This window comes from Anabrus simplex, chromosome 1 (assembly GCF_040414725.1).
Source record: "Anabrus simplex isolate iqAnaSimp1 chromosome 1, ASM4041472v1, whole genome shotgun sequence".
In the NCBI taxonomy this organism is placed as follows: domain Eukaryota; kingdom Metazoa; phylum Arthropoda; class Insecta; order Orthoptera; family Tettigoniidae; genus Anabrus; species Anabrus simplex.
Window position 1 is genome coordinate 884,081,924 of NC_090265.1, and position 144,179 is coordinate 884,226,102.

Consider the following 144,179-nt stretch of genomic DNA (forward strand, 5'->3'; position numbering starts at 1 on the left):
GAAACACTTTCCCGGTCTCCTCGAAAACGGGCGAACCACTCGTACACACACTTCAAGGACAGTGCTTAATCTTCATAAACACGTACCACCATCGCATGCGTTTCTTTCGGTGTCTTGCCAAGCTTAAAACAAAGCTGTACATTGATCTTTTGGTCGTTCATTCTCCAGTTTACAGTTCAGAACCAACGCACTAAACACGCACTGTGTCAAACAGGTCTTACACGGCACACATACGATGCTCAACTGAACAACGTTGGGAACAGGTGGTCAAAACCTGCTGCTACGCAGGTGCAGCGTTGTGTGTCGCTAGCGTTGCCGGATCGACCGTTCTGACTTCATTCACCGAACTTTATTGTCACAGGTTGCATTTCAATTGTTTTAACTACTTTATCACTACAGTAATACAAGAGCACTCTCAACAGCTGACCATTCACAAGGGAATCCAACAATCCGCTTCTTCAGATGAGAAAAAAGTCTGTGTGCGGGGAAGACTTTTCTAACAATGATGGTTTGAACTTGAAAATTCTCTCGTTGATCGCCAGACGGATCACTGTGTGCTAGCCCACGGGATTTGGAGTCTGACGTTTAGCGCCAATAACAAGGAAAAACTGACTAACGCTGCTTGAAAATGGTCTGTTGCCATGGTGACGATTCCAGTGATGCTATGCTATTGCCACTTGTTTGGCTTAGTCTCATTCACTCTTGTGATAACATTTGCAGTGGTGCTGTGTTAGCTGTGTTATTATTGCTTTACGTATTTGTATTCTGAATATTATGCTAGTTATTAGTTTATCTTTTTTGCCGGACTGAATGGTTCAGACGGTTGAGGTGCTGGACGTCTGACCTCAAATTGGCAGGTTCGATCCAGACTCAGTCCGGTGGTATTTGAAGGTGCTCAAATACGTCAGTCTCGTGTCGGTAGATTTACTGGCACGTAAAAGGAATCCCGTGGGACTAAATTCCGGCACCTCAGCGTCTCCGAAAACCACCGTAAATGTAGTTATTGGGACGTAAAGCAAATAACATTATGATTAGTTTACCTTTGTTAGTTAATCAGTGGCTAGTTGCACAATTTTCTTAGTTTTAATTCTTGAAGTGTCCTATTCTATATTATAATAACTTATAACTTATTACTGACTGATGGAAATACGTTATTCCCTGACTAAAATTCTTTATACTTTATACTTTCTGCATTTGTGGGTGTTATCAGCAGTTAATGGTTTTGTTATTGGTCACAATATGTCATGTTTATCGGAAATGATGTCTTCTGTCCCAAATTTTGAAATTATTACCTCGAGTTTATGCCAAGATGTTTTATTGAACATTCAGATAGTCGGTTCCCATTTTCACACCAGGCAATACCTATCTGTGTCTGGGTAACGAAGAGGAAATTGTATAAAAGAAAACTCTCAGACTGTATTAAAGGATGATATGCCTCAGATGGAGGTAACCATGGCAACGCAGCGCACCTCGTAGTTACTGCTTTCGCCGCTCATGAGTTCAAGCATAGCGGGATGTGACAGCGCCATCCTAGTTCAAAGTAAGACGTTTCCTGTTCAGACGATGAGAGAGGAATATGGTAGAAAAAATAAATAAAAAAGTGCAACGAAAGACTGACAATGGCAAAGGAATTGAATAGCGATGAAGGAAAACATGAGTAGGGCTATTTGATTTACGTCGCACCGACACAGATAGGTCTTATAGCGACGATGGGATAGGAAAGGCCTAGGAATGGGAAGGAAGCGGCCGTGGCCTTAATTAAGGTACAGCCCCAGCATTTGCCTGGTGTGAAAATGGAAAACCACGGAAAACCATCTTCAGGGCTGCCGACAGTGGGGTTCGAACCCACTATCTTCCGGATGCAAGCTCACAGCCGCGCGCCCCGAACCACACGGCCAGTTCGCCTGGTAACATGAGCAGGAGTCGAAGACGAGGAGTTGGGGCTGGAAAGGAGCAAATACTAGAATGAAGTTCAAGGAACGATAGTAAAACTGAGGAAGAGTAAATACAGTAAGAGGTTAACAGAGTACGAAAGTATTACACATAACTTAGAGTGAAGAGAATACGAATTTGGAAAATAATAAAATAAAAAATTATATATATATAGGCCTATATATATCCGAAATGAAATTACGACAGTGAAAGGCAGGAAAGAGAACTACTGTACTACTACTTATTATTATTATTATTTTGCAAGTTGTTTTACGTCGCACCGACACAGATAGTTGTTATGGCGACGATGTGACAGGAAAAGGCTAGGAGTGGGAAGGAAGTGGTCGTGGCCTTAATTAAGGTACAGCCCCAGCATTTGCCTGGTGTGAAAATGGAAAACCATATTCAGGGCTGCCGACAGTGGGGTCCGAACCTACTATCTCCCGGATACTGGATACTGGCCGCACTTAAGCGACTGCAGCTATCGAGCTCGGATTTTCATATGCAAGCACTGCCAAATTCTTCGTACGTGAAATATTCTACCGTTATACGTTTGTACACAGGCTTTACTATCTCTGGGTCCGACTCGTAGGCTCAATGATCAGCGTACTGGCCTTCGGTTCAGAGGGTCCCGGGTTCGATTCCCGGCCGGGTCGGGGATTTTAACCTTAATTGGTTAATTCCAATGGCTCGGGGGCTGGGTGTGTGTGGCGTATTCAACATTAGAAATCATCCTAGGTAGGGCCCTCATCTTTACAGACATGCAGGTCGCCTAATAGGCCGTCTACTAGAAAAAGACCTGCACCAGGCCTCTCCGGAGGCTATACGCCATTATTATTATACTTTCTCTATAGATAGGTCTCGTGATACCCAATTCATTGCAAGTCAGATAGCGGTCTGTATCATCGAAAGAATACCTGTCATTCCCAATATATTAACTGAATTTAGTGCCAGTTATAACATAATCCACTGTACAGTGGTCAATTTCTTTTTTGCATATTCCGGTTTACTTCGCATTTTAGTTTGTTATGTGCATGTGCGTACACTATACATAACGAAGGGCATATACTGTACAAACAAAAAACATGACGTCAGCTATGTAAAATCAACAAATAATGGCAACAAAGGCACAACGTTGGTGTTGAGGGATTATGAACACAAAATTGTGACGAAGCATACTCAGCAACAACAAAAAGTCCAACTAGTTATGAGGCATATTATTCCACCTTTTGGTTAACAGCTTCAGCCACTTGCTGAATGTTGGTAGGAGAATTATAAATATACTGCTAGTGGCTTTACGTCGCACCGACACAGATATGTCTTATGGCGACGAGGTAGGAGAATTAAAACGGTGGGTAATTTGCTCTCTTAAGTTCACGTCATGCATGTACAACACAGTTCATGTCCGCAGAATATGTCGGGCATACCGTTCGCTGTATGCCACGGTCATTTTCATCGAATGCTGTAAAGCTCTCGCCCACGGTACCAGAAAATCCTGTAACTACGGGTTGTAGGATGATGTCTATGTATACCAGACCAGTCATGTTACCCTGGATCAACCCCTGGGGGGCGGGGGCGTAGAATAACATCCACAGTATCCCCTGCCTGTCGTAAGAGGCGACTAAAGGGGGCCCAGGGGATCTTTACTTGGGAGCGTGGGTTGGCGTCTACGGGGCCATTAGCTGAGTCCTGGCATTGTTTCCACTTACTTGTGCCAGGCTCCTCACGTTCATGTATCCTATCCGGCCTCCCTTGGTCAAGTCTTGTTCTTTAGAGACCCCGAAGTTATTAGAGCATTCGAGGCCTAGGGAATCTTTCATTTTCACGCTCTTCGTGGCCTTTGTATTTTCTTGGCCGATACCTTCATTTTTCGAAATGTCACATCTCTTCCATTTTTTCTCTCTGATTAGTGTTAATAGAGGATGGTTGCCTAGTTGTATTTCCTTTCAAAACAATAACCACCACCACCACCACGTTACCTGGTAGAGGCGTATGTCGACCAAATATGGTCCCACCCCAAAACATGACGGAACTTCCTTACTGCTGATTGTGTTCCAGGATGAAGGGCTCGTTCAGTCTCTCACCGCATCGTTCCAGATTCTATAGCTCCTGTACTCTTCTGCTGTTCCTGAGCCATGGCCTATAACTTGTTGCCCCCTCTTACACAGCTGCCCTATGGTATATGGTATGGTTTAAAAGGAGGTTTAGGCACGGTCCTCCTTGATATCAAGTTTTCATCGTGCAGCTGATTTCGCATTTCTGGCAATCAGCAGCAGGATTCTGAAGCCGGAAGGGTGTGACTGCTGCCATCTTACGTCACTACACTATCCCGATACATTAATGTAAAATAGTACCCGAAACGGGAATATTGGATAGGGGATAATTAAAATACTTAAAAGCACGTCGAAATGACAGTAATACTGATCAATTAGACCTATTAGGACCTTTATTTTACTGGTACAAATAAGAAACACTGGTATATCAATTTTGCAAATGCTTTAAAATAGCCAACTTATTATAGACTGACCTATGGTCAAAATTGTTTCCATTATATTCTCTTACAGCATGATTCACGCGTATTTTCAAGTACAGCGATGCAACTACACTAATATGGCGTGCCGGGCTGAGTGGCTCAGACCGTTGAAACGCTGGCCTTCGATCCTGGCTCAGTCCGGTGGTGGTGGAGGTGGTGATTATTGTTTTAAGAGGAAGTACAACTGGGCAACCATTATTTGAAGGTGCTCAATATGTCAGCCTCGTGTCAGTAGATTTACTAGCATGGCAAAGAACTCCTGCGGGACTAACTTCCGGCCTGTCGGCGTCTCCGAAAACCGTAGTAGTAGTTAGTGGGACGTAAAGCCAATAATAATAATAATAATAATAATAATAATAATAATAATAATAATAATAATAATAATAATAATAATTATTATTATTATTATTATTATTATTATTATTATTATTAATAAGGCGAGAAACATAAGTGCCCATTGGGTTTAGATCTGAAGCATATGAGTTTAGCGTTGAAAACAAATTTGTTTTATACAACTGATCTGTGACTTCATATATACTGTATACCGGTAGGCCTATATACCCCCTGTATATATAAATATATCTCAAGATGTTTGTACACATGAACCACATCTTTCGTAGGAACATAGGTCTACAGATTACCCCTATTCTTGAAATAAATGAATGGATAAGGATGTTCTTTTCGTACAACTACTTCCTTGCAAGTAGAGAATTGACCACAAATCCTGAGAGATATTCAATAATATTCTGTGATAATAAACCTAACACCTATTTCGATTTATGGAAGCTTACTAATCCTTCCACTTTAATTTCAACAGTAATTTTGACATTCTTACAATATATATTTAAATAATAGAAGGGCCCGAGACTAATATTATTCAATTACTAACATAACCAAAACAAAAGTCACCTGTTGCCAGGTGTTGTAGTATTATTATTATTCATATTATTATTATTATACACAATATACATAGGACGGAATTGAACTCTGTCTCCTACATAATTAGGATTCTTTAATGGTAAATTAAATTACATTACTAACTAGATAGCAAGTGTACGTGAGCACATGTGAGCCACTTACTAGTGTACTGAAACTCCTATTCCTTTCTCTTCCTTCGTGAGTAAAAAAACATCTAAGCACTACAAAGGTATTCACCACTCTGCCAAAAAAATTTAACGTTAAATGTGCATAAAAGACATAAAACGAACCTGCACGTAACACAGTTAAAGTTTACGGTGGATCTGTAGCGACGTAAGACGGCGATGGCTTCAAGTTTCTGGCTTCACTAGCACCAATGCTACGAGATAGAGCGCTGCCTGTCTATTTACTGTATGTCTGTAGTCTGATCTGACACATTCACGCCGGTGGCCCTCCGAAGATCCTGGAGGAGCGAGGTGGCTGTAGCAGTAGGCCTACCATGTACCGTGCTGAAAAGAAAATGCAGCAACCACTTGCTTTTTCCTGAACTTTTACCAAACTCTGGAGACATCACTCTGATTCATTCCAACAAAAGCAGTGACATCCAATTGTCGCATTCCTTCTTGCACCAGTATCTCAGTTTGAACTCGGCTTCATGTTTTTTCGCTAGGGGCTTTACGTCGCACCGACACAGATAGGTCTTATGGCGACGATGGATAGGAAAGGCCTAGGAGTTGGAAGGAAGCGGCCGTGGCCTTAATTAAGGTACAGCCCCAGCATTTGCCTGGTGTGAAAATGGGAAACCACAGAAAACCATCTTCAGGGCTGCCGATAGTGGGATTCGAACCTACTATCTCCCGAATGCAAGCTCACAGCCGCGCGCCTCTACGCGCACGGCCAACTCGCCCGGTTGGCTTCATGTTTACATCAGTCTTGCATGTGCTGTCTATACACCACCGATTTTTCAAGTGATGATGCTAAACTGACCAACATGAGGCGTGCTTCTCAACTGATCTAGGTTTAATGTCACTACGTGTCTCAGAAATTGTCCTATAGTTCATACTATACACGGGTTTTTGAGGTACCGTAGCTTATACCGTATGAAATCGTAAATGTATACAACTTTTCTTGAGCACTGTACACCTACTCTTCCTTGAGTACCGGCAAATGGCCTTATGCTTGAAGAATGAATTGGAATGAAATGAAAATCCAAAGCCTGTTTCTAGTCATTCGACTGGGCCAGAGATGAAATGAATTATGCCCCCATCTAGCGCTGAGGATAGGAATTGTGCCGGCTGCCGAAGTACTCCCCTGGGTCAATGATTAATGACTGCCAGATGAAGTGAAATGATACTGGAGAGTGTTGCTGGAATGAATGATGACAGGGAAAACCTGAGTACCCGGAGAAAAACCTGTCCCGCCTTCGCTTTGTCCAACACATATCTCACGTGGAGTGACCGGGATTTGAACCACGGGACCCAGCGATGAGAATCCGGCGCTCTGCTGGTAATTCCTTTATACCAGAAGCCCAATAAATGCTTCTCGCTTCTGTTATCTTCCGTATTCTTTTCTACTGTTACCCATTATCTTCTTATATCCTCCAGCTCCCTTTCCAATGCTCACATTGCAACCGCTCATTAATACTTTCCTGCCTTTGCCGTTTACCCAGAAGACGACATCACTAAACGCTTCATAAATCGTATCTACTTCATCCTCATCTGTTTCCCCACATGGTGAGTACCCTGAGACTACTCTCTTCCTAATTTGTGCTAACATCCAATGCTTCCACATTATTTATTCATTCACGTGCAAAACGGAAACTGTATTACGTACTATTTTTCTTTTGGTAATGGTTTAACATTGTACTAACACATCGAATGTTTTCGGCGACGCTGCTGTGGTTTTATTAATGAACAATCCTACTCCACGTCCTATGAAGGTCGTCCGACTCCAAGAAGAGCAACGATACATGCTCGGACGTCATACAATGACGAAACGAGAACCTAGAGAGGCTGGAATGAAAAACATCTCCAGTTCAGTCAAATGCCTCTACATGCCACTGGTAATCATTAAAAAATGCTGCTAAATATTAATCATCGAATTCTTAAACCATTGGACGACAGAAAAATCGATACCGTTGACAGTACCGATCTCTAGTACTTGTTGGGGTACGTTTTGCTGCAAGGACTACCATATCCTACAACAAGTTGCGGAGAGAGCAATACATACATTTTATCCACACAATGGATACAAATTGTGAATGGGTTCTGTTTATAAGATGGAATGCTTTCCTTGTCACCTTGTCGAAGGGCTTGTCAAATGGGAGTCCATCACTGTCACACGGACTAATTCCGAATTATTTATCATAAATTTCCTGGTAATGGCCTCTGTGACTCAGGCGGCAGCGCGTCGGACTCTGACCTCTGGGTTTCGTGGTTCATATCCTGGTCACTCCATGTGAGATTTGTGCTGGACAAAGTGGAGGCGGTACAGGTTTTCTCCGGGTACTCCAGTTTTCCCTGTCATATTTCATTCCAGCAACACTCCACTATCATTTCATCTGTCAGTCATTAATCATTGCCCCAGAGGAGTGCGACAGGCTTGGGCAGCCGGCAAAGTTCATATTCTCGCCGCAAGATGGGGGCTTCATTCATTCATCCCTGACCCGGTCACTGACTGTAAAACAGGTTGTAGGTTTTCATTTCATTCCTGGTAATGACATTTTTTATGAATATTTGATTACATTAGAGTTCCAAATATTTACAACCAGTTATTCAACAGGTAGACTGGACTGGGTCAGTATCCCACTCCTACATATCGCCCGATGAAGATTTAAAAATCGTCGGTGTACTGAACACAGTGGCTACTTTGGACCACCAATGGTGCTTGTCTCACCTCTCTTAGAGTGTATTTCATGCAGCTGCCAGGTTGCATTCGGTAGATATTGGGTTCGAACCCCACTGTCGGCAGCCCTGAAGTTGGTTTTTCATGGTTTTCCATTTCCACACCAGGCAAATGCTGGTGCTATAACTTAGTTAAGGCCACGGCTCACAGCTGCGCGCCCCTAACCGCACGGTCAACTCTCCCGGTGAAGTAAGTTAATGGAACCTAAAACCAATAACATTATTATTATTAATCATCATCTTCTTAGTGTTCTTTACACGTTGCGCAGGGTCTGTTATCCGGCTCACCGATCTCTTCTTCTTCTTCTTCTTCTTCTTCTTCTTCTTCTTCTTCTTCTTTATCTGTTTAGCCTCCAGGGTCGGTTTTTCCCTCGGCCTCAACGAGGGATCTCACCTCTACCGCCTCAAGGCAGTTTCCTGGAGCTTCAGACTCTGGGTCGGGGGATACAACTGGGGAGTATGATCAGTACCTTGCCCAGGCGGCCTTACCTGCTATGCTGAACAGGGGCCTTGCAGGGGGGTGGGAAGATTGGAAGGGATGAACAAGGAAGAGGGAAGGAAGCGGTCGTGGCCTTAAGTTAGGAACCATGCCGGCTTTTGCTTGGAGAAGTGGGAAACTACAGAAAACGACTTCCAGGATGGCTGAGGTGGGAATCGAACCCACCTCTACTCAGTTGACCTCCCGAGGCTGAGTGGACCTCGTACCACTTTTCAAACTCACCGATCTCTACTTGGTTCTATCCGGTGCACCATTCGTGTTTAAATGCGCACAACGTAGGTGTTCTTGTATACGACCAAGACAGCGTACCTTGGACCGACCACATGATCGATTTCAAGGCACAGGGAGATGCAGTGTCTTCTTCACCACCGATACTTCTTCGTGGGGGAAACATGGCCATACCATTGCAGTCCAGCTTCGTGCATTTTGTCCATGATCAGTGCGACGCTCGAGCTTTTCTAGCTGTTTATGTTCTTGAAGCAGTCCAGTCGGGATCAGGCCAAGTGACAGCGAAGCGTGCGCAACTCCATACCATGGGGTGGTGGTTATTGTGTGACTATTGCTGGCTAGCATTCAAGCTGTCAATGCTTCTTTAATACCCATTACCACCAGAGATACCAAAACCGACCTATTGCAACAAGACCGGTTGGGATTCATGTCGTGAGCTGAATGTGGCTATCGGTGGTTGTCTTGTGCAGATCCCTAGCGAAGTACCTCCGTGGATAGTTCCGCTGCCGGATATACGATTAGATCTACTCCGTCGATCCAAGGTGAACATGAATGTCTTTGTTCATCGGAGGTATTTCCAGGACTTCGTTCACCAGTATCCGGGTGAGCGACATATCTTCCCGGACGGTCCTAAGGTAGGAGCATGTTTCATGTTCTTTCATCTCCGATGATGTTAACACGAAGATCTAGCTACCTCTCTGCAGCAAGTATACTACGGAGTTCTTCGCCAACTTAGAAGCTATGCAATTCGCGCTGAGTGATGAAAGTGGCCACTTTCTCGTGTGAATCGACTCGTTACGTTCTCTGCAGTCTACTGACACATGTTCACCGCAACACCTACTGGTGCAGCAGATTCACGACCTTATAGCCTGGTTATGTGTTTCTGGCAGCAGAATCACTTTCGCGTGGCTTCCAAGCCATGTGGGGATTGTGGGAAACGAACTTGCGGACAAAGCTGCAAAAGAATTGGTACTTTTACAACCTAGATCTATGAACGTACCCGCTAGGGGTATTTAGTCTCAGCTACATCGAGCCATCTTGGTGTCCTGGGAGTCGAAGTGGCTAGCTATACGAACTCCCAACAAGCTGAGAGTGATTAAGACGACAACTGTCGTGTGGCGGTCCTCTTTCCGGCCTTCACGAAGAGAGGCCGTCGTTTTGTGTAGGCTGAGAATAGGTCATAGAAGATCTACTCATTCTTACCTCCTAATGACCGAATACCCCTCCAGCGCATGATTTTGGTGCCGAATTCATCGTGGCCCACATCCTCACAGCGTATGCGAAACTCTCTAGCCTAAGATGGAACCTAGCCTTGTAGGAGACACTCGAAATCATACTAGCCAATGACGAAAACACTGCTGATTTCATCGTTCGCTTTATGTGTGAGAGTGGATTGATCAACAGCATATTAATTTCGCCGGGCTGAGTGGCTCAGACGGTTAAGGCGCTGGCCTTCTAACCCCAACTTGGCAGGTTCGATCCTGGCTCAGTCCGGTGGTATTGAAGGTGCTCAAATACGACAGCCTCGTGTCGGTAGATTTACTGGCACGTAAAAGAACTCCTGCGGGACTAAATTCCGGCACCTCGGCGTCTCCGAAGACCGTAAAAGTAGTTAGTGGGACGTAAAGCAAATAGCATTATTATTATTATTATTATTATTATTATTATTGTTGTTGTTATTATATTAATTTCAAGAGTTCTATTACTCAGGGAGCTTGCGATTCCTTTTGATGCGTTATTGTCTTTTTCTTCTAATTAAAATACTTTTTATTTTATTTTAAATTCATTTTCAAATGCATTCGTTGAAGAAGTTTTACTTTATTTTAATTGTTGTTTCCATTTAATTTGTTCAAAGAAGATGATCACCTAGATGTACTTCCTCTTAAAACAAAATTCACCACTACCATTCGGAGCCGTACAGAGCAACTAGTCGATGTCAGGAAAGGCATCCGGTCATAAAACAGGGCCCAGTCTACATGTGACCGTCGAGGCGCGTGGCTGTCAGCTTGCATCCGGGAGGTAGTGGGTTCGAATCCCACTGTCGGCAGTCCTGAAGATGGTTTTCCGTGGTTTCCCATTTTCACACCGGGCAAATGCTGGGGCTGTACCTTAATTAAGACCACGGCCGCTTCCTTCCAACTCCTAGGCCTATCCTATCCCATCGTCGCCATAAGACCTATCTGTGTCGGTGCGACGTAAAGCCCCTAGCAAAAAAAAAGTCTACATGTGCATCACAAATAGTACTCGAGACCTCACCAGGGCGAGGGAAAAGCGGAAGTATAAGAAGAAGAAGTAGTTAATATGTTTACACAAATTTTGACATTTTTAGTGCTGGATTGAGTGGCACAGACGGTTGAAACGCTGACCTTCTGACCCCAGCCTGGCTTAGTCTGGTGGTATTTGAAGGTGCTGAAATACATCAGCCTCGTGTCGGTAGATTTACTAGCACATAGAACAACTCATGCGGGACTAAATTCTGGCACCTCGGCGTCTTCGAAAACCGTAAGAGTAGTCAGTGGGACGTAAAACCATCATCATTATCATCATCATTATTATTATTGTTATTATTATTAATTTTAGTGTCTGTTTTAACCTTTTAATGCCTGCCTAGGCTACCTAAAATAGGATTTTTATAATGTCTAAATGTTCTCAACTTACCCATTACTCAGCACTACCCATGCAGTACCTCAGCAGCTTTCGTACCGTCACGGCCATAAATGAGACTGATGCCTGTTGTATACACCATCAAATATTTTTTTTTTACTTTAATACATTACATTGTCAAATCTTGTCAAAGACTGTTCAACATTGCTGAAGGTTTGATAAGATTTGAAAACATTTGGCAAGGTTTGATAGCATTTTGTTTTTACACGGAGGAAAGGCAAATATGAGTTGTGGTTTTTGGACTAGCAGTGGGATACATTCTTAAAAAGAAGATAAACGCGTAATAAACCATAATTTACATGGTGTTGGAATCGTTCTGGAGGGATCCCACGCATCTTGCACTGCTACCCACAATTGGTCTTGTGTACTTGGTGGGGGTTCATGGAGCGTATACCAGCATCGACAGCATTCCATAAATGCTCGACTGGATTAAGAAGGGGGGATCTGGAGGGTCAATCCATGGAGTTCTTCTTCAACCATTTGCGTGCCACCACAGAGCGGTGACATGGCGCATTGTCCTGTTGAAAAATGGCATTTCCATCAGGGTACTCTAGTGCCAGAAAGGGGTTCAGATGGTATGAAAGAATGTCTTATAACGTGCACCTGTCAGCACTCCCTGCAGCCGGACAATGGGGCCTAATTGCGACCATGAAAACGCCGTCCAGACCATGACTGAGCCACCTCCCTCCTGGACACAACCTTGTAGGCACGCAGGATCCATAGTTTCATGGTGCATACGCCACACTCTCAAGCTAGCCATACACGTACAGGAAATCCTCAAGGAAAAAGCCTCCGGGATTTCCTTGGGGATTTCCTCAACCGAACCCTCGCCCACATACGGAGAGGATATCCTCAAGGGGATCCTTGGGGATTTCCTCAAGGTTCAACTCCAGGTTGACTGGTGGTGGTTGGTTGTTCACGTGGTGTTGTAAATAATTTTCATCATGGTAATTTTTTGAACTCACCACAAGAAAGGTTCATTCTGATATATTTGTATAACTTGTGTTAAAAGTTCTCGAGACATGACGATATAGTACACTCCCGACAATCACTTCACTTCACAAATCCTCAAGGCCTACTGTCGTCAACACATACACGCAGCAAGAGACTGGGAAAATCCGGCCTGCTTGGCCTCAAGGCGGAAAAGAATTTAATTTTGTTGGGGATTTTTGGATCTCTCGCACCCAGCCCGGCCTCAAGGACGCCACCACACACGTTGAGGAATTCCTCACGGATTGGACTGTTCAGGCCGAACCTTGAGGAAATCCCGCTCGTGTATGGCCGCCTTCACGCGCCCATCAGCTCGATTCAACTGGAACCGGGATTCATCGGACCATACCACACGCCGCCACTATGCCATGGTCCATTGCCGATGTTCGCGGGCATCGTTGAGCTCTGTGTCGAGGTGTCAGCAAAGGGATACGAGTTGGTCGTTGGCTGGTGAAGCCTATGCGGTGCAGTTGCCTCCTTACAGAAATGGGTTCCTGACTCCCAGCATTCAACTGGGTGGTAATGTGACTCACAGTAGCCTGTCGAGGGCCCAGTATGGTTCTGTGGAGGCGACGTGATGTCCGTTCTTTAAACACCTGTAGTCTTCCCGTCCGGCGGTTTATGTGGGTTGTAACATTCTCTTTGCGATATTGAAAATCCACCCTCGACACTGTTGACCTCGGAAACCCGAATTCGCGTGTAATCTCCGCAATGCTATGACCCACCGATGATCATCCCACTTTCAAAATCCGTTAACTCGCAACGTGTTGCCATCTTCACGACACTGGTGTCTGTGACAGCTACCCACAACGCTCAGGGGTCATGCACGGCTCATTTTCTAATGGGACACCCCTTCCCGTGCCTTTTGGACATTCAGTGTATTGCATTTACTCACCTTAATTGAATAAAAATGAGAGCAATGCAATGGAAATTCATTTTTGATTACATGAACACAATTTAGGAAATGATCGTCATAAATCAAACATTGCTGATAGCGTTTAATTATAGGTTACCGTAGCTAATAAACATAAAAGCTGTCCATTTCCTTGAGATATTTTTCTTACAATATCCTCGTACGCTGCCGTTTTATTCATTTTATTGTAGTGCTCTACGGAGTCCAGTGAACATAGACAGGAATGCGCCTTAAACTTAGTAATGAATACAGTACACACACAACACCCCTCAGCCATTAAGAAGAAACCATTTTTGTGGATTTGATTCCCGGCAATCCCAGCAAGCCTAGCAGCCTAGCGCGTACCGTTAATACTCGAATTCCATTGGTCAATTCTGCCTAAGACTTGGCAATTCTTTGGTCGATTAGAACATGTTTTAATTCACTTTCAAGACGTTTGAAGACTTCTCAAGGCTTCTCAAGTATTGCAAGCGATTTGACAAATAAATTTGTGAAATATTGAAAATTCTTGTGAAGTCTTGAATTTGATAAAAACAAAAGAGATCGTGTACCTACAACAGTCTTTAGACTTCGGTGGAAGCTACAGTTTGCTCTGGTCTTTGCCAAGAGGCAAATTCAAAATTACTTCATCCGTCAATGAGAAGCAACAGACTATCTCTCTCACCAACATAAATACGAACGTTTATATGGAAGGTCTTCGGTGACGCTAGGGTGGAAATGTGTAGGACTGGGAAGGTAGCGGCCGCCTCTCACCTTAATTAAGGCACAGCCCCCGCGTTTTCCCGATGTGGAAATAGAAAATAGGTCTGCCGACACGATGGTGGGTTTCGAACTCACCATCTCCTCAAGGAAAGCTCACAACCACGTGATCTATACCACAAAGCAACTCGTTCGTTGCATGTCATAATAATAGGGATGTAGGCCTATGTTCATACTGTGTGCGTGCATGTATTGATAAAATAGTAGATAGTTAGTCAGGCTATAGGCTATAGAAACTTTCTTGCGTACAAAGTGCAAACAAAGGAAGTGTAAAGATGGACGCAAGAAATTTTATGATCCAGAAGGGAGATTCCAACAGTGAAATGTTTGCGGATTAATAATACTAATAATAATATAATGGCGCAAAGAGAAATTAGTCCTTAGAATTTAGGAAGAAGAAAATTAGCGATAGATTGCCTAGTATTTGTAGACGATCTAGCAATCTTAACCCGAGATATTTCAACAGCCCATCCTGAAAATAACTGCGGGAAAATTCGGCCTTCGGATATCGTTTGAAAAGACAGAATACATGACCTGTAGCAAACAAGCACCAACATTCTTGGTGACAAAATATGGCAAAATTAAACGAGTATCACAAGTTAAGTATCTTGGTGAAACAATTCGGAAAAATGGACCCGAAACAAAATTAATTTATTTATTTATTTATTTATTTATTTATTTATTTATTCAAGAAGCACAAGATACAGCTATACTGAGCAAATTTCACTTGCACTGTCAACAGACTAATTAACAAATGTAAACTTTCATAATAAAATATAACAAACATAACTATATATAACAAGATCCGGCACACAGCCTACTAATAACAACTGTCCAAATCGAAAACCATGAGAATGTCCATGTTCATAGCCAAGTCGTCGTGGGTCAAGATGACATCAACTTATCTTTAAGAGACTATTTACACCCCTCTCGAATATGCTTTTATTTGATGCTTATCAAGGTCTTGTCTCCTATTAATATTGTTAAAGAATGTTGGGAGGCGGATTAGGAAAGATCGTTGAAGTATTGAGTGCTGAGTGTGGGGAATGTGGAGGAGGTCTTTGCTTCTGGTGGAGCGGGAAGGAACACGGAGAGATAAGAGTGAGACAAGATGTTCCGAGCGGTAAAGCCCATTTAAGAACCCGTGGAGGAAACTCAGGTCAGCTTCCTGTCGCCTGATGTGCAGCGGTGACAACTTTATTGCCCTTAATATCTGCTGCGTAGACAGATTTCTGAGCTTGGGGTTCTTTTCCTTAAAATTGCAGCAAAGAACGACACTGCTCTGTCTAACTGGTTAGTATTGGAGGGGGAGGCTGTTGTCCAAATAGGAGAGCAGTAGTTTAAGTTATATACCTAAAGATGGAAATTGCATACCGACATATCTACAACAAAAATATCTTCAAGCACAAAATCTAAGACATTACAATACAGTCATTAAACCAGAATGTATTTATGGTCCAGAAACGCGAATTTTGAACAGGAAAGCAGACATTGAATACACTGAGGGAAAGGAACGCAAAATCATAAGAAAAATTCTAAGCCCAAAACTCGACGGACAATACCCACTCAGAGGCAGACAGGAAATCAAACAAAACACAAATATTCACAGTGACATTAGAAGACGCACGTTAAGATTCTATGGGCATATTAAAAGAATGCATCCAGACAGACTTACAGAACAAATAGTCGAATTCTACGAAACGGGAATAAGCTAAAACAGACGTGATGAAATGGATTGGCGAAATCAAAAACCGATTTGAAACAAGCAAGAATTACTCCAACAGATGTCCGAAACAGGGTAATCTACAGATCCAAAATTCACAAATGGCAAGTTGACCAACAGGAAAGACCAAAGAAGTAGACCGGGACAAGCTAGTCTGAAGAGAGAAGGGAAGGCCAAAGGAAGGCAAATGCACGCCTCTAAGTTGCATAGTCCTAATGGGCTTATTGCATATATAATAATATAGGTTTTACGTCACACTAACTATCTACTTTTACGATTTTCGTAGACGCCAAGCTGACGGAATTTTGTCCCTCAGGAGTTCTATTACGTGCTGGTAAATCTATTGACATGAAGCCGACGTATTTGTGCACCTACATATACCACCGGACTGAGCCAGGATCGAACCTGTCAACTTGGGATCAGAAAGCCAGCGCCGTAACCGGCTGTTTGCGGATTACTGTAGTAAAGCTTGCTTCACGCCAGGACTAGATAACAAAATAAGAGATCCTTTCGCTCCCATGTGTTATGTGCGCATTCGTTTTGCTGTGACTCAGTGAGGTTAGGAAATATCTGATGATGTACAGTGCAGAGGAGAACCTGCCCATCACTGAGCCATGTGGGTGAACGTAAGCATGCGAGCACGTGGTGCGGACATCATCAGCCAATGGAGGGAATTGAGGCCAAACCTCCAATGAGCAGCTGCTTCGGCGCTATATAATATTGGTCCCGCGCAAATTAATCTCCAGTGTTCGTTGTGTGCTCCGGCATGGGAGAGTGTAAGTGGCCCGCACTTCTAGCCAAGAAAGCATACATACCGTGAGTTATTATTGTTATAATTATTTATGTGGTTGAGATACGTTTGTTAGCAGTTGGTAAGTTGAGATGTAAACCGAATAAGAGCGCACTGATTTGAGTTTAGTTTGCTTGTCTGAAGCCCGACTCCTTGCCTGAATGATCAGCGTCGTGGGCTTCGGTTCAGATTCTGAGGACCTTGGTTTCGATTCCCGGTCGGGTAGAGGATTTGAGCCGTGTTTCGTCAATTCGTCTGATTCGGGGACTGGTGATCGTGTCTGTCTCACTTCACTCATCTGCATAAACATACAACACTACTGACAACCACAGAAACACGCATTAGAGGTTGTAATATTTTTTTAAATCTGAGGTTCGAGTCCCAGTGACAGCCGAGTGGCATTTCAGCTTCTAAGTAATGAGGATCCATTGACGGAAGGTAAGGGAGAAAAGTTGCATGAATTCACCCATGTGAAAGACTTGTTTTTCTCTTTGAGGATACATGAACTCGCTCCCGCCAGAAAGTTATGAAATGTCGTATGGCTTTTAGAGCCGGGATATCCCAGGACGGGTTCGGCTCGCCAGGTGCAGGTTATTCTATTTGACTCCCGCAGGCGACCTGCGCGTCATGATGAGGATGAAATGATGATGAAGACAACAAATACACCCAGCCCCCGTGCCATTGGAATCAACCAATTAAGATTAAAATCCCCGACCCACCCGGGACCCTCTGAACCGAAGGCCAATACGCTGACCGTTCAGCCAACGAGTCGGACGCCAGAAAGTTATTAACCTGTTTGAATCATGCCACAGTACATATACAGCAGTTATTCTGGATGAGTGAGCGTGTGGTAACAACAGAAAGATGAACCCTGTGGTGGTTGAAAGTATAACGTTCAGTGAACGTGAGAAACATCTCTACATAATATCGGACTTGAAATGCAGATTCTAAAAATGTTTTGTGGACGGTAATGACAGATGGACTTCTTGTAGGGATGAGTATACTTGTTTTGACGCAGAATACGTCTGCAGTTTCGGAACGGTACTTGGGCCGGTGAGTGTTATTAAAACAAAAGTTATGAAATTCAAATAATTTCTAGACCTCACGTGTGGGGATAGTGTACGATATTTCATTGTAAAAAAGGAGGGATCTCTTGACAATCAACAGAGCCCTAGTTATGTCATAATATCAGCAATATTAGTGCTGACAACCTCCGTGAACAGAGCATATTACGCCCGATACGTTGTACCATTGAGGAGGCCCTGAAAAAAAACAACAACAAACAAACAAAAAAACAACAACAACAAAAAAACCATGGCGCAACAGCTCCGAAGGTCCTTGGCCTTCCAAGCGAACAGTGCTCAGCCCAAAGGCCTGCAGATTATGAGGTGTTGCGTGGTCAGCACGACGAATCCTCTCGGCCCTTATTCTTGGCTTTCTAGACCGCGGCCGCCATCTCACTGTCATATAACTCCTCAATTTTAACCACGTAGGCTGAATAATAATAATAATAATAATAATAATAATAGGCCTAATAATATTAATAATAGGCCTAATAATAATAACGTTATTGGCTTTACGTCCCACTAACTACTTTTACGGTTTTCGGAGACGCCGAGGTGCCGGAATTTAGTCCCACAGGAGTTCTTTTACGTGACAGTAAATCTACCGACACTAGGCTGACGTATTTGAGCACCTCAAATATGACAGGACTGAGCCAGGATCGAACCTGCCAACTTGGTGTCAGAAGGCCAGCGCCTCACGTAGGCTGAGTGGACCTCGAACCAGTCCTCAGATCCAGGTAAAAATCCCTCACCTGGCCGGGAATCGAACCTGGGGCCTCCAGGTTAGAAGTATGCACGCTATCTGTAAACCGCGAGTAGAAAGAATGAGTGAAAGACAGTCCGGCTCCATGGCTAAATGGTTAGCGTGCTGGCCTTTGGTCACAGGAGTCTCGGGTTCGATTCCCGGCAGGGTCGGGAATTTTAACCTTAATTGGATAAATTCGCTGGCACGGGGGCTGGGTGTATGTGTTGTCTTCATCATCATTTCATCCTCATCACGACGCGCAGGCCGCCTACGGGTGTCAAATCAAAAGACCTGCATCTGGCGAGCCGAACTTGTCCTCGGACACTCCCGGCACTAAAAGCCATACGCCATTTCATTTTCAGTGAAAGACAATCGAACAAGCTCAAGATGATCGAGGTAAGTTAGTTTGCAATAATAATATCAATAACGTACTTGGCCATCATTTAAAATCCGCGTGTCTCTCTCTCTCCAAACCAAACCAAACCAAACCCCATGGCACTACAGCCCTTGAAGGGCCTTGGCCTACCAAGCGACTGCTGCTCAGCCCGAAGGCCTGCAAATTACGAGGTGTCATGTGGTCAGCACGACGAATCCTCTCGGCCGTTATTCTTGGCTTTCTAGACCGGGGCCGCTATCTCACCGTCAGATAGCTCCTCAATTCTAATCATGTAGGCTGAGTCCAGGTAAAAATACCTGACCTGGCCGGGAATCGAACCCGGGGCCTCCGGGTAAGAGGCAGGTACGCTACCCCTACACCACGGGGGCCGGCACTATATAGACTAGCACACATAATAATTGACATGAAAAGAGGAAAGTCCAAAGAGTCTTTCCAAATAGCTTTCCATGTCAGATGGCACAATAGTAAGCAGCGTGCACATCCACCATTTGGTGATGAAATGTGAGCTCGGCGCATGCGGTAATATTTTAATATTCCTCGAGACCGCGGAGCGATAGCACGTACCGCAAGGTGTCGTTCCTTTTGCCTACGCGAGATATGTCGATGCCTGCTAATAATTAAGGTTCAGGTGTTAAGGAAGAGTCATATTTCATTCATGGGGTCATTTTACCCGAAACTTGTAAAATAACTGTGAAAGATCGGTCTCTGACTCCGTTTAAAGCAATTTTATGTTGTATGTAAATGCATATTTCAGTCATTTTTATTGATTTGGTCATATTTTGCTTATTGTAATGAATATAAGGTCATATTTCCTTATATTTTGACCATTTTTGTTTAAATTAAGGCGTCGTTTTTAATAAGGCACATGATATCTGCGTCGATTTTCAAGCACACGATTTCAAAATACTGTAGTAAATGTATTTTTCTTTCTTTCCCCGAAACAAGCAGCAGGTTTAGAAGACATGATTCCGAGAAAGAGATGGTGTACGAACGTACGCCGACGGTTACCAAAAAAAAAAAAAAACATGCTAATACTTCATTTTTGGCATTCGGGAGATAGTGGATTCGAATCCCACTGTCGACAGCCCTGAAGATGGTTTTTGCGTGGTTTCCCCATTTTCACACCAAGAAAATGCTGGGGCTGTACCTTAATTAAGGCCACGGCCTCTTCCTTCCCACTTCTGGCTCTTTCCTATCCCATCGTCGCCATAAGACATGTCTGTGTCGGTGCGATGTAAAGCAACTTGTGAAAGAAACCCTTCATTTTTGGTTACTTTTAAGAAAACAGAATGAGTATTGCGACTCAAGGCTATGATACTAAATAGACGTTTAAGGTGTTAATTTATCTACTGAAGCTCTGTCAGTTTGCGTGTCTGCTGTATTATCGCTTATCATTTTTTGTCACGTCTAATGGTAGTAATAATCTAATACTTGCTACCTATTCCTAAAATGCTTAAGTCATATATTACCTTTTTATATAATATTTTACTTTTCTACTTCATATTTAGCCAGTTTTTAGGACATATTTGCTTGCATATTTTGTACTTCGTTAGGTCATAAACTTCCAAACCCTAGTAATAATGTTTGTGAGGAAACTTAACTACCTGCGTGAGAAATTGAAAATGTTGTGAACATTTCCGAAATATCTAAATATATTAATTTAAAGGAGGCCCTGATATACCCTAAGAGTAAATAAATGGAAAGAATGGGTGAAATACAATCGAACAAGCTGAAGATGTGCGGGTTAGGCGTAAGAGAGCCAATGTACAACGTAATAAATCCGAGGCGGCCGAAAGCTACGAGCCGCAACCGGGAACGTCTAACTTGGAGATAGATAAACCGGAAAATACACAAGGTGTAACCAAGTCGTTGGAGACTGGAAATAGTGCAATTTCACAACATTCAAAAGAGGCCAGCCTATCAAAAAAAAAAAAAAAAAGAAGAAGAAAATCCTGTGTAAAATTAAACTCTGCGCATTCTCTGTTTTCCAGCACCCACCCAAAACGCACGTAACGAATTCTACGCCCACGAGACTTGTGGCCGTGGCTTCGATACAGCCCCTACCTACTTCTACTTACTTCAGGTTATTTATTTATTTATTTATTTATTTATTTATTTATTTATTTATTTATTGTAGTGATAATTGCCCATTGCGATGCCATTCATTTGTCCCTGTAGTTATCATCGGTCACTAGTAGACTAAATGAAATTGTACTGAACCGACCATCTAACGCATCTTTTATTTCAACCTAAGGTAGACTTGCGCCCAACGAGACAGTCCCTGGCCAGATTAAAAAAAGACACATCTACAAGGTAAACATGAAATTGTTGTATGGCTTTTAGTGCCGGGAGTGTCCGAGGACATGTTCTCTTCGCCAGGTGCAGGTCTTTTGATTTGACTCCGGTAGGCGACCTGCGCGTCGTGATGAGGATGAAATGATGATGAAGACGACACATACATCCAGTCCCAGTGCCAGCGAAATTAACCAATTATGGTTAAAATTCCCGACCCTGCCGGGAATCGAACCCGTGACCCCTGTGACCAAAATCCAGCATGCTAACCATTTAACCATGGAGCCGAACAGGATAAGCATAAACTATAGGGACAAACTTCAGGAGATGACAGGAAAAGAAACAAAAAATGTTCATATTAACAAACGTCCGGAATAGAACGGTGAGTTTGCTATAGAGCAATTAGTACACAACATTAGTACGGTTAACGGCTGCAAAAATATTGTAATTCGTGTGGTATTGTCTGTTGGGGGTACTTCCATGTGCCTGTCTGAATGTTAATAATATCTCGGCTAGTTGCTGATAAGAATAGCAGACCGTTGTGGTTCCACTTCACTACGATTAGGTCTACTCAAAAGTAAATCTGCATCATGAAAAAGCCCTATCTCAGCGTTGTGACGGCGGAATTATGTCGTGCATAGCAGTGCCATCTACAATACAGTCCCTGCCATGTAAGCCTATACACTAAGGGTACAGTCTTACTCTTTCTTCCTGTTAATACTGAAGGCAATGATTTATATTTATTTTCCAACCGTTGGGTTCGATTCAGTGTCACTAACCAGACAGTTTAGGGACCCTACTTGCCGATACGACGTCTTACAGTTACTGTTAATCTTGCAGGTTGACACCATGCAGTCATGATTTTTCGTGACTAGCGAGATTAAACGGTACTGCTTCTGCCGTACTCATATTATTTCGGTTGTTTGCCTAATGACGATTAAGCTCTTGAAACATAAAAAATAAAAACAACCACTAAGACACTATAAGATACAATATTTCAAGTTTGATTTCCAAAGGACTTTTTAGTGTTGTGCTTTTCCGAGTGTTTTATTAAATTTACATTCTATTTTTAAGGCTGAAGAAGGCTGAATGTGGCCGAAACATGTACCAAATGTGTGAATTTTCTTACTTTTCTTATATGACAAACTTGTATTAACTAAGCTGGACCAATTATATAATATTTTCTTTTACTATACACTCAACAATCAACACCGGGCGAGTTGGCCTTGCGGTCAGGAGCGTGCAGCTGTGAGCTCGCATCCGGGAGATAGTGGGTTCGAACCCACTGTCGGCAGCCCTGAAGATCGTTTTCAGTGGTTTTCCATTTTCACACCAGGCAAATGCTGGGGCTGTACCTTAATTAAGGCCACGGCCGCTTCCTTCCCATTCCTAGGCCTTTCCTGTCCCAACGTCGCTATAAGACCTATCTGTGTCGGTGCGACGTAAAGCAAAAAAAAAAAAAAAAAAAAAAAAAAAGCTATACACTCAACACGGAGATTTTTATATTCGCTTGAAACGTTGTATGTCAATAAGCTGATGCGATTCCTAAGTGTCTTCCTCTGAGACCTTTGAAAAGTAAAAGTGTCGCCCGTAATGGGTGACGAAAAAGAGAGAAATCAAGGTCAGAATCTGTACATGAAAGTCCCTTCAAAGGTCGTGAACACAATCGAGCCTTAGCTAGAGGATCACCTGTGTCATCGTTCATCATTTTGATCAAGATAAATTGTTAGCCGTGACCCTGACGTCCAACGTGGGTGGGAACAGAGAAAGTGCACTACACGAGTTTAGTCGAGCAGGGGGGACAGAGATGCACTTTCAATGCCTCGCCTCACGGGGTACTAGCGAAGGAGAAAGGAGCTATCAGGAGAAAATCACTATTCCTCGCGCTCTTCACATATTATTATTATTATTATTATTATTATTATTATTAATATTATTATTATTATTATTATTATTATTATTATTATTATTATTATTATTATTATTATTAAATTATGTTTTCCCCGAGATACCGCGTCAAGTAACTGGTAATACATTTCTGGGCAGCCCAGAATTGCTGAATTCTTCTTCTTTCCTCTTTACGTCTGCTGTCCTGCTTGAATTCTTTATGGAAGCCCTTGGAGTTGTTCATTTGCGGTCCGTACTGTGCTCGATCGGAGACGTCCTCCCGCTTTAGTCCGACCCTACTGAAGTACCTTCCGACCTCCTGAAAGCATACCCTCTGCGGATGGGGTTGGTAGAATAACACCCACGGTATCCCCTGTATGTCGTAAGAAACGACTAAGAGTGACCTCAGAGGCTCTTAACTTGGGAGCGTGGGTTGGCGATAACGGGGCCCTTAGCTGAAGCCTGGTATTGCTTCCACTTATTTGTGTCAGGCTCCTTACTTTCACCTATTCTATCCTACCTCTCTTGGTCAACTCTTGTTCTTTTGCGACCCCGACGGTATTAGAACATTCGAGGCGTGGGGAGTCTCATTTTCACGCCCTTCGTGGCCCTTGTCTTTCTTTGGTCGATATCGGATCTCTTCCATTTTTTTCTATGATTAGTTGCCTAGTTGTACTCTCTCTTAAAACAATAATTACCAACACTCCTGGAAGCTCTTACCAAAATCCTTCGGTTTATTGTTCAGCATTTTAAAATTTTGTCTTGAAAACCACATTTCATCCTTTTTGAACAATTGTCCATTTCATTTTAGCCACGTTTTCTAACTGATTCCATCATTAAATTATTCAATTGTTAATTATTAATAGTTTATTAATTTAATAATTAATTTGCATAGTTATAATGTGGGGAGTATTTGAGGATGGATTAGAATACCGAGAGAATTCTGTTGAATGTGCATGCCGAGATGAAATAATCCATCAACATAGATTAGAATTGAGCCCATAATCTGGAACACACTTGACGACTGGTGTTAGCTAGATATGTGTTAACAACCAGTCTTATTTTCAATGTCTAGATTTTATTTTGTTCCTACGTTGTATGTGTTTTAAGTACACACATATACCGCTGTTTCTTTAGGTGACATAGGAAGGAAGGAAGGAAGGAAGGAAGGAAGGAAGGAAGGAAGGAAGGAAGGAAGGAATATTAATAATAATAATAATAATAATAATAATAATAATAATAATAATAATAATAATAATAATAATAATCTGTACCTTGTATTCGAGAGATAGTGGGTTCTGTGTCGGTGCGACGTAAAACAAAAACAAAAAAAAAGAAATATATATATATTTTCAGGAGTATTTTGTTTTTAACTGGCGATTTTATTCGTTCCACCTTGCTGTAGAATTTCTATTCTATTCTATTCTATACTATTCTATTCTATTCTATTCTATTCTATTCTATTCTATTCTGTTTTCTTCTATTCTATTCTGTTCTATTCTATTGCCCGATATTCTGTTCTGCAAGGGGTAAACCTCTTTCAGTATACATTCCATTGCCATATGAAACATTACATGTCTTCATAGAATAAAGTGCTTTTACTATGTCATAAATATACACTTTATCACAGTATGAAACATATATTTTTTGTAGTAAATTAAAGAAAAGCAAAGCTCTCTACGCACATGCAATGAAGACCCCTGGACCTTCTTTTTTCAGCATTTTCGTGGTGTGAAAATGGAAAACCACGGAAAACCATCTTCAGGGCCGCCGACAGTGGTCTGGACTCTAACCTCGGAACTAACAAGGAGACCTTGCTAACGTGTCCCCACCGATTTGATCTGTTTTCAATATATGCACAGCCCAAGATGAGAATTTTCACTCGTTCAAATTGCAAGGCTCAGTTCCCACCCAGTTGCGAGAAAATGGAATCAGAATATTTGGAGAGTGCATCACAACATCAGCACTGGATGCATTTCCACAACGAACGCGCATCACATCGAACAAGCTCTCTGCTTCACAAGCTCGCGATTCACGGATGGAATCTCGAATTTAGAGAACACGTTTATTGAAAATGAAAACCTACAACCTGTTTTCCAGTCATTGACCGGGTCAGGGATGTAATGAATGAAGCAGATATAGGCTGTTAGTACGATGGGGTCGCCACTCCCAAAGTGATTTATTAATGAATGATAGATGCTATGAAATGAGAATGGAGAGTGCTGCTGGAATGAAAGATGACAGGGAAAACCGGAGTACCCGGAGAAAAACCTGTCCCGTTTCCGCTTTGTCCAGCACAAATCTCACATGGAGCGACCGGGATTTGAACCACGGTATCCAGCAGTGAAAGGCCGACGCGCTGCCGTCTGAGCCACGGAGGCTATAACGCGTTTATTATGGTCGGATATTCATAAAAGCGAACATGACAGATATGGCGCGAAAGTAAAACAGCGGAGGTACGTTGCTGATAATTATCAGCTGTTATAATAGAGCTGTTGCTTACGTTCGCTGGTCCACAACGGGATATTTTAATATAGGTATTCTTTCAGCCATTAAGTAATCACTGGACGGACCGGATAGCTCAGATGTATAATGTGTGTGCCTTCTCAATCTAAGTTGGCAGATTCGATTGCGATTCAGTCCAGTGGTATTTGAAATTGCTCAGATAAGCCAGCCTCGTGTCGATACGTTTATTGGCATGAAAGATAACTCCTATGTGACAAAATTCTGGCACCTCTGCGTCTCCGGCAACGGTAAAAATAGTTAGTGGGATGTAAGACCAATAACATTATTACTAAGTAATCATCGCTCAAAATTTCAAATCAGCCAAAACAGTACTGACCATATATACTGTAGAAACTTGCTGAACGAAAATCAACCTCCGCAAATTGTATTTGCTTGAGAGAGAGAGAGAGAGTAGTAGAAGTTAACAAAGGAGAAAACATGAGCAAACAATGGGTAGAGTATTTCGGATTCTGCTCATACGACCACGAGTTATCGCCTCCCGGAATGCTGTGAAGTGAAATGTTACTTGTGTGCAGGTCTAAATGAAAGAGAGTGAGGTGAGTGAACAATCTAGTTTTGAGTTCAATGAGTAACACAAACAAGAATGTTAGAGTAGACTTGTATAGTCAACTCCCTGTTGGTGGGGGCGGTAGAATTACATCCACGGTATCCCCTGTCTGTCGTAGGAGGTGACTAAAAGGGGCCCAGGGGCTCTTAAATTGAGAGAGCGGGTTGGCGACCACGGGGCCTTTAGCTGAGTCCTGGCATTGGTTCCAATTACTTGCGCCAGGCTCTTCACTTTCATCTATCCTATCCGACCCCCCCTGGCCAACTCTTGTTCTTTTTTTGACCCCGACGGCAGCGACTTTTTCATTTTCACACCCTTGGTGGTCCCTGTCTTTCTTTGGTCGATACCTTCATGTTTTCAAAGTGTTGGACCTCTTACTTGTTTTCCCTCTGATTATTGTTAATAGAGGATGGTTGCAGTCCCAAAAGCAACACAAGGGCGTGGTCAGTACCTGGATGGGCAACCACCCAGGACTACCCATACTGAACACAGGTAATTACTGTGCCAGCCAACGTTCATAGGGCCTGACTACCCGGTCACTCTCTCTCTCTCTCACACACACATACACACATTTAAATTATACTGATAAAACATTCCAACACAAATTACAGACTGACAGAGGAGCGCGAAAAGGCGCACCGGTATCGGTACTTCACGAGAGACAGGTGGTCACATACAGGTAACCAGGGAGTTTATCAGCCACGGCAGCATCTTCACAAGGAGCATGCGTTGCTCCAAACATTTCAATCATAAATTTCAAGAACATCTAATTTATTTCCTCCCAGTTCCTTATTCCTCCCTTCTATCTATTCTTGACTAAAATGGACACCCCAGCTTTAACCCGTGTACTCTTGCCAACACAACTCAACATACCGTATGCTTATATTTGACAAGATTTTTACTTCCCCTTCCTTTCTTCTTTGTCCTGTTAAAACTAGAATATCTGCTCGCTGTTTCTCAACCTCAGATATAATTTCCTGGAATTTATTGCTCAGGGCTTGTATGTTCCACGTTCCAGTTCAACTTCTTTCGAAACCATTATCGTTTTCCATGAGAACCACCTGTTTATTTATTTCTGAGATAGGTAGAAGTTCCTTTTTACCTGTACAGGGTCTGACCTGTAGCAGAATCTTCTACCAGAAGGGCAAGAGGACTTCTTTTTCGGGTACACCCTTGCCCCGGGGGACTGCCCTCACTGCGGCTGTGAGATCTTAGGCCCGTATTCACCCAATGCGAGTAAAAGCCTTTATTTTTAGAAAGCTCCGTAAAGCGAGATAACAGTTAAGTTTGTATTCACCAACAACATTATCTCGGATAACGGGTTTTTCCCTCGGACTCCGCGAGGGGTCCCACCTCTATCGCCTCAAGGGCAGTGTCCTGGAGCTTCAGACTCTGGGTCGGGGGATACAACTGGGGAGGATGACCATTACCTCACACAGGCGGCCTCACCTGCTATGCTGAACAGGGGCCATGTGTGGGTTGGGCAGATAGGAAGGGATAGACAAGGAGGAGGGAAGGAAGCGGCCGTGGCCTTAAGTTAGGTACCATCTCGGCATTTGCCTGGAGGAGAAGTGGGAAACCACGGAAAACCACTTCCAGGATGGCTGAGGTGGGAATCGAACCCACCTCTACTCAGTTGACCTTCCGAGGCTGAGTGGATCCCGTTCCAGCCCTCGTACCACTTTTCAAATTTCGTGGCAGAGCCGGGAATCGAACCCGGGCCTCTGGGGGTGGCAGATAATCACACTAACCACTACACCACAGAGGCTGACATAACGGGTATTATCTCGGTTTAAAATTTTACCGGTCATTTGTTGGCCGGTAAAATGGGAAATCCAAGATGGCTGCTCGTAGACGGCTGGAATATCTAACTGCTACAGAACATCACAGCGACGAGGAATGTGATCAAGATTATGCAATTAATAAACGTCCTGGGTGGGTAAAAGTACGTGCGACATCTTTCGAGGACTACGACGACACTGATTTTCAGACACGTTTTAGGTTATCTAAAGTGACATTCATGATCGAACATAACCTGGAATTCCCAACATATAGGTAGGCCTAAAATGAATTCTCGATTATAGCTTACATCTTGTACGGTACACGACTGCGTGACTTTTAAATGAAGCATTAAGGAATACTGTCTTCTATTTTGAGTGAAATATATAATCTGTAGGCTATAATTTCTTATTAATGCTTTCTGCCGCTAATTCAATAACAATTCACTCTCTTCCTTCGTTTCTGCTCAATAGCCGACATCATTTTTGCAAATTAATTGCAAACTCCCACTGGAATCAAAACTTGTTTACATTTCGATAGTGGTGGAAGCACGTAGTCATTTGCTTCTCATGCGAGAGTATGAAAAATTTGCGATTTTAGTTCAGATTGAAACGAAAACTTAGTTTTGATAAACCGAGATAATAAATTCTGTGATGAATACAGAAGTGAGCGTTATCCGAGATAATGACATTATCCAAGTTTTGGAAATCTAAGATAACAGCAAAAGTAACTGACGTTGGTGAAAACGGGCCTTAGTTTGGTTCCTCACCACCAACATGTCTGGTAAGAGAGGCCCTACAAGTAGCTACGCTAACGCCGACATAGCTTGGCGGATCTTCGAAACAAGCAACCCCCGCCACCGCGTCAAGGTCATGCAATTCCTAGCAGAAGATTTCAATTTTATGTATAGATATAAAGAAAGTATAATGGGAAAATTGAAAACATGTGTTGTGAGTTGGGACGGTAGTCGATTTATTGAACCATTGCCGTTTGGGAACCACAGAACTTTTGCTACGGCAGATGCAATGGCTGAGCAGAGAGAAAAAACCGTAATTTTATTTTACTGCACGTTCTCCGAAATATCAGATCGAGGCAAAGTTATTTTGCTGGTTCAGTAGTATTCCCAGTAAAGTGAAAATTTCACGAACTTATTCGAAATACGATCCTTTTGCAGGTTCAGTAGTATTCTCAATAAACTATTTAACAATACTACGCATCTATTCGAGACATGACCCTTTCACTGGTTCAATAGTATTCTCAATAAATCGTCGAAAATACCACGAATCTATTCGAGACATGATCCTTTTGCTGATTCAATAGTATTCTCAATGAACTGTTTGAAAATACCACGAATCTATTCGAGACACGATCCTTTTGCTGGTTCAATGGTACTCTCAATAAACTCTCTTGATAATACCAAGAAATCTATTCGAGACATGATCATTTTGCTGGTTCAATAGTATTCTCAATAAACTCTTTAAAAGTACCACGAATCTATTCGAGACATGATCCTTTTGCTGGTTCAATAATATTCTCAATAAACTCTTTGAAAATAACACGAATCTATTCGAGACATGATCCTTTTGCTGGTTCAATAATATTCCCAATAAACTCTTTGAAAATAACCACAAATCTATTCGAGACATGATCCTTTTGCTGGTTCAGTAGTATTCTCAATAAATCGTCGAAAGTACCACGAATCAATTCGAGACATGATCCCTTTGCTGGTTCAATAATATTCTCAATAAACTCTTTGAAAATAACCACGAATCTATTCCAGACATGATCCTTTTGCTGGTTCAGTAGTATTCTCAATAAACTCTTTAAAAATACCACGACATGACCCTTCTGCTGGTTCAATAGTATTCTCAATAAATCGTCGAAAGTACCACGAATCAATTCGAGACATGATCCCTTTGCTGGTTCAATAATATTCTCAATAAACTCTTTGAAAATAACCACGAATCTATTCGAGACATGATCCTTTTGCTGGTTCAGTAGTATTTTCAATAAACTCTTTAAAAATACCACGAATCTATTCGAGACAAGATCCTTTTGCTGCTTCAACAGTAGGGGCCTATTCATCTTTGAAAATACCATACATTTATTCGAGACATTATTATTTTTCTGGTTCAATAATATTCTCAATAAACTCTTTGAAAATAACCACGAATCTATTCGAGACATGATCCTTTTGCTGGTTCAGTAGTATTCTCAATAAATCGTCGAAAGTACCACGAATCAATTCGAGACATGATCCCTTTGCTGGTTCAATAATATTCTCAATAAACTCTTTGAAAATAACTCGAATCTATTCGAGACATGATCCTTTTGCTGGTTCAATAATATTCTCAATAAACTCTTTGAAAATAACCACGAATCTATTCGAGACATGATCCTTTTGCTGGTTCAGTAGTATTCTCAATAAATCGTCGAAAGTACCACGAATCAATTCGAGACAAGATCCTTTTGCTGCTTCAACAGTAGGGGCCTATTAATCTTTGAAAATACCATACATTTATTCGAGACATTATTATCTTTCTGGTTCAATAATATTCTCAATAAACTCTTTGAAAATAACCACGAATCTATTCCAGACATGATCCTTTTGCTGGTTCAGTAGTATTCTCAATAAATTCTTTAAAAATACCACGACATGACCCTTCTGCTGGTTCAATAGTATTCTCAATAAATCGTCGAAAGTACCACGAATCAATTCGAGACATGATCCCTTTGCTGGTTCAATAATATTCTCAATAAACTCTTTGAAAATAACCACGAATCTATTCCAGACATGATCCTTTTGCTGGTTCAGTAGTATTTTCAATAAACTCTTTAAAAATACCACGAATCTATTCGAGACAAGATCCTTTTGCTGCTTCAACAGTAGGGGCCTATTAATCTTCGAAAATACCATACATTTATTCGAGACATTATTATTTTTCTGGTTCAATAATATTCTCAATAAACTCTTTGAAAATATAACGAATCTGTTCGAGACATGATCCTTTTGCAGCTTCAGTATTTTTCTCAATAAACACAGTCTTTCATTTGCTATTTCTTATGTTTGAAACATTCCTTGTTATATGATAATTAAGAAGATTTGTTTCGAGTGATCCTATAAAAGGGATCAAATCTCCCTCCTATTCCGTGTCGTATTTAATTTCTAGCCACTAGAAATACGTAATTTGCAGGCAAATTGTTAGGGATACAGGGAATATTAACCATAATGCCGTTCCGGAAACTCGATGCTCTAATGGGTTACTACAATGGAAGAAAAAGGAATACGCGTACGAACGCCTACAGCCCAGTTTGCAAGTATGTTACTGCTTATCGGTCCGTGGATCGATTCCAGCCACTCACCCGTGCATCTGCAGATGTATTCGCCCCTCCAGGATAGAAAGTTTTCATCAATATTTAAATATAACTTGCCAAGTGAGAACGTATTTTTATTATTAATGTTATTGTGTTGTTATGTGAAAGGCTGTCCCTGATGTCTTGTGTCCTATATTCATTGTTATGTTACTTGCTAGAAAGAAGAGATGGGATGATAGATTAGTACTCGCTGTCATGACAAGGATTTCCCCTAACCTTTTGTATGTAGGAGTGGGAACTAATAGTAATTTCGTGCGGCTATTCCTAGCCTGGTGTAGACCTTGTAAGGCAGACCCTCCAACAAGGGTGGGTGGCATCTGCCGTGTATGGTATCTGCATTTTGTTTGTAGTGGAGAGTTGTGTTGTGTGTGAGTGCAGGAATGTTGGGGACATTACAACCAGTCCCCGAAACAGGGAAAATAACCACTTAAGCTTAAAATCTCCGACCCGACCGGGAATCGAACCCGGGGTCCTCTGAACTGAAGGCGGCTACGTTGACTGCGCGAAGGAGCCGGACAGTGGGAAATGATAAACTCAAACAGCGTGCTATTTAATATATTTGTTGTTGTTTTAGTCATCAGTCCATAGAGTGATTTGATGCAGCTCTCCGTGCCACCCTATTCTGTTCTAACCTTTGCATTTCTATGTAACTACTGCATCCTAAATCTTCTCTAATCTGTTGTCCGACTCGTTGGCTGAATGGTCAGCGTACTGGCCTTCGGTTCAGAGGGTCCCGGGTTCGATTCCCGGCCGGGTCGGGGATTTTAACCTTCATTGGTTAATTCCAATGGCCCGGGGGCTGGGTGTTTGTGCTGTCCCCAACATCCCTGCAACTCACACACCACACCTAATACTATCCTCCACCACAATAACACGCAGTTACCTACACATGGCAGATGCCGCCCACCCTCATCGGAGGGTCTGCCTTACAAGGGCTGCACTCGGCTAGAAATAGCCACATGAAATTAAATTCTAATCTGTTTGTCATATTCATACTTTGGTCTATCACTGTTTATTACGGCTACTGAATGCAATAAATTAAGCTGCTGATTTTGTTGAAGTTGCCTCACGACAAACCATACTCATTCATCCATTTCTGGACATGCTGTACAATAAAACACGAAACATTACAAATTTTTACATTATAAATTTAAACCATAAATTAACAGATTTTACAAGTGTAGCGATGTAATATAGCCACAGAGTTCGCTATAATTCCTTCCGCAAGAGAGCTCCCGGAGATCAATTCCAGCCCTGCGCTCGTGCATTTGCAGAGGTATTCTCCCGTCCAGTATAGAAAGTTTCATCAACATTTAAATATAACTGGTCAAGTAAAGGATGAAATGATGATGAAGACGACACATACACCCAGCCCCCGTGCCAGCGAAATTAACCAATTAAGGTTAAAATTCCCGACCCTGCCGGAAATCGAACCCGGGACCCCTGTGGCCAAAGGCCAGCACGCTAAATGCTATTGTGTTGCTAATTCGAGTTGTAAACACTCCGCAACCTTTTTGTAGTTCATTTCCTCGGGTTCCAAAGAACAACTCTTTAACAGAGTATGCACGGTTTTCATAGTGATCAAAATACTTTTCACGCAAATATGGGAACCAATCCTCGCAGATACTGCTTTTCTTTCCTTCATCAAATTAATTTCAAGATTTTTAAATTCCTTTTCATATGAAATCATTAACTCAAACAATCTGGGCTTGTTTTAGTAAAAGCTACTGTCAGCTCCGCGAACATAACTATGTTCGTCAGTCAGTCGGGATCTGTACTTTGAGTTGCCATAGTTCATTTGTGGAGACAGTTGCTCGCACGAATAAGTGACAAGCAATATAGCCAACATTTTAGTTGTAAATTTGATTATTTAGGCTGGTAACTCAAACATATTCCTTCTTCTGGTGCCGTCATAGAGATTACGTTTTCCTATTATGCCTTTGCTGGCAGGACCTAGTGTTTACAGTGCACTATGTCTTCTGGTATGGCTAGAGCAATTTTGTTACTTTCATTGATCTGTCTCTGTCTTATCCTTGGCTTTGACGATATGAAAGTGACTGAGGTATGAGCGATGCTAGTAATGCCATTCCTTGTGCAGCCAGTCCCTGCAATGAATGGTGTGAAAACGTTGCTCATAGGGTCGGTTGATGCATGCATTTCAGTGGGCTTGGCAGACTGATATGTAATAGCAACTTCTGGCTCGGTGAGGAAAGCAAGGGGAAACTACCTCACTCCTCATTTCCCTAGTACGCCTCTTCAGTGATGCCTAGGCCATCTATGACAGCTGATGGCAGAGCTGTTGAGGATCTAACCAGCCTTAGGGCTGAAGACTGAAAAAATTCTGAGTTTCCCTTGAGCGATTAGAGTACAGTTACGCCTTGTCTCAGGCCAAACAGATTTGAAGCGGTGATTTGAGGTGCGGAGAACATGAGGGGATTACGGCCGTGATGTATAGACGAATCGGACCCGGCATTCGCCTTAGTGCAGGGGAATGGAAAACCAAGGAAAACCATTCTCCTCGTTGACGTGATCCTCCTCCTCTTCTTCTTCTTCTTCGTCTTCTTTTTCTACCGCTTCTTCCACACCTGTGGGGTCGCGGGTGCGAACTGTGACGCACATGCGAATTTGGCCCTCGGACTCCTTGGTGACGTGATATACCCATTAAAACATCAACATGCTACTGTGTACTTTATAGTTGGTCAAATAATGCTTTTATAAATTGTTCTCAATCCGTAACCTGATGTGATACGACAGGTCTCCTAGAGGGCCACGCCATCTCTCAGGCCAGGAGATGTGTTGTGATGATAGGAGGTGCATATGGGGTGTGAGGGGAGTGTCTGTCGCCTATAAAATGAACTATCCCGGCATTCGCCTTAGTGAGGAGAGTTGGAATCCACGGAAACCCATTCTTAGGACAGCCGAGAATGGGGTCCAGCCCCTTCGCCTCGCGAACGCAGAGCTGTTAAGCCGTAGCAACTCCGCCCGGTGGTGCCAAACAGAACTTTTGAACATACAAGACACAGAACATAAGTCTCCTTTGGAACGCAGGGAAACTGTTCTTCCCATCCATAATCAAATTTACGTTTAGGCACTCTTATCGTTGGCTATGAATGTGCGATGACTTTCCAACTGGGACTGCGCCGCTACCCTCCACTGAGTGGTATTCAGGTCTACGGTAGTGATGGGATAATCGAATACTTTTAATATCTGAATAACCTCCATCCGATTATTTGAATAATCGAATGAGTTTCAAATATCATTCAGTTGTATCACATAGAATATTCCGATGCGTCATGAATCAATTTCTCGGTTTAAGTGTGTCGGATCGATAAAATCGATTGAAATAAGCAAATAGATGAACTCTTAGGAAAAGTGTCTCCAAATGTTGAAACTAAGTGACTGAATTAACTGTCTTAATAACATCAGTTTTCATTCGACTATTTTGAAATCATTTACTATTCAATTACTATTCAGTCGAATTAATTCTAATGGAGTTTCGGTTGGATAATCAAAAAACAATAGAAAAATAATCGAATGGAAAAATATTCACTATTCGATTGCCTCATTCATTCGAATGAATAATTGAAAAATAATGGAATAAAATGAAATAATCGAATAAGCGGCTATTTTGTATTCGATTATCCCATCACTAGTTTACGGTACGAAATAGTGGTGGCCAAATGAACACTGACCTTCCGCAGCAGTAGTGGCGATTAGAGGGCGCGAGGGGCGGTGGGGTGACCCCCCACAACTTTGTGGAGAAAATATATTTTTCTTCCATTTCAGACGGCTGAAACTAGAAATTATTAAAAAAGAGCAATTTGTACATGCCCTGTTGTTTTATCAGCTAATTCTTTCCTTTATTTTCTTTAATTATTAACATTTTTTTTAGCGGCTAACCGATTTGCAGAGCACCACAGCAAGTAGTGGAGACTTTGCATGTGCTGTGAGGAAGGGTAGCAGGGGTATACTTTTTTTTTTATACCAAATTCATGGACACTGAGGTATGATTCAGCCGCTTGCCGCGTGCAATCGTCAGTCTGGCAGTCTCTTTGGTGTCTATTAGTTTCTTAGTGTGTAGTCAAATACTAAGTGATTTTTAATTGTATAATTCAGTCATACTTCTATTTGAATGTAATACATGTGCAATATTATTCCTTGGGTAAAAGTTTTATTCTATAATATTGAATCAAAACGTCAAAAAAATCTCAAAAACTATTATTACCGTACTTATGTTAGTGAACTGTCAACCTTTACTCCTCTGTCAAAATTCGCTTAGAGAGCATAAAAAAATCTTACCATTTTGTAACTTAATTTTATTTTCAGTTTTGATCTACATACTCCCGCCCGTTATATTCCACAAACACGGGTACTTTTTGTTGTCTGTACATTTTTTACCCCCACTCTCTCCCCCACTTTTAATTCCCAATCGCTGCTACAGTACTGTTCCGCAGTGCTGTCTCTTGTAATCTGGGCGAAAGTCAAGGACTTCTTGTGGTTCGTGAACCAGTACGGTATATGCCCCTCCCCTGCATGCCCTATGGCGAGGTACTCTGTGTCTAACACGTGAGCTAGGAACATGTGTGCGGTACTGTCTTTTTGCTGCTGGTTTAACGTCGCATTAACATATCGAAGGTTTTCGGCTATGCAAGGATGGGAGAAAACCAGAATTGGGAAGGTAGCGACTGGTGAATGACGGCCCCGGTCTAGAAAGCCAGAAACAAGGACCGATAGGATTCGTCGCGCTGACCACGCGTCGCCTCATAATCTGTAGGCCTTCAGGCTGAGAAACAATTGCTTGGTAGGCCCATCAGGGCTGTAGTGCCATTTTTTGTATTGCTGTACTTTTTTTTTACAGTTGCTTACGTCACACCTACACAGACAGGTCTTATGGCGACGATGGGACAGGGAAGGGCTACGAGTGGGAAGGAAGCGGCAAGGTACAGTCCCACTATTTTCCTGGTGTAAAAAAGGGAAACCACGGAAAGTGGGCACTGGACACTGGCCGCACTTAAGCGACTGCAGCTATCGACCTCGGTTTGCTGTATTTAAGCGTTGACAGTGCCAATTTTCTTATAGTCACTGCATTTCTTTCCAAACTTCAAACCATCAGATAGCAAGTTTTCCAACACAGTCTGCCATTAAGACGAATCTTAGACATCAGCCCAATTGTTTACTACATCTCCACTCAAGTGATCTCATACTATGGAATTAATCTCTAAATTTCTCTGAGTAAGAAATGATTCACTATAACAAGCTCTCGTCATTATTAATTACTAACAAGATAAGCTGTCATATTAGTCATTTATGAGTGCAGCAGATTATGAAAGAGAAGCTGTCGTCCCATATGGGTCGTGAGGAAATACCAGCAGCTGTGACAAAAGGAACCCAATAAAGCACCACATTCGCACGATGACCCAGTTACAGAGCCTGACCTACTCCAGACTTCCTGTTGTAACCTTGGCTACCGCACTTCTTGTTTTGATGCGGGCTCTTTTAAAAGTGAGAGTGCTGGCACTCATTCTCGCGACAGTGAAAGTCCCCCGTTGCCATGTGACCGACAAGGTGTTGCACGAAATCTATTAATTTAATGGCTCTTTCGTAACCGGTGATTAGATACGCAAATGATAGGTATATCTTACCTCAAACTGTTTGTGCTTCCCTATACTGATTCATGGCCACCGAGCGAGTTGGTTGGGAGCGCGGTTTGTGTCACGTAGCTTTCATTCGAGAGATGGTGGGTTCGAGTCCAACTGTTTGTCAGCCCTGAAGATGGTTTTCCGTGGTTTCCCATTTTTACACCAGTCAAATGCTTGGTCTGTACCTTGAGAAACACGACGAATATGAAAGTGTTCCCTTCCCCCTAAATGCATGAAATGAAACCAAGCTGAGTGGATAGAAGCTTGAGTACATTTGTTCAAGTACTGATGATTGAATAATATTTGTATTTTGAAGTTTGTTTTTAACTTTTTTTTTTTTTTTTTTTTTTTTTTTTTTTTTACAAGTTGCTTTCCGTCGCAGAGTTAGATCTTACGGTGACGATGGGATAGCATATCCCAGTTATTTCTGCACCCACCTAGGCTCATTTTGGTTTTGGCCATGGGTTTAAGATCGGATGCTCTTCCTGACGTCACGTGATTTTTGAGATGTAAATCTCGACCCAGAATCGACTGGGATTCGAACCTAAGCCTTCCGGGTGGAAGTCAGCAGCTAAGTTATTGAGCTAATCACCCCCAATATATTTTTAGATTAACATAATTAAAAAAAAGGAATTCGGTGTTTCTTAAAATATGTACTTGCAGAATTTAGAATGAAATGTTTTTTTCCATCTAGAAAGGATTTAGCGAACCCGCAATTGACATCCTGGAGAAAGAAATTGAAATTAGTATAACTGGAATCGTATTAGGCTTAACCACACTAGGGTTACAGAAATTGTAACTGGGAAACCTTACTCAGTTGGCTTTGCAGTACATATATCGGAATAGCCATCTCCAGGTTTTTAGGTGTGAAGGATCGTCAGTTTCCAGACAGCACGCTGCGGAACATCGAGGAAGTTCTCTCCACATCAAGCAAGTGAGATCTTCCTCCTCAAAAACACTCGCATCAAAATTTTCTCCTTTCGATATTTCATTTATCTTGCACATAATTTGATACTGTTTTTGCCGTGCTGAGTGGCTCAGACGGTTGAGGCGCTGGCCTTCTGACCCCAACATGGCAGGTTCGATCCTGGCTTAGTCCGGTGGTATTTAAAGGTGCTCAAATACGTCAGCCTCGTGTCTGTAGATTTACTGGCACGTAAAAGAACTCCTGCGGGACTAAATTCCGGCACCTCGGCGTCTCCAAAAACCGTAAAAGAGTAGTTAGTGGGACGCAAAGCAAATAACACAAAGATACTGTATTTTTTCAAACATCCGTTTCATTTTTCATTATATTTCATTTCATTTCTTCTCTTACTACAGAAAAGATGTTTAAGAGGTGATGGTTGAACGAATTATAATTCGAATTTAGAATAATGGGTAGAACAAATGTAGTCGAAATAAGATTAAGTTGAAAAAAAAAACCCTTCAAGACCCAAACAAAGACTAAACAAAGACCAATAAGCCAAAAAAACGCCGACAAAGTCAAGACGGACCTACAGTGGTTGATCATATTATTAGGGCCACTAGGTAAAAATTGAAGAATTTATGTTTGGATCATTATTCTTTTCTAAGTGTTTACTTATTGCTTATTTTTATGGTTGGATATTATTAATTACACATTTCCATAGTTAAATTCAACAATCAGACCTACATTAAAAAGCCTAATAATGAAAACTCTGATCAAGAATTGAGAGAGTCGCCAATTATGTTACATTTGCTTGCTGACTGTTGTTGGAGTAAGACACGTGATTTATTGTAGATTTGTTTCCTTGCATCTCTTGTGCGAATTTTGCTCTTTAAGTGATACAGTGAAGTGACAAGAGTAGAATACAGTTAATTATAGTTCAGTAAATACTTAAAAATACGGGTATTTAGAAAACAAACATGGGGAAAGCTAAAGACCTTTCTCCTAGTAAAATTTCGGAAATAAAAACACTTTTAAAGAATACTGATTATTCTCATAGAAAAATAGCGTCTATCCCTTCTGTTTCAAAGGCAACAGTGGACAGAATTAAGAAAAAACTTGACCAAGGCACGAATTTGTCACCTAAACGGGTGGGTAAATGTGGCCGCAAAAGAATCACTTATCCACGAGCAGAGCGCCTGTTAAGAAATATCGTCATTAAACATAGAAAAGCTTCAATGAAAGTCATTACAACAAAGATTCGACATGCGGAAATCAACGTATCTTCAATGACAGCTCGTCGGAGGATCAAAGAGCTGGGTTTCGCTTGTCATCGTCCAGCAAAGAAACCATCACTGACACCAACCATGATGAAGAAGCGACTATTATGGGCAAAACAACATCGAAATTGGACTGCTGATGAATGGAAAAGGGTAAGCTGTTTACAAAAAATTGTAATTTGTTTACTTGGCGTAAACAGGTTTTAATACAGAACTACAGTTTTCCAGGTTTGCTTCTCGGATGAGTCATCAATACATATCCTTGATGACAGATCTGTATTTGTGTGGAGGCGCAAGGGTGAGAAATACAATGGTGACTGCATTGTCAAGACCGTTAAGCACCCGTTAAGTGTCATGGTGTGGTCCGTCATCAGTAGTAATGGAACCGGCCGCCTGTATATTGTCGAAGGAACCATGAACCAACACCAGTACATTAAGGTTCTGGAGAAACGGCTACTTCCACAAGTTCGTGAATGGTTCCCAGATGGCAAATTTGTGTTTATGCATGACTCTGCACCTTGTCACAAGGCTAAAACTGTGACAAAGTTCCTTCTGGACAACAAAGTGAAGGTTCTGGACTGGCCTGGCAATTCTTCTGACCTCAACCCGATCGAGAACCTTTGAGGGCTAATGAAGAGGAAAATTTGTGCTCATAATGTCACGAATAAGATCCAACTGATCGAAAGACTAATCAATGTGTGGCATCATGATGATGAAATTAAAAAAAACTGCCTCAGATGCATTTGTAGTATGCCAGATAGAGTCGAAGCGGTAATTGCTGCGAAGGGAGGTGTTACAAAATATTAGATTTTCCTAGTTTCCTTAGTTGTTCATGATTTTCATTAATATTTCAAATGTAAAATTGTGTAATATATTTGTCAAAAGTCCATTTTAGATTAATTAAATGTATATCAGTGAAGTTTAATTGTGTATGTCTTATCAAGTTTGAAAAATACAATTTTCACCTAGTGGCCCTAATAATATGATCAACCACTGTACATTGGCCAAGAATGAACATATATTATGGTGGGCCTCGTCTTCGGACACTCAGAAAAGGACTTTTCCTCAACTTCCGAGCCCTAGTAATAACTAATAATTTCCTAGGAAATGCATTATGTTTTACAAAAAATCAAATTATGTGATGAACAGGAAATTTGGTCATTTTGAGGATTATGAACGATTGAAGTGAATTACGAAGATCACAAAAGGCATTGACCTGAACAAATACTTGGCTAATAACGTGATAACTAACTCAAGTGGTAAGGATAAGGAGACTAACGGTGATCACGTGGCGCTCCTTCATGCCATGTGGTACACTACGGTATTTGTGATCTTTGGTAGGCCGAGTCTATGAGGGCTACTTATTTTTTGGCATAGACTATATGGAAATGTTTCCGCATGCGCGTTTCGGTAGGTGAGAACAAAACTCTTTGTCGGTGACAAATGTCTTGAATCCGAAAGCTGACAAAGAGTACGGTTTCTGTAAAGCGATGCCGTGTTGAGTGGTCAGACGGTGGATCTCTGGGCTTTTGAGTTCAAGTGTGAATGAAAATGTTTACACATTATGATTTTTCTTAAAGATACACTCCTATGAATAATTCCATTTTTTAGGTTGTTAAGGGGTCTAGTGGTCACACTAACATATTAGGTTTTTCGGCTATTGCTAGCAGGGTGCAGCCCTTGAATGGCAGACCTTCCGAAGAGGGTGGGTGGCAACTGCTGTGTGTGGGAAACTGCATGCGAATGTGGTGCAGGAATGTCGGGGACAGCACAAATGCCCATTTCGCGAGTCAAAGTAATTAAAACAATTTACAATTAAAATCCCTCGACTAGGCCGTGGCCGCCTCTGTGGTAGAAGGCAAATGCGACGACAATAATGATAGTTGACAAGGAGATACATTTGACTGTTCTCGTTCACTTGTAAGCACTGGAGATGGAAATGTTGAAAAAATGTATACAGAGCTTTACACTCGAACTATGAGAAAATAACTCTCCGGTGTAATGTTTGCTTATAGGTTCAGTCATCAGAAGAAGAATGTCCGAAATATATTTACCGAGAGAAATAAAAGAAAACTAGTAAACCTGTGCGAAGCTTTCACACTTCACCCCCTTCTGCAGTTTTTAACATTTATTTGTGCGTGAAAAGAGTGTTAAATCGCTAAATAGTGTTTCTGTTTCACTCGGTTTCAGCTCGTGTTTTGCTTTTATTTAAACCTATTTTCGAATATTTTACATGGTCGGATAGAAGAAGGAAAGGGCTTGGAGAAAACACTACGGAAGTCGAAATAGGGTGAATAGTTTGGAAGTTATGAGCCGCCAAAGACGGTTTATGGACGATTGGTGAAATCTACAAATTACGGGAATACTTTAAGAAATGTCCAAATGAATTCCGATGTATTTTAGTGCGCGGAATCCGAAAACGGTATCGGATTTTTAGTGACAAGTCATCCAACGAAGATACAAGGAAAAGACTTGATATAGCCTACATTATTTTCAATTTTCCGCCGCATACCCAGTTGATGTATTATCCGATGCTAAAAATATTAATTTCAGTGGTAAATGTACTACGCACATTGAATATCTGAAATGAGGCGATATAATACTCCAAATTTGCAATTATTTTGATTTAATTGTGATAGCTTTAAGAATGTTTACAAATGATTTTTTCTTAAAAATTCACTCCCATGAATAATTCAATTTTTTATGTTGCTAAGGGAAATTAATATTAAAGGCTACTTCATAGGTCTAACATCACACTAACATATTCAGGGTTCCGACGACGATGCGATACGAAAACAGCTGTGGCCTTCATGAAGGTACAGCCCAGCATTTTCCTGATATGAGAATGAGAAATTCCGGAAAATCATCTTCAGTGCTGCCGACGGGTTTCGAACTCACTGCCTTCCGTATGCAAACGTACAGCTACACGAGGTCTACGGCGCAACCATCTCGCTCGGTAATATGGGTAACGCTTATTGCTAGTAGTGAATCGAAGGGCGTCGGGCTCAAAGATACATATTTTCTTGACATTCCGAACAGGAGACAAAGCTTGCATAGTCAACACCGCGCCTCAACCCACCTCTACACGCCCAGAGAAAATATCTTCGATGTCCAACCTGAAGGTTAGTTGAGTAAACTCAAAGCTGTCTATATGTTCTTGAACGTGCCCAAGGCTAACGACAAAGTGGTATTGCATTTAATAATAATAATAATAATAATAATAATAATAATAATAATAATAATAATAATAATAATAATAATAATAATAATAATAATAATTTCTTTCTTTCTTTCTTAATCCATTTACCCTCCAGGGTTGGTTTTTCCCTCGGATTCAGCGAGGGCAGTGTCCTGGAGCATGGGACTGGGTCGGGGTATACAACTGGGGAGGAGGACCAGTACCTCGCCCAGGTAGCCGCATCTGCTATACTGAACAGGGGCCTTGTGGGGAGGGGGATGGGAAGATCGGAAGGAAGAGGGAAGCAAGCGGCCATGGCATTAAGATTGGTACCATCCTGGCATTTGCCTGGAGGCAAAGTGGGAAAACACGGAAAACCTCCTCGAGGATGGCTGAGGTGGGAATCGAAACCGTCTCTTTTCAGTTGACCTCCCGAGGCTAAGTGGACCCCGTTCCAGGCCTCGTACCACTTTTTCAATTTCGTGGCAGAGCCGGAAATCGAACCCAGGCTCCTGGGGTGGAAGCTAATCACGCTAATAACTACACCACAGAGGCGGATATAATAATAATAATAATAATAATAATAATAATAATAATAATAATAATAATAATAATAAAGTCGTCTCCGTGCAGGCCACGAAGGCCCTTGGATGAGAGGAAGGTAAAGGTTTCCACTCTCCGTAACCTCGGCAATTGGTGGGGTTGAGTGGTTAGTTCTACATCCGGTCGCCTCTGCTCTTTAACCTGGCTCAGTCCGGTGGTATTTGAAGGTGCTCAAATACGTCAGCCTCGTGTCGGTAGATTTACTGACACGTAAAAGAACTTCCGCGGGACTAAATTCCGGCACCTCAGCGTCTCCGAAGACCGAAGAAGTAGTTTGTGGGACGTAAACCAAATAACATTATTATTATTATTATTATTATTATTATTATTATTATTATTATTATTATTATTATTATTTTTAACCTGGTATTCATTTTTGGTGTAGGCTGAGTGAACCTCAGAACCACATGCACCTCCGAATGTGGAAGTCTCGTTTTTAAAAAAATTGTCGACTTCCTGACTGAGAATTGAACCCACCTCCTTCCGGGTGAACCGAGCACGCCTTTACCACCTAGGAAATACAGCCCCTCAATAATAATAATAATAATAATAATAATAATAATAATAATAATAATAATAATAATAATTGCTGGGTGCAGCCCTTGAAAGTTAGAACCTCCAAAGAGGGTGGGCGGCATAAGCTGTGTGTGAGAAACAGCGTGTGGGTGTGGTGGGGGATAGAGGAGTGTGTGATATGTGAGATGCAGGAATGTTGGGGACAGCACAAATACTCAATTTCCGAGTCCAGGCAATAAACAATTTACGATTAAAATCCCTCGACTCTGCCGGGAATGAAACCCGGAGCCATAAGGACGAAAAAGCAAGACGCTGTCCATTCAGCCATTGCACCGAACATCGCGTTTAATCATCGACCACGGCTGGTTTTGAACTCACAAGTCTAGGAAATGCCTTTGCTGGCAGGACCTAGTGTTTACAGTGCACTATGTCTTCTGGTATGGCTAGAGCAATTTTGTTACTTTCATTGATCTGTCTCAGTCTCATCCTTGGCTTTGACAATATGAAAGTGACTGAGGCATGAGTGATGCTAGTAATACCATTTCTTGTGCAGCCAGTCCCTGCTATGAATGGTGTGAAAATGTTGCTCATAAGGTCGGTTGGTGCATGCATTTCAGTGGGCTTGGCAGACTGATATGTAATAGCAACTTCTGGCTCGGTGAGGAAAGTAACGGGAAACTATCTCACTCCTCATTTCCCTAGTACGTTTCTTCAGTGATGTCTAGGCCTTCTATGACAGCTGATGGTAGAGCTGTTGAGGATCCAACCAGCCTTAAGGCTGAAGACTGAACAAGCCTAGGAACAGAATACTAACGACTAATTTATTACACTGCTACGACGGGCTTTGTATACTCAATCACAATCGTCACGAGTTAATTTCTTCTCGTCTTTGCCGCGCTTTCTACTCGTATTCCGGTAGAGAGTTCGTGACCCGTGAAGGTTACTTCTAGCCTTATATGAAGCTAATTGGGGTCAAATTTTCACATAATCAAAGACAACATTGATATTCTACGAAGATAGATGACATAAAAAATCCTGATCTAGAATATATAATGTGTCAATGTTTGACTCATGAATAGGAATATTACATGAACAATTACACCACCCAGCATGATTTTTGCGGCAAAGCATCTGATACGTGATTTTTAACTAAATAAGGTCTCCTGATTACAGAAATGTCATTGGTTCTATTGTATCACGTCTAGTTTCCGTGTTATTTGTCATTTACTGTCCGAAAATATGTCATATCGGCATAGTGCTGCTCTGTGATAACAGCGAATAGGCTGTTGTTAGAGTAGCCGTGGTTTGTTTAAAGGCATTCTAGCTTCGAATCCTGTGGCACATTCCGTTTCACTAAAAGAAAATTATATCACAATGCAAACTCTTACAGATAAAATCAAGTATCATGAGCACCGGCGAGATTTGTGTAGTGACTTGAAGGTGTGTGGTATTCTGTTAGGACAACAAGCACTAAATTATCTTGTCATTTATGTGAATGGGACAGCAGAGCTAGGGACAAACAGTGGTCTACACCTTCCTGGCCCAAGAGGCAAGTTTTGACAGCTGGTGTGAAAAATGTTACAAATGCTGCCTTAGTTGATCCACAAAAATTTATTTTGCCACCGCTGCATATCAAACTGGAAATCATGAAGCAGTTCGTTAAGGCCTTGGACAAAAGTAGCCCCTGTTTCAAGTACATTGCAAGCAATTTTCCACATTTATCTGATGCAAAAGTCAAGGAAGGCATTTTTAATGGACCACAAATTAGAAAACTTCTGAAAGACAGAAACTTTGAACAGACGATGAATGCCGTGGAATTTGCTGCATGGAATTCAATAAGAGACGTCATAATGAAGTTCCTAGGAAATGTAATGGATGAACAATGCGAAATAATAGTGTAAACGATGTTGGATGATATGAAAGTGTTGGGGTGTAGAATAAGTCTGAAACTGCACTTCCTTCATTCTCATCTCGATCACTTTCCGTAAAATCTTGGGGCTGTTCGTGAAGAGATGGGAGAGAGGTTCCACCAGGACATCAAGGAGGCAGAAAGAAGAGACCAGGGGAGGTGAGATGAAGCAATGATGGCCGACTACTGCTGGTGTTTGAAAAGAGAAGACAAACTTGATGCAGTCAGACGCTGGGCAGCCAAGCGTTCATCCCAAGGGGACATCTAGGACCGTTAAAGTTTATTTTGTTCACATGCATGAATTCATGAATATCATCATCATTATCATCATCATCATCTGTTTACCCTCCAGGTTCGGTTTTTCCCTCGGACTCAGCGAGGGATCCCACCTCTACCGCCTCAAGGGCAGTGTCCTGGAGCTTCAGACTCTTGGTCGGGGATACAACTGGGGAGAATGACCAGTATCTCGCCCAGGCGGCCTCACCTGCTATGCTGAACAGGGGCCTTGTGGAGGGATGGGGAGATCGGATGGGATAGGCAAGGAAGAGGGAAGGAAGCGGCCGTGGCCTTAAGTTAGGTACCATCCCGGCATTCGCCTGGAGGAGAAGTGGGAAACCACGGAAAACCACTTCGAGGATGGCTGAGGTGGAAATCGAACCCACCTCTACTCAGTTGACCTCCCGAGGCTGAGTGGACCCGTTCCAGCCCTCGTACTACTTTTCAAATTTCGTGGCAGAGCCGGGAATCGAACCCGGACCCCCGGGGGTGGCAGCTAATCACGCTAACCACTACACCACAGAGGCGGACTGAATTCATAAATATACTGAACAAAATTTACATTGTTTGCTTGTAAATCATGTTTAATTGTCAAAATAAATTGCTTTCATTGCTTCAGAGTTGTTACTTTGTCTTTTTGTGTAAATCAGTGTTATATTACAATAAATGCTAAATATTTCATTGTATTTTATACTCAATAATTATTCATTCTATATAATAATTCAAGACAATATTCAACTATTTCAAAATATATAAAATAATACAAAAAATTATAAATATTTCCAAAATTGTCAACATTTTTCAGTACTTTTTATATGCGATATTCAGGTCTATCTCTTATTTTGATATACTTATTGTGCGAAAACGTGACGTGATACGTAGAAACGGACAACGGATTCGTGTTCAGCGACCCAAGATTAGTTAAGATCACCTATCACAGCTCTTGCCGCAAGAAAAAAGTTTGAAAATGCTGGGTTGTGTTATATAAGGTATTTTTTCATTAGCCACCTTCGTAAGTGGGTGCAATGTATTATATTACACTTGTCGATAGACTGGGAACTACACTATTCACTATTCGGAGTTACATATTTAGGATCCCAGCACTGATAGTTTCTCCTTGTGGGTGGGGGCAGTAGAATAACATCCAGGGTATTCCTGCCTGTCGTAAGAGGCGACTAAAAGGGGGCTCATCGATTCTTAACTTGGGAGCGTGGGTTGGCGACTACGCGGCCGTTAGCTGATACCTGTCTCTGCTTCCACTTTATTGTGCCAGGCTCCTCAATTTCATCTATCCTCTCCGACCTTCCTTGGCCAGCTCTTGTTCTTTTCCGACCCCGGCGGTATTAGGTTTGCGAGTTCTAGGGAGTCTTTCGTTTTTACGTCGTTTGTGATCCTTACCTTTCTTTGGCCGATACTTTTATTTGTCAAAGTGTGCGATCTCATCAATGTTTCCCTCTGGTTAGTGTTAATAGAACCCCAACTTGGCAGGTTCGATCCTGGCTCAGTCCGGTGGTATTTGAAGGTACTCAAATACGACAGCCCCGTGTCGGTAGATTTACTGGCACGTAAAAGAACTCCTGCGGGACTAAATTCCGGCACCTCGGCGTCTCCGAAGACCTTAAAAAGTAGTTAGTGGGACGTAAAGCAAATAATATTATTATTGTTATTAGTGTTAATAGAGGATGGTTGCCTAGTTGTACTTCCTCTTAAAACAATAATCACCACTACTTGATAGCCAATTGATGACCTTCTGTCGCCTGTTTATGATCTCTTGATATTTTCTATCCTGAGGACGTGATCTGACAAGAAGTTCCACTTTTCAATAAGGAAAAGTGTTTTCTTTTTCTAAAGGGATAATAAAATGCAGAGTGTGGTCAATGAATCTCGAAGTTACTCTCGCCGTCTTGAATTTATGGTCCGTGCTGGTCGTGCTTGTTAGAGGTTTGAAAACGGCCCCGTTCGTTCGCTCACACTCATTCAGCCCTCATGCGGTCGACCGTATCTCGGTCGACTTTCAGCGGGTTGGCTAACAGCATGTAGTCTGAGGTAAGGCGGCTGGTGCGCTCATGGACGGTATCAATGAAGTTACGACGAACAAACTTAAAAGGAGCGATGAAAGGAAAGTTGGTGACTATAAAATGTTGGACACCATGCAAATATTTGAACGAAATATGCATTGAAGTAATGTCATTATAAACTTACTATAAACACTGTGAGAGCAACTTGTCACGTAAGTAGACACGGAACATTAACTTGTACTGTCTTTCACATCGTCACACATGTTCATCATTATTGTGTTGTCTGTTTTAGTACAGAAATAATCAAGAGAGCGTCATTTACTATACTGAAATGAAATGGCGTATGGCTTTTAGTGCCGGGAGTGTCGGAGGACAAGTTCGGCTCGCCAGGTTCAGGTCTTTTGATTTGACGCCCGTAGGTCACCTACGCGTCGTGATGAACATGAAATGATGATGAAGACGCCACATACACCCAGCTCTCGTGCCAGCGAAGTTAACCAATGATGGTTAAAATTCCCGACCCTACCGGGAATCGAACCCGGAACCCCTGTGGCCAAAGGCCAGCACGCTAACCATTTAGCCATGGAGTCCGACATTTACTATACTGTATCTCGGTTAAGCGAACTCCTTTTGTCACTAAGAAAGTTACCAGCTGACTGAAATTTCCTTCACTTTCCGCATTGGAGGTTGGAATAGACAATATTTTCTTCGATAACAGAGCAAGTATTGGATATTCAGTTCTGTTATTTCTCCACTATCGTCATCAGAAAGGCGATCTTTTAATAAATAAATTGTTGTCGGAGGAATATCGGCAGCGTTTATTCGCCCATAGCCTGCGGCAACATTAACTCATTTTTGACATAGATCTAAGAACCTCTTCCCGAAACAACCATAAAGAGACGGATATCTGTTGCACATGTTTTGACGCACTTTTGTGTAATGTTTTATTTGATATCATGTGGTACTGTATATCATGGACGCACTGTATTTGGCCCCACTTTACATACATGTGCACCGGGCGAGTTGGCCGTGCGCGTAGAGGCGCGCGTCTGTGAGCTTGCATCCGCGAGTTAGTAGGTTCGAATCCCACTATCGGCAGCCCTGAAGATGGTTTTGCGTGGTTTCCCATTATCACACCAGGCAAATGCTGGGGCTGTACCTTAATTAAGGCCACGGGCGCTTCCTTCCAACTCCTAGGCCTTTCCAATCCCATCGTCGCCATAAGACCTATCTGTGTCGGTGCGACGTAAAGCCCATAGCAAAAAAAGAAAATAGCATACATGTGCTTTCATATGTGAGGTAGAAGATTTAAAAGTCAATAAGGAAACACAATATTTACATGGCACATATCCTGCATGTTGACCAATCGCAGATTTTACTAGACCGAGCTCGATATCTGCGCTCGTTTAAGTATTCGGGAGATAGTGGGTTCGAACTCTCCTGTCGGCAGCCCTGAAGATGGTTTTCCCGTGGTTTCCCATTTTCACACCAGGCAAATGCAACTTGTAAAAGAAGATAAGAAGTATTCCCGCACATCGCTCTTCATCCTCTCTTAATTTAGTAATCCGTATTCCTTCCTCTCAAGTGTTGCTTTCACACTGTCTTTGGACTCCCGTTCCATGTTCGCAAGGAATGTCGTTGTGACCGCGAATGTGAATCAGTCGGACCGAATGTGGTGCGTTCGCGCAGGCTGTCGAGCGCCAAGCGGTCGGACAGGTCAGGGTTTAACTACACGACTACCTTCGTTCGCCCGACCGACCGTAAACAGGGAATGTAGACCTTTATTGCTTGTGATACTCGTAACAAAAAGCGTAATGCTGTTATGTCAGCAGGTTTTCTTGGTTCTATTTGGTCAAGAGGGTGTTTACACTTTCTCCATTATCTTTAGAAACACGTCTTTGGAAGTGACATATCGTCGCTGCACGGGCGCATAATATTAGGGCCTGCAGGGCCTGCAATTCAGGCGGGCCCGGGCCTTTAACGCGTCCCGCAGTCCCCTCGCAAAAAATAAAAATATTATATATCTTGCCGAATATCACTCTGCGCGGAAATGGTCCGGGAAGTTTTATAGAATCAGTCTGAATAGTTTGTTTTGCAATTTGTAGGTTGAGGAATTGCCATCTAGCAGCAGTTATTACAACACAGTTGTAAACAATGCTTACCCTTGCCTACTCTTGCATCACAGCGACACTCTCCTCGCAAAAGACCTGCATCAGATTATTTAAAAATAATTACAGCAATGAAAATTGATAACAAAATGATACATTTTTGATGTGTAATGCATCTGAAATCCTATTTACCGAACATTAAACTTTTATCACACATTTATTCGACAACAATGTTCGATAATGCTAATAAGAATTAGATGTAGTAATACTCAGTGAATTCAGTTTCGAACGCGCTCTCTTTAAGCGAAGGTTATCACTTGTGTTGTTCGATATTTTAAAACTTTATGTGAACAGTTTTTGATTTAATTTTTGTGAATGGTTCAGAAGTTTAGCCGTTAAACCACGGAGGCAGCCAAATAAAACACATTAAACTTATTTTTTTAATAATCTTACAGTAGTGAATAATCTTTCGTTTACATAACTTGACAATATATTGCATATTATCTACCTGCTGTAATTCAATTTATATTAAGTTATTCGTAGGGTTTACATTTTATTTGAGGGGGCCCAAATTTTTATTTGGCAGGCGGACCCGTATCACATTCGTTACGCCCCTGTCGCTGCCGGGAAGAAACTTCCTATGTGTAAAACATACAGTTTTACAGGATAGACCACACACTATTTCGTTTTTAAAAGTTGTAGTTAAAGACCAAGGTTATGAGCATTTCTTGCTTGTCATTACCCCTTAGCTTCTATTTTTAATGTTTAGATAACTGCAGAATATTGATATTCGCTACAAAATAAATTTAATTTTGTTAGATGTTGCACATACGAGATTCTGTGTTTTGCAAAATGACGTACAGGAGATTTGTTTCATTAGATTACATCCTTTATTATTTTAAAATGTTCATCAAGTTAATAGTTCTGATTACAATGAAAAATGAAATACCATATGGCTTTTAGTGCCGGGATGTGTCCGAGGACTTCGGCTCGCGAGGTGCAGGTCTTCTGATTTGACTCCCGTAGGCGACCTGCGCGTCATGATGAGGATGAAATAATAATGAAGACGGCACATACACCCAACCCCCGTGCCAAACGGAATTAACCAATGATGGTTAAAATTCCCGACCCTGCCGGGAATAGAACACGGGACCCAAGTGTCCAAAGGCCAGCACACTAAACATTTAGCCATGGAGCCAGACTCTGATTACAATAATAGCTTGTAGTGGTACAGTGCATGAAATACATATCTCACACTTATACATGCAACCGGGCGAGTTGGCCGTGCGGTTAGGAGCGCGCAGCTGTGAGCTACCATCCGGGAGATAGCGGGTTCGAACCCCACTGTCGGCAGCCTTAAAGATGGTTTTCCGTGGTTTCCCATTTTCACACCAGGCAAATGCTGGGGCTGTGCCTTAATTAAGGACACGACCGCTTCCTTTCCATGCTTAGGCCTTTCCTGTCATATCGTCGCCATAAGACCTATCTGTGCCGGTGCGACGTAAAACAAATAGCAAAAAAAGCTTATACATGCACATACACACAAGCGCACTTGCAGATTCGTACGGTACATGTAAACGCACACTGTGACTTAGGGCTGGTATTATAATGAGGGTTTAAACTGAAGATTGAGTTAAACTGTAACTTGAGTTTAAACCGATGTTGAGTCTTATAATGGCCGACCTAGGTGAAGAAGGAACTATACGATCTTGGTAGCAGTGACTTGGGAGAAAAGATGACTGTCGATAATGTTTTGTTTACTTCTTGTAGGTAAAATGGCAGATAAAAGCATTAACGTTGTCCTAATTTTACTTGTAAGGGAATGGAATTGCTTGTGAAATTAGAACAGAAATATCTATACAGTCCGTGAAACAGTGGCCTTATGAATTCTTTCGAAATCTCCCATTTTAAAACACATACTACGAGCGGCATGCATCCGCAGTGCTATCAGCAGTTGATTGATGGGTTTTACAGCATGATTTCTAAAATAGTAGGAAGTTACTTTATTTTCTAAAATTTACACTTTTGACATTTAAACAGTTCAAAAAAAGTCATTTGTACATTCTTACGTTTGCGTTGCATGTTTTATTCTAGCACCAATTTGCTGAAATAGGGTTATGACAGTCTGTTTTGTAAGCCTAAGCGTATTTAAAAACTATTTTCCACTCCATATATGAAAGTGACGTCCCCTTGCTCGGAAAACTCGTAGTGCCCGTGGTCGTTCAATAATTTGAACCACTTCTTCGTCATCGCTTAGTATTTCTTCAAACACCTCAAAATATCTTCGAGATCCATTCGTTCTGCCATGTTGTAAGATTATGTATTCTTAAACTTCAGTTTAAACGGTAGATGAGTGGCAGTGAAATTAATCTCTTGTTAAACTTAAGTTTTATAATACACGACTAACAGATAAACCGAAGTTTAAACTGAACCAGCAGTTCAAACGTGTATTAGCATCTTCTTTGAGAAATACAATGTTTCGTTTCTTTTATATGAAGGACAGACCGGCAGGCAGTATGCACGGTTCTACTTGAGACTTAGGAGACTGATTTGCGGGTTACAGTTTCTCCGCTCAAGTGCATGCTGTCTTTAGCGAACTTCTCATACAGCCGGCCTGTTATTACAATGATACTTGACTGCCAAATGTGACTGAATTTCTTACTTCTTATACCCTACATTTAACATCCGATTCCAACGGAGGTATTCACCCATAGGAGTAGCGGCTGTCTCTCCGATACAGCCTACCCTGTGTTATGCAACATCGAACACGTAGAACCCTTCACTTCTCACTAACATAAATAAATCAATCAAGAACCAAAATTGTCCGCCTCTGTGGTGTAGTGGTTAGTGTGATTAGCTGCCACCCCCGGAGGCTCGGGTTCGATTCCTGGCTCTGCCACGAAATTTGAAAAGTCCTACGAGGACTGGAACGGGGTCCACTCAGCCTCGGGAGGTCAACTGAGTAGAGGTGGGTTCGATTCCCACCTCAGCCATCCGGGAAGTGGTTTTCCGTGGTTTCCCACTTCTCTTCCAGGCAAATGCCGGGATGGTACCTAACTTAAGGCCACGGCCTCTTCCTTCCCTCTTCCTTGTCTATCCCTTCCAATCTTCCCATCCCCCCGCTAGGCCCTGTTCAGCATAGCAGGTGAGGCCACCTGGGCAAGGTACTGGTCATTATCCCCAGTTGTATCTCCTGACCCAATGTCTCACCCTCCAGGACACTGCCCTTGAGGCGGTAGAGGTGGGATCCCTCGCTGAGTCCGACGGAAAACCCAACCCTGGAGGGTAAACAGATTAAGAAAGAAAGAAAGAAAGAAAGAAAGAAAGAAAGGAAAGAACCGAAATTGCCAAGAGCTTCATCTCAAAATCCTGCCTGCCTGTTCCAACACAAATCGAGCGAGTGGCAGCGTGGTTTGAAGCACGTAGCTGTCACCTTGCATTCGGGAGGTAGTGGGTTCAAATGCCACAGTCGGCAGCCCTGAAGATGGTCTTTCGTGGTTTCTCATCTTAACACGAGGCATATGCCGGGGCTGTAGCTTAATTGAATCTACGGCCGGTTCCTTCCCACTCCTATCCCTTTCCTGCCCCATCGTCGCCACAAGACTCATGTTTGTCGGTGCGGCGTAAAGCAAATTCTTAAAATATATATTTAAAAAAGTTCGAACACAGAGTTAACTGTCGTAACAGCCCGTGAGGCATCGCTCCGAAACATTAGAATTGCCAAATTAGGCCTATATCTTATAATTATAAAAGAAAGTGTTTGTCTGTCTGTCTGTGCGCGATGTCCAGCAAAATCTACAGCACTGAGAAATCTGAAATTTTCCTACCCATTTTTCGTGCTTTCACCCTCTTATTTTTTACCCATTAGGGGTTGAATTTTTCAAGAAAGTTCTTGATCGTTGCTGATAACTTCAGAGAAGCTTCTGTACCAAATTTTACTCTCATTGGTTTGGTGAATCATCAGAGATCGTGATAAGCGAGTGTATTTCATATTTATTTATCATTATATTAACATGTTAGATCCCTTGTGGCTCAGACGGTAGCGTGCTGGCCTCTCATCGCTGGGTTCTGTGGTTCAATCCCGGTCACTCCATGTGAGATCTGTGCTGGGCTAAAGCGGAGGCGGGAGAGATTCTTCTCCGGGTACTCCGGTTTTCCCTGACATCTTTCATTCCAGCAACACTCTCCAATATCATTTCATTTCATCTGTTAGTCATTAACCATTGCCTCGGAGGAGTGCGACAGACTTCGGCAGCCGGTACAAATCCTATCCTCGTTGTTAGATGGGGCTTCATTCATTCCATTCCTGACCTAGTCGTACGACTGAAAACAGGCTGTGGATGTTTATTTATTTATTTATTTATTTATTTATTTATTTATTTATTTATTTATTTATTTATTTATTATATTAACATGTCAGGGATGGTACTCCAATACTGTATATTCGTGACGTTCACTATGAAACAGCGTGAAATGAACCGCGGGTAGATTATGTCAGCATTTGGGAGATACCTTACACTTCAAAACAGAAGCCATTTAAGAGTGGCAGGAAAGAAAATTATAAATAATGACAATTTAAACGCCAAGTCTTTCTTGGTAGAGAGGGTGACGTTTCGTTCTGCAGAGAAGAGACGGTGAGTCAGAACCTGTAACAGGCGTAGACCGCAAGGCGACAGCTGTGGAACTAGCACAGTGAAAAGTCTTCTGAGAACACTCCCTCCAGGCACGTCTCACTTTCGTAACATAATAGACTATTAATTTACATTAACCTGCCTCGTGTTTGCTTCTTGTGACCACAAAGAAGAATGCAGATGATGAAAGTTGTCGTCATGACGGTGAATGTGTGTGTATGTGTCCACAGACAGTGGTCCCTCACATTAGTCTTACTTGCATGGTTTTATAAATGCCGCGTAAGTATCATGTGCTTCAAATTCTAAACGTTGGCGAAAGAGATCTGCGTGGGGCGACATATCGTATTTGCGCCTGCAAAAACCGCTATGTGGTAATACTTTTTAAGAGAAATATTTACCTGCAGCACATACAGAAGAGCGAGAATTCCTTGACATTCGCACAATATTGAACTTTAGATGACAGAACCTTACCGGCCAAAGTTCTGAGCTCAGATGGTTGAGGCTTTGGCCTTGAAGGTGTTCAAATACGTTAGTCTCGTGTCGGTAGATTTACTGGCACGTAAAAGAACTCTTGTGTGGCAACATTCGGGCACCCCGGCGTGTCTGAAAGCTACAAAACTAGTTAGTGATACGTAAAACAACTATTATTATATGCCCATTCATAGAGCGTGTTGGAATTTGTTCATTGGTTTGATCACTTTCGCCTTCCTTCTTCCAAAATCTCTACATGAACTCACTGTGTTGCCTCTTCCGTTCTTCTGACCACATTATACCAGTCGCGCTGCTAGTTTTCACCACAAATGTATGCTTATTTACTGAGGTCTTGAAGATTTAGCGATTTTTCATTATGTCTTACCTATTATTCAATACATTCAGGTCTCTTCTTGTTTTCTCCAACCAATTTATTTTCACTGGGCGAGTTGGCCGTGCGGTTAGGAGCGCGCTGTTGTGAGCTTGCATGCGGGAGATAGTGGGTTCGATCCGTACTGTCGGCAGCCCTGAAGATGGTTTTCCGTGGTTTCCCATTTTCACACCAGGCAAATGCTGGGGCTGTACCTTGATTATGGCCACGGCCGCTTCTTTCCCAATACTAGGCCTTTCCTATTCCTTCGTCGCCTTAAGACTTACTTGTGTCGGTGCGACGTAAAGCAACTAACAAAAGAAAAAGAAAATCCGATTAATTTTCCTAATTTGGGAATTTATTACATTGAATAATCTTCTTGTGAGTGAGTCTATTATTACCTGGCGAGTTGGCCGTGCAGTTAGGAGCGCTCAGATGTGAGCTCGCATCCAGGAGATAGTGGGTTGAACCCCACTGTCGGCAGTCCTGAAGATGATTTTCCGTGGTTTCCCATTTTCACACCAGGCAAATGCTGGGGCTGTACCTTGATTATGGCCACGGCTGCTTTCTTCCCATTCCTAGGCCTTTCCTATTCCTTCGTCGCCATAAGACCTATCTGTGTCGGTGCGACGTAAAGCAAATAGCAAAAGTCTATTATTATCCATCCTAAAATTGTGTCCAAACATTTCAAACGTCTCCTCCGTACAGTATTGATGAAACTATCTATCTATCTATCTATCTATCTATCTATCTATCTATCTATCTATCTATCTATCTATCTATCTATCTATCTATCTATCTATCTATTATTATTATTATTATTATTATTATTATTATTATTATTATTATTATTTCGACCAGACTCGCTACTGTGTGAAGGAAATCTGGCTGTCGTACTTTCTGTTGTTGTTCGTGTTCAAAGGTAATAATAGCTCCTGCCTGATGGGTCCTGAGCCAGTAATTGTAACATATCACGCAGCTTAAATGTTCAGCCCGCACTCCACACCATTAATATAATTACAGACTGTACTAGTGAAAGTAAACCTACTCATAATCATGGCTGATGTGTTTTGTACACAAGTAACCACTACCGCGCTGAGTGGCTCAGACGGTTGACGTGCAGGCCATCTGACTGCAACTTGCAGGTTCGATCCTGCCTCAAATACGTCAGCTTTGTGTCGGTAGTTTTACTGGCACGTAAAAATCTCCTGCGAGACAAAATTTCGACATTTCGACGTCTCCAGAAACCGCCAAAAGTAGTTAGTGGGACGTAAAAAAACAATATCATTAATACAAGTAACCACTGAAGGAAGGTAACAGTGTGGGAATGTGCTAGTTCTATTTCGAAAACCAACCAAACCCCATGGCGCAACAGACCCGAAGGGCCATGCTCTACCAAGCGACCGTTGCACAGCTGGAAGGTCCGTATATTACGAGGTGTCGTGTGTGGTCAGCACGACAAATCCTCTCGGCCATTATTCTTGGCTTTCTAGACCGGGGCCGCCATATCACTATCAGATAGTTTCTCAATTGTAATCAAGTAGGCTGAGTGGACCTCGAACCAGCCCTCAAATCCAGGTAAAAATCCCTGACCTGCCCGGGACTCGAACCCGGGTCTTCCGGGCAAGAGGCGGGCACGCTATCCCTACACCGCGGGGCTGTCGGTTCTACTTCGACACTCCTCGTATCCCGGGGACACTCCCAATGCAGGTGAGCTGAATGTACCTTTTTAATCGCATACTAACTCTGACAGTACCAGAAATCGAACCCGGTCTTCCGAGGATGACAGCTAAGAGTGATAACCATTACGCAACCGAGGCGGATGTAAATGCTCGATGGTACCTACGTTTTCGAGGTCATGTTCACTTTATTGGCATTCCCAATCCCATTCAACCATAAATGGATACAAATGATGAGTAACGAACGGAAATTCATGCATAGGTCTTTTTTTTGCTAGTTGCTTTACGTCGCACCGACACAGATAGTTCTTACGGCGACGATGGGACAGGAAAAGGCTAGGAGTGGGAAGGAAGCGACCGTGGTCTTAATTAAGGTACAGCCCCAGCATTTGCCTGGTGTGAAAATGGGAAACCACGGAAAACCATTTTCAGGGCTGCCGACAGTGGGGTTCGAACCTACTATCTCCCGAATACTGGATACTGGCCGCACGTAAGCGACTGCAGCTATCGAGCTCGGTATGCATAGGTCTATTTCTTTCCCTGACTTATGCATTGTCTGTAGTCCAGGGATGGCGAACCTTTTCCAGCTAGTGTACTATTTTAAGTCTAGTTTATTATTCTCAGCTGTTCACTGTACCACTTGTATTTTCCTTAAAGGAATGGCTGCAACCCTCCCACTCTCCCCTGTCTTTCTTTCTTAATTCCCAAATATGTTCTATAATATGAGATTCATTCCCTCATTTATTTATTTATTTTCTTATTTATATATTTATTAGATATATAACATATAAATAAATTTGATTGTACGTTCCGTGATCGTATTTTGCAACTACTACAAAAAAACCATTTTAAATTGGTTAGTTTTGAGATTCGTAACATTTTGTAAAAAAATATATAACAATGTACCATTGTAACGCACTTCGTCATTAAATATTATCAGGTATAAAAATCAAAAATGCTAAAATTGCCAATGGACCTTAAGTGAAATATCGTTCTCACATTTAGTGAAACTTGTAACAAATTAAGTTACCCTGTAGCAAGTTTCCTCATGGCCCTAAAACAGTTGTGGGAGGCTGTTCCATTGTTCAAGTATAAAGTTATCTATCTTCTGGAGTGTGTATTCGATTTGTTTCACCATGTAGCGCTTTATTGAAATTTAATCAAATCCATTTCTAAATGAGCAGTAAAAAAATGAACTTAATGCAACGCGTTTGTGCAATGTGAAGTTTTGAAATAAAGAGCAATGTTTCCTTCAAATCTCGAAATCGTGAAAATATCTTGGAAATTATTTGTTTTGAATTCTGTAAGACGTCCATATACTTCTTACAAATACTTCTTGTGTCTTCAAAAGTTAACTGATCTGCAAAATTTAACATCTATTCAAGTTGCACTGTAAGTGAAGGAAAGTACTTAAATATCTTTGTTTCAACATCCCTTACGAATACTTTTACGTTTCTCTGGAATGATTTTATGATCTCAAACAATCTGCAGTATGCCCCTTTCCTTGCAGTTCATAATTCACATTATTGTATACTGCTGTAAAATCACGGGGAAAGGTTCAATCGCACAGTCAAATAGGGTCCGTAACTTCTGGGAATTCTTCCTGTTTTCCAATCATGAACAAGCAAATTTCGTCCAAGAGCTCGACAAATCTCTGGAGTACTTGCCCACGACTCAGCCAGCGAACATTATTGTACATCACAAGTCAACCATTCTGAGATTCCACTTCATGCAACATCTTCGAGAACTGGCGATTATTTAGAGCACGTACAGATATGAAGTTCACGAGTTTAGTCACCACCGAGCGTACACTTTCAAATGACTTCATTACTTTCTTTCGCAGGCAGGGCTTCCTGGAATTGGAACTGTAAATCAGGGTGTTTAACTTCTTCTTTAAGAAATTTCACAAACCCGATACAAATACCCACCATACTTGGGGTAGCGTTAATTGACACAGACACAATTTTCTGTAAGTCAAATCCCATTTTTAAAACAGGATATAGCTTCACTTCTTTCATTATATCCTTCCCTGTTGTCGTAGTTCGTAAGCTCAGCAATTTAATTAATTCCTCCCTCATCACATTTCCACAAGGAAAACATACAAAAACGCTATCCTTGGTTGTAAAGTCACATCAGTGTTTTCATCAAGACATACTGAATGCATGTGGAAGTTACCCAAATCAGCTTTTAATTGCTCGGAAACATCTTCGCTCATTCTTATTATTCTATCCTTGACAGTATTTCTGCTGGCTGGCATTTCCTTAATTCTTTTAATTCTTTTCCTTAATTCTCTTAATTATTTGTTGTTTGTTAGGAAAGTATTCAACTAACGTATCAGACGTTAATAAGGAGGTTTTCAAGAACTCACCGTCAGAAAGTGTTTTCCCATGCAGTGAGACAGATAGAAACAGCCGCACTGATATTATTTCTTGGCCAGAAAGATGATACAAAAGAACTAACGTAGATCGTTTTGTAATCTGCTCGATTTTTTTGTGAAACCACTCTCTTATTTCTTCAGTTGGCATGGAACGAACATTTGAATGATTCGTCCCGAAATGGCACTTTAAATTTAATGTGCGGGATACAACTGTTCTCGAACACAGGCAAGACAAAGCTTTATTGCCTCTTTCTATCAGTCCGAATTCACTTGCCAACTGTTCTTGAAAAATCCGGTCACTACCGTTGTTAAGTTTCTGTCTTTTTTGGGCAACGAAATCATGTTTGCGAGGTCCGTATACAAAACCACCAGAAAACGACATACAATAAACACTCAAAGAATAATTACGTGCTACTGGCTACCACATACCTACAAGTCAAACGTCGCTGTTGGACTGACTGACTGACTGACTTACAAACGTGGGTGAATGAAGGGCTCGGCGGCCTCATCTCACTTGACTTCCGGACCTATCAGTGTAGCAGTGTTGCCATATTGCACGTCCGAATAAAACTAGAATTTAGATTTTCGATATTTAAACTTTAATATGTTCATGTGGCGTGCCACCGAATTTGTGTTCGCGTGTCATTAATTATTATATTCTAAGCATTATATTTCGACAGACCAAAAAACTTTAAGTTTATATTAACTAAGTCGACACTGAAAACGGTTGTCTTCCTTCTTAACAAACTTTCTATACCAGCTTGGCCAGACTGTCGATTGTCTTTGATCGATCGCTAATCGTCTTATGAGTGAGAAACTCAAATTCCTGAAAATCAAATGTTTTATCTTCCAACGGGCCTTCACCGTCGATGTCCACATTAAACCGAGTTGCTGCTTCACATGAACATGACAGAGCACTACAGCCAGTGTTTTATCTGCGCAAGGGTGTGAGGCATGGACTGTAGTAGTTAAGCTGTAGCGGTCGCTTTTTGCGACGCAAATACGCAGTGTTTTTTTGTTCCTCTCTGCGTAATTCCTCCATCTGCTAGCAAGATTTTTCGTGTCCCAAGAGATAGTGTCTAACACAATGGGAAAATAACTCTCTGGTGTGATATTTTCTTATAGGTTCGGTCATCAGAAGGAGAATTTCCCAAATATGTTTCCCGAGAGAAATATAAGAAAACCAGTAAACCTGTGTGAAGCTGTCATCAGAAGGAGAATTTCCCAAATATGTTTCCCGAGAGAAATATAAGAAAACCAGTAAACCTGTGTGAAGCTTTCACACTTCATTCCTTTTTGTAGTTTAAAAAAATTATTTGTGCGTGAAAAAGGGATCATCGCGAAATAGTGTTTCTGTTTCACTCAGTTTCAGCTCGTCTTTACCTTTTATTTAAACCTATTTTCGAATATTTTACATGGTCAAATAGAAGAAGAAAATGTGTTGGAGAAAACACTAAGGAAATCTAAATCGGATGAATAGTTTGGAAGTTATGAGCCGCCAAAAACGGTTTTATGGACGATTGGTGAAATCTACAAATTACAGGAATACTTTAAGAAACGTCGAAGTGAATTCCGATGTATTTTAGTGCGCGGAATCCGAAAAAGATGTCGGATTTTTAGTGACAAGTCGTCCAACGAAGATACAAGGAAAAGACTGGATACCGTATGCATTATTTTCAATTTTTCGCCGCAGTTATACTGGCGTATTCCCGAAAGAGTAAAGTCGGAAACTTGGATTCGGGCTTACTCCCTCTCGGCGAACGCTCAAATTTTGTCTCTTTTGATCAAATATGGGATACGAAGTGCCCCAAAAACGGTGTAGAACCAAGGGAAATAATTTTCGGGAGGGTTCTTTCCCTCCGTACCTTATATTCATTTCTAGCCAAAATGTTTGTTAAAACGCAACAGTATGTAAGTTCCTCTGACTGGAGTGAAATAAATATTTCGCTTGGTACCTCGTTCATATGTATTGATTTGTTTCTGCGTAGATTAATGGGCCTTTACAACATAAATAATATTATACATGACTGGAAAATGCAGTGAAACATTGTATTTTTTACTTTAGATCATCATGTTTGTGTGAATATGCATTTTCATACTTGAAACTAACGAAAACAAACCATCGCTCCAGTTTACCGGATCTGGATGTGCATATTCCCTTGACACTTGTCCTTGTCATAACATACGCCTGTTTTAAGAAGCCTAGTTGTTACACAAAATCACAGTCTTTTCATTAATACGGTCCCTGTATATCACTAGTATCTTAATATACACAAACAGAATTGATATTACAAACATGCTCTGTACAACAAACAGAACTAAATGTCGCCAGAAATATGCCATTGCAACGACAATACTGTAATGAAATGGCGTATGGCTTTCAGTGCCTGGAGTGTCCGAGGACATGTTCGGCTCGAGCTGCTCGACTTTATAAGTGGTATGTTCCAAGCTGTCAGTGGAGAGATGGCGTGGAATGGCATTAGAAAAAATAAGTTTGAGTAGTGTTTTTAAAAGTAGGAAAGATTACAATATGAAGGTAAATTTGGAATTCAAGAGGACAAATTGGGCCAAATATTCGTTTACAGGAAGAGGAGTTAGGGACTGGAATAACTTACCAAGGGAAATGTTCAATACATTTCCAAATTCTTTGCAATTATTTAAGAAAAGGTAAAGTATAAAACAGAAAGGGAATCTGCCACTCTGCCACCTGGCCGATTGCCCTAAATGCGGATCAGTGGTAATTGATTGATTGATTGATTGATTGATTCACTGCCTGATTGATTGATTGATGATTGATTGATTGATTGATTGATTTATTGATTGATTGATGTAGGGTATATCGAGTCTTTGGTCCGAACGCTGGTTGGTTCCATCATCAGATGACATAGAAAGCCTGGGTGTTCGGATCCCACCACCGCTAGCTCTGTAGTTCCCCATTTTCCCATCAATCAAAGGCTGGAGCTGTAAATTAAGGCTACGCATTTTTCATTCCCAGTTCTAGCCCTTTATATCTCATCGTTGCCGATAACCTACCTGAGTTAGTACAACGTTAAAATGTTAGCATAAAAAACACTAGATGCGGATTTAGTCCGGTTTAGATGTAGCCTATTTCCTGACGTCCATCCAATGTGAAGTGTTGTATTGTCTGTTCTTATGGTGATTGGTAGTGTGAAGTGCTGTATGTAATTAAGTGTATGTCTAGGTTAAGACGAACACTAACACCCAGTGCTGAGCCAAAGTGATTAAACATAACGCGGCTAAAGTCTCGGTCCGGCTGGGAATCAAACTCGAGGTCCTCTGAGCCGAAACTGCTACGCTGACCACTCTGCAAAGGAGCCGTATAAATTAACATCCTATTAATTTTTGCATAACAAATACATTTAATACAAAGTAACACAACTCGAATAAAGTAAGACATTGTCTTTCTTTCTTTCTTTCTTTCTTTCTTGCTTATTCTGTTTACCGTCCAGGGTTGGTTTTCCCTCGGATTCAGCGATCGACCTCACCTCTACCGCCTCAAGGGCGGTTTCATGGAACTGAGACATTTGGTCTGGGATACAATTGTGGAGGTGGACGAGTACCTCGCCCAGGCGGCCTCACCTGTTATGCTGTGGTGGGATAAGAAAATTGCAAGGTATGGGCAAGGCAGAGGGAAGAAAGCGACCGTGGCCTTAAGTTAGGTACCATTCCAGCACTTGCCTGGAGAGATAGTGGGAAACCGCGGAAAACCACTTCGAGGGTGGTTGAGTTGGGAATCGAACCCTGCCTCAACTCAGTTGACCTCCCGAGGCTGAGTAGACCTCGTTGCAGTCCTCATACCATTTTTCAAATTTCGTCGTAGAGCCGGAAATCGAACCGGGCCTCCAGGGGTGACAGCTAATCGCACTAACCACTACATTAACAAGCAAGTGGCTGAGTGGTTTACGTCACGTAGCTGTGAGCTTTCATTCGGGAGAGAGTGGGTACGAACCCCACTCTCGGCAGTCCTGAAGATGGCTTAAGGCCACGGTAGCTTACTCTCCACTCTTAGTCCTTTCCTATGCCATCGTCTTTATAAGACCTAACTGTGTCGGTGCGACGTAATGTAAAGAAAAAGAAACAACATGACTACTACGCCACAGAGGCGGACAAGGCATTAGTTTTAAGAAAGGAATATATTAATTATAATATTGTTGTTGTAATATTTCCTTGTAGAGTTGAAATGTCACGTGACCTTTCTCATTAGCTGAAAACCACTGAGTCAGATGTTGGGATAAGCAATGCTTCTCTGTGGAAGTCTTACACAATAACAAAGTTTCCGCATTGTTTCCATTAGATGGCCTTCTCAGGGACGCTGATACTAATGGAGGGTACATGATGATGGCCGAACTATCACATTTTATCTGTGTATACCGTACGGTTCCTGAAATTAACAGCTGTAATTTACATAGATAATCTTTTCATTATTTGTGTGTGTGTGTGTGTGTGTGATCAATATCCGTTTACCCTTCAAAGGAAAGACCATCCACTTCTGTGATCTAGAACAATCCTTCAGTCGGAATGGAGTCGCTTTATTCATTCGCCATGTAGGACCTGCACCACGGACTAATATGTTGACATACAGTACTCCTTATCTACGTTGGTATCAGTGTTGAAAGACGTTTACGAACAACAGGGATAGGCCTACTTCAGAGGATACCCTGACCGAGAGAAGACCGTAACGTCTGGTGAGAATGAGGAGGCTGCTCTAGACATTGGTCGCAAAAATCCACACACGAATACACGGGCAATAACATTACAGGTGAATCCCTATCATCTACAGCTAAACCAGGGTCGGTATTCCGAAGCTCGAGTTAATTTTTGTCAGTAGCTGTTAGGAAATCAGAAAAATAATGCAGCATTCCCCTCGAAAAGAGCCTCCGTGGCTCAGACGGCAGCGCGTCGGCCTCTCACCGCTGGATACCGTGGTTCAAATCCCGGTCACTCCATGTGAGATTTGTGCTGGACAAAGCGGAGGCGGGACTGGTTTTTCTCCGGGTACTCCTGTTTTCCCGGTCATCTTTCATTCCAGCAACACTCTCCATTCTCATTTCATTGCATCTATCATTCATTAATAAATCACTTTGGGAGTGGCGACCCCATTGTACTAACAGCCTATATCTGCTTCATTCATTACATCCCTGACCCGGTCAATGACTGGAAAACAGGTTGTAGGTTTTCATTTTTTTCATTTTTCCCCCTCGAAAATCCTGTTCTCGGACGAATCGCGATTCCACAATAATTGTACCGTCAACCGCCACAATAAACACTATTGGAGCGCTGACAATCCCCACTGGGTGCGACAGGTAGCAATGGGGAGTGAATACATGGTGTGGAATCTTGGCTGATCGCCTTACCGGACCGTATTTCGTTGGGGACCATCTAACAGGCGCACGCTACCTGCTCCCTCTACGCCATGAACTCCCAGTTCAGCTGGAGGATGTGCCACTTGAAGAAAGTTTAACGATGTCGTTTCAACAGGATGGAGTTCCACCATATAGGACGTTAGTTGTCCGTAACCATGTGAATGAGCCACATTATGGAAATAGGATAGGAAAGGAGGACCTGTTTCTTGGCCCTCCAGGTCACCGGATTTAACTCCATTGTACTTCTTTCTGCGCGGGCGTTTAAAACAAACAGTTTACACCCAGGCGCCAGAAAATACCTAGCGCCTTCGACAACGCATCGCCGAGACGTGCAGGTCAATAACAGCGGCTATGCTACAGTGCACTATAATGTCCATTCAGCGGTGTGCTCAAGTGTGCATAAACCAAGCGAGCATTCCATTCGAGTTCTTGATAACTTAACTAACCATTATTAGCGCAGTTTGGTCCACAACCCCCACCCCTGCACAACCTATTCCGTCCTCGTCCAACGCGGATGACATAACACCCCTTCTTATGGCCACAGATTTTAATTCAAAGAAAATGTGCACAAAGGAGGATATTTCGTGTAAATTATGAGACGGTAAAATCTTAATTAAAAAGAATAAAAAGTATCTTCGCCCCGGACTCGAACGTACGTCATGTAAGACTGGCACACAGTAGCTTTCAGTTTGCTCTAACCATCCACGCAGTACTGCAGTACGGTACAACACGTGCAGATTACAAGTCTGATAGTTTTAACACGATCGCAATGTCCACTTCGCGTATCACAGACGATTCATGTATACAGGGTTATTCACCTAACATGTTACACGGAAATAACTTCTAAACCATTAAAGATATCAGCATTCTGTTTTCATATTCGTAAATAGTACGCAGGGTTTTGTAAAATAACGTGCTACTTAGTCTCATGGGGTGATTAACAACTGATATATTGAGACCAACTCCATATTTTTAAACGGAACGGCGCAAATTCATACAGCTGATTTAAAAGTTTATCTGCGTACAAGTTCAAATATGTAAGTATTTTCAGAATCGGACAATTACTTTTTGAGATATAAGTAAGAACAGCATGCGCTGGTTTGCATGCCGCATCGGACGGCGTAAAGTCGGGCAAGGCATATTGAGGCGTAAGCAGTTTCCTGGGAGTGAGTTCAGCCACAGAATGGATATCAGGCATGTAGCACCTCGTACACATGTGATGGGTTTGCAAAGTGTGTATGACAGGCGAACACATGACAGGACAGAAAGGGTTGATGTGTTTAAAAGGAATAAAATAAGTACTTTGCCTTGAAAGGAACATAACGAAAGCTATAATTGTCACTGGTTTCAGTGTACAGTTCATACTACTCTATGAGTTGAGAAATAAACATAACACAAAACACCGGAAGAGCTCCTTCTATAAAAGCAAATGTTCAGAGCTGATCGTGGTGAGATGTTTTATTTTACACGCATTAATCTCTTCAGAGCTCAAGCGCGACTGTAGTAGCGTGTATTCGGGAGAGCGTAGGTTCGAGTCCTGCCTCGCCCAACCTGAAAGTGATTTTCATGGTGCCCCATGTTCAACACCAGGCAAATACCGGATAGGTACCTTTGTGATAGGCCATGGCCGACTTCCTCTCCAATTCCTATACGTGGGAAAAAAAACGCTAAACTGAGTGCAACCTATTACATGTCAAAACAATACAACTTTGATCTCCCTTCCCCGTTGTGTGTTCGCCAGTCATACAATAACGTTGCACACCCAGGGTATGTTACGGTACATCACATAATGTTTACAGTACATGCCTGGTATCCGTTCTGTGGCTGGAATCAAGGCCAGGAAGCAACTTGCGCCTCAATATGTCCTTGCCCGACTTCACGCCGTCTGATGCGGCAGCAAAACCGCGCATGCTGTTCTTATTTATATCTCAAAAAGTAATTGTCCGATTTTGAAAATACTTACATATTTGAACTTGTTCGCAGTTGAACTTTTAGGACAGCTGTATGAATTTGTGCCATTCCATTTAAAAATATGGAGTTACTGTCAATATCTCGGTTATTAATCACCCCATGAGACTAAGTAGCACGTTATTTTACAAGAAAATGCGTACCATTTACGAATATGAAAACAGAATGCCGATATATTTAATGGTTTAGACTGTGTAACATGTTAGGTGAATAACCCTGTATATCAGATCATTTAGAGAGCCCACTCGTGTTTTCTGTTTAAAAAAAATAATATTGTGGAACAAGAGCTTTATTTTATTCTGTAGGCCTTAAATACAGAGATATCCGCTTTACTGTATTTACTGTGCGTACCTGAAGGACATATCATCGTTGCGCCTCGAAATGCCGCTATGTGACAATGTTGAGAGGAAAAATACTAACCCGCAGCACAAGTATCACTTAGAACGAAAATTCGTTGATATAGTTCGCGTAATACTGAACCTTAGATGATAGAACCCTTCTGATCAGAGTTCTAAGCTGAAATATTATCACATGGCGGTTTTCTAGGCTCAACGACGATATGATTTTAGGACGCACGTAATATTGCGGTTTGCATAAAACAGTATTGGTAAGGGCAGTTGATTCAACTGGTATAATTTTTTGCAGACTTTTAACACAGGACAAAATTATGCTACGTTATATTATACTTTCCAGATGATGCTATTTATAAATGTCCGCCTGTGTGGTGCACTGGTTAGTGAGATTAGCTGCCACCCCCAAAGGAGGGGGTTCGATTCCCGGCTCTGCCACGACATTTGATAAGTGCTACGAGGACTGGAACGGGGCCTACTCAGCGTCGGGAGGTCAACTGAGAAGAGGGGGATTCGATTCCCACCTCAACTATCCTCGAAGTGGTTTTCTGTGGTTTCCTACTTCTCCTCCAGGAAAATGCCGGGATGGTACCTAAGTTAAGGCCACGGCCGCTTCCTTCCCCCTTCCTTGTCTACCCGTTCCAATCCTCCCTTCTCCCACAAGACACCGTGTTCAGCATAGCAGGTGACGCCACCCGAGCGAGGTACTGTCCTTCCTCCCCAGTTGTATCCTCCGACCCAACGTCTCACGCTCCAGGACCCTGCCCTTGAGGCGGTAGAGGTGGGATCACTCGCTGAGTCCCGAGGGAGAAACCAACCTTGGAGGGTAAACGTATAAAATAAATAAATAAATAAATAAATAAATAAATAAATAAATAAATAAATAAATAAATAAATAAATAAATAAATAAATAAATAAATAAATAAATAAATAAATAAATAAAAGATATTTATAAATAAGGAGTGGGGAGCGCTTCATAATATTGAAGAACTCATTACAAGTTTGCCGGAAATTAGACTTGTTCCGTCATCATGGCTTTTAGAGTTTTTACTTTTAAATGAGATGGGTAGGCCTAGTATATCATTTTAATACGCAATTTAAGTTATTCAGACTCGTAACAGAGGACAAAGTGATGTTGCAAATGTTTTCAGATGATGTTATTTTTCTTAATACATAGGGAAACGCTGAAAAAAAATTCAAGAACTCATTACTGGAAATTGCACTTTATCATAATAATGGCTTTTAGAGTTTACTACTGGGCGAGTTGACTGTGTGGTTAGAGGCGCGGAGCTGTAAGCTTGCATCCGGGAGATAGTGTGTTTGAACTTCACTGTCGGCAGCCCCGAAGATGGTTTTCCGTGTTTTCCCATTTTCACACCAGGCAAATGCTGGGGCTGTATCTTAATTAAGGCCACGGTCTCTTCCGTCTTACTTCTAGCCCCTTTCCTATCCCATCGTCGCCATAAGACCTGTATGTGTCGGTGCGACGTAAAACAAAATTGTAAAAAAAAGGGAAAAAAAGAGTTCACTTTTATAACAGATTTTCTGTTGTCAAAATTCCTTTTACTCAGTGGAATAGCCTTACGAGAGATGTATTTGTAAAGGAAAAGGATGTCCATTACTGCCCGAATGTGCCTTTTTGATGAGTTTATATTTTTCCCGCAAGTCACAGTTGAAAATACTTTTCCGTTTAGCCATTGTTCTTTGTTGTTCAGCATGAGAAGGACATGTTATACTGTTGACTCTTACATATTACATGTAATGAGCATGCCCAGTTGGCTAAATGGCCACACAGATGTTAACGGAATTCGGAGACAAAAGCAAGGAATTCGAGATGTGTGGATGTGTTGTCAACCCGACGGGACAAAACCAAGGAATTCGAGATGTGTGGATGTGTTGTCAACCCGAGTTTGTGAAAATTGTTAGTCTCTATGACCAAAGAGCACATACTGTACATAATAGGATTAGTTCGCATCATTTATACGGACTACTGGCGAATGTAGAACATGATCTCAAATGGTCTCTCTCTTTGGTCATGCTATTAAAAGAAAACAAGACGTTTGAAGTTTACGATATTTAAAGGAGAGCATTTGGACGTTCTGACATATACACACATTTCGGGAGGACGGACATTACGAAAGAAGGACGTCTGGTGTAAATAGGATGTTACTAATTGATAAACGTTATGTTTCAAGAACTGCGTAGATTACGAGTTTGGTATCACACTGAGATACCCAGCATTTGAACCTGTTTTTTTGTACGTCTTCGTCGATATATTATTGTCTGTCATTTATAGTATAGTATATATCTTTGCGAGGGTTGTGTTATGTCTATGGATTGGTACATAAACTAGGGTGGTAGCGATCATAAATGCAAAAGGAGCAGTAATTTATATAGTAGCATCTAGCAAATCGAACAAAGGACAAGTTTACGCATACACGAGGAGTATTTTCGTCCATCGCAAAAAGCAAACAAACAAAAAAAACAACAACACTCCGGAGGTGAAATTTGATGAATGTATCACGAGCTTATGAAGCGGAATGTTTACTCTACGCTGAGCATTCATTGTAAGAATGCGTCGATCCTGGTATTGTGAAGCAATTTCGATATTCAAATGCCTTTTTGTCAGAATTGGGTGGATGTTTCGTCGTGTATTTCGAAAAGGTCAAAATTCTCGCTATGATCTGTGTATATGCTGAAAATAGATCAAATCGTTCGGAACACGTTGGCAAGGTCTCCGTGTAAGTTCAGTACTAAGCAGACGTGTCTAGATGAAGCTCGTAAAATGTGAGCTGCAAGGCCATCAGAGTTAGCGAAAGCCTCACTAAAAGAGAAAGAGTCAACAGGCTCGCACATACAATGTTTTATTCAAGAGCTGTGTGGCAGTTATAAGTAGCAGTGTCATGTTAATAGATATGAAGAATGCAACTCATAGCGCCATGAAAGTTTGGTCAACACGGCCCACATACGCAGACTAGGTCATATGGGGAGGTTCCAGCAGTTATTCTTTGCTCGTTTAACAAAGTTATCGGAACCACTACTGAAGAGGCGTGTGTTCGCGGAACAACGTTGTTAAAGATAGAATCTAAGGGGCGGGATACAATCATACACAATTACTGATCAATTACATCACATGCTAATAAAACAATATTGAAAATTATATGTGACGTATGTTGTTGGACTCGTTGGCTGAATGGACAGCGTCGTGGTTTTCGTTTCAGAGTGTCCCATGTTCGATTCCCGACCGGGTCGGGGATTTCTACCGCGTCTGGTTAACTCCTATGACTTGGGGACTGGGTATTTATGTTTATCTCAATATGCTCTTCGTATACACACACATCACACTACCGAGTACCATAGAAACACGCACACGCAATAGTGACTACATCCTCCCACATAGGGTTAGCGTCAGAAAGAGCATCCGGCTGTATAGCAGGGCAAAATTAACATGTGCGATACAACTCACACCAAAGACGCCGCCAGTCTGTAGGAAGAATAAGAGAATAAGATGAAGAAAAAGAAGTAGAAAACTCAAGTTACTTTTTTGAACAACAAAAGGTAATTGATTTCACTTCAAGGATTTCCATTTGCACACAATGTGCTTGAAGGTGTTCAAACACACACGAAGAGGCAAAAGAATGTTATGGTAGAATCATGACCTATATGTAACAAGTGACATTTAATATGGAGAGGGAACTCTGATGAAAAAAACTTACAACCTGTTTTCCAGTCAGTGACAGGGTCAGGAATGGAATGAATGAAGCCCCAATCTTGCCGCGGGGATGGGAGTTGTGCCGGCTGCCGAGACCTATGGCACTCCTCTGGGACAATGATTAATGACTGACGGATGAAATGAAATGATATTGGAGAGTGTTGCTGGAATGAAAGATGACTGGGAAAACCGGAGTACCCGGAGAAAAACCTGACCTGCCTCCACTTTATCCAGTACAAATCTCACATGGAATGACCGGGATTTGAACCACAGAACCCAGCGGTGAGAGGCCGATGCGCTTCCGTCTGAGCCACGGAGGCTCGGAAATCTGATATGGAACTTTAATGCCATTCCTCAAGTGATAGTGTTTTTTAATCAAAAGATCCTGATGATTCGTTCATTAAAAAACCTATTAGGATGATGCAACCGTCACTATGCATTTCGAAGAAGAGAGAGACTTCAACGAGCGTGTAAGAAAGGTTACAACTTACATGTGCCAGCTGCTGAACAATACTATCCCATTCAAATAAATTTCAATAGCCATGATTTACTCTTCAGCTCATTAGTGAGAATGATCCTAACATGTTATGGAATGAAAAAAAATGAAAATACGACCGTAGGCCCCCTTTCATACTAGCCTCCTGGAGACGAGTCTCAGTGTGACGCTGCGGGTGTAGTGAAAGGCAGGTCTGGATGTTCAAACGAGAAGCTCCTTGACCCCTTCAGATTAGGCTTCCTGTGACTCAGGCCTGGTGACCTAGAGGCAACATGTGCAGCTCAGACGAACTCTTGCATAAGGATGTTAGTAGCGTCTGGGTGTTCGCATTAGTCACCTGGACCTTCGGTACATTGACGAAAGTAAAGACAAGGTGTATTTTGGATGGTGCGGCTCTAATTGATGCTATCCAAGATCGCCCTGCTTTGTGGGACACGTTTTGTTCCTGTGTGACAATCCCGAATTCCAGAGTGAACCCATACTCGCCTCCTTCTGTTTAGTTTTTTCTTACTCCGTGATGGTATTAGGAGAAAATATATGGTCCTCTCAGCATCCTGACTCCAACTCCACTCCCTGGGAGTAATCAAAGATCAAATTCTATGTTGTTTCTAAGACAGAATTCCAAGAATTGTCATGTTTGAAAAATAAACAGTTCTCGCTAGCTGAGACTCATGGAACTTGAACGGTCTCCGCGTGTATCTGCTTTCACAGTGGAAGAGACCCGAGTTTCCAGTCACACAGACTCTGCTGCCGGTGCCTAGTGTGAAAGAGGCCTTATTTTTCTCTTGGGGCTAAGGAAATGACTCTCTTGATATGTATTTGTTTAGGAAACCAAAACAGTTGGATGTCAAATTACAGAGTTCCGCAGTGAAAAATCTATTTACAATAGAGTAGCACAATGCAAATATAAAAAATAAATGAAAGAGCAACGAAGAAAGATCAATTAATGACAAAATTAGCGGAAGAAAATTAAAAACTAACAAGATTACTGTAGAGAAACAACAACTAACAATAGAAATGACAGATGAAAACGGCTCACACGAATTCCGCAACTTTTGAATGCTCAACACCCGAACTCAGCAACTTGCCCAAAACTGCCCTTACCGGGCGAGTTGGCCGTGCGGTTAGAGGCGCGCGGCTGTGAGCTTGCATCCAGGAGATAGTGGGTTCGAACCCCACTGTCGGCATACCTGAAGATGGTTTTCCGTGGTTTCCCATTTTCACACCAGGCAAATGTTGGGGCTGTACCTTAATTAAGGCCACGGCCGCTTCCTTCCAAATCCTAGTCCTTTCCTATCCCATTGTCGCCATAAGACCTATCTGTGTCGGTGCGACGTAAAACCACTAGTCTAACTGCCCTTACTGCCAGTAGACGAACTGTGCAACTAGAAGCAGACCTGCGATTCTCTCTTGGTCACTCCCCCTAACACATCAGTAAGCCATATAATAACGAGCTTCAGTTGCAAGTATTGTTATTCAGAAGATAGTTTTAAACTAACGATAACATTTAATCTTTGTGCGAAACACGTTTCACCGTTTTGCCAATGCTCAATTTTCTTCTGGATGTCATTCTTTAGTTTTCTTGTCAGTTTTTTGTACTGAACCAGAGCCGACACTGCTTAGCCGAATGTAAGAGTCTGTTTGTACTCTTCTCAAGATGGATCTATGAGTGTGATTCCCCACGCGCCTAGACAAAACATGATCACTCCCCAGTGTAAAAAGTTTGGCATTACAGTTCTCCTTCGAGCATCTCCAACCCTGATCACCAGCACATTTCACTTTCCTATTATGTCTGAATGTAAAGTAATAAAAGGTAAGAGTGTCTGACCTCTTTCACTATACATAAGTTTTACACTGTTCTCCATCTTCGGTATCACTATACTAAACGTCTAACAGCACTTTTCACTTTCTCGGCACTAGATTCACCTCTACCATGCTCTTCTTTGCCGCCAGGTTCAAGCACCTGTTTTTTTTTGCTAGTTGTTTTACGTCGCACCGACACAGACAGGTGTTATGGTGACGATGGGACAGGAAGGGGCCAGCAGTTGAAAGGAAGCGGCCGTGGCCTTAACTTAGGTACAGCCCCAGCATTTTCCTGGTGTGTAAATGGTAAACCACAGGAAAGCATCTTCAGGGTTGCCTACTGTGGGGTTCGAACCCACTATCTCCCGAATACTGGACACTGGCCGCACTTAAGCGACTGCAACTATCGAGCTCGGTACCTTCTTTTCAACCTGAAGGGTAAGTTGCGGAATTCAGGAAAGGGGATTAGTGGACAATTCCTCGATATTTTCTGAATTGCGGAGTTCGTGTCCGATCAACGAAAAGAACGAGGAAAATTATTGAATGTAAAAATAGCCAAGCACAGTAATATAAGTACAGATATGACACATGAGTAACGGTATAGTACTGTGAGAAATAAATATTACATTATGTACAATAGAGGGCAATCAGAAGAGAAAAAGGGATATGAAGGAAAGGAGGTAGATTAAGTTAAGGAAGTTTTGATTAAAGGAGGCATACCGAGAAATAAACGTTGAAGTTCCCGTCAACTCGATATAGGTAACATGGAAACATCCTACTTCAAGGATGAGTTCCGGAGTGAGTGTTACATGAGCCTTCAGTTTTGTAGCCAAATGCAATACGTTTATTTGGAGGAATCATTTCCGGCTGGGCTGAGTTGTTGTAGAACCTGTTGTGCAAGGTGAGAACTCTCTCTTCGAGTAGTCGTTTGCTGCCGTCATGTTTGTCAGTGAGGAGTACTCTCTTTCAGTAACTTGACATCTGGTTAGGATGTCATTACGAGATCTGACAGTTACGGCTAGAGGGATGGTGACTACACGGAAGCAGTTTGTCAGTACGATGGCGTAGGTCCAGGGGAAAGGAATGTCGCTATTCTAGAACCGGTTTCTGCGACAAGTGATAGCTGGGAAACTTACAACTCACCCATTTTCAGACCCCTCTTCCTAACCAAAAGCATATGTTCATTAAGAACAAAATGACAAAAGCACATTCATGCGAATAGCTAAGAAGGAAACCATAATTTAATTTCATCGATTTTAACATTTGTAATCGATGAAATTAAATTATGGTTTCCTTATGGGAACTTATTTTTAAGATAATAATGCTATTGGCTTTACGACTCACTAACTACCTAAACGGTTTTTGGAGACGCCGAGGTGCCGGAATTTAGTCTCGCAGGAGTTCTTTACGTGCCAGTAAATCTACCGACACGAGGCTGACTTAAGTATAAAATTAATATAGGCAAAATACTAACAGGCAAGCATAATAGCAGATGATATAAAAGTATGGGCGCTCACCGGCGTGTAACATTTCGTCCTGACAATGACTTACGTAGTGTAGTTGAAATATGGACTATTTTTAAAATGCCAGCGTGGCCTAATAACCCGGAAAACCATCGAAAGTTGTCGATTAACATCGGCCGTAAGAACCTACATCAATAATAAATGTAAGTAGTTCACGCGTATTCTTATATAATTTCATCAGAATGTCATAATTTCTGTGAAATGATACATCAATATTTGTTACATCGTATGGTACTGGATGTGCGTTTTTAGAATGTTATTCATTTAACGCCTCCTTATAGACTGTAATGTCACCAGAGTGTCGGAATGTTGTCCTGTAGGTGTTAATGATGCCAGCCCCTTTGTGTAGTAGTAGGGTGCATGTCTCTTATCCAAAGGACCTATGTTCAATGCCCAACCAGTCCAAGGATTTCAATTCTGCGCTGAGGGTAGAAATTAAGTTTATTAAGCTTCGTGAGACCAGCTGAGGAGCTAACTAATTTGAGAGATAACGGACCCGGTCACGAAAGCCAAGCAATAGGCTGAAGATGTCGTCACGCTGACAACGTGACGCACTAATACATGCAGGCCATCTGGCTGGGCAAAAGTCGTTTTGGCAGTTCCATGTCTTTAATACGCTGTGCCAGGGGTTTGTTTCCTGAGTTCTTTAACGTGCCGCACGCTAACGACGTGAAGTTGTGAGCTCTAAACACACTCAGATGTCGCCGACCTCTGCCAGGATCGAATTCGCTCTCTTGGGAAGAGAAAGATGACGTCTAACCGACTGCGCCACTTCTGTCAGTTGCCATGTATTTGACAAGTTCACTAACTACCTCAAGTATTGGAGAGATGGATAGTACAGGATGTCCACAATTAAACTGACGGTGTTCAGAGCGGCACATCACAGGCTGTAATGATCGCAGGAGTCTGAAATTTCGTAGATAAACTAACTAAGCAATGCGGTTGCGAATTATGGCAAAAAATTACTAGTTCCAAGTTTTGCCACCAGGCGAAAATATGGCGCCTTAGGCAGTGGTAAGGTCGCACAATAAAAGGCAATAAAACACATGATAACGGTGTTTCTGGCACGTTTGTCAGGATTACAAAAGTGTTCAGTATGGCCTCCCAACTCAGCAACATGCTGCATCCGTAACAAGGCATGGTCGGGTGAAATCAGAGCGGCATGTCGTTGTATGCTAGCCTTTAGATCAGGCAGAGACCGGGCGGGTTGGCCGTGCGCGTAGAGGCGCGCGGCTGTGAGCTCGCATCCGGGAGATAGTAGGTTCGAATCCCACTATCGGCAGCCCTGAAGATGGTTTTCCGTGGTTTCCCATTTTCACACCAGGCAAATGCTGGGGCTGTACCTTAATTAAGGCCACGGCCGCTTCCTTCCAACTCCTAGGCCTTTCCTATCCCATCGTCGCCATAAGACCTATCTGTGTCGGTGCGACGTAAAGCCCCTAGCAAAAAAAAAGATCAGGCAGAGACCGGATATATCCCTGAATAGACACAATCCTTCAAATATCCCCACAACCAGAAGTCACATGGATTTAGGTGGAGGGATTTGAAGGCAACCCATCTGGAAAATGCCTAAGAGATGATACGGTCTTTACTGAAGGTTTCTCGCAGCAAAAAGTAATCAAACCGCGGGAGATGGCCGTGCGGTTAGGGGAGCGTGGCTGTGAGCTTGTATCCGGGAGATAGTGGGTTCGAATCCCACTATCGGCAGCCCTGAAGATGTTTTTCCGTGGTTTTCGATTTTCACACCAGGCAAATGCTGGGGATGTACCTTAATTAAGGCCACGGTCGCTTCCGTCCCACTCCTAGGCCTTTCTGTGTCGGTGCGACGTAATCATCATAGGTTGTCCTGCCATCCGGCAGGTCCAATTATGGCTGTGACCTCCATATCTTTCGATCTTGTGCCCTTTTCTTCACTTCTGCATAATCTTCCTTTCTTTTTCTAATGCTGTCTAATAACTGATATCGTCTCCTTCCCCTTCCTCGTTTTCCTTTTATCATCCCTTCAATTGCTACTCGTAGTAAAGTGTTGTGTCTACTTTTCTTCCTATTTTGAATTACGGTCAGCTTGCTCCTTACTTCTCCCACCCTCTTCAGAACTTCCTCATTTGATATTTTATTTTCCCACTTTACCCTTCAATTCTTCGTCAAATCCACATCTCAAATGCCTCTATTCTCTATTCTTCTCTGTTCTTCCTTCCTTAATGTCCATGTTTCAGCGCCATATAGAGCTATACTCCATATGTAACACCTTGCAAGTCTCTTCCTCAGATCTTTCTCTAGCGGGCCACAAAACAGTTTTTTCTTCTTGTTGAAGCTTTCCTTGGCTAAGGCAATTCGAGCTTTTAAGTCTGTTATAGAGTGAAAGTCTTCAGTTACAATACTTCCAAGACACTTTAACTTATTCACCTGTTCAATAATTTCCCTATCTTGATTGTCGCTTTTTCACCTTTACCTCCAAGTATCATGAATTTGGTTTTCTTTTTGTTTATATTCATTCCATACTCTTCACACTTTTTGTTTAATTCTCTCAGCATTTTGCGGAGGTCCTTCACATTTTCAGCTATTACTGTCATATCATCAGCAAATCTTATACAATCAATTCTCTTACCTCCTCTTTTACCATCCAAGCATTCACAGATAATTTCCTCCAAGTAAATATTAAACAAAGTTGGTGATAAGCATCAACCCTGTCTAACACCTTTCCCCAGTTTGACTGCGACGTACGGCAAATCGTAAAAGAATAAAACATACAAACTTTCAACTAATAATTTTTGTGCCATAAATCGCGAGTGCATTGCTTAGTAAGCATATCTACGAAATTTCAGGCTCTTACGATCATTGCAATCTGTGCCGCGCTGAATTCCGTCAGTTTAACAGTGGACAGCCGGTATACGTGAATTTCTCTGGACATTCACGACGTATTGCTTTTCTCATGTAAAGGATCTCTCCAGGCGATTTGGGATCGTTTGTGAACTTGAAGTAGGGAACTCCATTGAAAGTGGGGATGGGATATGGAGAGAATTCGTCACTCTTCAGAGGCGGGAAGAGTTTCTCCTCGTCCGCTGTCTGGCTTTGTCGTTCTTGTGTATTTAATGTAACATGCACGGCAGCTCCACACGCGTCTGTGCCAGATCTTCATAAACATCACGTGTCGACGTTTGACTCCGGGGGAACACAGTAATAGAGCAGGTGAGAGTTCATAATTTGCATTCTGCTCTCTAAATAACTGAGTATAACATGCTATAGATATGGTGCATTGTGAATAATATTTATGCTTGGAGTACCGAGTACTGTCCGAACGAACCAAGGAACGCGATTGTGAATAATAATTTCGTGTGACTATTAGAGAGGAAAGAAAACAAAATATGATGATTAAAGTTCGGATACAGTGGCGATTCGTGCATGAAGGGTTTTTGGGCGCCACCCCGGCGGCTTCTCAAAAACATTTAAGGTATTTCACTCTGTAATTGATTACATAAAGAGATGGACAAATGTAGTGACGTCGAACTTATATGGTGTGCCATTCAGTTATACAACGTTATCTTTATTATTTCGGCTTTAAACATTTTGATTTTCTATTTTGCTTATTCGTGAAATGGCAAAGGTTTTCAGACCGAGGCTGCTGTCTAGCAAGCACGATGCTTTCTCTTTAGTCTTGAGGCGTTCGAACTGTGGCACGAGAGCCCTCAGTAAGTCCCTAGAGTTAGCAAGTGTGTGGGGTGCGGGAGGAGCCTGGAAGGACAATATGAGCTTGTCAGGGAAAGGAAGAGTGCAGCCGGATGTAAGCGCTGAACGGCAGAGCCCTCAGTAAGTCCCTAGAGTTAGCAAGTGTGTAGGGTGTGTGAGGAGCCTGGAAGGACAATATGGGCTTGTCAGGGAAAGGAAGAGTGCAGCCGGATGTAAGCGCTGAACGGCAGAGCCCTCAGTAAGTCCCTAGAGTTAGCAAGTGTGTAGGGTGTGTGAGGAGCCTGGAAGGACAATATGGGCTTGTCAGGGAAAGGAAGAGTGCAGCCGGATGTAAGCGCTGAATGGCAGAGCCCTCAGTAAGTCCCTAGAGTTAGCAAGTGTGTAGGGTGTGTGAGGAGCCTGGAAGGACAATATGGGCTTGTAAGGGAAAGGAAGAGTGCAGGCGGATGTAAGCGCTGAACGGCAGAGCCCTCAGTAAGTCCCTAGAGTTAGCAAGTGTGTAGGGTGTGTGAGGAGCCTGGAAGGACAATATGGGCTTGTAAGGGAAAGGAAGAGTGCAGGCGGATGTAAGCGCTGAACGGCAGAGCCCTCAGTAAGTCCCTAGAGTTAGCAAGTGTGTAGGGTGTGTGAGGAGCCTGGAAGGACAATATGGGCTTGTAAGGGAAAGGAAGAGTGCAGGCGGATGTAAGCGCTGAACGGCGGAGCCCTCAGCAACATTGCCAACCACTTTACAATGTACCTAGGCTTCCCCCCCCCCCCACCTTGTTTTACATTAACTGTTTTTAGGGATTAATTCCAAAACATTTTACAAAACAATGAATACTATTTGAACAATTCAGTTTTATAAAGAATAAAGATTCAAAATGTAACCATAACGTGACAACGCTGTTTGTAGAGTCGTCAAATTTTAAAATACGTTTTCATGCTTTGCAATTTGAACAAGGAGAGAAAAATTCGGCAGAGCGCTGTTTATTTATTTTTATGAGTATTGTTATTATCATTTATGATTTTCATCTGTGAAACAGTGCAGTGCCATAGTAGTCAGGATTGAGTTAGCTGCTAGCCAGTTAATGTATGTGCATAAATGCCGTTGTAGTGTAGTTAATTACTTAATGTTGTAGTGAAAGCAGATTTCTGTTCAGCCAATGTCATCGAATTATTATTATTATTCACCTGAAAGTATTGTGGTGCTGGTCGGTGAAAACTGGACCGATTGGGGAGGGGAAAGAGATGGCGGCACAGTCTGCCAGAGTAAAATGTCACGAAACGCTACTGTTCGGATGTTAAGGAAAAGTCATATTTCATTCCTGAGGTCATTTTACCCGAAATCTGACAAATAACTGTGAATGATGGGTCCCTTAAAGCAATTCTATGTTGCATAGACCAAATGCATATTACTTTGCTCATATGTGACATTTTGAACATTTTTATTACTTTGCTCATATTCTGCTCATAGGTCATATTTTGAACATTTTTGTTACTTTGCTCATATTCTGCTCATATGTGACATTTTGAACATTTTTATTACCTTGCTCATATTCTGCTCATAGGTCATATTTTGAACATTTTTATTACTTTGCTCATATTCTGCTCATAGGTCATATTTTGAACATTTTTATTACTTTGCTCATATTCTGCTCATAGGTCATATTTTGAACTTTATTACTTTGCTCATATTATGCTCATAGGTCATATTTTGAACTTTATTACTTTGCTCATATTCTGCTCATAGGTCATATTTTGAACTTGATTACTTTGCTCATATTCTGCTCATAGGTCATATTTTGAACATTTTTGTTCAAATTTAAGCGTCGCTTTTTAATAAGGTACATGCTATCTGCGTCGATTTTCAAACAGAGGATTTCAAAATGAATTTTTCTTTCCTTTCCCTAAAGAGATTTGGTGCAGGTTTACAAGACATGATTCCGAGAAAGGAAGAAATACTGTACGAAAATACGTCGACAGATACTTAATTTTTGGTTACTTTTTAGGAAAATCAGAATGAGCAGGGCTGTGATTCAATGAATGTATAAAGTTTTAATTTACCTCCTGTAGCTCTGTCAGTTTGTATGACTAAATATGTTTGCTGTATTATCGCTTATCACTTTTTGGCACGCTTAATGTTAGTAATACTCTAATACCTGCTATTATCCCTAAAATGCTTAACTCACATTTTACCTTTTTTTAGGTCATATTTAGGGCATATTTGCTTGCATATTTTGTGCTTCTTCAAGTCATAAACTTCCGAACCCTAGTGAGGATGTACAATATTCTCAGCCCATAAAAGTGTTTCGATGGGTCATCCTTAAATTTCTCAAATATTCAAGTATCAGTTGAAATTCCTGAGAGTTCGTTCAGCTAGTTCTGAATCTCAACTAGTAACTTTCAACAACATTCTCATGGAACAAACTTGTAGTGTGTTGTTGTTGTTGTCGTTGTAGCTTCCCATACGGAGTCTGGGACATCATAGCCAATACCTTATGCGTTTAGTGTGCGAACTCTTGTCTGATAACCTGTGTCGATGTGGTAGGTGTAATTGTGCGGCTGTAATCAATTCGCTCTAAGACTGACCCAAATTTAGACCTGGCGATAAATTTGGAAACAATGAGATCCTACTTCTAGGATGGCCAAAAGTGAAATATTCTCTCGAATTATATTTCCTCGGACCTGTGCACTCAGTTCCAAACATCCTATTCATCGTCGGGAATCAAACCAAGGTCACTATAGCCCTAGAGTAGACCGCAGCGGTGGGTTAAGAGAAATTATTTTTACAGTCCAAAAACGAATCTGGTACTTAAAATGTGATTTAGTGTTCAGCATGCGAGTTGGAAACGCAGCTCGTGCCATATACATGCCAGCATGCATTCAGGAGATGTTGGGTTCGCATCCCACTATCAGCAGCTCTGAAGGTGATTTTTTCCGTGATTTCTCATTTTCACATCAGAAAAATGCTGGAATGTAACATAATTAAGACTACGTTACTTCCTCCAGCCCAAGCCCCTTTCTACTCTACTGTCGCAAAGTTGGTCTGAGTTTAAAGAAAAACATCGGGCTTTTTCACCTGCTGGTCATTAACTACATCTTCCAGTTTTTCCATTGTAATCGCGATTATAATCATATTTCCTTTCTCAAAGCGAATTTTGTATTTCAAATTATTTAAGAAAAATATAGACTTTGACTATCATGTACCTTCAAATTGTCCGACTCGTTGGCTGAATGGTCAGCGTACTGGCCTTCGGTTCAGAGGGTCCCGGGTTCGATTCCCGGCCGGATCGGGAATTTTAACCTTAATTGGTTAATTCCAATGGCTCGGGGGCTGGGTGTGTGTGGCGTATTCAGCATTAGAAATCATCCTAGATAGGGCCCTCATCTTCACAGACATGCAGGTCGCCTCATAGGCCGTCTTATGAAAAGAGACCTGCACCAGGTCTCTCCGGAGGCCATACGCCATTATTATCAAATTTAAGTCATACACTCCGGCTCAGTGTGCTTTGGTCACAGGGGCCCCGGCTGGGTGTTTGTGCCGTCGTCATCATTTCATCTTCATCAAGACGCGCAGGTCGCCAACGGGTGTCAAACCAAAAGACCTGCACCTGACCAGCCGAACATGTCCTCGGACACTCCCGGCACTAAAAGCCATGCGCCATTTCATTTTACGCCATACAAATACAAAATTTAAGAAAGTCAACAACCATGTATTTAAATTAGCTTATAATTTTCTCGATAAAGTTTGTTAGTCTTCAAAGACTTAGGTCATCACGCAGTTCAAAATACGACAACTAGATATTTTTTCAGATTATTCGGTAGCGCGCCGGCCTCTCACCACTGGGTTCCGTGGTCAAATTCCGGTCACTGTATGTGAGATTTGTGCTGGACAAAGTGGAGGCGGGACTGGTTTTTCTCTGGGTACTCTGGTTTTCCCTGCCATCTTTAATTTCAGCAACACATTCCAATGTCATTTCATCTGTTAGTAATTAATCTTTGCCACAGAGGAGTGCAACAGGCTTCGGCATCCGGCATAATTCCTATCCTCGCCGCTAGATGGGGCTTCATTCATTCCCTTTCTGACCCTACCGAATGACTGGAAACAGGCTGTGGATTTTCATTTTTCACATACAGTTGAGATCTTTTATAGCGATATCGTTTTTAACGACGTACTGGATATAACGACGAAATCTAATGGTCCCATCTAAATCCTATATAAACACTGTATTTAAAAACTTGCTTATTACGACATCGCTTATAACGACATATCGTATAAAACGACGTATTTTGATCGCATTAGAGGAACATGTTACATTCCATTTTGGAACATCTTCAGCTTTAAAAAAGCAAACCGTACAAAGTACTAATTTTGGCACACATAAAATAATGAGAACACTAAAGGTGATAATGAAGTTAAAATCTCTTCTGTAGAGAATTAAAACACTGAACACGTTATTTCGCGTCATAATTCGTTGTGGCATTAGTCTTTAAAGGAGAAGAGGTCCTTCTAAATATAAAAATGTTGTTGATATTATGGAATGTACCTTCCATTAACTTGTAATACACACTGAGTTTTGAATTTGAAACTGTAACAACCGGGGGAAACTCCTTAAGACCAGAACCTTAGTTGATTACAATTCCTCTATATTGTTAACCAGAAATAATGTTCGACTCGTTGGCTGAATGGTCAGCGTACTGGCCTTCGGTTCAGAGTGTCCCGGGTTCGATTCCCGGCCGGGTCGGGGATTTTAACTTTAATTTGTTAATTCCAATGGCCCAACATTCCTGCAACTCACACACCACACATAACACTACCCTCCACCGTAATAACACGCAGTTACCTATACATGGCAGATGCCGCCCACCCTCATCGGAGGGTCTGCCTTACAAGGGCTGCACTTGGCTAGAAATAGCCACACGAAATTATTATTACCAGAAATAATTCCTGAATATAGCTGAAGATGTTCCGAAATGGAATGAAACGTATTGTTGTAATGTTTAGCTAGAATTTAAGATGACACATGTTTGTATATACATAAAAACTAGGTATAAAAGCAAAATAAGTATAAGATGGGAAAAATCCTTTTACCTTAGTTCTTAAAGCCAATAGGGGATAAAAAGGTGATATTTATACGTTATACACTATATAGCAATAATTTCACAGGAATTCATGAAAGCCAACTCTTTATGGTAATTCATTGTTTGATATCCATGTCTGTTACTGATCGTGAATGAATATTGCAGGTATTTGGATACAATGAAGATGTTGATATGGATACTGCCGTTGTACGTGGTAGTCCAAGTGGTGGCGGGCGCAGAACAGAACCGAACAAGTAAGTAACATTCGTTCCAAAGGTTTGATTTTGTTCTCGCAATCAGATATGATTACTGTGAACAGATTGCGCAATAACATGGCATTGACTGAAGGTAATTCATAGCTTATTCTCTGTATATCGATGTATGCATCCTCTTCTTATTCTTCTCCTACTACTTTGCCCACACTTGTGGGGTCGCGGGTGTGAATTGTGTCGCACAAGTGTATATGGCCGGTCGGATGCCCTGACGCCAACGCTATACGAAGGGATCTAATCACTATTGCATGTTTCTGTGCTGGTTTGTAGCGTCGATTATTGTCTGAATATGAAGGCGAGTGTGTTTGGACAAACACAAGCACCCAGTCCCCGAGCCAGAAGAATTAATCAGACGCGATTAAAATCCCCGAACAGGCCAAGTATCGAACTCGGGACCCTCTGAACCGAAGACATGAATGTTGATCGTTCAGCAATGAATCGAACTATGTATGTATGTATGTATGTATGTATGTATGTATGTATGTATGTATGTATGTATGTATGTATATATGTATGTATGTATATATGTGTAGGGGTCACTCTGTGCTACACTTAAAACTACGGTCAATGCTTAAGGCAAATTATACGAATAACGAAAAAATTAAAAGTAAAAAAGGTAAAAAGAATTTAAATAAATGCTAAAATAAAAATACACGATAAGTAATAATAATAATAAAAATAATAATAATAATAGACTAATAATAATAATATTTTTTTTGCCAGTGACTTTACGTCACACCGATACAGATAGGTCTTATGGCGACGATGGGACAGGAAGGACCTAGGAGTGGGAAGGAAGCGGCCGTGGCCTTAATTAAGGTACTGCCCCAGCATTTACCTGGTGTGGAAATGGGAAGCCAAGGTAAACCATCTTCAGGGCTGCCGACATTACTACTACTACTACTACTACTACTACTACTAAATAATCTTTATTTCTTTCTTAATCCGTTTACACTGCACAGTTGTTTTTTCCTCGGACTCAGTAAGGGATCCCACCTCTACCACCTCAAGGGCAGTGTCCTGGAGCGTGAGACATTGGGTCGTGGGATACAAGTGGGTAGGAGGACGAGTACCTCGCCCAGGCGGCCTCACAGGTGCCTTGTAGAGGGATGGACAGATTGGAAGGGATAGACAAGGAAGAGGAAGGAAGCGGCCGTGGCCTTGAGTTAGGTACCATCCCGGCATTTGCTTGGAGGAGAAGTGGGAAACCACGGAAAACCACTTCGAGGACGGATGAGGTGGGGATCGGATCCCCCTCTACTCCGTTGACCTCCCGAGGCTGAGCGGACCCCGTTCCGGCACTCGTACCACTTTTCAAATTTCGTTGCAGAGCGCCGGAAATCGAACCGGGGCCTCCGGGGAGTGGCAGGTAATCACACTAACCACTACACCACAGAGGCGGACAATACTAATACTAATACTAATACTAATACTAATACTAATACTAATACTAATACTAATACTAATACTAATACTAATACTAATACTACTACTACTACTACTACTACTACTACTAATAATAATAAGAAGAATAATAATAATGGAAATCTACAGCCTGTTTTCAGTCATCTGACCGGGTTAGGAATGCAATAAATGAAGCCCCCATCCAGCGGCGAGGATAGGAATTGTGCCGGCTGCCGAAGCCTGTCGCACTCCTCTGGGGCAATGATAAGTGACTGACAGATGCAATGAAATGTTAATGGATAGCGTTGCTGGAATAAAAGATGACAGGGAAAACCGGAGTACCCGGAGTAAAACCTGTCCTGCCTCCGCTTTGTCCAGCACAAATCTCACATGGAGTGACCGGGATTTGAACCACGGTATCCAGCGGTGAGAGGCCAGCGCGCTACCGCCTGAGTCATGGAAGCTAATAATAATAATAATAATAATAATAATAATAATAATAATAATAATAATAATAATAATAATAATAATAATAATAATAATAATAATAATAATAATAATAATAATAATAATAAGGATATTCCTCCTCCTATGGCCTCAGTTACCATGTACGGGAATTTTAATTTGATGCCATCTGTTTGCGTGCTCGTCCATTTCGACGTTTCGGTTTACTTTGTGCCTACAATGGGAAAATAATGTACTTTCAATCTAAAACATATCTTAAGGTATTATTCCAGAAATCTACTCATTTTGTCTGTTTATTGAAGCTTTCTAGATACAGTGAATTAATTTACGCACTCTTTTCCCCCTCATTTTAGACCGGTTTTCTTGTACCCTAACGTGTCCTTATTTTGTATCGAAATCGGATATCTTTCTAGGCTTTGATAACAAGAGGATGCAACGTGTAAAGATCAAATATCCTTCAACTCGTTGTGGGAAGCATAGGGCTGCAACAACAGAGCGTTACATTCGTGCGTTCTAAGCTGGGGCTTTGATTTCCCTGTTGATGGCCTTCTACTCTTACTATCCGTCACCATGTCATCCTGAGTTTGCCTTTCTCCCTCTTTCCTTGTGAGTTCCAATCAAGTACCTTCTTTGCTATACGGTCGTCCGGCCAGCGCAATATATATCCTACCCAGCGCCACTTTTAAATTCTTACTTCCAAGTAGTGAATTGCAAAGTCTATGCTTATTTTCAGGTATAATACTAATTAATGTTGAAACTTGTTTGGACGAAATATCTGCAGCGATAAGGAGGTATCAAAATAGTCGGTATGTTTATAGCGAGAGGGTCTCTCCGAAGCTACGTAATGGTAAATGCCTTTCCTCGCTTGTCTTCTCCGCAGTCGACTGTTCAGTCCCCGAATAATTCCCCTGGTTTAATAGTGTTTACGTCTAATTGCATGAACTGTACACGGTTTAAATGCCGTATCATTTCTCTATTCCCCTTTCAGTCATGAGATCTAGAATACGTGCATCGAAAGAAGCACCAATTTAAGAGAATAAAATAATGTTCCATTGTTATCAATGACTGGACTCTTTTCCATAATAATATTAATAATAATAATAATAGTCATCGACGCACAATATGTCTATAGTTTCAGAGCCGTACTAAGCATGCGAGTGTTACAGAAACATGATGTTTTCAAATCGAAATATTATCTGAAAGACATGAGCCGGCCTGAGTGTCTCAGACGGTTGAGGCACTGGCCTTCTAACACCAACTTGGCAGGTTCGATCCTGGCTCAGTCCTGTGGTATTTGGAAGTGCTCAAATACATCAGCCCCATGTCGGTAGATTTACTGGCTAAATTACGGCACCTCGGCGCCTCCGAAAACCATAAAGTATTTAGTGGGACGTAAAGCAAATAACATTATTATTAAAAAACATGGGCGACGACAGTCGTCAATATCTCACATTAAAGAGAAAGTACCAATGTGTCTAGCAACATGAGTGTGACGTTGGTATGACGTGCCTGAGTGATGCAATAGTGCTGCCATCTTGTGGCACTAAAACCGCCGGCCTGCAGTTAGTGTAGGTCTAGACTTTAGCGTGTGAGGTATGATTTGATTCGTATCAGTGGGTTCTGCTCGTATATATATAGCAAAATAGAACCAAATATTGTCCGCCTCTGTGGTGTACGAGTGGTAAGTGTGATTAGCTGCCACCCCCGGAGGCCCGGCTCTGCCACGAAATTTGAAAAGTGGTACGAGGGCTGGAACGGGGTCCACTCAGCCTCGGTAGGTCAGCTGAGTAGAGGTAGGTTCGATTCTCACCTCAGACATCCTGGAAGTGTTTTTCCGTGGTTTCCCACTTCTCCTCCTGGCAAATGCCAGGGTGGTACCTAACTTAAGGCCACAGCCGCTTCCTTCCCTCTTCCTTGTCCATCCCTTCCAATCTTCCCATCCCCCCGCAAGGCCCCTGTTCAGGATAGCAGGTGAGGCAGCCTGGGCGAGGTACTGGTCCTCCTCCACAGTTTTATCCCCGACCCAGAGTCTGAAGCTCCAGGACACTGCCCTTGAGGCGGTAGAGGTGGGATCCCTCGCTGAGTCTGAGGAAAAACCGACCCTGGAGGGTAAACATATAAAGAAGAAGAAGAACCAAATATTGAAGATTTTAGAAAATTATGGTTTAAAGAAATGCGAATAATTGCTTTCTTTCGTAAAATGTCGCAACATCTGGACAATAAATGGCTCCTCAATGATCGAAACCGTATTTAAGAGAATATTTATTATTATTACCATTTATTATTAACATTATTATCTTCTTTCATGACTTACGTTAGTAAATTATTACGGAATTATCCTGTTGAAACACGTTCTAAACTATACATACCACTATTAAACAGAATTCATACTTCCTGTACCCCGTTAGATATTCCAGACATCTGTGCCACTGCGAGGTATGTTTTCTGTTAATAAATGTTTGTTAGGCCGGACAAGTTGTGGAACAGCAGACTGCATGTCTCTTCCAGCTTTTACTTCACTTGCATTTCAATGAGGCTGACCAACAGGTTTTTATGCAAGGTTTAAATCGTATATACTTACTTGATTTCGTTGACAGGAGTGGGATTTATTTGAAAATTGACAATCCTGTTAGTATAAGTGGCATCCCTGACCTATTACTTCTCGTTGGTGGATGAAGAGGAATACTAGTTCAATGGCATCATTACAATGTAATGATTTTCCTTTTGTAATTGTCTTTGCCGGATGTTCAGGCCAGCTCTTCTTCTATTAATGTACACAACACAAACACTGTGTTTCACCTAACAACACATCACACTCTCGCATGATCTTCAAACTCCCCAAGTTGACTGTACGGCTGTCTTACACACTGACGTTACATCCTTAACGGATTATACATACCAACGAGGACCTTATTTAAGGTCAAAGCCGCTTCCTTCCCACTCCTAGCCCATTCCTGTCCCATCGTCGCCATAAGACCTATCTGCGTCGGTGAGAGGTAAAGCAACTTGTAAAAAAATTAATCAAACGCGATTAAAATCCTCTCCCCGGCCGGGAATCGATCATGGGACCCTCTGAACCGAAGGCCTCAACACTTCAGCCAAGGAATCGGTCACACGTCTGCAGTATCACCCACAATACGTTAAGCGATGTCTTAGAGGCCTATATATAGCCTATAGACCAACGAGAGTGTAATGCTAATCAATTCCTCGGTAGCGAATTCAACCTCTCCTGTCAAACACTGACATTTATCATCATCATCATCATCTGTTTACCCTCCAGGGTCGGTTTTTCCCTCGGACACAGCGAGGGATCCCACCTCTACCGCCTCAAGGGCAGTGTCCTGGAGCTTCAGACTCTTGGTCGGGGATACAACCAGTACCTCGTCCAGGCGGCCTCACCTGCTATGCTGAACAGGGGCCTTGTGGAGGGATGGGAAGATTGGAAGGGATAGATAAGGAAGAGGGAAGGAAGCGGCCGTGGCCTTATGTTAGGTACCATCCCGGCATTCGCCTGGAGGAGAAGTGGGAAACCACGGAAAACCACTTCCAGGATGGCTGAGGTGGGAATCGAACCCACCTCTACTCAGTTGACCTCCCGAGGCTGAGCGGACCCCGTTCCAGCCCTCATACCACTTTTCAAATTTCGTGGCAGAGCCGGGAATCGAACCCGGGGCTCCGGGGATGGCAGCTAATCACGCTAACCACTACACCACAGAGGCGGACCACTGACATTTATCACGGCTCCTTTAGAGGATTCTCTTATTTATCTTTCTTTCTTTCTTTCTTTCTTTCTTTCTTTCTTTCTTTCTTTCTTTCTTTCTTAATCTGTTTACCTTCCAGGGTCAGTTTTTCCCTCGGACTCAGCGAAGGATCCCACCTCTACCGCCTCAAGGGCAGTGTCCTAGAGCGTGAGACTTTGGGTCGGGGGTTACAACCGGGAAGAAGGACCAGTACCTCGCCCAGGCGGCCTCACATGCTATGCTGAACAGGGACCTTGTGGAGGGATAGGAAGATTGGAAGGGATCGATAAGGAAGAGGGAAGGAAGCGGCGGTGACCTTAAGTTAGGTACCATCCCGATATTTGCTTGGAGCAGAAGTGGGAATCCATGGAAAACCACTTAGAGGATGTCTGAGTTGGGAATCAAACCCATCTATACTCAGTTGATCTCTCGAGGCTGAGTGGACCCCGTTCCAGTCCTCGTACCACTTTCCAAATTTGGTGGCAGGTAATCACACTAACCACTACACAACAGAGGCAGGAATCGAACTCGGGCCTCCGGGGGGTGGCAGCTAATCACACTAATCACCACACCACAGAGGCGGACACACAATCACTTGAGGATCAACCTCAAGCTAAACTTTTAGATAACCCTCAGAATATCCACCTTCCAGATGCCTTTCAGAAAAGTTACTGTCATGTTGCTTTAAATTTGAACCGTAATTGAAAACACAAGTTTGTGATATTTTACCATGCTTTGCTGTTCATAAATAAGCGAAGCCCTATGCTTCCAATGATAAAATCGGCTTTTTATATTGTACTTTTCTCTGAAACCACTGAAGGTAGACACTTCAAATTTTTGCAGCTTATAGCTGAATATCTTGGTCTTCTGCTGAAACAGGCATAAGTTTTATAAGGACCTAATTAAGAAAGATATTATTTTTTAATTTGAAACTAGATATTTTTCGTATTTTTAGAATATATTTTTGCTAATAAAATTTGTAATATACAGACTAATTAAAAACTGTTGTTTCAGCAGTAGAAAGAGTTATTTATCAGGATGTTCTAAAAATTTCAAGTTCATATATTCAAAACTGGCTGAGAAAATTCACCTTAAGTATTAAAAAAGTAAACTTATGGGAAACGGGCTTCAAAGTTAACACATCAATGCATGCCAGGTCCATAGCTTGGATTATCTGGGTCTTATCAAATTCCTCTTGTAGTCTCTTCTTGGCGCCTCTCCTGTCCTTTCTGGCTTGAAGGGCTATTTTTAATGGCATTTTCAGCAGACCTTAGTCTTACCAGGTCACTACGCAACATTGCATCAACAGTTCGACACCCAACATTCAACACTAACACTTGTAGAACTTTGCACTTTGTGATGTTTCCCTGGATAAAACTTGAAACAGCATCATATAGACCAAAATGAAGTGTGCTAATACCCACACAACACTTTGGGTAGATGGTTCAAATGACACTATTGACACATTCGTTTGGGTTTTGTGTCCTACCGTGCAGGCATTTTTTCAGGAGATTTTTGTTAGAAGGATCCCTGAAAATTGGTTTGATTTCATCCATAATGGCTGGTGGCAAACTGTGAGGATGGTTATATTTCTCCCCTGTTAGTTTGTTCCTGTTATATTTGTACCAGCTGCCTGTCCCTGAAGGACACAAGCCATGTACTGGATTTTCAGTACTGGAATTATTGTGGAAATACCTAGGTATGATGCCCAGACAGCTTTCCTCATTGCTTCCACATTATCAGTATTTTGCCTGATTTCCAGACCATAGTAATTCTGGAGAGTATCAATGACTGAATCAGTCAATCTGTTCTTACCCTCTAATGTTCTACCATCAGTAAGTTTCTTTCCCTTCATGGTTGATTTTAGTCGTCCCAATCTTGTCCCCATATGTTTCAGAACGTGACCATTACATTCCAGTTTGGTTATATTTACATTATTTCCATAGGGTTTGGAATCCTGAACCACTTTGAAAGCCGTAGAGTTACCGTCCTCTAAGTATTATAAATCCCTAGCCTTGTACCACTGAATAGAACGTTGGTCAAGTGACTTGCAAGAGACCGTCATGTCTACTAACAGCAGAAATCTAGCGTGCATCATCATAAAAATTATTTTTAAAAGCACGCTTGTAGTTATCATATCATCATAATTCATACACCATTTTAAAAAGGACATTTGACATATTAAGAAATAACAATAATATCAAAATGACAATTTTTGTGAAAATACCCATTCCGTATCCCCTTAATAACCAATTTCATTTTCAATGTCTAGATTTTTTTTTCGTCTGTCGGGCTTTACTTCCTGCCAGTAATTCTTAAGGGTTCTATCAGGGTCTTACTTAGCTTTTCTGTCGGAGGTCCCCTTCCTTTTTGGGTCTGGTTTTCCACTTTAAACCTCAATTAGCTTTGGACCAATCGTGTAGATTTATTCTTGTTATTGACCTAATTTTCTGAGTTCAGATCTGTTTCAGATCTGTTTCAGATCTTCTTACATTATTGGAACCATCTGAACGTTGTCACTATTAGGTCTAGCAAAATTCCAGATTTTCTTAGACATTATTATTATTATTATTATTATTATTATTATTATTATTATTATTCTTTCTTTATCTGTTTACCCTCCAGGGTTGGTTTCTCCCACGGACTCAGCGAGGGATCCCACCTCTACCGCCTCAAGGGCAGTGTCCTGGAGCGTGAGACATTGGGTTCTGGGGATACAACTGGGGAGAATGACCAGTACCTCGCCCAAGCGGCATCACCTGCTATGATGAACAAGGGCCTTGCGGGGGTGATGGGAAGATTGGAAAGGATAGGCAAGGAAGAGGGAAGGAAGCGGCCGTGGCTTTAAGTTAGGTACCATCCCGGCATTTGCCTGGAGAAGAAGTGGGAAATCACGGAAAACCACTTCCAGGATGGCTGAGGTGGGAATCGAACCCACCTCTACTCAGTTGACCTCCCGAGGCTGAGTGGACCCCCTTACAGGCCGCGTACCACTTTTCAAATTTCGTGGCAGAGCCAGGAATCGAACCTGGGCCTCCGGGGGTGGCAGCTAACACTAACTACTACACCACAGAGGCGGACATTATTATTATTATTATTATTATTATTATTATTATTATTATTATTGTTATTACATTTTACAATCCAACATATGAAATATCAGTAGCACTAAACACTATGGCACATACATCTACAGATTATTGAGGCCCTTGGCCTACCTTTTTTTTTTAATATTTGCTTTACGTCGCACCGACAGATATGTTTTACGGTGACGATGGGATGGGAAAGGCCTAGGAATTGGAAGGAAGCGGCCGTGGCCTTAATTAAGGTACAGCCCCGGCATTTTCCTGGTATGAAAATGGGAAACCACGGAAAACCATCTTCAGGGCTGCCGACAGTGGGGCTCGAACCCACTATCTCCCGATTACTGGATACTGGCCGCACTTAAGCGACTGCAGCTATTGAGCTCGGTCTTGGCCTACCTAGGTGGTAATTGAAGTAAATGTGAAACTTCCTTTAGTTATTTGTTTTACGTGTGTTTTCTCAAAAAAAATTCTGGCAAGAAATCATTTGGAATTCCTAACGAGGAACTGTGTTGTAGATTTATGAGAGGAGAGGTACAAAATATGCCACAGACACTTCCTTTCTCCTCACAAATTGGTGGTAGGTGCTTTTACACCTAGTCTTTTATGGCACAATTTTCTTGGCGGATCCAAAAATGGTTGAATAATATGAAGGAAACAAAAATTAAGGAGAATTTATGAACCTGCATCCAATTTCAAGACGACACAAGACCTACAGAAGGCCATCGACCGAGTTTCTAGGGTAACCCCTTACGAAGTTCCTCTCCGCCACCATCGGTCGTGTTTTATTTGACGCCCGGCACTATTGCCGAAAATCGAAATTTCCATTGAAGCCTACTACCGCGGAACACAGACATATGAAATCCGTCCCTTTCTTCCTGATACTGGAGACGTCTCTTCAACAGGGCTCTTCACAGGAATGTATTGAAACGGAATTACATGAATTCCTTATTCCCGTTCCGTTTCCTAATAAATGCAGAGTTCTTCTGGAAATATGACTGCCGGGCTGCGTGGCTCAGACGGTTGAGGCGCTGGCCTTCTGACCCCAACTTGGCAGGTTCGATCCTGGCTCAGTTCGGTGGTATTTGAGGGTGCTCGAATATTTCAGCCTCGTGTCAGTAGATTTACTGGCACGTAAAAGAACTCCTGCGGGACTAAATTCCAGCACCTCGGCGTCTCCGAAAAACCGTAAAAAGTAATTAGTGGGACGTAAAGCAAATAACATTATGGAAATATGACTTGAGGCCTTTGTCGTACTGTAGGTACGACATCGTAACTGGTGTAAAACCTTCAATTATTATGTTTAATGTATTTTAATTATATTTTATTAAATGCTAAATTATCTTTTATTAAATATTAAACATGACTAATACATGGTTTCCCTGTAATTACGTATTATAAAATTTGTGTAACCTCAAATACATTTTATGTATAAGTTTAACCTCAAAATCTATATGGTCGAAAGCGGTAGACAACTCTATAATGTTCGTATATTAGATTTATTGTACTATAATTTGGTATATATGCAGGGTTGTGGAAACTTACTGTAAGGTTTATTATCCAGATACATGTAGAGACATTAGGAATGTTGGAGAAATTTCTATGTGTATTGGTAAACAGTAAACGAAAGTTCGAGCTGGATCCATTACTGGAGTACTCCATTCGACCAGCTGGTCGATCGATGCTTCGAGTGTGTTCTATTGAGTGATGTAAGAACCCTTCCAGAAATCGATAATTCTAGACAGTTGATCGAACAGTATATATATCGAGCTGTCTTTCAGTGAGGCAGTCAGTGTTGACTCGGAGTCAGGTTGGGCCCGAAGGCAAGTGATGGACTGCGAGTGACCGTTGGGCTCCGAGGTGGAGTCGGTGAGTTCAAGAGAGTGGATGTTACAGTCCGCGAGTCAGTGTTGTTGATATCTATACTTGTCAGAATCGACTTCAGGGCACTCCGCTATTAAGTGTTGTAGTGTCACTTACTAGTGTGCATATACCGAGCTCGATAGCTGCAGTCGCTTAAGTGCGGCCAGTATCCAGTATTCGGGAGATAGTAGGTTCGAACCCCACTGTCGGCAGCCCTGAAAATGGTTTTCCGTGGTTTCCCATTTTCACACCAGGCAAATGCTGGGGCTGTACCTTAATTAAGGGCACGGCCGCTTCCTTCCCACTCCTAGCCCTTCCCTATCCCATCGTCGCCATAAGACCTATCTGTGTGTTGTGACTTACAGTGACAATAAAGTAATTTATATAAGGAAGTGAACGTGTTCTCGTGTGATATTTTCGTCAAATAAAATCGCATTTGAGAACGATATCTTCTCCATATGGATCCGCACGTGGTTTGAGTCTGTTCCATACAATTGTGGAACATCAGTTCGAAGATAGGTATCATTATATATTCCTGGAAGTATCTCACATTCACTTTCACATCTTTACAACCTTGCATATCATCAGCTTACCCACATAACTGAACCCTATGATTTACATAAATACACTTTGGAAACTGTTCCCCCACTATCGGACAAAATTGCTGTACCCCTTGGCATTGACGTCACGGTATGTAATCGCTCTAATCACTCGAATGTGACCAATACCCGTCCGTGCACCCTAGATGGTCTATGGAAAGGTCGCAGCGAGGAGTGGAACAAAATTCCCACACATGTGCTCCATCGGAGTTTACTTCAAGGGAAATTTAGATTTTGGGTGATAGTCCACAGTGCTGCGGATCCAATAAAACTGATGGTGGCGGCGAGGTATGTCGAAAAGTGAGTACCATTGAAAATCGGTCGGATGTAAGCTAAACAAACAACTCTGCCATGGAAGGAGATCTCTCAGCAAAGAGATAAACTTATAGAACACTTGGCTAATATTTTATAATAGATCTTACGAACCCCAACGTTGGCATCCTGATTGTTTCCCCATTAATCAAATGCCGGGTCTGTACATTAATTAAGACCACGGCGGCTACCTTTCCAATCCAGATTTGCCTTAAATCTACCTGTGTTAATACGACCAAAAGGGGTGCTTTAATAAGATACAGATAAACGAGTTCACCGCCGAGAAAAAAATTCTCATATGTATTCATTACTCCAAGTTATATTAAGATGAAATGTACTCAAAAGGTTAGTGCCTCAATTTGAGACATCTCAATCTCTGTGCGAGTGTGCTACTGTGACCATGAAGCAGTAATAAGAAACAGATTATGATGTCACCAGATGTTACAGCAGTTTAAGCAAGTGCACTTTGTAAGCAGACTCATGGCAGATTGATAAGCTGTCGCTGCCTTCCCCTCTATGGTCGCCTTTATTGCCTAATCTGTCTTTTTCTTCAGCCGCCCCGCTCTGTGAGTGTCTTTTTTTCTTCGGAGCGTTTTCCTTCTCTATCTTTTTTACATGCCTTTACCTGGCTTTCGTCATTAAGTCTGTACCTGCGAGCTAAAACCAACGTAAGTCACATTTTATGAAACTTAGAGCCATATAAACCTAATTCCACTCTCATTTTATTTTTATGGCAATAAAATAATAATTAACCACTTTAAGTATAAATTGTATTAATGGAAGTGTTCAGTGATGAAAATAACACAAAATTTATCAAGAATATTGATGAACATTTATTGCCTAAGTCACAATACAGCAAAAATTCTCTACAAGTGACTTTTCTCCTCTCGCCTGCAAAATGACTAAAATGTGACACGTTGGTTTAGCTCTCAGGTACAGATCTGTCTGTACATGCATTTAGTTTCTCTCTTCTTTAACATCAATAATAATAATAATAATAATAATAATAATAATAATAATAATAATAATAATAATAATAATAATAATAACAATGCTGATAAGTTGAAGGCATTGGGGAGACTGTAAACAATCTCGATGTTACAACTGAGGTACTGAGCCTTAGAGGTTGTCCCAAGATGTTTTCTGGCTATTATTTTACGGCTTTAAGCCAACCCTCCTCCTTTCAGGAAGTTGGAATCCCACAGGAAATCGTTCAAGATCGACTCCAGTTCAAAAAAGTCAGTCAACATCCATCGGTTTGCTGAGAAGATGAATACCAGGACGAATAAATCATGGACTGAGGAACGGAGGAAAATGTTCAGTGCCCAGATGTGGAGAGTTTGGAAGAAGAAAGAATCAACATCAGCTAAATAACGCTGTAATAATAATAATAATAATAATAATAATAATAATAATAATAATAATAATAATAATAATAATAATAATAATAATAATAATAATAATAATAATAGTAATAATAATTTTTGTGTCACGTAGCTGTCAGCTTGCATTCGGAAGATATTGAGTTCGAACCCCACTGTCGACAGATCTGTACATTCTGCACCTGAGAGCTAAACCAATGTAATGAACCCTTGAACTTACCGTTCCATCGTTGGTCGTCTCCCTTGCCTACTTCGGTAGAGCAATGCCGACTCGGATCTTGGGGTCGTTACGGGTTTCCTTCTGTTACTTCTTTGACCAATCGACAGGGTTCAGAGGAGAGCATAACTACTCGAAATGAGGAGCAAAAATGTGCTTACTAAAATTTTATTCAATGTAATTACGATAATTAGTCTCACTAAATAGGCAAGAAAAATCAATTAAATTTGTCACAACATGTTATAATGCAGTTAGAATGCATAACGTAAGTGGAAAAGTATCTTGAAATTGTTTATATTATTGTCCTCCAAAGAATGAAAACGCAACGTAAAATTTGTGGACAGCAAAACCAGAAAAAGAGAAAAATTGGGCAGCATTGATGCAAACGATAACTGAGAGTTAATCCACACGATCTGTGGAAAATCTGACCTTCATCAAGTAGAATTCCAGATTTACATTTAATTAAGGTTATCCACCAGTCGAATATCTTATCGGATATTGGAACATCCCGCGAATGGATCCTTAATCGAACCAAATTGTTTATCAGTAGCTTTGGTTAGAATGCGAAATATTACTTGAAAGCACGGTGTTCTTTACAAATTAACAGCAATTGTCACAATCAAAAATAAAATTCCACCATGCATTGTCATCTCGTGACACCCTTGAGTTACAGAGGAATCCCGATGCTAAAACATTCATCACCCCAAACAGATGTTCAGAAGGAACCAACAAGCCTTGATCCGATCTGATCTTACGTTACATCATTCTGAAGGAACAAAACTGCGAAATGCAGAAAAGCATTAATTCATTATACGTTTAGAAGAAACTCCAAACACTGACCGTTAAAGAAAAGTGATAAATCACTTGAAAATATTCTTACTGAACCAACTTTCAGGTTATGAAACAGTTATGTCGTTAAATTCGTTAAAATACAAGTCCACAGTATAAAACCAACATGAAATATTTCCAATTATCTATAACCACGACTACAAGTATAAACATATCTACCTACACCTGTCCCCTTAAACCAAGCTACAAGAGATCAGTAGATCAACGTCTCACCTAAATGTTGTGAATAATGTAAAATAAAATAAAATATCAGCTGACGAATCGAAACCGCATTCGTAGTGTAAATCCTACAAAAAATTAACTAAGTGTCAATACACTGCACTAGCATAATATACCGTACACCGAACAACAAATCTTAAATTAAAGAAAAAGAAACAAATAGAAACGAAAGTTCATCGAACTTGAACGCACGCGGCTAAGTAGTATAGTAGTATTAGCCAGGTTTTTACGTGAGACAACCCTTACATTCATGCCGCTACTGATGCAACACTATTATGGGAGCACTTTCTGGTTAGTAAGGATTATGCCGAAACATGGCCTAAATATTACCTGCTAATATCTTCTACACTGCTATCAACTACCGCAAACACTGACATCGTTCAAGTAGATTTGCAAAAATGCCTAACCTGTGTCTTGGTTATGTACAGACGGCGTCCTAATCCTGTCATTGAGTCAACGTTACAGTGTTTACTCAACCTTAACGATAATTATAATACACGCGGCATCCTAAATCTATCATTGAGCCAACGTTATGGCATCTGCACATCACTCATACTGCCAGGCGAAATCGAAACTTTAACACGATGTCCGGATATTTAAATCTGATCCCCGTTGAAACTGTAACATATGAAGTGCAATTCGCGACAGAAATTAACTCGAATCTGGAAATATTACTGTGTGTATTTCCTACGATAAAGCGTGAAATCGAAATTAAACAACAGGTTCTCCCTTACAGATTATCAAAATAACATTGCCCGCAGAACTCCAGAAAGCTATCTGTGACTTTGTTGTCTTCCTACGCAGTTCATGAATCCAACAAATAATTCCTATGATATTCCCAACTACCAGGATGGATTTTGTAAATGCAATGTTCCAGTATCTAAGTTGCCTTCACTCTCCATTACCACTTTGTAAAATATTTATCTCTCAAGCCAACTGCCTTTTGAGATTCCCCAGTCTATCGCACCCACTTTAATTTTAGAACCCTTCTTTTTGATATCACTCGACGTAGGTTCACCTTCTCGGACAACTGAATGATGGCTGACTGTCTTGGTGGTAGAGGACGTATTTATGCATTCTTTAGAGACGCGTTACGTTGCATGATATACTATTGTTCAGTCGTTACATTTGATGACCGCTGGATCGATTTCTTTGACACTCGCCCGAGAGATTTCGCCTATTTTTCCAATCAAAATGGTGTTGTTCGCTGATTTCTCCTGCTTCTTTAACGAGAGTAATTAATTAATTAATTTCGTGAACGATGGTTCCCGCGCATTTTGACCATATGTCCTTGACACGTGTATTCCACTCTACCAGGATGTATGCTGACCTCTCTCCGAGCATAATTGAATACATTTCCACCCTGTGAGGTTAGCTCCATCGAATGTTTCGTAACATTCTTAATTACGGATTTCCTCGTTAATGACAGTGCCGAAATCTCTCACAATGAGAATTATTAGCCAGAATTTCATTATTAATTTCCCGAGGTCTTCCGAAATGTTCCGACCTCGTTCGATGATTTGGGGGATCGCTTCCCGCCGTGAGTTGACAAGCCACGGATCACAAGGTGAGCTTGCAATAAAAATATGGATGCGCGTTTTTTCTCCATCTCGCAATTGTCATTTAAGCAATGTAGAATTATGGGCTCAGTAAGTCACAATTTAGTCATTTTACAGGAGAGAGAAAAAAATGTCATTTGTAGAATATTTTTACTGCATTATGATTTAGGCAATAAATGTTCATCGTTATTCTTCATAAATTTCCTATTGTGTTGATTAGTGAACACATTCGTTCATATAATTTACACTTAAAATTGTTAATTATTATTTTATTGCCATAAAAATAAAATGACACTGGACTTTTTTTATATGGCTCTAAATTTCATAAAATGCGACTTACATTGATTTGGCTCTCAGGTACAGAAATATGAAAACCATACTGGTAGACCATTGGAGAAAATTAGTTTATTTCAAGTTTAGTCATTTATGAAATTATAGGAAAATTAAAAGGAGCACTATGACATGTTAGTAAGGGAAGAGACAGCAATAGGAGGAAACAAGGATAAACAAGAACACACGAGAAGGTCTTCATACACTGTCGCCTTCAAATAGATTGGCCCTTGCCCCATCAATCCCAGTTCTTCTACGTCCATTTCTTCTTAGCACCTGACGAGCTTGTTTCTGCTTCTCAGATTCATCAGGGGAGCAAGCACCAATCCTCTTTGAGGTTCCAACTTGGCAGATCTTCAGTCTTGCCGAGGGAAGTGTGGGAGAAGAAGAAAGCTTGATAAAAGGCAGGAAAAGGGATGAGACATAAGATGGCCGTGATAGGCTAGAAACACGGGACAAACACAAAAGAAGAACACATGACAACCGTATTTCACATTTCCTCTTCCTCTCACAATTCGTTGTTTACTATCTTCTCATCGTTCAACATTGCTTAACATTACTGAAACCTCGTTTTTTCTTTCCAGGTTTGAGGTTTAGGAGGAGTGGCGGTTACCCGAAGTTCCCAGTCCCTGGTGTTGTCCCCTCACTGAGCTGCGGAACGAGGGAGATTACGTTCGAGCCTCGTCGAAGCGGAACACCATACCCGAAGATTGTTGGTGGCACTGCTGGGCCTTATGGGGCCTACCCGTGGCAGGTAGTGTAGATATACAGTGTACACTGAGCTCGGAATTGACTGAGAAAAACTCACTTGGACCAAAAAAGCATAAATAATATAGGCATTTATTTATTTATTTATTTATTTATTTATTTATTTATTTATTTATTTATTTATTTATTTATTTATTTGTCTTTGAAAGTACACAGGCAAAAAGCTCAATATAGTACCTTCTTAAAACACCAATACATTATGTAAGTAAAGAAAATACAAAATAAAAGTAATGAAAATAAAGACGAGGTAAAAGAATAAAAGGAAGAATAATATATATACAGGGAAAATAAAGATCTAAATTACACCGGGGATATTTTAATAGTATGGAAATACAGGAATTAAAACACAGATATAACTAAAGTACTCAGTAATTACAATAATAAATACCTTAAGGAGCACCGATTATACACTGACTGACTGACAGAGCAAATGCAACACCAAGAAGGAGTGGTCAGAACTTTATGCCAATTGCAGGGTAGACTGACGTCACTGAGGTATGCTCATGATGTGAAATGCGCCGCTGTGCTGCGCACGTAGCGAACGATAAATGGGACACGGCGTTGGCGAATGGCCCACTTCGTACCGTGATTTCTCAGCCGACAGTCATTGTAGAACGTGTTGTCGTGTGCCACAGGACACGTGTATAGCTAAGAATGCCAGGCCGCCGTCAACGGAGGCATTTCCAGCAGACAGACGACTTTACGAGGGGTATGGTGATCGGGCTGAGAAGGGCAGGTTGGTCGCTTCGTCAAATCGCAGCCGATACCCATAGGGATGTGTCCACGGTGCAGCGCCTGTGGCGAAGATGGTTGGCGCAGGGACATGTGGCACGTGCGAGGGGTCCAGGCGCAGCCCGAGTGACGTCAGCACGCGAGGATCGGCGCATCCGCCGCCAAGCGGTGGCAGCCCCGCACGCCACGTCAACCGCCATTCTTCAGCATGTGCAAGACACCCTGGCTGTTCCAATATCGACCAGAACAATTTCCCGTCGTTTGGTTGAAGGAGGCCTGCACTCCCGGCGTCCGCTCAGAAGACTACCATTGACTCCACAGCATAGACGTGCACGCCTGGCATGGTGCCGGGCTAGAGCGACTTGGATGAGGGAATGGCGGAACGTCGTGTTCTCCTATGAGTCACACTTCTGTTCTGTCAGTGATAGTCACCGCAGACGAGTGTGGCGTCGGCGTGGAGAAAGGTCAAATCCGGCAGTAACTGTGGAGCGCCCTACCGCTAGACAACGCGGCATCATGGTTTGGGGCGCTATTGCGTATGATTCCACGTCTCCTCTAGTGCGTATTCAAGGCACGTTAAATGTCCACCGCTACGTGCAGCATGTGCTGCGGCCGGTGGCACTCCCGTACCTTCAGGGGCTGCCCAATGCTCTGTTTCAGCAGGATAATGCCCGCCCACACACTGCTCGCATCTCCCAACAGGCTCTACGAGGTGTACAGATGCTTCCGTGGCCAGCGTACTCTCCGGATCTCTCACCAATCGAACACGTGTGGGATCTCATTGGACGCCGTTTGCAAACTCTGCCCCAGCCTCGTACGGACGACCAACTGTGGCAAATGGTTGACAGAGAATGGAGAACCATCCCTCAGGACACCATCCGCACTCTTATTGACTCTGTACCTCGACGTGTTTCTGCGTGCATCGCCGCTCGCGGTGGTCCTACATCCTACTGAGTCGATGCCGTGCGCATTGTGTAACCTGCATATCGGTTTGAAATAAACATCAATTATTCGTCCGTGCCGTCTCTGTTTTTTCCCCAACTTTCATCCCTTTCGAACCACTCCTTCTTGGTGTTGCATTTGCTCTGTCAGTCAGTGTAAAAAGAAAATAATGTAACATTTTAATTTATAAATTAGAAACGCACTCCCTCAGTACTTAACGCTTCGTCCAAGTAGGGAGGGGAACGTTTAGTGTTTAAACCACCGGCAGAACAGAGCTTTCCTAATAGTTCAGTTTTCTTCAGATGTGTGAACCTCCTTCCTATTCATCGTAGCGTTATTATATTTATAATATTGTAGAAACTTAGATCAAAAACGAGCAAACATCCAGTTAGGGTTTTTGCCTTCGGTTCAGAGGGCCTTGGGCTCAATTCCCAGCTGGGTGGGGATTTTAGTTGTCTATAGTTAATTCCTCTGGCTCTCCATTTGCATACAACACACCACGCTACCAGCCATCACAGAGACACTCAATAATGAATACAGTCATCCACGTGGAACTGACATCAGGAAGGGTACTGGGCCCAAACCACCCTGACACCTCAAATATCGACCACAATAAATTGATAAAAGTCAAGGAGAATAAGAAGAAGACGACGATGAAGAAGTATAGCTTCTTGCATTAATTATGCGCTTTTAACGCAGGGTTATAAATCTGAGATTCGCCCCAGCTGTATACGAGAAGGGAGTGCGTCTCTACGGTTGCGCAGTAGGGATGAACCATACTGTTAGTGGCTAGAACTTATCATTCCCTAATTACTACAATTAATTATTGCAGGTGTTTGACCTAGGAAGTAGTACAATAAGTGATCAATGGTTGACGGCGCAGTCATAGGACACCAGGAGATTATCCGCTCCTTGACTAAGGGAGGAATGTTATTATTTTTGCATTTTATAGGCTTCAGACACCTTGGTCTACAGCCTAGTGTACATATTATTATTATTATTATTATTATTATTATTATTATTATTATTATTATTATTATTATTATTATTATTATTGTGTGAATGGTTAGCGAAGTGGCTTTAAATTCCAGAGGACCGTTAGATTCCCGGTCGATTCGGGGATTTTAATCGTGCCTAGTTAATTCCTGTAGCTCGGGGGCTGAGTGTTTTGTTTGTCTTAATACAAGTTTACATACAACTTGCGAACTTGTGAATGCATCAGGAAGGGAATCTGGCCGTAAAACATACATTCCATACAATGTGCCAAACCCAGGTAATTTGGAAAAAAGACCCGGAAGATTTATTATTATTATTATTATTATTATTATTATTATTATTATTATTATTATTATTATTATTATTATTAACGCTGTGAGAAGTAACGAGTGAATTATGGACTTAACTATGTTATAATATCGTTGAAATTGAATCGGTTATTCGAGAAACCATACATGTCCATTTTCAAACAAAATGGGTTTAATACTATATGTACTACTTCAATCTTTCAGAGAGAAAGCTTACAGTACATGTTCGCCTCATTATAAGGGTTTTTACTCGGACCTTGAAAAATTTCTCCTGGCGTACTGTTAATAGGCAGGACATATCTGAGGAACTTGAATAAGAGGCATGACAAGACATTCTCTTAGCGTTATTTTTAACACGGAGGATGTCCCTGAGTAACTACAATAAGTGATATTGTTAAGACGGACAATGTTGGAAAATGCTAATTTTGACTTTACTGTTGTTGTATGAAAGGAAATTTAAAGATGAAACTTAATTACATAGTTGGTATGTGATATGTAGTGAGCTTAAATTTTGGTAAGCATTGAAAACTCCATTTTGTTATGTTTTTGCTAGCAAGAGTTTACTTATTTCAGAAATCACACATGTCCAGTAACATTCAGTCCCCATATAACTCTTATTTGAAAACTTATTTTTTCATAAGTGATCAGAATTATTGAATTGTACCTGATAAATAATTGGTATAAAAGCAAAGCCGCCTCCGTACAGGTCATGAAGGCCTTTGGAGGAGTGGAAGGTAAAGGCTTCTACCATTGTTAACCTCGGTACGTGATGGGGTAGAGTGGTTAGCTCTACGCCCGGCCGCCTTTGCCTCCAGGAATTAACCTGGTACTCATTTTTCGTGTAGGCTGAGTGAACCTCAGGGCCATATGCACCTCCGGAAGTGCAAATCTCGTTTCTTAAATTTTACGACTTCCTGACGGGGATTTGAACCCACGTCCTTCCGGGCGAACCAAGCACGCCTTTATCGCCTCGGCCAGGCAGTCCCTATTGGTATAAAAACCAGGCACAAATTCCAAACATTAGAAATTGTAGGCAGTTTTTTCCTCTTTTCTCAAAACTAGTATTAATGGACACGCATGCTTTCTCAAATCATCATCATCATCATCATCATCATCATCATCATCTGTTTACCCTCCAGGTTCGGTTTTTACCTCGGACTCAGCGAGAGATCCCACCTCTACCGCCTCAAGGGCAGTGTCCTGGAGCTTCAGACTCTTGGTCGGGGGATACAACTGGGGATAATGACCAGTACCTCGTCCAGGCGGCCTCACCTGCTATGCTGAACAGGGGCCTTGCGGGGGATGGGGAAGATTGGAAGGGATAGACAAGGAAGAGGGAAGGAAGCGGCCGTGGCCTTAAGTTAGATGCCGGGCTGAGTGGCTCAGACGGTTAAGGCGCTGGCCTTCTAACCCCAACTTGGCAGGTTCGATCCTGGCTCAGTCCGGTGGTATTTGAAGGTGCTCAAATACGACAGCCCCGTGTCGGGAGATTTACTGGCACGTAAAAGAACTCCTGCGGGACTAAATTCCGGCACCTCGGCGTCTCCGAAGACCTTAAAAAGTAGTTAGTGGGACGTAAAACAAATAACATTATTATTATTACTTAAGTTAGGTACCATCCCGGCATTTGCCTGGAGGAGAAGTGGGAAACCACGGAAAACCACTTCCAGGATGGTTGAGGTGGGAATCGAACCCACCTCTACTCAGTTGACCTCCCGAGGCTGAGTGAACCCCGTTCCAGCCCTCGTACCACTTTTCAAATTTCGTGGCAGAGCTGGGAATCGAACCCGGACCTCCGGGGGTGGCAGCTAATCACGCTAACCACTACACCACAGAGGCGGCCGCTTTCTCAAATAACATATTTAATTAGTTGTCGAATATCCATTGTGATATCTTCATATTTGTATTGAAGTGTGAAGTCTGGCGGCAAAGTGTTCTTCAGTGAAAACAAGTATACAGAGTTTTTGGTCTGAATTTTGCAGGTGGAGATAGAGATCTGGCAACTGACAGACCGCCAGTGGCAACACCACTGTGGAGGAGCCGTCCTCTCGGACCGGCTGGTGGTGACAGCAGCGCACTGCCTGCAGGATGTGGAGCCGTCCAGACTTAGGGTGGTGGTGGGCGACTACAAGCTGGGGGAGCGTGACAAGCATGAACAGTCTTTTAGAGTGGAGCGAGTTCTGGTGCACCCGAACTTCAGGAGGAGTAAGTTACAGCATAGGAAGGGAAATTTTTGAGCAAGGAAGCAAGGTTGTAATTTCGTATCTGTTTACATTGTGTTCATATCCACGCTAGTTCCTGTTTTAATGCAATATGAATCATTACTTCATTTATTGATTGTCCAGGAAAAGTCTTGATCCATTTCTGGTTAGATACGGTGTTTTATGGATAAGAATAAATTGGTTACGTTCAATGACCTGTCTCAGTCTCATCTTTGGGTTTGACAGTATGAGAGTGACGGTGATATGGGCAACGCAAGTAATGCCTTCTTTATTCGATAAATCCCTGTAATAAATAGAATGAAAGAGTTGCCCATAGAGTGCCGGCCCCGTGGTGTACGGATAGCGTGCCAGTCTCTTACCTGTAGGCCCCAGGTTCGATTCCCGGCCAGGTCAGGAACTTTTACCTAGATCTGAGGGTTGGTTCGATCCACTCAACCTATGTGATTACAATTAACGATCTATCTGACGGTAAGATGGCCGGCCCGGTCTAGAAAGCCAAGAATAATAGCCGAGAGGATTCATACGACACCTCATAATCTGCAGGCCTTCGGGCTGAGCAGCGGTCACTTGGTAGGCCATGGCCCTTCGGAGCTGCTGCGCCATGGAGTTTCATTTAGTTTTTCCCATAGAGTCGTATGGTGAGTGCATTTCAGTAGGATTGGTTGACTGATATGTATTACACCTTCTCTCACAGTGAAGAAAGCAATGGGAACTATGTCGCTCTTCTTTTATCTAGTACGCCTGTTTAGTGACTCCTAGGAAGTCTATGACAGCCGATGGAGGAGCTTTAGGGGACCCAACAAGCCTACAGGCTGAAGACTCAGTGTACATTGGCCGGGACTTGAATGATGACCGCTTTGACGAAAAGATTGTGATTTTTTTCACTCAGCTTACATTCCCCAGGAATATATTGAGTTGCTTACTAACAATGATGTCGCTCAAATTTAGTAGTCCAATACTCTCCATTAATAGTCCTATTTTCCATTTTTATTTCTGTATTTCATGTTGTCTCGATCAACTAATAATGAATGACTTCCATAAGCAGGCAGTATTTCATGCCAGACTGCATACAGCGCCGATCATATGTGCCTTCTCCTGCCATGGCCTACAAAATGACCAGATTTACCACCCATTACATTATCAACAGACGGACGTGGCGTAACAGGCTTTTTCCCCGCAAATATTGATGGAAGGGGAAGAGCTGGACGGCACCGTGACATAGTCACTAACTTCATCAATGTGGTCACAGGTCTGATCTCTACTGTGTATACGGGATTTCTGAAATTAAATGCCACGTCCCTTGTAGGGAATAGATTAAAATGAAAAGGGGATCACTTCCAGTCAACTATGTGCTACCATTTTATTTCAAAGAATCTATATCCTGGATGATACAACAACATATCCTAACAATGCTCCTAGACGTTCAGAGAGCACATGTCACAGTCCTCCCCACCCTGGTCGACCTCCAGTGGGATGACCAGCTGCACTGGACGTGTAATATGATGTCCGTCAGTCGTGCGGAGTATCAGCGTCCTGATGTAGCCGTCTCGTCCTTGTCGTAACTCTTGGATGAGTACTTTCTCCCACATATGACGGCGGTGTGAGTCGTTTTGTAGAAGAACTACATCTCCCACTTGTAAGGGAACTGATCTTCCATGTGTCTGCCGGACATGATGACAGTTTCTCAATTCTAAGAGATATTCTTTGGTCCATCTCTTCATAAGATCGTTTGTTGCCTGTTGTTTAAGTCTGAATTGTCGTTTTAAGACTTTGTGCAGAAGTGGTTCAGATCCAATAGGGATATAAGTCAACCGTCTTTCGAGGTTTAGGAAGTGAGCAGGAGTTAAACTGGTAGGGCCTTCATCCTGGAGTAATGGACGTGAATTTATTGCGGCCTCCATACTGGCAAGAATGATTGTGTTAAGTGTTTCATGGTCCACTTGTCTACGTCCTAAGACCTTTCTAATACACCGCTTAACTGTGCCAATCATACGCTCCCACCATCCCTGTTGTTCGGATTCCACGTATAACTGTAGGTCTCGTCACGATCACGATATAAACAGTCACGCACAAGCTTGCTTGCTTTGTGAATTAATGAACTCTAGTATAAGTGAAAGCATGATTTACCCTGTTGTGTACATTGGTTACTAATTTAAACTAACCGGACTTGCTCTTGACGTGGTAATTGCTAAAGCTGTATTTTAATCCATTTTTTGCCTTTTACAGTGGGTCCTTACAGCAACGACATAGGCCTTCTTAAGCTGAAATCTGCAGGCGACAAGGGAATCACCTTCAACTCGCACGTGCGTGCAATCTGTCTCCCGAGTCCATCAGCAGTAGCTAAAGAAGCTGCCGGCTCATGGTGTACTGTCACCGGTTGGGGAGCGCAGGAAGGTAACTTCAGCTTTCTCTCACTTTCCGGCTTATTCTATATACCGCTCCGTAGAAGTGTCGCAGTTTGGAATTTGAAATATAATAAAGTTTTTTTTTTGCTAGTTGCTTTACGTCGCACCGACGCGGATAGGTCTTATGGTGACGATGGGACAGGGAAGGGCTAGGAGTGGGAAGGAAGCGGCCGAGGCCTTAATTAAGGTACAGCCCCAGCATTTGCCTGGCGTGAAAATGGGAAACCACGGAAAACCATCCTCAGGGCTGCCGACAGTGGGGTTCGAACCTACTATCTCCTGAATACTGGATACTGGCCGCACTTAAGCGACTGCAGCTATCAAGCTCGGTAATATAATAAAGAGGGCATCAGTAGAAAACTAGTAGACTCCCAGCAACGTTGATAAATGGAAACTTCAGTAATGCTTTGTAGTCAGATATAATCGAATTAGAAACCATATATTGAAATTTGACAATAGGAAGAATACATTTTTAATGTTATAGTCTGCACTGAAAAATCAACCTTAGATTAGAAACCATATTTTGAGATAAATAGATGAAATCCATGACCCGACCGGATACCTAACCCGGAACCCTCTGAACCGAAGGCTGTGACGCTGAATATTTATACCCGGAAAAGACTTTCTTTAGTTTATCCCAGGTATTCCAGGGGCCGTAGAGCCATCCGGACCCTTTGTGGGTTTTGTCCCTGAGGTTACGTGATATATCATTCGAAAATTTCAATCCAGGATCGACTGGGATTCGAAATTTGGCAATTCGCCTGAAAAGACAGCAGCTACGCCACTGCGCGAATTACGCTCCCACTTATTATAGACCACAAGTATGGTAATTTACACGTTTTTAAGATGGCCAAGACCAGCAGAAATCCAACTTATTCAACAGGTGACTTGAACATTTCAAGGCGTTATTCGTTTTCAAGTATGAGTTAGAAGGTTAGTTTGGATTATCCGATCATTTCAATTCTTTGTGTTGCAAAGCTGAACGAGCTGCCTGGTATTGCATTAGGCTACCGGTCGTCTTGAGTGTTGAATGGGTTGCCTATCTCACACCTGCACAGATGAATAATAATTATTAAAAAGTCGCGTACCGTATCTTTTGTCAGCAAGCTTTGAAATGTAATTTGAACACGCTGCATCTCATTAACCTAGGTAGCTGAAGCAATGGAGAGAGGTATGCTAATAGAATGTGATTTGAATTAAAGATACAGAAGAAACTATAGAACCCAGTGTTTTGAATTCTCAATTGGCATTACAAAGAATTTCTACGCACTTTAGTGAATTAAGAAACTCCAAACAACTCATCTTCACGGGTTGACCTTAATCGTATTGATCTGGCTGTAAAGAAGGTTTCTCTCACTTTCTGGCTTCTTTTATATACTGATGTGTAGAATTGCTACAGCTTGGAATCTGAAATATTATAAAGAGGCCATCAGTAGGAAACTATTAGAAACCCAGAAACGTTAAGTGAATAGAATAAAATGTTCCTCAGTCGTTCTAGTGAGTTCATACACTAGGTCAAAACGTTCTACTGAATCGAAATAAAGCTTTGGCGAATGAAACTTAATGCCCGTAAACCTGAAAATGTCTTTCAAGTGTCTTTCCATTTAGACTGGGTTGAATTCTCAGTTCTACGACGAATTTAAGTTGGCTAGAGGGACTCGAAACGAGGCACACTCACCTCAGGTGACACAATTAAGGAGGGAATCGGTTGAAAACTCATGATCAGCCGTCTTTAGAGAGGTACTCCATGGATTGTAAATGAAATCAAGAGTGAATTACGGGATGCTGCTTAATATGCAAAACACACACACTGGTATACAAGAAATATTATTAGAGAGACTTCACACAATAAGTACAGTGGAATGATGAACAGAATACACCATCTATCCACTGGCAGTTCGCTTAGTCAAGCAGCCCGTCTCCTTACTTCCACGTCTTCCCTGCCCAAAACTTGCAACAGTATTTCAACACTACTATGTTGCCGGAAATCACTCAGAACAAATCGCGCTGCTTTCCTTTGGATATTTTCCAGTTTTCGTATCAAGTAATCTTGGTGAGGATCTCATACACTAGAACCATAGTCTAATTGGAGTCTTACCAGTAGGGCCGATGACCTCGATGTTAAGCCCCTTTAAACAACAAGCATCATCAGTCTTACCAGTTACTGATGCGCCCTATCCTTTAAAAGATTACTACAACTCCTGTATACCGTCATAACCATATGAAGAGATCTGTAACCCGTTAATGTGATTACCGAGATGAACACCTTTCCTTATGTTAACACCTAAGTACTTGCATGAGTTAATGACATCCTATCAACACAGTAATTAAAACTGAAATGACTTATCGTGTCTGTGAAACTTACAACCTGACTTCTCGCCCCGTTGCTTGCTGTCCATCTCACAGCTTTGTCGAGATATTTTTGCAGTCACTCACAGTACTGTAACTTACTTATTACACTATAACATCATAATCATTGAGGTTTTTAAATGCTGAAAACATTTCCTTTCAGACAAAGTAGTGGACCCCATTCTACGAAAAACGTAAAATTAAGCAATTTCCTCAATTGTGCCAAAACTTGAAGGGCTAAAGGGCCGGGAGAGGTTTTAAATTGTGACTCTTGGATAGCTCTATCAAACTAAAAAAAATAAATCCGAAAATCACTTCGTGCCTAAATGCAGTTTTGGAAAAACAGCCTATAATCATTTATTTCTTTACTCTTTTTCTTTTTAATTCAAATCCTAACCAAATTAACGTGTTTACATAATTATTTCTCTAATGCGTTATCCTTTTCAGTACCCTCAGTCTTTGATTTTTTTTAAATGTGCACACTGAATGTATTTATATGGGCTTAAGTGAAACTCTTCATTGACTCACATTAGCGTTCGTAGTGTGCTTAAGTAAAACAATGCGTTGACTCACATTAGCGCTCGTAGTGGTAGAACAAGGCAAACTGCTAATCTAGTGGACCGGATAACGATGATTAAGAAAAGGATCGTACATTTTAGGAATAAATAAAGAATGTATTCTCATTTTTTATTGTGTTTTATTTAACCAAAAATTCGTATATCATATTCCTAGGATGTTTTCAACATTAAGTTGCTTGTCTGAAGGACTAGAACTGTGGATTTTTAAATTATTTATCACTGTGTCCTACCCTCTAACCCTCATATACCTGGTTGACGTTGTTTCCGACATGCATAACATTCTTATGGCAATGGTTTTTCTTTCCAGCCTCCGACCCTGACAGTCTCTCTGCGGAGCTCCGCGCTGCTGCAGTGCCTCTTCTGGACTTGGAGACGTGTCGCGACAATTCGGTGTACGGTGGTCGACACCAGTCCATCCTCGATAGCATGCTGTGTGCCGGTCTGCTGGAGGGCGGAGTGGACGCGTGTGGAGGAGATTCAGGGGGCCCACTCGCCTGTGAGGTCGACGGTAAGTGACATCTTCTGTGGACAATACAATAGTTGCTAAAGTTACATTTAATCTTTAACCACTGACTTTGGTCGATACGAATGTGTGGCTGCAAGCATAATGCAAAAACGAGGATATTACATTTTTTTATTCCCCAAATCTTGAACAAACTAGAAATTGAAATAAAAAGTTTATATATGGGACCAAGACACACTATAATTTAAAGATGAGAACACTAAAATATCATAGGTATTTATACAAGTGGAGGCACATGCTTCCCCTAGTGCCCCGTCACTGCATTGATCTACATGGGAGGCTTGCAGTGGTGTCTCAATGGCACACTAGCGCTCCCTAAAATGTTATAGTGCTTCATAAACAGCATCTGATAGAATTATTTAATCTTCACATTTTGTTTACCTGTGCAATGTCTTTCATACTTATTTGTGAACGGCTGATGATGACCAAGAATACTGGTCGAAACTGGTACCAATTATAATAAGTGGGAATGTAAAACTTACATTTCTTATTTTAATAGTATTGAAAGGTTGAACCATCATATATCTTCTTTCAACTTAATAGGAACGAGAGTTGCCAGGGAATTACTAACAAGACGGCTCGCAACTCCTTCCCCGCCCACCTCCTTATCGTACCAGGAAAACAGCCGTTACCTCCACTTCACTGCCCTTACAGTTAACCTTCAAGAAAGGGTAGAAAGAAAATCTTTCCCTTTGTAATCTGTAGAAAGTTCCAGTAATGACAGGTTCCGGTAGTGATAATTCACCGTACACAATGTCACTTTAACAGAAGAGGTTTCTTTACGATTTAACGTTCAAATTGAAAGTTAGGGAATACGCAAAATTACATGGTAATAGGGCAGCAGGAAAACAATACCTACTTGTGTCTTCTAAGAGTGACTGTATTGCATTATCTAACGGTAATTGCCCTATTTCTGTACATTTCTGTTTGAAAATACCGTGATATTATATTTTTCCTGAAACTTTCATCAACATATCAGGGTGCTTCTTATTGTCCGAAAAATATGGCACCGGTAGTTAAGCTCTCAGATTTTTTTACAAGTCGCTTTACGTCGCACCGACACAGATAGGTCTCATGGGGACGATGGGAAGGGAAACCGTTAGGAGTGGGAAGGAAGCGGTCGTGGCCTTAATTGAGGGACAGCTCCCCCATTTGCCTGGTGTGAAGAATGAGAAACCACGGAAAAACACCTTCAGGGCTGCTGACAGTGGGGTTCGAACCCACTATCTCCCGGATACTGGATCTGGCTGCACTTAAGCGACTGCAGCTATCGAGCTCGGTAGTGAAGTTCTAGGAAATATCTCAACAGTCTAAGTTTGTCTAATTATTAAAGATAATTCCAACAAGAACTTACGAGATTTTTAGGATTAGAATATCCTATGTGAAATTTATTCATGAGCGAAAGCAGGGTTATCTCTATAATCGCTCGACCATTGAGCCAGTACAGGTGTGAGTAAGTCTTAAGTTACTCAGATAGTTTATAAGTCACACAGCGAATTTTTAATACTCTGGTTATACGTTCTATTTTTCATATGCACAGCTTCTCAGCGCCTGGTTTTCCTCACAAGTTTATCCTAGTGTATTATAAAACTTAATACTACAAGTATTTGGATTTCTAAACGTTTCGAGGTATTTCAGTTTCTGGATAGTGCTGTTCATCGGTCACCAGTTAGCTCTCCAAAAATGTCTTATCAGCATCATTTTAGTTTTCCACATTCTTGGGTGTACTTCCCATCTCCATTTCAACTGCTGGGTCTGTGACACATTTAATCTTCGTTTAGGCTCACAGCTCGAAGTTTCTTATTATATCATGAAGTGACACCTGTAAATATAAATCTGTCTGTCAGGTCATCAGCCCAGAGGCTGGTTGGATCCTCAAATAGTACCACCAAAGGTTATGCGGTTATAAGGAAACCGCAAAAACCAATGGCAGCACCAAAATGAGACGTACTAGGCAAAACGAGGAGTCAGGTAGTCTGCCATTGCTTTCCTCACTGGGTCAGAAAGTGCTATTGCAGCACGACTGACCCTATGAGCAACACCTTTCATAACACTCAGATGCACTAGTCGTGCTCTGAATGTCAGTACTCAGCACCACCCATACCCCAGCAGCTTCCATATTGTCACAACCATGGATGAGACTGGGACTTCGGTGGAAGCTACACTTTACTCTGGCCTGTGCCAAGAGATGGATACAAAAAAAATAATAAATTGTATCTTAATACATTTTTATAACATTTTGGTATTTGGAATACCTTTAGTGTTTTGTATCATACTGTTATATCATTAATTAGTAAAATAAATTAATTCTCTCTAAACAGTTACTGGTCATCTTTCACTGGGGCAGAAGGATATTCGATTCAATTCAGTTCAGTTTATTTCAGTTCAGTTCAAATAATTACATTCAAGTCAATTCATTCATTTCCTACCCAAGTGTATTTTGATTGTTATAGCACTGAAGCTTCCATTCACCCCATACTTGCAGTAGTGATTTGGTAACCCTTGTAAAATGTACCTGTCGATAGTAAGATTTATTATTTATTCCTAACTTACATTTGTGGCGACCGGGCGAGTTGGCTGTGCAGTTTGGAGCGCGCAGCTGTGAGCTTGCATCTGGGAGATAGTGGGTTCGAACCCCACTGTCGGCAGCCCTGAAGGTGGTTTTCCGTGGTTTCTCATTTTCACACCAGGCAAATGCTGGGGCTATACCTTAATTAAGGCCATGGCCGCTTCCTTCCCATTCCTAGGCCTTTCCTAATCCATCGTCGCCATAAGACCTATCTGTGTCGGTGCGACGTAAAGAAAATAGCAAAGAAAGTCGCATTTGTGGCGAAGTTAGGGCTCACGGCTTTCTCAACTACTTTAAATGTAAACATAAAAGTAAGATATAGTAATTCTACAAAAAAAAAAAAAAATACTACAGACAGATACGCTAAGATCATGTTAAAAATCAAGTTAATAATAATAATAATAATAATAATAATAATATACATACATTCTTGTATTAAAATGCACTAATCACGTAGGGCATTAGTTTCCTAACTCTAGAACCTTCTTTCTTTCTTAATCTGTTTACCCTCCAGGGTTGGCTTTTCCCTCGGACTCAGCGAGGGATCCCACATCTACCGCCTCAAGGGCAGTATCCTGGAGCTTCATACTCTGGAACGGGGATACATCTGAGGAGGATGATCAGTACCTCGCCCAGGTGGCCTCACCTGCTATGCTGAACAGGGGCCTTGTGGGTGGATGGGAAGATTGGAAGGGATAGACAAGGAAGAGGGAAGGAAGCGGCCGTGGCCTTAAGTTAGGTACCATCCCGGTATTTGCCTGTAGGAGAAGTGGGAAAACACGGAAAACCACTTCGAGGATGGCTGAGGTGGGAATCGAACTTACCTCTACTCAGTTGACCTCCTGAGGCTGAGTGGACCCCGTTCCAGGCCTCGTACCACTTTTAAAATTTCGTGGCAGAGCCGGGAATCGAACCCGGACCTCCGGGGGTGGCAGCTAATCACACTAACCACTACACCACAGAGGTGGACAACTCTAGAACCTATGGTATATATTGTGGTGTATATTGTTTGTTTTTAAATATTGTTAGAATCATCATTATTACCCTCTGTCATCTAGTTACACACAAAATGTTGTCAGTATGTTATCATATACTCCCCTTTTTCACAGCAGATTGTTTGTTAAATGCTGCTCTCCCCCATTATAATCATCATCGACGTTGTCATATCATCATCTTATTGATTTGTAACAAAAGACAATGTAACTTTTAGCACAGAATGTCGTTAAGTGTAAGGGAGGGCCAAGAGCCTTAACTTCTCCACTTATAAATAAATAAATAAATAAATAAATAAATAAATAAATAAATAAATAAATAAATAAATAAATAAATAAATAAACAATGACTGAAGTGCATAATAGATAAAAGGAAACCCATTCACACAACATACACACGATGACTCACACAACCCAGTTGTGTATTTATATTGTGATATTGTACTTGTTTCAGGGAGGTACGTCCTAACAGGGGTGGTGTCGTGGGGTGACGGATGTGCTAAGAAGGATCGACCTGGAGTGTACACCAGAGTTTCACACTACGTTGAGTGGATAGAGGCTTCCATGAAGAAACTAGGTTTATAGCATTTATAGTGAACTGTGGTATATTTTACCAATTGCCTTCTAAGCAAAACTATTGTATATAGTTCTTCTTTGAGAAGATCATTAGTGATCGAAGTGTAAATAGTGTAAGTGTTCTATGATATTGTAAATATTATTTATAAGAGGCACGAGTTCAAAATCTATGCTGTCAGAATATTTATTCAGGTTTGAACGAAAATCTTGTGAATGTACATGAACTTATCCTAGTGTATTATAAAAGCTTAATATCATAAGTATTTGGATTTCTATTTCTTTCTATCTTGTGTGAAATATTTGCTATAGTCTAACATTATTTAGGTTCTACCCTCATATTAATGACGAACCCCATGGTCGGCAGCCCTGAAGATGGTTTTCAGTGGTACCATAATTAAGACCACGGCCACGGCTGCTTTCTTCCCACTCCTAGCCCTTTCCTATCCCATCGTCAACATGAAACCTATCTGTGTCGGTGCGACGTAAAACAAGTTGTATGATATATTAACATGCCCTTCACATCTCCAATTCAACTGCTGGGCATGTAACACATCCTTCATCTTCGTTTCGGTTCCCTGGTCAACATTTCTTATTACATCATGAAGTGACCTGTAAATATAAATAAATTGGATTTATTTTTGTAAAATATTTTGTTAGTTGGAATATCTGTAGTGTTTTGTATTATAAACCATAACGTTACGTGCCAGCCCCGTGGTAGCTCCTTTCGGTACTTCCAGGAAGGGGCGACTGACTCACACGACCTGGGATCTCCCAGCTGGCTTGTAGGGTGGGGTCGGCCTTCCCGTGTATTGTTGTCGTCGGCCGACTTACCTGTGAATTTCTTGGAGATTCAACGGGAATGTTCTGCTTCTAGTGACATCGTGAATTTTCTAGCTCAAGTCACCCGAGCTATAAAAAGGGAGGCTAGCAGCGGGCAGTCAGTAAGTATTGGACTCTGAATCAGTTCTGGACTTGGAGTGACAGTTGGACTCCGAGGTGGGGTCGGTGTGAGACTCGATGTGTTGGAGTTCGGTGACTGGGCTGAAGGCGACAGAGGTGTTGGCTACCGCTGGTGTCCCACCGAGGTCTGAACTAGGAGCTCTTGTGGTGGTGTCGGAGAGACCAGTGAGTTGGTGTAGACTAAAGAACGGAAGACTGTAATGTGTGTGAACTGAGGCTCAGCGAGGGTAGCCACTGTCGCGAGCGTGAAGGTAAATGGACTTATGTTAATGTTTGCTGTTGTGAGTATCGTCCTGCTGATGAATACTGTTGAGTTGTTTAGTTGTTCACTGCATGTAACTCTGTGAATTACTGAACTATCTGTGGAGCCGAACCAACGAACATTCATCGTGTGTTGTGTAGCCAGTGGCACTGTGTTCAAATCCAGCGGCCCACACACAGCTGCTTTATGAGGTGACTGGACTTGGGAAAGTGAAAGTAAGGAATAAATGTCCGCAGTCCCCAGGTACAGTGGAGGGTTAGACCTCCTACTGTGCCATAAGGAAGAGGGACTTGTGAATAGACTTGTAATTAGTAAGTATGGCCATTCATAAATGGTTAGAAGTGTGCGCATGTATTAGGTCATCCTGAAATAACTTAGAGTAATGAAACAGATGGAGTTTTATTTATAACAAAAAGAAACGTTTACTTGAGATCCGAAACGAAGATGGAGGATGTGTTACAGGCCCAGCAGTTGAAATGGAAATAGGTAGGGCATGTGGGAGATGACAAGAAGAGTAGGTAGGACAATGTTTGATACAGGATCCAGTGCAAAAAGTCCTCTTCCGGTTTGCGAAGTTTGAACTTGTAAAGTATGTGTTTCCTGCGGTCGACCATAGCAGTGAAGGAACCTGTATAATTGTGGTTTCCACAGTTTGAGGAGTGCTCGAATCTCTGATCCAGGCAGTTTCCATGTTTGTTGAGGCCACTTTCACCGAACCTCTGTTCTGTGCGTGTAATCTTTTACAGTACCTGTATTAAATGTGCGAGGGTTCACCCATCAAGGGGGTGGCTACGGTGAATATTGCTTCTGAGGTCACTCTCACTAAGCGTTTAGCGTTGATTGGATGTTAAGTTACATACTAACTGTACCTTTATTAGGATTAGAGAAATTAAAATGATAAACCGATTAATTGCCAATCATTTATGATTAAATGGGGTATTATTCACCACGTTTAGTAGGATTTTTCGGGTCTGTGTTGAGTGGGTAGTTGCTTCTGTGTAATAGCGGTATCATTGCAATAGAAAATGTCCGCAATATTGGAGGTAGGAGCAGAGGACGTAAAAGCTTGGCTTATTTTCGTCGGGTAAACACTGAAAGTGACATCGGAGATCTTAAACAAGCCGATATCGTACGAAATGGATTGTTATGTCAAATATCCTTTTTTTCATCCTTAAAAAATCTGACTAAGTCTGCGAGGTACGATCTTGGGATCCAAAGGTCGACACTGATCGACCAACAGGAGCTGTTAGTATTAATGGTTGTTGGTATGTTCATGTGTAGTGAAACGTTGGGAAGTTCCTGATGGCATGCGTGTACTGTACACAAGTGAAGTGTTGAGGAACTGTGGACTGCAACTCTGGAAATACTGTGCATGCCTGGTAGGAAGGAGATAAAATGACATAATGTATTTTTATTTGTAGTAGCTCTGAGCTAGAAAAAAGACCAAGTTTCCCTCGTTATGGACAGACGATTTGATTAGACTTTTTCCAGCAAAGTACGGCCGATGTATCGTAAATTTTGCATCATAGGGAGTTTTTTTACGTGCCAGTAAATTTTCCGACACGGTGTTGGCGTATTTGAATACCTTCAAATACCACAGACTGAACCGTGTTCGAACCCACCACATTGTGCTCAGGAAACCAGCGGTCTACCATGTGCAACACTTACAACGAAATCTTGCCAACGCGTCCCCACCAATTTGATCCACGCCAGGCGAGCTGGCCGTGCGGTTATAGGCGCGCAGCCGTGACCTTGCATTCGGGAGATGTGGATTCTAACCGCACTGTCGGCAGCCCTGAAGATGGTTTTCTGTAGTTTCCCATCTTCACACGAAGAAAATGCTGGGGCTTTGCCTTAATTAAGGCGACGGCCGTTTCCTTTCCACTCCTAGCCTTTTCCTGTCTCATGGTCGCCATAAGTCCTATCTGTTCCGGTGCGACATAAAGCCAATTGTAAGAAACAAAAAAACATAGGTGAAGGTTGTGGTAAACATATTTTCAACTCCCAGTCAATTCTGAGAAAACATCATTTGAATAATACGACAGTTCTTTACAAGACCAGTATGTGAGAGATTCCCACAACGATCAAGCAGCTCAACGTGCAAGCTGTCTGATTCACAAGTGCTTGATCCACCGACCAAATCTCGCCTGCATAGGTTTTCGTATCATTTTAAACGTTCACCTTGTACGTTATTCGCATTACAAGCACATTAAATATATGCGCAGTAATATGCATTTAATAACTTTGCTTGACTAATGTGCGTATTGTCACCTGCTTTTCTATGCAAAATGGAATGTTACACGTTGAAAATATGAATACCTAATTGTTAAACCTCGATTTTTGCAAGAATTATGCAGATACCGTTATAGCTGACGATTGTGTGTGTCCAACACTTGTGGGGTGTGAAGTGAGATACACTTTCGTAGCGAGTTTTCTACGACCGGATGCTCTTTCTGACGCCAACCTCATCAGAGGAGTGATATATGATAGTAGGAAGGGAGAGAGTAAAACCCGGTGTCGGCTCATAGCCTAGTCCTGTCCTGCTCAAGGCTTAAAGTCCCCATCCGATTGATGAATCACCATCTACAATCTTCTCCAAAATCGTAGGTTCTTCGTTGAATTTCAGGATCAGAAAAGTCGATGGAGGAAACAAAAGAATGGTTTGCCACAAGGCAGTGCTCTCGCCCCTATGCTCTTTAGTATCTATACGAATGACCAACCTCTTCCAGTTGGCACCAGAAGCTTCATATATGCGGATGATCGAGCTATTGCTACTCAAGCAAACTGCTTTGAGGTTGTAGAAGAAAAGTTATCAGAGGCTCTTTCTGGACTATCCTACTACTACAGAGGAAACCAATTGAAGCCTAACCCATTTAAACTCAGGTATGTGCCTTCCATTTAAAGAACAGACAAGCGTCAAGGAAATTGCAGGTAGTATGGGAAGATACTCAACTAGATCACTGCCCAACACCTAAATATCTAGGTGTAACATTGGATCGTGCTCTCACCTACAAACAACACTGCATGAACATCAAGCAGAAAGTGTCGGCTAGAAACAACATCCTTCGCAAGTTGTCTGGAACCAGTTGGGGTACACATCCAAAAACGTTGAGAACTACAGCCCTGGCTCTGTGTTACTCCGCTGCAGAGTACGCTTGCCCTGTTTGGTACAGATCAAGTCATGCTAAACAAGCTGACATTTCTCTAAATGAAACATGTCGACTCATTACTGGCTGCTTGAGACCAACTCCACAAGATAGAATCTACTGTTTGGCTGGAATCGCCCCACCAGATATAAGAAGAGAAGTTGCATCCATGAATGAGAGAACTAAAGCACTTGCCTCATGTGCACACCCATTGAATGGATACGAACCTGCCCACCGAATATTGAGGTCTAGGAGGAGTTTCCTGAATACAACCGAAGATTTAAATGAATCTGCTCAATCCACAATGTTGAGATTATGGAGAACTAGAAATGCTCAACTTGATGGTTGGATGCTACCATTTGAACATCTCCCTCCAGAACACGAGGGACATTGGTCTACGTGGAAATCGTTGAACAGGCTTCGCACTGGGGTTGGTAGACCAAGAATCAATATGGTAAAGTGGGGCTTTCCCCAGACAATGTGAATGTGGTGAAGACTAAACCACAGCTCATTTCATGAACTGTAGTGAATGTCCTTTAAGTTGCACAATAGAGGACTTGATGGCTGCGACACCTAATGCCCGTGATTTGGCAAAATTCTGGGCAAACACTATTTGATATGTATGTCGTTAAGTACCATTATGCTATGTAAAATGTATGCTTCAGATACGAATAAATCCGCTATCTAGTGACTAGAAATTGTGTACCACCAATTCCCTAATCCTGCCGGCCTGTATTCTGATGATTAACAGTTTTTCGACCAATGACACTCGACATAGCTAACTACAATGTCACATCATATAGACTTGAAGACTAAGCGATATTGACCACCAGACAGGTTCAATCATAACTGATGAATACGAGCTTGGTATTACAATTGGAATGCCCAGCATTTACGCCGGTTTGTTTTATGTATGGGTAAAGGATTGTGACCAAAGGATTCACACGTCTTCTTAGATATATTTGTATCTGTAATTTAAACACGGTAATAATCATAATATAATAATAATAATAATAATAATAATAATAATAATAATAATAATAATAATGTTCTGGACCGCCGTAAAAAGTGCGGACCGCGCTGGAAACGGGTCCTGGCCGGGTAATGACTACGACTGCAGTCCGGCGGCGGGTTCAGTACCGCCAAGGCATCCAAGACGACACCACGCCGGATCTCCTCAAGGATTTGATCCGTATTAAAAATGCTTATCGGAAAAGATGGCAAAGATTTAGGGACCCAACTGACCGGGCAGAATACCTGGAGCTATCCTGAGAAGTACAAAATCGATTGCTGGAAAGAAAGATTGAAAAATGGGAGGAATTTTGCCGTAATCTCTCAGATTTTGACGGATTTTCTCAGAAAAGGAGTCAGATCGCGAATTTCGACGGATTATATATAAAACGTTGAGCATTCAATTATAAATTTCAGTATAATACCGTAGCGAAGCACGGGTATCTTGCTAGTCATATATATTATTTCTCAAAAGTGTTTTTTGTCGCTACGCCATATCTTCCCTAATACGTTATCAAAGTTAATGATTGAGACATCGTTTTGAAGATTACGTTCTCCGCTAATTACGAAAAATAAACAAATAGTATAAAATTAATATTTACTTAGGAAACTTTATTTCAAAACCTAACTTGCATAAACAATGTAGAAGGTGCCATCTTTTGACAATCTGTTTAACTAACATGCACTACAGCTGTGAGTTAGAGTACAGAAGGCGCCATATATTTACGATCTTTTTTATATCAAGTGATTACCGAAAAACTTTATTGTTCCTAACAGAAGAAGAAATTCCAGAGGTGTAAAAACCGTATTTGCATAAATAATGTAGAAGACGCCATGAGTGACTTCCTGTCCACTTACCGAAAGAACAAATGGTGTATTTTCAGGCCGGATACGGAATTAATGCTAACCTTGATAGTATCCTCATGGCATTTATTAAATTGTGCAATGAGAACATTACCGGTCGCAAGTACTGTGTAGAGATGAGAAGAATGCAAGAATGAGGAATGTGGTCTGCAAGCAGGAACTTCCTGTTCTGCCCAGACAGGTCGGCTCTTATCTGCTCTTATCTGCAACACGAAAACATTGACTCACACTTTGCAGTTTGCTGGATTGCACCTGACAAGAGAGATGAGCTGCCAGTAGAAGATAATATAAATTCGCCTGGGTAGTAGAGGATTTGCTATGGTAACCATTGCGTCACTGGCTCTGCTGGTGAAAACCCCTTCGCCCCGTGCCTCACCGGGCATGTGCATTCTTCTGATCTCCCAACAATACCTTTACCACAAAATTCCAGAACACGTCGTGTGGTCAAAAGAACATTGGAATATTCGCAAAAACGTAACCAAATGCTTCGAATGGATCTGCACTGTCAATTCGGCCGATATCGAACGATATTACCTCCGAGTACTACTTATTCACCTAAAAGGACCACAGTCGTTTGACGATCTATGCACAGTTGATGGAATACTGTGCAACTCATTGCAACAAGTTGTAGGGAAATTACACTTAGTCATTAATGATGTCATATAGAAAAAGTACTTGCAGGAGGCTGTCAGGCACAAAATGCCGACGCAAGTGAGATTGCTTTTCGCTATCATCTGCATATTCTGTTCTCCTGACAATATATCTAAGTTGTGGACAACATTTCAGAACGCACTTTCAAAAGATTTTCAGATACAGCTTGCCCTACCTGAAGCCTACAATCTCGCACTGAAAGAATTGGAGAATTATTTTAAATGTCATGGTAAATGTTGCCAACAATTCAAACAACCGACCCCTATTGTGACCGTCGCACAGTATACAACAGGAGCTTACAACGTAGAAGAAGAACGTATGAACGGAAAGACAGCTTATTAAAAGCTAAACGTAGAACAGAAGGTAATAGCTGAGAAAGTCCTACATGCAGTAAGAAATAACATTCCAAATTGTTACTTCATTGATGAACCGGGGGGCTCCGTTAAAACATTGTGCCATATTTTACAAGGTGAGATAAAGGTTGTTTTACCAGTTGCATGGACAGGTATTGCCACCAATCTCCTACCAGGGGGACACACATCAATTCGATTTTCAAACTACCTGTACCCATCTTGAATACATCGGTCTCATTGATTCGCATTCACACCATGGATGCACAACTTCTTCGTAACTCAGACCTGGTCATTTGAGACGAGATTTCAATGGTTTCGAAAGACTTCCTAAGCTTTGTCGATCGACTTTTAAAGGACATTATGGACAATAATCTCCCTTATGGAGGCAAGATAATTCTGTTTGGTGGAGATTTCCGTCAGGTGTTACCTGTTGTTAGACATGCCAGTAGAACAGCCATCGTTGAAAATGTAGTTAAACGATCACCCTTATGGTCTCATGTTAGAATTCATAAGTTGGCTCAAAATATGAGGGCAAATGATGATCCCGTTTTCACTGAATGGTTACGTAAATTACGTACCGATGATTTGGAAGTTCAACCGATTGTTTCAATGAAGCGATCAAAATTCCGAAACATTGTTATCGCAATTGCAATAGTATTATTACTACCATATTCAATGCCACAGAAATCAATAAACATAATGTTTTGCAATTCTATTCAACGGCGATTTTTCGTCCAAAAACGATGATTGTACAACAATTAATGAAAATGTCATTTTCAATTTGTTACCTGGAGAGTAGAGAAAAACTTTCAATTGTACCCCATGGAATTCTTGAACTCCTTAAAACTTTACCACCTCATAAATTGTTTTTAAAGAATTGCTATTATTATGTTAATTAGAAATCTTAATGCAAATCACGGATTAATTAATGGCGCAAGGTTAGCGGTAACTCACTTAGGCGAGTACACCATCACTGCTAAATTCATTAATTTCGATAAAACTGTGCTCATACCCCGCATTAATCTCACACCTTCTGATACAACCGTGCCTTTCCAAATGATAAGAAAACAATTCTCAATAAAAGTAGCCATCCCTATGGCCATTAATGAATCACAAGGTCAGACGCTTCAAAGGGCTGAATTGCGTTTACCACAACCTGCTTTTTTCACATGGACAGTTACACGTCACTTTACAAGAGTTTGTAGATTCAGTGATATTTATGTTTGTGTTAAAGACACATATAGCCAAACAGTAAACGATCATCACATTGTAACTGTTAACATTGTTATCAAAGAAGTTTTGTAAAGCAAATAAATTTGAAAACAAAATTCACATCTGACAAGGACAATATCTATTTTTTTACTGTATAATTTTTAAATGTTTTACAATTAAACATATTGCATATATAATTATAACGAATTTCTAAAATGAGACTGATATTTAATAGTACTTTTCAAAATTAATAAATATTTGTATTTAATTATTTACACGTATTACCATTCGGTGACTGATCACGATACTGTGCGAAATATTCGCATGGGTCAGATAATAATAATAATAATAATAATAATAATAATAATAATAATAATAATAATAATAATAATAATAATAATAATAATAATAATAATAATAAACATTTATTGCACCCAATGACCATTATGAATAATTAATTATACACAATATTCGAATTCCAATATAGCACAGAAATAACACAATATTAAATTACACAATCTAACAGTCGTCAGAACAGAATTTCTTCCAGGATTCATTCCGGAGTTTGCAATACATTGCGTGGTATCATTCACAAAGTCTTCCACAGCGATCACATGCACAACCCGGTCCTGGCTCATGGAACCATTTTGTTTCACACAGTTTATAATGAAAACCATGGACGGCGAACCTAGTGACTATATGTCTTAAGTCGCACCCATTGCGCATCCAGTCTTTATAAACCATTGGATCAATGGAATAAAAGTCTCTCCATATGTTCTGCTTTTTTAATTGTAGTTCTTGCAATAGTTATTTGTATCCTGGAGTGGACTGTAGGGGCATTTGGAGACGAAGTTCCTCAATGTAGAATAGTTTCCTTGTCAGCTCATAAACCAGTTGTGAAAGAGTGTACTTGGCGTTTTTAGCCGTCTCTCAAAGCGGACTGCTTACTCCTGTATCTCATCCTGTGTTTTCGATTCGGCCGGGTGACGTCACATCTTGAATCTCGCACCTAACCGACACTAAAAAGCAAATCGGCTAATACGACGATGGAAGTCGGCCGCCCCCAAATATCCACCTGCGTCGTCCTGGATGTCGACACTGCTCTTTGCGTACACTCAATCCTCTCCGACCTCCGCACAACTGGAGTCTACCATGCTATCCGGCTATAGGACGGACTCGACCCAGTATCTTCCGTCCTTCTCTACTGCAATACTCCAGCTGCACGTGATCGCCTTCTTCATACTGAAGCATGCATCTGTCGTCGCCTCCATAGAGTGGTCACTTCTCCTTGACGTCTTCCCGCCGAGCTCCAGGCCACTTCATCTGCCACCGCTGCTTCGACTGCCGCCCCAACGTCACCTCCATACATCCCCCCGCCACTTCCATACAAACCCCCGCCCCAACCTTCTTCCTTCCCTTGCACCACCACCACTACTACTATTACCACCCCCTCCCCAGCACGCTCCTCCTTTACAACCCCGACCACTACTCTGGTTACATCCCATCCAACCGCTCCCAGCCCTGCCCAACCTCTTCAACAACCCGCACCCCTACCCTCACCTGCAGCAGACACGGCACGTCTCTCGTCATCATCACCACCATCGGACTGCACCTGGGTCGTTCGCGGCGTGGATCCACTCCTGCAAGCTGAAGACATCGCCCAGGCACTCCGCCAGGCCGGCACACCAGTTCGACGAGCGTCCCGCTTCTATAACGCCTCTGGTCCTACACGCCTCGTGGAACTTCACCTCTCGACTCCTGCAGAAGCACAACAACTCATCGCCACTGGACTCCATCTTCACGGCCGTCACCATCACATTGAACCGTCTCGCTCTCCTCCCCAACCTCTTAACCGTCCTAACAGGTCCCGTCGCCGTCCCCGGCCTGCTCCTCTTTTCCACACATCTAGTCCGCCCAATGTCTCTTCTCCACCATCCTTCCTTAGTCTCATCTCAGTTGCACTGCACTTACTCTACTACTTAGATTGTAAATCATGTCTCTATCTTATACCACTGTATCTTATTGTAAATAAAGCTCACACATATCTACAACCCCGTTAGCCAAGAGGCCACCTCCCCGTATCTCCCCTTTTCCCCTTTTCTCTTTTCTATATATGTATACATATATCACCTTTTACCCATCTCCTTCCTCTAACGCATCTCCCTTCCCCGTCCAATCTCTTGGCCAGAGGGAGGGCGTAACCCTTCACGTGGCCCGCCCCACCTCTTCAGGGTGGGGAATGAAAACGTTCTCGAACGAATGAGTGTACTTTGAAACACACGAAACCTTCTTCAGGAAAGTCGCTTTAACTTTTTCTAATAGCGCTAAGTGTTTCTCCTTTAAATATGGTCAGACGATCTCCAGGCCGTATGCCAAAAAGGGTGTTAACTTCAGCTGAAACCATTTCAGAGCCGTCTTTAAGGAGAGTCTGTTTGGGTGCAGGATGTCATTCGTTGGCTTGATTGCCGCATTTACTCGGTCTGTAATGTGCAGTATAAAATCCTTGCCAGAAATTTGTAATATAACGCCCAGGTACTTGAAGCTGTTTACACTTCTTAGGGGTCCATCACTTGCGTTGAAAATTGTTGACCTTTCGCCCTTCCTAAACTTCATCGATACTGTCCTTTCTACGTTCAGACGAAGCTCATTCTTTTCGGCTCATTCCATCAACAGGTCGAAAGCTGCTTGCAGCTCTTGCTCTGAACTCGAAGCCAACACCATATCATCTGCATACATATACAAAATTATATGTTCCGGAAAAGTTTCTGCAACATCCGCTGCCGCAATGATAAACAGTGACGGGCTCAGAGGATCACCCTGTAAGAAGCCGATGGTTTGTTCTATAGGGTCAGTTATTCCGTCATTTATCACTATATAATTTTCAGTATGGTTTAATGAGTCGTGTTATGTAACTGTTATTCCCTATCAATTGTTCTAATTTCTCTAACAGGATCTTCCTGTGAATTGTATCGAACGCTTTGGTAAAATCTATGAAAATGCCATGTAATTTTCGTCTTAGGACTGCTAGAGCTTCCTCGATATCATTTTTGAAGACACTGAATAGCCTGTATTGTTGATCTTTCCCTCCGAAATCCAAACTGTGCCTCCGGGAGTCTGGAATCGACTTCTCTAGTCAGACGTTTACGCTGCAGCTTTGTTAAAGTCTTGAACATGGTGACTTGAGAACAATACCTCTATAGGCATTTGGGTCTTTCGTATTTCCCTTATAGAGCATTCTAACAGTAGATATCCTACAGTCAATAGGGATAGTTGGCTGTTGAATACATCCATTACAGATTGAAGTAAAAGCTTGTTTAAGCACTGGCAGTGTACTCTCGAGGTGCTCATTGTAAATACGATCAGGGACAGAGGCCTTATTGTCTTTAGAACTGTTAATTACTGTTGCCACTTCCTAAAATGTGAAAATTTCTGGATCTTTCATGATTCCAGAATTACTTGCTTCGTTATGTAATGGGCAGGTATCTTTCTTTTGTAGAACAGTACTAAGATGATTCTCCCATACTTTCATTATAATATTTCTGGGGTATTTAGGTTGCCTGGGATTGAGTGCCCTGTATGGGCCCTGTTCCGCCTCCTCAATCAAACGTTGTTCTTCCTGTTCCTGGTACGCTTCTTTTATTTCTTTTATGATACCTTTGTTTTTACGTCCCACTAACTACGTTTTCCCGGATAGGAAAGATCATAATATGAAGATTAAGTTGGAATTCAAGGGGACAAAATGTGGGAAATATTCATTTATAGAGAGAGGAATAAGGGATCGAAATCGAAATGTTCGATATATCTCTAAGTTCTTTGACATCATTTAAGACAAGATTAGGTAAACAACCGATGGCGACCTGGGCGACAGTCCTATATACAAAACAATGATGACTGAAAGTGTACACCAGACCTCCTTTAATAATTTTACAACTATAAAAGCTAGCAATAAAGAAGAGTCCAAGAAATACACACCAATAGCTTTCACGTTGGGTGGCGCAATAGTGAGTGGTATGGGGCATACGCCTTTCTGTGGTAAAACTGGAGCTTGGAGTTTGTGGTAATTTGGGACCGTAACGTGATAGCACGTACTGCGGGGAGCTGCTTTTTTTGCCTACGTGAGATCTATCGATATCTGTAATAATATGTGTGAGAAAACTGGACTAAGTACGTGAAAAATTGTAAAATTCTCGAGAATTTTGTGAACATTTCCGAAATGTCTCAGTATCTTAATATAATGAGGTTATGTGAACGAATCTGATCCACGAAATGTCACTATAATATTTGTCCCAAATGAAAGATAGTAATTGCTTTTACTCAAATAAAATCTAAAATGTGAGGTAAATTAACAATAATACCGGCGTTACTAGAGAAATCTTCAGAGAAATATGTATACGTACTTACGAGGTGTGGAAAGGACTCCATTATGTTGCATTACGCTGCTAGCGCCGTCTTTTGTTTCTTTTTTGATGTCCAGGGCTAGCATCAACGAATGGGAGTGCTATGTCTGTGAATTCTCTTTATCTTTGTCCATATGACCAGCGCGGGCAGTTCAAACAGCAAAATAGCATGATTCCTGGACAAATAAATATATTACTGTTATATTGAAAGAAAAATAGCATGATCCCTGAACCAATAAATATATTACTGTTATGTTGAAAGGAAAATAGCATGATCCCTGGACCAATAAATATATTACTGTTATGTTGAAAGGAAAATAGCATGATCCCTGGACCAATAAATATATTACTGTTATGTTGAAAGGAAAATAGCATGATCCCTGGACCAATAAATATATTACTGTTATGTTGAAAGGAAAATAGCATGATCCCTGGACCAATAATAATGAATGAGTGAGGGCAAAAAACGAATGAGCAACATGAAGAAAACAACACCTAATTAATTCAAACAACTTTCTTGACCAAAGCCGACAGTGTTAGACAAACACACTTACGGATGCGCCGCGACGTAGCAGAAATAGTAGTTGTAAGGCAGTAAAATATGTATTGTCTACAAATAAATTATTTTGTGTTATTTATTAATTTACCTCAGATTTTAGAGTTTATTTGAGTAAAAGCAATTATTATCCATTTGGGACAAATAATACTGTGACATTTCGTGGATCAGATTCGTTCACATTACCATATGATGAATGTCCAAGCCTATCGCAAACGAAAATGAGGAAAAAGAGTGAATCCAAAAGGATTTAAACAAGCTCAAATGTTCGAGGCTGAACGTATGACAGCTTACGTACCGGGTGGGAAAAATAAAACTAGCTCGGAGAATATTGATAAGACTACAGCGGAAATGACCCTTGCTAATGAACAGGAGAACTGCCCATCACAGGAAATGCTGCAAAACTGTGATTTCGATGCACCAGTCGGTTGCTGTCACGTGTCTGTCACGGTTTCCAGCATTTCCTGTGATGGGCAGTTCTCCTGTTCATTAGCAAGGGTCAATTCCGCATCAGTCTTATGAATGTTTTCTGGGCCACCCTGTACAAGGCAAGAAAGCCGAGCCGGCCGAGGGCGAAAAGCCACAGCCGAGCACAATACATCTGCTGCCTCCGTCAAGCCTCTGGAGATAGATATGGCCGAAGACACCCAAGAGCGTCATAAAGCCGATGGGGATTGTGATTCCACAACATTCGTAAGAGGAGGATCCAGCCAGAAAACAAAGAAAAAACAAAAATCCTTCTCAGAACCTAAATTCAATTTGTAACACGCCTGGGATGTATTCTACTACGAAAAATCCTGCGGTCGTGGCTTTGTACGTTTTTCATGAGAACAGGCGATATAAATAAAAAGAATTCCTCGCGACGATAATCTGACGTGCTATTCCAAAAGTATTAGGCAGGGAACAAGAGAGATTTAGTGAAAAACACCACCTACTATGCACGTACTTTGACTGATCCATAATTAATAATACATTTATTGCAGCTAATTGCCATATACAAAGAATAAACAAAATCATTCAGTGCAGAACTTAATTAGAGGAATTTTCCTTCCTTCACACCTTAGTACATGATAGCGGTCACACTGCTTCCCGCACAAAGCACACATGCATCCCTCATTTGGCGAGTGATACTTCGTCGTGGAGCATAGTTTGAAGTGAAAACCATGCACAGCAAGCCTTGTTGATACGTTCCGTAACTCGTCGTTGGCTTCCTTCCATTTGTTATTCATCATCGCTTCCGTACTGTAGAAGTCCAACCAGATTCCCGATTTCTTTCTCTGATGTTCGCGAAATAAACTTTGGTACGCTGGAGTTGATGGGAGAGGGAATTTGTCCCGTATTTCCTCCAAAAACATCATTTCCCTAGTTAGCTCATACATCAGTCTCGAAGAGGTGAATTTCGATAAACATAGGGCTATGCCTTCGAGCCCATCTTGCTCTACGGACTATCAAGGTCTTTTTGCTTTAATTTATTACCACAACACATAATAGTTTCCTGCCACTGAAGGACAAGCTTTCGAAGAACCAAGATCAAGGTTTAAGAACAAGTAGTTGTGTAATACATCATCACTCTGTCAAGAACAAATGACTCAAGTTCCAAGGTTTTAGTCTCATTATTTAGCTAACCAGACTCTCAGCTTTGCAACAAATGCCTGAGACATGCTATTTTGATCACAGCCAGTGGAGTTCTCCGGTAGCTATTTACCAAGTAATTATTTTTATACTGGATGGAAAAGATCAAATCAACAGCAGAAATAATGAAAGTGCAAAGGGCCACAGACAGCGAGTACGTCACGACAAGCCGCTGACAGGGAGAAACATGTCTATGAACGTGCTTCAAAATCTCAGGAACAACTTGAGAAGTCGAAATAAATGTAATCATGAACATGCTAAGTGATTGTCCTGTACACGCCGGATTCAACTGTTAGTATTCTAAAAAGGAAAAGAATTAATTGAAAACATCAATTTACCGAGCAAGTTGGCCGTGTGGTTTGGTACACGCAGCTGTGAGCTTGCATTCGAGAGATAGTGGGTTAGAATCGCACCGTCGGCAGCCCTGAAGATGGTTTTTCGTGGTTTCCCATTTTCACACCAGGCCAGAGCCGCTACCTTCCCAATCTTCACTCTTTCCTATCCTTCCGTCACCGAAAACTTTCGATATGTTAGTGCGACGTTAAGCAAATAGAAAAATGCAATTGTTAACCCGTAAACGTGTATCTCGTCCGCCTCTGTGGTGTAGTGGTTAGTGTGGTTAGGTGCCACCCCCGGAGGCACGGGTTCCATTCCCGGCTCTGCCGTGAAATTTGAAAAGTGGTACGAGGACTGTAACGAGGTGCATTCAGTCTTGGAGGGGTGGGAGCCACCTGAATAGATGGGGGTTCTATTTCTACCTCAGCCATCCTCGAAGTGGTTTTCCGTGGTTTCCCATTTCTCCTCCACGCAAATGCCAGGATGGTACCTAACTTAAAGCGACGGCCACTTCCTTCCCTCTTCCTTGTCTATCCCTTCCAATTTTCCCATTCCCCCACAAGGGCCCTGTTCGGCACAGCAGATGAGGCCACCTGGGCGAGGTACTGATCCTCCTTCCTACTTTCATCCCCGACCCAAATTCAGACGCTCCAGGACACTGCCCTTGAGATGGTAGAGGTGGGACTCCTCGCTGAGTCAGAGGGAAAATTCAACCCTAGTTGGTAAACGGATTAAGAAAGAAAGAAAGAAAGAAAGAAAGAAAGAAAGAAAGAAAGAAAGAAAGAAATGTGTACTCCCTCCTCAAGCTAAAAGGTTTCTAATTCAGTTCTTTAACCTTGAACGAAGATTGTGGACGCTTAACAAAATACCCATCTACGCAGCAGGCCAAAGTAATATAAGCATTTCTTTGAAATTCGAAACATGGGTAAATATTTTCTCTTGATGAGAACTTCAAACTATTATCTTATGATGTATTTAAAACTTCGAAGGTATAGTTCTATAAGGGACTACTTTGTTTTATGATATTCAAGGGCCTTTCATCTTAATACTTTCCCGCTGATTTAATGACAACTTAATTACTTTTCATTTACGGACAAGCAATACCAAATGGCAATAATAACAAGAGCAATAAGAAACTCTGATTACGGTGACAAGAGTGTCATTACACAGCTGTGGCGGAAAGAGAAAGAGATAAGTTTAAGAAAACATTTTATGGTACTTGATTGAGATTTTCTAGACTTAGTGTGTGTGGGTCCTCACTTCAGTCCAGTCATGTGGCTAAGTGGCACCGTTATCTGCTTGTTCATCAGCCTCTGTAGCGCATCACTACCTAGTCTGGTCTCGTCTCTGCAGCAGCAGTGGCTTGTTCGTGACTTGGCGATAGTGCGGCACAATGTGACAGGTAAGGCCTATGTGATAACCTGATAACCATGCGGAACGCGGGTGTTTGGCCCTCATCAAGGATCTATCGTGTACACCTCAGTTGTTATGGAAGTCCTGACATTCAACACAATACCTACTGTACACTTACTGATACAAGAGATGGTCGGCTGAAAATTGTAATTAAAAAGTTCGAAGCCCCAGACTACAAACACAACCGAATGGAGAGAACACATTCTCCCAGACATTTCTTGGATAGTTAATACGCGGAGGTTTATATACATTTTACCAATAAAAGGTTGCACTGCCATCCACTTAGAAAGGGTTTAAGCGATACCCACTGCCTTAAACCCTGCTTGTGACGTGAAATTTGCACATTGCGATTTTTTTCTTTTCCTTTCTCAATCCGTTTACCATCCAGGGTTGGTTTTCCCCTCGGACTCAGCGAGGGATAACCTCTACCGCCTCAAGGGCAGTTCTCTGGAGCGTGAGACTTGGGTCGGGGGAATACAACAGGGAAAGGGGACGAATACCTTGCCCAGGTGGACTCACCTGCTATGCTGAACAGGGGCCTTGTGGGGGAATGGGAAAAGAGAAAGGAAGGAAGGAAGGAAGGAAGGAAGGAAGGAAGCAAGCGGCCGTGGCCTTAAGTTAGGCATTTACCTGGATAAGAAGTGGAAAACCGCGGAAAACTACATTGTGGATAGCTGAGGTGGTAATCGAACCCCCTCTACTGAGTTGACCTCCCGAGGCTGATTGGATCCCGTTCCAGCCCTCGTACCACTTTTCAAATTTCGTGGCAGAGCCGGGAATCGAACCCTGGCCTCTGGGGATGGCAGCTCATCACACTAACCACTACACCACATAGGATATTAGGATTTCACAAGGTATATATTACGATTCCTCAAACATGTTTACAGTACGCCAGTAGTAAAATAAACACGTGTCCTCATATCGAGATGGTGCAGCTCTTATAAGGCACACCCCCAATGGAGGTGAGCTGCATCTACCATTTCAATCACATACCAGCTCACCGGGAGAGTTGGCCGTGCGGTCAGGGGCACGCAGCTGTGAGCTCGCATCCGGGAGGTAGTGGGTTCGAATCACACTGTCGGCAGCCCTGAAGAGGGTTTTCTGTGGTATTCCATTTTCACACCAGGCAAATGCTGGCGCTGTACCTTAACTAAGGCCACGGCAGCTTCCTTCGCATTCCTAGGTCTTCACTGTCCCATCGTCGCCATAAGACCTATCTGTGTCGGTGCGACGTAAAGCTGTCGAGTTCGGTGACACGGAGATTAAGCAAAAAAGGAAAAAAAGAGAGAGAGATTATATGGGGATTATATTTGCTCTGTTGCCATGGAGACGTCAGAAAAATAAGTTGTTGGTGATTAAAAGAATATGGAGCCAGTTCTAAAATAAGTTATTGTAGTCTAGAATTAATAAATGATATAGTAATATTGGTGAAGCCAACTGAGGTACACTTTAATCTAGTGAATTGTGATACTGTGAGTTTGAATTCAGCAATTCCAGCCTGTGCACGATGTAACTTCACATTACAGCAAATGATGTCTCTAGGAAACGAGAACGATAAGTCCGGAGTAAGTAATAAGGAAGAGACGAAAGAAGCTAGTAAGGTGAATGTGAAAATACCTCCGTTTTGGTTAGAACGCACAGATATTTGGTTCCACCAAGTTGAGGCGCAGTTCAAGCTTAGCGGAATTGAAAAAAAGAATGCACGATGTTTGATTATTTAGCTTCTCAGCTTGAACTTAAATATGTGGCTGACATTTTCTACATATTGTATTCGGAAGAGGAAAACAACTACACACTCGCGAAACAAAGATGTTTGGAGTTATATCGTGAAGGTGACGGTAGGCGACTTAAAAGATTGCTTGTGGGGCTTGAATTGAGTGATATGCGACCAAGTAACCTCTTGCAAAAATGCAGTCCTTAGATTCAACCAATCTTTCAACCAAAGTACTGTCCGACTCGTTGGCTAAATGGTCAGCGTACTGGCCTTCGGTTCAGAGGGTCCCGGGTTCGATTCTCGGCCGGGTCGGGGATTTTAACCTTCATTGGTTAATTCCAATGGCCCGGGGGATGTTTGTGCTGTCCCCAACATCCCTGCAACTCACACACCACACATAACACTATCCTCCACCACAATAACACGCAGTTACCTACACATGGCAGATGCCGCCCACCCTCATCGGAGGATCTTCCTTACAAGGGCTGCACTCGGCTAGAAATAGCCACACGAAATTATTATTACCAAAGTACTTCGAAGAATATGGCTTGGTACGTTACCTGAGTCGATAAGAAATATTTTACTAGTTTCAGATGAAAGCCACGATAAATTACGGCAGGTACAATCACGGACATGTCAATCCCTCACGATGTTTATAATGTGAAGAAGTCTGAGGTTACTAATGATATGCCCAAAAACAGCTGAGTGTGCCTTCATGTGTTCAAGCAAGCCTCAGGGCCTTAGATGGCTGAACACGGCTCTGATCTACCACCTAATGAACGTCAGTTTTGTGTTCAAAATCCTACATTTCGAAATGTATGCTTTTGTTGTCTTTCGTTGCTTTTGCATAGCAGTGTGCATGCTGTGTGTCTTTGCATACACCATTCGTAATATATAATGCAGGTACATACACATACCAAGGTAAAAACTGCACTAAACTAGAATACGTGAACATTTATTTGAACACTTTAGAACTATGCAGTGACAGCCTGAGTAGCTCCAAACTGTAGAGCATCAGCCTTCTAGTCTCCAGTTGGTAGGCTCTATCCCGCTCAGTCCAGTGATATTTGAACGTATTCTAATAGTTCTGTTTCGTGTCGGTAGATTTACAGGCACGTAAAGGAATTGTTGAAAATAATTCGGCATCTCTGGAAATCGTATAAATAGTTAGTGGGAGCTAAAACCAACAACATCGTTATTAATATTACTATAATTACTCAAGTTTATTGGTGAAGTGTGTACTGTAAAGGGCGAATGTATTTTGGAAAGTAAGACAAGAAGCTCTCCGAAATACTGGGCACCATACAATACGATCTGCCATTGCTCAAGCGTTAAGGCTTTACAGTCTTCGAGGAGGTTCACAGTCTCTCTATTACAGGCAGCACCCGTCGAATTGACACGAAAACCTTCAAAGCCCGCAGAAAGGGCTTTATAATAGATCCGAAATCAGATTCGAGACATCCGAAACACAATCCAATGAGGTACATGAGGAAAAGAAAACAACACCTACCATCGCATTCTATAGACAAGAATACCATCTGGATGATATCGAAGTCATAGGATTAATGATTGGTGCTAGAGGAACCATTCCTCTCATTTTCTTCCAGTTCTGCAAATCATTTAAGCTCAACCAGGCATTAATAAAATAGATTGCAGTAACTGCCTTCAAATATTCCGTCCAAATCCTGAAGAGCGGTATGTCCAAAACTTTTTAAGGCAACATTCAGTATGTCAAATGTACTAACCAACTCACAATTGCATAAATAAATAAATAAATAAATAAATAAATAAATAAATAAATAAATAAATAGATAAATAAATAAATAAATAAATAAATAAATAAATAAATAAATAAATAAATAAATAAATAAATAAATAAATAAATAAATAAATAAATAAATAAATAAATAAATAAATAAATAAATAAATACGGGACGAAGTATAGAAAGTATGACGTAGATTCTCCTGTACAGTTTTTGGTCACAAAATTTACTGCATGTGTACCTCAGCTGCCATCCAGGTGAAATCGAAGAGCATCAATCTGGTTAGCTGAACAATTCATATGTGTCTATAGGGCAGGAGTAGGTTTCGGAAGAACAAAATAAGCAAGCAAATATGTCCTAAAAACTAGCTGAGTATGACCTAAAGTAATAATAATATGACTTAAGCATTTTTGAGGGGTATGTAGCAAGTATTAGAGTACGACTAACATTAAACGCGTCAAAAAAGTGATTGGCGACAATATAGAAGACTAATTTATCATGAAAACTGTGAGAGCTACAGCAAGTAACTTTATACATTCATTCAGTAGAATAGCCCTGAGGAACAGTTCCAACTCTGTTTTCCTAAAGAAAGTCCAAAAATATCGGAGCACTGTATTCCCATGCCTTTTGGTAACTGTCGGTGTACGTTCATCCAGCATCACTTTCTCGGAATCACGTCTTCTAAGTCTGCTACCTATATGTTTCGAGAAAAGAAAGAAAATATATCTACTCCATTATTTTGAAATCCTCGACCTATATAACATGCACCTTGTTAAAAACGCATCGATTTGAACAGAAATGCTCAAAATATAACCAAATATGACCTTGCATCACTAAAAGGAGAAAAATATTACCAAAACAATAAAAATGACGAAAAGGTGCATTTCTATGCAACATAGAATTGCTTTAAAGGGGGGTCAGGGACCCATCACTCAGTTATTTTTCATATTTCGTGTAAAATGAGCTTTGGAAAGAAGTATGACTTTCCGTTAATATCCGAAGCTTAGGTAGGAGTTATTAATGTCGCTTAGTGTCCAGTATATGTACACAAACGGCTATCACTTCACTGATTGTCATTTTTCAATTGTGCATCAATGTAGATAATTTTGGAAAAATAAACAGTCCATTATGTTGTTTCTGACATTCTGAAGCTTGCCCTAACGTAGGGTTGGACCTCAGACTATATGTTCCTAAACGAAAATTGTTCTGATTCGACGCCTTCTTGAGCTACTTTAGATTCTGAACAACCTTTTAAATCACCCTAGCATGTATTACTGTGTGGTCAATAAAGTTTTGGTTTCAGCCTTCATGTCTTCAATTTTCGTTTCTATATAGAAATTATTGGCTAACGTGTAAGCAACATCTCTCTTATGATTACAGAACTAATGTCACGCAGAGAAGTGGCTCTGGCGGTGCCGTGGATAAATACTGAGCAGTTAGAGACGATGGTCAATAGTCCTCTGACGGTTCTCCTTATGCTGCCCCAACAGACCACACGTCGGCTCCTGCAACAGGTATTATCCTGATCACTAAAGTCTTAGGTACTTTCTTTTACTCAGCATGAACTGTACTCAGGTACTTAATAATAATTAGAGCCCGGATTTCCATGCACTATCAAATCTCAAAATATGCATCCATTCATGCACTATCATATGGCAAAACATGCACAATAAACTGGAAAATATGCACTATCAAAATTCAGTTCCTTTTGAAACACGAACAAAAACTACCCTAATTTCTCCAAATTGTCTTGATTTAAGCTCATCCGTTTATCATTCAGCACATACTTAAGCACAGAAAATTATCTTTTTACGTCACGAGAAGTGATAGATGCATAATTCAATGAAGACATTTGGACAAAGTAAGGTCAAATTGTACGTCTTTTGCATTTTCACCACAATACGTCTTTTATGAGCTTGACGAATTCAAAATCAGGATTTGAACGAATTAGTTTGTTCAACTTATCTCTTTCTGCGGCAGCTGCTTCTCCATGCGATGATTGCAGACTCATTTGAATGTCCTCAGTAATTGGTAACGATTGCTTGCTGCGTGTGACGATTGAGAGTTCCGGGTAGGACATTCCAGGATAACAACGGTAGAGGGTTTAATGAAAAACCAGAATTTGTAAGCTGCTATCCCAGTAACGCGGCGCCACAGAAGTGCGATACATGGTTTCTTTTGTTTGTCTAACAGACGAAAAATGAGCCGTCAATGTTTAATGCACAATTTACGGTTCAATTTATAGCAATGTACAACTGTAAAACTGGGACACCTTATTCCTAAGAATTAGATTTCGACGTCGGGCCTTCCGACTTATTTCATTGTTTACTCAAGTAACAGATAAGAGAGTGTTTGGTTAATTGCATTATACTGTAGGACCTGTACCGTATGTAGGCTACTAACTATGGTTGTCACATAGGATGCCAGGAATACATTCTCTCCGTCTCTCAGTAATAGACATACTGTAGCCTACAACGTGAAAAATTGTCCCAAATTCTGCAAACTAACATTCAGAAAATGCACTATGATGCAAGTTAACAATATATATGCGCCAAAGTCAGAATAAAAGTCATATTATTGCATATTAAACGTCCAAATATGCGCTATTAAATCCAAAATCTTCCAAATACGCATTATGCATGAATTTTCTCCGAAAAATGCCAAAACATGCAAACATGCACGGAAAAAGAACGGTTATTTGGCATTGTTAAGCCGTAAAACGAATATTTGCAAAGTTTGAGAAGTGTAGCTAGCTTATTTAAAAACATGCATTTGCATGGAAATCCGGGCTCTAATAATAATAATGGCGTGTGACCTACGATGAGGCCTGATGCAGCTCTTTCAAGCTGACGCAAGATGGCGAGCTGCGCATCTATGAGGGTGAGGCCCTACCTAAGATTAATTCTAATGATGAAGAAAGCACAAGCGCCCAGTCCCAGAACCATAGGCATTAACCAATGAAAGTTGAAATCCCTGACCCGATTTGAAATTGAACCTAGGGGCCTCTAGACCAAACACCTGCATGTTAAACATTTAGCCATGTAGTCGGACAACAACAGCAACAACAACAACAACCATAAAAACAATAATACTAATATCGGGCAAGTTCGCCGTGCGGTTAGAGTCGCGCAGCTGTTAGCTTGCATCCGGGAGATAGTGGGTTCGAACTCCACTGTCGGCAGCCCTGAAGATGGTTTCCCGTTGTTTCCCACTTTAACACCAGGCAAATGCTGGGGTTGTACCTTAATTAATGCTACAGCCGCTTCCTTCCCACTCCCAGGCCTTTCCTATCCCATCTTCGCCATAAGACCTATCTGTGTCAGTGCGACGTAAAGCAAATAATAATAATAATAATAATAATAATAATAATAATAATAATAATAATAATAATAATAATAATAATAATAATAATAATAATAATAATAATAATAAGAGTCCGCTTCTCTGGCGTAGTGATTAGTGTGATTAGCTGCCACTTCCGGAGGCCTGGGTTCGACGATTCTCGGCTATGCCACGAAATTTGAAAAGTGGCACGAGGGCTGAAATGGGGTCTACTTAGCCTCGGGAGGTCATCTGAGTAGATGAGGGTTCGATTGCCCCCTCAGCCATCCTTGACGTGATTTTCCGTGATTTTCCACTTCTCCAGTCAAATGCTGGGATGGTACCTAACTTAAGACCACGGCTGCTTCCTTCCCTCTTCCTTGACTATCCCCGCCGATCTTCCTATCCCCAGCAAGGTCTTTGTTCTGCATAGCAGGTGAGGCCACCTGGGCGAGGTACTGGGCCTCCACCCCGTTGTATACCCCGACACAAAGTCTCACAATCCAAGACACTGCCCTTGAGGCAGTAGAGGTGGGATCCCTCGCTGAGTCCGAGGGAAAACCTACCCTGGAGGGTAAACGGATAAATAAATAAATAAATAAATAAATAAATAAATAAATAAATAAATAAATAAATAAATAAATAAATAAATAAATAAATAAATAAATAAATAAATAAATAAATAAATAAATAAATAATAGTTGAACTAATTATTTAATGTATATGCTTTACTTATCCACCCTTTTAATAAAGCGAAGACTCTTTTCCATTATAAAGTGTGGGAAGCAGAAAATTATTTCGACTCAAACAGTAGGTATGAGGACATGTCAAGACATATGATTAATAGATTTTAGTGAGCAATTAATATGATAAGAATAGCATCAATGTTATTGACAAAGCTAACTCATATAAGTGTGTTACCTTATCGTAGCTTTATGGCTAAAGTAATAGCTACTTCCTAGTATTTATGAAAGAAACTGTCTTACAGCTCGCAATATAGTTTGTTACTAAAAAGTAATAATTAATGCATGACGAATTGCCACAAGGAGAAGTTTGGCTTGTTACTTTGATCAGAAGCAAATTGCCATATTTCCTGCATTAAGTCGTCGACTTCCTGTCCTAGCCTTAGGGAGGTTCTCACGGTCGATGTCCTGACTCAAGTCACATTATGAGCAAGAAGTCTGTTATGATCGAACGAACAGGGAGGAGGAAATACTGCATTAGGTAACATCAGAGCTCTGTAGGACTTGCACATAGTGGTTTGATGTGCACTCTAACTATCCTCGGATACCTCATGATAAAGGCATATTATTATGTAAGTACGTGAAACGGCTCTGTAGTGCGGCTGATTGGCAAGTGTAGTGGTCTTCTGTTTAGAGGGACCGGTTTCTATTACGGGTCGGGACGGAACGGGGATTTTGTCTGCGTCTGGTTATTTCTTCTGGCTCGAGGACTAGGCGTTTGTGATTTTCTCACTTCATATCCCTTCATGTACATACAACTCATCATATTACAAACCACTAATGGTTCACGCAATAATGAATACATTCCTCTACGCAGGGTTGGCCTCAGGAAGGGTGTTTGGCAGTGCCGGAGCCAAGTAATGAAGTAACGGCCAAGAACAAGAAGGGGAATTTGTAGGCGTGATACAGGCTTTTGGGCTTATGCCGTGTCAAGAAAACAAGGTGAAACTCTTCACGTTCCGCAGAGAACTTTGCTCCGCGTCTTCAGAAGAAAATCTCTACTGTTCATGAGGAAGACCTACAATAATGAGGGTTTGAAATTAAGAATGCTTTATCGTTGGTCGCTGTAGTGGTACGCTCATTTGTCACCAGATGGCTCGCTGTATGCTGACACAGCGCTAGCATTCTCTCGCTCTCTCGCACTGTCTCTCTCCCCCCCCACACACACACAGAGTGATAGAAACATCTTTAATAATAATGTTATTGGTTGTACGTCCCACTAACTACTGTTACGGTCTTCGGAGACGCCGAGGTGCCGGAATTTAGTCCCGCAGGAGTTCTTTTACGTGCCAGTAAATCTACCGACACGAGGCTGTCGTACTTGAGCACCTTCAAATACCACCGGACTGAGCAAGGATCGAACCTGCCAAGTTAGGGTTAGAAGGCCAGCGCCTTAACCGTCTGAGCCACTCAGCCCGGCGGGAACATCTTTATTGGAGCTTAATATTGTCCTCAGGACCCGCTCGGAGTTTGATTGCTGCCTGGGAGACTGTTTACCTCGAAGCGAATAGAGGTATTTCAGTCGTCTTGACAAAGAATACTGCGATGTATTCGAAACGTCGGCAAACTGTACGAAATGTACAGAAAACAACAACACGGTTCAACCCGGAAGAGGAACTAAATAACTCTACACGCCGTGGATCTTCATTTCTTAGGTCCGTATTCACCAACCCGAGTAAAAGCTTTTATTGTGGTTTAATGCTATGTAAACCGAGAAAACAGTTAAGTTTGTATTCACCAACAGCATTATCTCGGATAAGGGGTATTAGGCCTATGTCGGTTTAAAATTTTACCGGGGATTGGTGGGCCGGTAAGATGGCTGCTCGTAGACGGCTGGAATACCTAATTGAAAGAGAAAATCACAGCAACGAGTAATATGATCAAGATTATGCAATTAATGCACGTCCTAGGTGGATAAAAGAACGTGTGGCATATTTTGAGGACTACGACATTTTAAGTAATCCGAAGCATCGACACTGTCAATGTTTTCCATGAAACGAAATGTCGTATGGCTTTTTTTAGTGCCGGGATATCCCAGGACGGGTTCGGCTCACCAGGTGCAGGTCTTTCTATTTGACACCTGTAGGCGACCTGCGCGTCGTGATGAGGATGATGGCAACACATACACCCAGCCCCCGTGCCATTGGAATTAAGCAATTAAGGTTAAAATCCCAGACCCGGCCTGGAATCGAACCTAGGACCCTCTGAACCGAAGGCCAGTACGCTGACCGTTCAGGCAACGAGTCAGACAATGTTTTCCATGATCGAACATAACCTCGAATTCCCAACAAATAGGGAGGCCTAAAATGAATTCACGATATCTTGTGCGGTGCACGACTGGGTGACTTTTAAATGAAGAATTAAGGAATTTTGCCTTATTTCTTGAGTGAAATATACAATGTGTAGGCTACAATTTGTTTTCTTATTCTTTATGTCGTTAACGCTTTCTGCCACTCAATTCAATAACAACTCACTCTCTTGGAAAGTCATATTACGCTTCTTTCTTCCTTTCGACTCAATAGTGGACATATTTGATGCAAATTATTTGCAAACTCCGAATGGAATTAAAAACTTGTTTGTATTTCGATTGTGGCGGCAGCATGTAGTCATAGTGAATACAGAAGTAGTCCGCCTCTGTGGTGTAGTGGTTTGTGTGATTAGCTGCCACCCCGGAGGCCCGGGTTTGATTCCCGGCTCTGCTACGAAATTTAAAAAGTGGTACGAGGCCTGCAACGGGGTCCACTCAGCCTTGGGCGGTCAACTAAGTAGAGGTAGGTTCGATTCCCACCTCAGCCATCCTGGAAGTGGTTTTCCGTGGTTTCCCACTTCTCCTCCAGGCCGGGGTGTTACCTAACTTAAGGTCACGGCCGCTTCCTTCTCTCTTCCTTGTCTATCCCTTCCAATCTTCCCATCCCCCACCAAGATTCCTGCTCAACATAAAAGATGAGGCCGCCTGGGCAAGGTAGGCCTACTGGTCATCCTCCTCAGGTGTATCCCCCGACTCAATGTCTCACGCTCGAGGACACTGCCCCTGAGGCGGCAGAAGTGGATTGCCTCGCAGAGTCGGAGGGAAAAACCAACCCTGGAGGGTAAACAGATTAAGAAAGAAAGAATACAGAAGTGAGCGTTATCTGAGATAATAACATTATCCGAGTTTTGGAAATCTAAGATAACAGCAAAAGTAACTGCCGCACGGGCCTAAGAAGGGGAATTTGATTGTTAGAATTCTGTCTTTTATGAAATGTCTTCTAACTGTTTTGTTTTGTGCAGTTTCTGTCCAGGGATGCTACTTCACTGAGACTACTCGTGCCTGTTCCGGATCTAGACACCATGCTGAGCATCGTGGCAGGACTATACATCCCCATTAACTTCCAGCTGTACGCAGTGGTTCTGCCAGGTGTACAAGTGTACGAGGTGTACCACACCATGTTGCTAGATGAGGAAGAGCCCTTCCCAACACCTACTATAGCACACATTCCTGCTGGTACGATCTTTGCTGTGGAAGAGCGACAACTGTGGCGCCGGAGGAACAACCTGCGAGGGGCTCGTCTCAGAGTTGGCACTCGTGAGGTAAACAGATCACTGTGTTCATTGGTAAGCTTTTACAGCCTACGTCATTATCTCATGCTTCTTCCGGTATGAGCTGTATAAATTTATTTACACTGTCAGACGTTTCACCCATGGTATGATGTAATATTTTCAGTTACAATAATAAAAACACAGGTGGGAACAGGTAAGGTATTGCCCCTCAGGGTTTCCATGACAATGTCACGTGAAAGAGGACACATTACAGCCATTGTGGTAAATGAAAGACACATCACGGTTGTTATGTTAATGCCGTTACTTACTGCGAACTAAATGCCTTGTCCTGCTGTGGGTGGCAGAGTCCTGCAGCCAGACCCACCGCGCAGCATTTCAAACCTACGGGCTCCGGCAGCCTAACCCGTGCAGTGCCGTTCTCTTCTGACGCGGCAGCGTACTGGCCCACAGCACTGGGCTCATACAGCCCACTGCAGTCCACCGCACTGGGCGGGCTCAGTAGATTAACCTTGAGTACTTCTCCACAACAACATGTGCGCCGTGCACAATGAAATGTTCACGTCACACTACTATTCGAATTCTCTACGAATTCTCGTGCGCTAATAACGTATTTTAAAGTAGGCTAATCGCATTTGGAAAT

The 144,179-nt window shown here is 41.8% G+C and overlaps 1 protein-coding gene across 1 annotated transcript; it reads left to right on the top strand.

Annotated features, from left to right (window-relative positions):
• Positions 1-16,815: 16,815 nt before the first annotated feature.
• Positions 16,816-115,909, top strand: LOC136874399 (trypsin-1). Its single transcript, XM_067148035.2, has 7 exons — positions 16,816-16,878; positions 83,577-83,665; positions 100,290-100,459; positions 105,434-105,656; positions 107,900-108,067; positions 111,313-111,513; positions 115,544-115,909. The coding sequence occupies exons 1-7, from the start codon at positions 16,829-16,831 to the stop codon at positions 115,672-115,674; spliced, it is 1,032 nt and encodes a 343-aa protein (XP_067004136.2). The 5' UTR covers positions 16,816-16,828; the 3' UTR covers positions 115,675-115,909.
• Positions 115,910-144,179: the final 28,270 nt, after the last annotated feature.

Coding starts and splice junctions, on each gene's coding strand:
- LOC136874399 (XM_067148035.2), top strand. CDS start 16,829: ATGGGAGAGTGTAAGTGGCCCGCACTTCTAGCCAAGAAAGCATACATA. Junction 108,068..111,312: donor CGGTTGGGGAGCGCAGGAAG/GTAACTTCAGCT, acceptor TTTTCTTTCCAG/CCTCCGACCCTGACAGTCTC. Junction 111,514..115,543: donor ACTCGCCTGTGAGGTCGACG/GTAAGTGACATC, acceptor TACTTGTTTCAG/GGAGGTACGTCCTAACAGGG.